This window comes from Eleutherodactylus coqui, unplaced genomic scaffold (genome assembly GCF_035609145.1).
Source record: "Eleutherodactylus coqui strain aEleCoq1 unplaced genomic scaffold, aEleCoq1.hap1 HAP1_SCAFFOLD_38, whole genome shotgun sequence".
Taxonomy (NCBI): Eukaryota; Metazoa; Chordata; class Amphibia; order Anura; family Eleutherodactylidae; genus Eleutherodactylus; species Eleutherodactylus coqui.
The window spans coordinates 1246980-1365085 of NW_027102218.1; the positions used below are offsets into that span (position 1 = coordinate 1246980).

Sequence of the window (118106 nt, forward strand, 5' to 3'; positions counted from 1 at the left end):
ACCACCCAATCTTACCTGTAATCCCACCTAATCTCATCTCTAACCCCACCCAAACTCACCTGTAACCCCACCCAATCTCACCTGCAAAACCCACCTAATCGCACCTGTAACCCCACCCAATCGCACCTCCAATCCCACCTAATCTCACATGTAACCCCACCCAATCGCACCTCTAATCCCACCCAATCTCACCTGTAACCCCACCCAATTACACCTCTAATCCCACCTAATCTCACCTGTAACCCCACCTAATCGCACGTCTAACCTTACGCAATCTCAACTGTAACCCCACCCAATCGCACCTCCAATCCCAGCTAATCTCCCATGTAACCCCATCCAATCGCATCTCGAAGCCGACTCAATCACACTTGTAACCCCACGCAATCTAACCTCTAACCATTCGTCCCAAAAGGAAATAACAGATATTACTCCAGTTGGTACCACAGCATACATCCCGATAAAAGAATATGCGGAACATCAATCGCAATACATAAAACGTTTCCACATAGAGTACTAGACTCAAAAGTAGATAGTGAAGGAAGACTATTTTTCCTAAAGCTCGACCTGGGAGGACGTATACTAACGATAGCGAATGTCTATTTTCCAAACTCCAGACAGGTATCGTTTGGCTGCCGTATCCTGGGAGAACTGGCATGGTTCGCATCTGGCTCTAGGATCATGCTTGGGGGGGACCTCAACCTCGGATTGGACCCGGAGCTGGACTCGTCCTCGGGTAAGTCCGGGCCTACCTTGGCGGCTTTGCGTGGATTGTGGAGAAAGTTGGCGGAGCTGAGACTCGTTGACGTCTGGAGGATATTGCACCCGGGGGTCAAGGACTACAGCCACCACTCAGTGTCCCATAATAGCTATGGGAGACTCGACTACATATTCATTTCACACGATCTTTTAGATCTAGACCCCAAGTGTTCTATGGGCAATTTCATATGGTCGGACCATGCGCCTGTCTACGGGGCACTCATGGGACAGGAAAAAAGAGGGGGCCTGAACTCCTGGAAACTAAACGACAACCTCTTGAATGACTCGTGCTGTTTACAGGAGATCAGGAAGACTATCGAGACCTTCATTGAGATACACAACACGGACACAACATCACCAACAGTGCAGTGGGAGGCTCTTAAATGTGTACTGAGGGGGGTTTTTATCTCCCATGGGACACGTCTTAAGAAAGATAGGACGGGTAAACTAACAAATCTGATCACCCGGATAGACAAAGCGGAGCAAACTAACAAAGCGAAGCCTATGCAGGCTCAGGGCACAGAGATCTCAGACCTACGTCAACAGGTGTTAAAAATATTAGATAAAAATCACTTATGTATAAGGGACAAGTTCAAAGGAAAATTTTACGAATACGGCAACAAAAGCGGATCGCGGCTAGCACGGGCCTTAAACCCTAGGGTCGGCCAAAGCTATATATTTGCGATGAAATCAAAAGAGAAAGGAAAAGTACACGCGACAAAAGACATCCTAGATTGTTTTCAGAGCTACTATAGCGCCCTATACAACATAGACAACCCAGTAGATCAAGGGGAGATCGACCAATACCTACAGGCACACACCCTGAAAACAATACCACCAGACCAAGCGCGGACACTAGAAGATGATTTCAGCGAGCAGGAAGTCACCAAAGAAATCAAAGAGCTAAAAATAGGGAAAAGTCCAGGCCCTGACGGCTTCACCCCTAGGTTTTACAAAATCTTTGTAGATCTCCTAGCCCCACCTCTAAGCAAGGCCTTTAACACAATCTCTGATAAATGTTCCTCCCCCCCCCAAGCCATGCAGGCTACCATCACGGTTATACCCAAACCCGGCAAGGACCCGATGGCATGTGAAAACTACCGCCCGATCTCCCTGTTAAATATTGACACAAAGATCTTCACGAACGTTATCGCTACGCGCCTCAGACCAATAACCAGGGAGATCATTAACAGAGACCAAGTAGGGTTTGTACCTGGAAGAGAATCCAGGGACAACACCATAAGGACACTCTCTCTGATAGAAAGGGCAAAAGAGACAGATCTACCACTGTGCTTGCTATCAGTCGATGCCGAAAAGGCTTTCGACCGAGTTAACTTGTCGTTCCTAGAAACCACATTGAGTCGGATACGACTGGGCAATAGATGTAGACAATGGATTATGGCCCTCTATAACAAACCTACAGCTCAAATAAGAGTTAATGGCACACTTTCTAATCCAATTAACATAAAGAATGGAACACGCCAGGGATGCCCCCTATCCCCGACACTGTATGCACTAGTAATGGAACCGCTGGCTAACGCTATTAGGGAAAACATAGAAATAACGGGATACAAGGCCATGGGGAATGAGCACAAAGTAGCATTATTCGCGGACGACCTCCTGATCTACATGACAGATCCCAAGAAAGGTCTGCCCGCTACTCTGCGAGAATGCGAAAAATAACCAAACTGACATCTCCATCGACCCCCTTTGAGGAGCTGTGTGAAGCGCCTCAGAAAAAGAAAGGCGAGATCTCCACGGTCTACAGCATATTGGTCGCTGAGGGGGGCCAGGACGCTGGAGGGGGAGTCGGGAAATCCTGGGAGAAGGAGCTGGGGCGAACCGTGCCAGACGGGGACTGGATGAAGGCCTGGTGCCTAGCGCATAAGATGACAGTTTCAGGTAACCACCAAGAATTAAACTACAAAGTGCTCACACGATGGTACCGCACCCTGGTACAACTAGCCAGATACTACCCAGGTACCTCTGACCAGTGCTGGAGATGTCAGACGGAAACGGGGACACTCACGCACATCTGGTGGTCGTGCCCTCAGATATTGCCACTCTGGAGGGAAGTCAAGAGACTACACAACGCTCTAACCAGAGGTTCTCTGGCTTTCACTCCTGAAATCGCCCTCCTGTCCATCCTACCCGGGTCGATAGGGACTAACAAGAAAAGGATTCTCCGATTCTTCCTATTGGCAACAAGGGTTATAATTCCCTGCCTCTGGAAATCGCAAACTCCACCCTCCAAGCTGAACTGGGTAACAGCTTTAGATGAAATAAGTCACATGGAGGAGTTGAGAGCCTGATTTAGCTGGAGGAGAAAACATAAGTTAATAGGAGACATTCAAAGCATGAAACGAGACCAGATAAGCAGTATATGTTTTATTTTAGTTACAGTCAAAACATTATAAGTATGACACAAATTGACAATGTTGTGAGTTGTATGCCGCAAATAACTCTAATAAAATATTATTGAACAATAACCTCTAACCATTCGCAATATCACTTCTAACCACTCCCAATTACACCTCTAACCACTCCTAATTGCACCTGTAACCCCACCCAATCTCACCTCTAACCCCAACCAATTTCACCTGTAACCCCAGCCAACCACAACTCTAATACCACCCAATCTCACAGGTAACCCTATCAAATCGCACCTCTATCCCCACCCAACCTCACATGTAACCCCACCCAATGCCACCTCTAACCCCACCCAATGCCAACTGTAACCCCACCCAATCTCACCTCTAAACCCACCCAATTGCACCTCTAACCCCACGGAATCTCACATGTAACCCTACCTAATCACACCTCTAAACCCACCCAATCTCACATGTAACCCTACCCAATCGCACATCTAACCCCACCCAATCTCACCTGTAGTCCCACCCAATCTCACCTGTAAACCCACCAAATCGCACCTCTAACCCCACCTAATCTCACCTGTAACCCTACCCAATCGCACCTTTAACCCCAGCCAATTCCAACTGTAACCCCACCCAATCGCACCTCTAACCTCACCCAATATCACTTGTAACCCCACCCAATCACACCTCCAATCCCACCCAATCTCACATGTAAGGCCACCCAATCTCACATGTAACCCTACCGAATCGCACCTCTAACACCACCCAATCTTACCTCTAACCACACCCAATCTCACTTGTAAACCTACCCAATCACACCTCTAACCCCACCCAATCGCACCTGTAACCCCACCCAATCTCACATGTAATCCTACTAAATCGCACCTCTATCCCCACCCAATCTCACATGTAACCCCACCCAATTGCACCTCTAACGCCACGCAATTACAACTGTAACCCCACCCAATCTCATCTCTAAACCCATCTAATCTCCCCTCTAACCCCACCCAATCGCACCTCTAACCCCAGCTAATTCCAACTGTAACCTCACCCAATTGCACCTTTAACTTCACCCAATCTCACCTCTAACCTCACCCAATATCACTTGTAACCCCACGCAATCTCACCTGTAGCCCCAACCAATCTCACCTCTAACCACACCCAATCTCACCTGTAAACCCACCCAATTGCACCTCTAACCCCACCTAATCTCACCTCTAACCCCACCCAATCGCACCTCTAACCCCAGCTAATTCCAACTGTAACCTCACCCAATTGCACCTTTAACTTCACCCAATCTCACCTCTAACCTCACCCTATATCACTTGTAACCCCACCCAATCACACCTCCAATCCCACCCAATCTCAATCGCACCTGTAACCCCACCCAATCTCACATGTAACCCTACCCAATCGCACCCCTATCCCCACCCAATCGCACTTGTAACCCCACCCAATCTCACCTCTTACCCCACCCAATCGCGCCACTAATTCTACCCAATCTCACATGTAATCCCACCCAATCGCACCTGCAACTCCATCCAATCTCACTTGTAACCCCAGCCAATCACATCTGTACCGCACCCAATCACACGTCTAATCCCACCCAATCTCACCTGTAACCCTACCCAATCGCATCTTGAACCACATCCAATCTCACCTGTGACCCAACCTAATTGCACCTCTAACCTCACCCAATCTCACCTATAACCCCACCCAATCGCACCTGTAACCCCACCTAATCGCACCTCTAATCCCACCCAGTCTCATCTGTACCCCACCCAATCACACCTCTAATCCCACCAAATCTCACATGTAACCCCACCCAATCGCACCTGTCCCCCTACGCAATCGCTCCTGTAACCCCACCTAATCTCACCTCTAACCTCACCCAATCTCACCTGTAATCCCACCCAGTCTCATCTGTACCCCACCCAATCGCACCTCTAATCCCACCCAATCTCACATGTAACCCCACCCAATCGCACCTGTAACCCCACCTAATCACACCTCTAATCCTACCCAATCGCTCCTGTAACCCCACCCAATCTCACCTGTAATCCCACCCAATCACACATCTAATCCCACCCAGTCTCATCTGAACCCCACACAATTGCACCTCTAATCCTACACACTCTCACATGCAACCCCACCCAATCACACCTGTAACCCCAGCCAATCGCATCTCTAATTCTACCCAATCACACCTCTAACACAACGCAATCTCACCTGTAAAACCACCCAATCGCACCTCTAATCCCACTCAATCTCCCCTGTAACTCCACCGAATCACACCTCTAATCCTACCAAATCGCATCTGTAACCCCACCCAATCTCACTTGTAACCCCACACAATCACACCTCTAACCCCTGCCAATCGCACCTCTAACCCCTGCCAATCACACCTCTACCCCCCCAATCTCACCTCTAACCCCTGCCAATCTCACCTGTAATCCCACCCTATCTCACCTGTAACCCGACCCAATTGCTCCTGTAACCCCAGCCAATCTCACCTGTTATTCCACTAAATCGCACCTCTAATCCCACCCAATCGCCCCTTTAACCCCACCCAATCTCACATGTAACCTCACCCAATCGCAGCTCTAAACCCACCCAATCGCACCTCTAGCCCCATCCAATCTTACCTATGCCCCCACCCAATCGCACCTCTAATCCCTCCCAATCCCACCTCTATTCCCACCCAATCGCACCTCTAATGCCACCCAATCTCCCCAGTAACCCCACCCAATCGCACCCCTAATTCCACCTAGTCAACCAGATTCCTCCGCTTGTGATCAGCAACAAACTAGATCAGATCCCAGAGGCATAACGAAACGAGGTTCTATCCCGCACTGCATTGTTGGCTGAGGACTTCAACGCAGAGGAGATAAATCCGGATTGAAGATGCCCCCACTGGATGTCTGACTTCATCATTGTTTCATATGTGATGGATCTTGAGTCCCAAATGCCTCACCTGAACCAAAGATTGTGAAACAAACACACAAGACACGGTCATTTGTGTTAAATTGACATTTTATTTGAAATGACATTTTTTTCATAGTTCCAAATGTAAGATGAAACACTGAAAATGGCGCACCTCCGACTTACGAAGAGTCATCGTCCAGCACTCAGGAGAGGAAAAACCCCCTGTGGAGGAAACCTCTGGGGAGCCATGGCTGGAGGACGGCCCTCCCTCCGGGCTTAGGGGGTTAATGCCAAGATTTAACAGCAGATTTTATACATTTTATCAAATTTACAGCAATACATCCTAATAATATGTTATTAGTAAACAAGGCGAGGGCAAAGCAGAGGCCCCATGTGATGCCTAATGGAGATTTCCAAATGTGACCTCTCCGGGCAGCGGATACTGGATATGACGGAGATCTGGCTGCAGCATCTGTCACCCCATGGATCGCTAGGGATAATAGACATGATCTGGCTGCGCAGTTATGGCTGATCTGGCTGGCTAGGCGGGCGGCCCCTCCTCCCTCACAGATGGTGAAGCTCCAGCTCTCCAGACACACCAAGCATGGCACTGCATCTGGCCGTAAGCCCTTCCATCATGGAGTTTTCATGGATGGGTTCCTTATGACATAGGCCTAGCTATGGATGACATCACAGTTGCCATGGTTACTGCAGGTGTTTATCACCAAGGCCTCATCCACTTGAAGTCACCCATAATTAACCGTTTAATGACTGGTACTGTGCTTTCTACAGAAGCCTAATAACTCATCACTGAGCCGGCCTTTTATTATTATGGCATTTTATAGAAATGGCTGGATGGAAGTTAATGAGGGGATCTACAGGTCTGAGGTGTAATATCCACATTAACACCCTCACATACCAGCTGCTCATAGAGGGTGATGAGATTATTATTTTTCTATATACCGTATACAATGTACTACATATGATACACATTTGTCTTTTACTGTAACTACTTACGTTTTCTGTATTACATGTGCTTTCTTCCCAAAGGTCACTCATATGATACAATGTAAATGTCGTATAATGTCTTGAGCATTGTCAGAATGGGGTAATTAAATTGATGTGGTGTAAAGTAAAAAAAAAAAATACTCGGATCCCATGGTGCTTATTAAACTTCAGTTTCAGCAGCGCTGTCATGCATTTTTTACAACGTTTTGGCTGCGTTTTCAGCACAGAGCTGTGAGCCATATAAATGCTGCCTTCAATTCTGACAGCAGCATTTAAATGCCATGATCGATGTTTGGGGGTCCTAAATAGCCCCCCTGTGATGAGTCCGCAGGGTGCTATGTGGTTGCCAGGGCAGCCTGGGGACCTTTTGAAAGCCTTCAAGGCTGCCATTGCAGAGTGCCTACCAAGCCATGCCTGTGATGTGGTTTGATAGATTGCCCATCCGCACAACTATGTAGATGGAAAAAAAAAAAAGTTAGAAACAAGACCCTCCCTAAGATGGCAGAATGTTTTTTTTCTATTTCCCTTCACTTAGAATTTTTTAAGCTTTTAAGTACATTATATATGAGCCTCATATGGCACAAGTCCATTCAAAACAATGGGGTTTATAATCGCACAAGATTTGACAGTCTCGCAACACACAAATCTTGCGAGAGTTTCTTAGAAATGTGAAACTGGCCATAAACATCTATGCTGATGGATGGAGAAATAAAAGAGTAAGGCCCAATGTCCATGTGCAGATTTTATTTATAAAATCCGTGCGTTGTCCCCGCCCGGGAGGTCCTTGCATCTTGCTGTCCATCAGGTCGCACGTACAGGGGAAAAAAAAATAAAAAAATCGCAGCATGCTCCATTTTTCTGCGGATCTTCCGCACGGACGGCTGCCGTGGCTTCCATTGAAGCCTATGGACACCGTCCATATCCGAGGCACAGCCACAGCCGTTTTATTCTGTGCTGTGGATACGTGGAAGAGCAGGAGATTAAAGAAAAAAAAAGCTGTGCACATCCACCAGCCAGAAGAAAGAAGATCGGGCATGCACAGTAGAAGAGCTCCGCAGCATCTGGAGAGGTAAGAAAAATGTATTTTCACTCTCCATGGCTGCAGACACAAACAGATTCCACAGTGGGATTCAGCAGTAGAATCTGTGCCTCCAAGTGGACAAGAGGCCTTAAAGGGGTTGTCCCGCGGCAGCAAGTGGGTCTATACACTTCTGTATGGCCATATTAATGCACTTTGTAATGTACATTGTGCATTAATTATGAGCCATACAGAAGTTATCAAAAGTTTTATACTTACCTGCTCCGTTGCTGGCGTCCTCGTCTCCATGGTTGCCGTCTAATGGCCAAATTTGACGCGCTTGCGCAGTCCGGGTCTTCTGCTGTCTTCAATGGGGCCGCTCGTGCAGAATGCCGGCTCCGTGTAGCTCCGCCCCATCACGTGCCGATTCCAGCCAATCAGGAGGCTGGAATCGGCAATGGACCGCACAGAAGCCCTGCGGTCCACAGAGAGAGAGGATCCCGGCGGCCATCTTCAGCAGGTGAGTATGAAGACGCCGGACCGCCGGGATTCGGGTAAGTACTACCCGGTTTGTTTTTTTAACCCCTGCATCGGGGTTGTCTCACGCCGAACGGGGGGGGGGGGGGGGGGCTTAAAAAAAAAAAAAACCGTTTCGGCGCGGGACAACCCCTTTAAGATTTTTTTTTACTGAGAAACAAAAAACGAAAATGGAAAATAAATAAACAAATAAAGGCCGCTTTCTTTAAGGGGTTAACGCCTTTCATCCAGTTTTCACTCTACAGGAGTTTTGATAAATAATAACATCTTTTTATTTGTTGAGGACTAAATCTCTGGAAAACAAACAGTTATGTTCCAGTGTTTGTTATGTTAAGCAGGTATTCTTCCCTGGGTGGGACAAAGAGCAGGCTGGGTGGGCAACTGCCTGGGGAAAGTGGAAGCAGCGGAAGTCTCCACGCCGACCTCTGTGCAGTGGCCGGCGCTTGTAACTGCAGGCACAGCTCACTAAAATCAATGGGAGGCGTATCTTCAGTTACAAGCGTCGGCCACTACATGGTAGGTCGGCGCAGATACTTACACTCCAAATACACAGAGGATGGAGCGGAAGCCTCCGCACTGGCTACTATAAGGTGTTATTGCAGCACTGACAGCATGTGGCCGCTCAAGCTGATTGGTCGGGGTCCCGAGCGGTGGACCCCAGCCGATCAACTATTGATGACCTATTTTGATGATAGCTCATCAATAGTATTTCACTAGAAAACCCCTTTAAGGTCGCCTTTTATAGCAGGCAGGGGAACACTGGAATGAGCATTTGGTGGCAGTACGGCAAGTACTATATTGTGGTTTCCAGTAGCAGCACTACAGTTTGTACTTCTATTCTCTGCACACTTTTTAATGCTTCATCATGAGTTCCGATTCCACTTGACATTACTCTACTTATAGCCATTGTGGCCAGCACCCAGGGCCAAACCACATTCTGCATTTTCTGAATCTTTTGATGGGATGGGTTGATGTTTGCACCGCTTCTTCCAGTAGCCAGAAACCCAATCTAAGTTAACTTGTCAACTTCCATTCCACCATATATATATTACACATTATATATACACACACACATATATATATATATATACATATACACACACACACCCTGTGTACATATGTATATTAAGAGTCCAGGCAGAGAGAAGCACATTTCTTTTATTTCTGCATGTTCTACATACCAGATACAATGTAAACAGACGTAACATTCTAGCACACAACGTCCTGGCTACCATGTCCTCTGGTCTCCATGTAAAACCATGAATAAAATAATTTGTCAATAGAGTGCGCCTCTCTAGGTATGTACAAGTCCTGCTCATATAACAAGGAAGATTACTGTCATACACCTACAGGCACGGGTAGGTAGAGCAGAACCAGGACAGAAGCATGTAAAGAGATCAGTTTCAATAGAAAATGGCGCTAGTAGCTACAGGGGCATAAGTGAACACGGCTGGTGGCACAGCGATGTCACTCACTGACTTGTGTTATGGCGGGTTTTCTCTTGTGCCACCTCTACAAATTTTAAAAATGGCCAGAAGATAAAATATATATTCTGTTGTTCCGCTGAGTTAATAAGACTTGGTAGCATTACTGTCCCCGGTAGATGCACAGCCTGCATCCAGTCTAATAGACAGAGGACTCCAACGTCCATCACATGCCCAGTACATTTCTGTTTAATCACTGTCGGAGTCATCGCTGTCGCTCTCCTCTTCATCCTCTTCCTCTTTTTCCTTAGCTTCTGCCTGGTCTTCCTTCAAGTCAGCAAAAAAGTCATCAGCTCCTCCAAATGCCTTCTTGCTCAAGGCTTGTAGCTGCCGGTTTTTCTTCCGCTTCCGGTAAACATCCACTATAATTGAGCCAATGTTTGACACATCCCAGAACTTCACCTTCTGGTCGTGGGCACAGCTGGCTAAGAATCTGCCATCTCTCGACTTTGCTAGCTGTTCTATGGGCTCCCCGGGATGTTGTCCCACTGTGCCAATAACTCGATTGGGCAAAATGTTAACGGCTCTAGAAAAATGTATGAAAATAATTAATTCTGGTTTTGCATTTATTACTTCAGAGTAAAAAAATTGTTTTCATGAACATTTTTACACAAAAGATACCCATTTATAACACATTTAACCTATTTATAACACAGCAGCCCAATTTTCCTACACAGGACATTCATTCGATTTATTTTCTCCATCATGTGTTTGTCTTATATATGGAAGCATGGTTTGGTTTCTATATAATTACTAGCGATTACTAAGAAATTATAGTACCAGTGTTTCTGGTGGCACAATGTACCACACAGCTCTGCTACATGCATGTCACACACAACACTCTGCTACATACATTGTTTATCCCATAGAACAGGGATCACAAGCAGCACAGCACTGGAGATGAAGGACCTGTGATGATGTCACTGTCATGCTCCACCCCTGATCAAAACGCAGTGACATCACAGGTCCTTCATCCCAAGTGAGTGAGTTATTTGCTCCACCCCTGATCACATGATGGTGATGTCCAAGGTCCTCCATCCATGTGCAGAGTGTAGGCAGACTACAAACCCTCTGCAGTCTCAGTTGCTATAGAATACTAACAAACATTTAGCCGGTCAGCAGCCGTGTGTGTACAGGACCTGTGATGATGTCACTGTCAAGTGATATGGGGCAGAGCACGTGATTCGCTCACTAACAATGAAGAATATTTGATGATGTCACCGTCATCTGACCAGGAGCGGAGCACGTAACTCACTCACAAACCCACTCACTGCTCACTCACGCACGGACAGACAGGTTGTCTTTAGCCATTTCACTGATCTGTACAGCTGTTTTTAGGCTAAAGTTTTTTGTGTTGAAGACCTGGATTACACACTAAGGCTGGATTCACATGTCTGTATTTGCGCGCGCAAAATGCAGTGAATAAAACCCATTGATATCAATGCGTTCGTCCACAAGTGCATATATTAGGTGCGCAATTCTGTCACAGAAAAAGATATGCAGTATGTCCTACTTTTATGAGCATTTGTGCAGGGAAATAGAATATATGAGACTAATTAGACTAAATAGTCATTACAATGTACGGGACAGTGTGCAAAAAGTAGGATTATACCTACCCGATAATCTCCACGACAGCACCACCTGAGATCGCCTCCTCCTGATAGGACAGGAACACACCGAGAGGTTAAAATCCCCCCCCCCCCCCCCCCCCCCGTCTCTGGTATTTTATTTTTTTATATACCGTATATACCGGCGTATAAGACGACTTTTGAACCCCGAAAAATCTGCTCTGCAGTCGGGGGTCGTCTTATGCGCCGGTAATACAAAAAAAAAAAAAAGTGTAAAAAAAAAAAATTTATTACTCACCTCCCCCGGCGTTCTGTCGCGCTCCGGCAGGATGTCGCTCGCTCCGGCAGGCTGTCGCTCGCTCCTCGTCCCCGCCGCAGCATAGCTTTCTGAATGCGGGGCTTGAAATCCCCGCTTCCAGAAAGCTAGTACACACGCCGGCAGCCATGACAGCATTGAATGGCTGTGATTGGCTAAAGCACACGTGGCTTCAGCCAATCACACTATTCAATGACATCATTGAAAGGCTGTGATTGGCTGAAGGCGCACGTGTTAGCAATCACACCCATTCAATGATGTCATTGAATAGTGTGATTGGCTGAAGCCACGTGTGCTTTAGCCAATCACAGCCATTCAATGATGTCATGGCTGCCGGCGTGTGTATTAGCTTTCTGGAAGCGGGGATTTCAAGCCCCGCATTCAGAAAGCTATGCTGCGGCGGGGACGAGGAGCGAGCGACATCCTGCCGGAGCGAGCGACATCCTGCCGGAGCGCGACAGAACGCCGTGGGAGGTGAGTAATAATTTTTTTTTTTTTTCTCCACTGTATACCGGCGTATAAGGTGACAGTTGGGGGGTCGTCTTATACGCCCCGTCGCCTTATACGCCGGTATATACGGTATATATACTCACATATTATCTCGGTTTTTTTTTTGTTTGTTTTTTTTTTTAGGGAGGGAATGTACGGGTGCTGTCGTGGAGACTTCTGGAAACCCGATTATCGGGTAGGTATAATCCTACTTTTCCCAGGACGTCTCCACGACAGCACCACCTAAGACGTATCAACTAAAGTTATTCTAGGGTGGGATTGCCGCTGAGAGGACCTTACGACCAAAGGACATGTCCTCATCAAGCTGCACCTTTACCCTGTAATGTTTGACGAAAGTATGGGGCTTTTTCCATACTGCTGCCTTGCCTATCTGCTCTACTGATGCCGAGCCATGCTCGGCCCATGAGGTCGCTATTGCCCTCGTGGAATGTGCTTTAAGAGCCGAGGGGGCCTCCTTCCCCAATGCCTTATATGACTCGCTAATGGCCAGGCGGATCCACCTGGCTATAGAGCTTTTTTTAGCTGCTTTCTTTCCCTTGTTAGGGCCTGAGAATTGGACGAACAGGTTGTCGTCCTGCCTCCATGGGCTTGTAGCCTCGATGTACGTCAGGACCGCTCTTCTGACGTCTAAGCAATTTAGGGCTCGTTCTCTCTCGTTTTTTGGGTGATTATAGAACGAGGGGATTACTATGTTTTTGGCCCTATGGAATGGGGATACTACTTTAGGCAAGAAGGTCGGGTCTGTTTTGAAGACTAATTTGGTGTCTGTGATCTTGAGGAGCGGGTGGCGTATGGATAGGGCTTGTAGCTCGCTGACCAGTCTGGCTGAGGAAATGGCCACTAGGAAGATTGTTTTAACTGTGAGCATTTTTATTGAGAGCCCCTCAATTGGTTCGAAGGGTTCCCCTGCCATGGCCCCCAAGACTAAATTAAGATTCCAGTTTGGGCATATGTTGGTGGATCTGGGTCGTAGCCTATCTGCCGCTGTCAGGAATCTACTGATCCACCTGTCCCCGGCTAACTTAGTGTCAAATAGGGCGCTAAGGGCTGCCGTTTGGAATCTTAGGGTGCTTGGGGCGAGGCCCATATCCAAGCCGTCCTGTAGAAAGTCCAGGATCAAAGGGACGTCCGCACTGTTGCCCAAGGAGCCTCTCTCCTGTTTCCAAGAGGTAAACCTCTTCCAGATTTTCTGGTATATGCGGTTGGTAGTCTCTTTCCTGCTTGCCATTAGCGTTCTGACTACCCTGTCCCGAGAATCCCCTGCCCCTTAGTATGGATTCTTCAGTAACCAAGCTGTTAAATGGAGTCTGCTTATGTCGGGGTAGTTCAGGGTCCCTGCGTTAAGAGATTCTCTTAAGCCGGAAGGGTGACTGGCTCCTGGATGCTCAGGTTCCTTAGGAGGCTGAACCAGCTCCTTCTTGGCCAAAAGGGAGCCACCAGGATCAGGGTGTACGGCTGTGACCTGAAGTGCTGCAGTACCCTTGGGATTAATGGAATTGGGGGAAAGGCGTACGCCAGTTCTCCTCCCCAATCCTGGCTCAGGGCGTCCACCGCTGTCGGTCGGTCCTCCCGTCTGAGGGAGAAGAAGTTCTCCACCTTGGCGTTTTGTTTTGACGCGAATAGGTCCAGTTGTGGGAGACCCCACTTGTCCGTCACCATCCGGAATGCCTCCTGGGATAAAGACCTCGTGCCCCCCTGGTGCCGGATATGGGCCACTGCCGTGGTATTGTCCGATAGTACTCGTATGTGTTGGTTTTTTACAGTGTCCCCCAGGTGCTGTAGGGCCTTCCAGATCGCCTGGAGCTCTCTGTAGTTCGAGGATTGGTGCTTCGTCTCCAGCGGCCATGGGCCCTGTAGGAGCTGGTCTCCGACGTGCGCCCCCCACCCCCAGGAGCTTGCGTCTGTCGTGACCTGCACCGCCGGGTTCAATATCCAGTGGACTCCTTTTCCTAGGTTTCCCGGGGACGTCCACCAGCGCAAGGATATTTTTACCGAGTTCTTGATTTGCATTCTGCTTTCTAGCGAGGATTGCCTGCCGTCCCATGCTGAGAGAACTGCTGCTTGCAGAGGTCTGGTATGTGCCTGCGCCCATGCTACCCCCGGGATGCATGATGTTAGACTTCCCAGGAGGGACATAGCCTCCCGGATTGTGCATGACCGTCTCCGCATGAAGGATTCCACCATGTGTCGGATTTTCTGCACCTTTGACTCGGGGAGGAAGGAGCATTGGGCCTAGGAACTGTAATAGGTTGAGCACTGTTGCCAAGTTTTCTGCTAGGCGTTCCCTGGACTCTGCTATAATTAGTATGTCGTCCAGGTAGAGGACTATCAGAATCGACCTCTGCCTTAGGTAGGCTGCTACCACCGCCATGATTTTCGTGAAGATGCGGGGTGCTGAGGAGATTCCAAAGGGCAGGCATCTGAATTGGAGATGTCTTGTCCTCTTGCCCATCTCTAGCGCGAACCTTAGGTACTTCCTTGAGTCCCTGTGGATTGGTACATGGAAATAGGCGTCTTTCAGGTCGATCGATGCCATGTAGGCACCCTTGGGGATCAACCTTACTGCTGATGTGATGGATTCCAACCTGAACTTTCGATACTTGACGAAGATGTTCAGGGGTTTTAGATTTATTATCATGCGTGAGCCTCCACCGGGTTTTTTTATTAGGAAGAGTCTGGAGTAATGCCCCCAGGTCTCCTCTTCCTGTGGCACGAGGGACACTGCTCTTAGACGTTGTAGGTCCTGTACCGCCTGCTGGAGCGGGTGCAGTTGTTGCGCTGGAACTCGCGTGGTAATGTATCTTCTCCTGGGGAGGGATACCAGTTCGATTCGGTATCCCTGCTGCAGGATCTCCGGGATCTACGGGCTCCTGCAAATCGAGGCCCACCGATCCGCAAAGCTCTGCAGCCTTGCCCCCACTGGGATGGAGTCAGGGCTTCTGCTTGGCTGGCTCCCCCTGGTGCGGGTTGAGGAGGAAGTTCCTCCCTCTGCCTCCCTTGGGGTAACTCCAGCGGCCAGTCTTGCCTTTGCCTCTATATGGTTCCGGCTGTTGTGCTGGGGCCCGGAAGAAGGTCCTCCCTTTACGCTGTTTTTCTTCTGGGAATCTTTTCTTCTTATCGGACGCTTTTTCTAGGATTTTATCCAGATCCGGACCAAAGAGGAACTGGCCGTGAAAGGGGAGCGAGCATAATTTATTTTTTGATGTTAGGTCACCCGACCATGACTTCAGCCACAGGACTCTTCTGGCCGAGTTGGTTAGGGCCGTTGCTTTTGCCGAAAGCTTCACCGACTCCGCTGCTGCATCTGCCAGGAAGTTGGTGGCCATTTTTAGCATAGGGAGGGAATCTATAATTTGTTCCCTCAGTGTTTTGCTCGAGATATGCAGCTCCAGTTGCTCTAGCCACACTCCCAGGGTTCTAGCAACACACGTGGCTGCAAGCCCTGGCCTGAGCATACTGGCAGCTGCCTCCCAGGATCTTCTTAATAGGCCCTCCGCCTTCGGATCCATTGGGTCTCTAAGCTGTGTGGTGTCTTCAAAGGGCAATGTTGTCCTCCTAGCCACCTTAGCCACTGGGACGTCCACCTTGGGTACTTCCTCCCAATTCGCACATACCTCCTCCTCAAACGGGTAGCGCCTCTTAACTCCCTTAGAGGAGAAGGATCCCGTGTCGGGTTTCTTCCACTCCTTGTGTATTAATCTGGATATGTTGCTGTGGACCGGGAAGGTATGCTTCCTCCTCTCTCCTAATCCCCCAAAGACCTCGTCCTGCATTGAACGGGGTTCCCTGGGTTCTTCCATTTTTAGTGTGGCTCTAACGGATTTGATCAGTTTCGTTAGGTCTTCTCTATGGAAGAGGTATTTTTGGTATTCCTCTTCCTCTGAGGACTCCTCGAGCACCAGCTCTTCTGGTTCCGAACCCGAACTCACCTCAGAGTCTGAGTGCTCCTCTGGGCTATACGCCTTCCTTCGGCGTTTTGCCCCTGATGCCCCTTTGGGTGGCGTTTTAGGAGTCGTCAGGGCTGACCTTACTTCCTCTCGGACAAGCTTCCTGACGTCCTCGAGGAATCCCCCCGATTCCTCCTTGACCAGCTTGGCTATGTATGTTTTGCATAATGGCCTCACATGCGAAGCCGGTAGTCTTGCGCCGCATTCTGCGCACTTTTTAGCTTTGGCTCTGGGAGGGGCATCTCTTTTATCCCCCTGGCAGATAAACAAAATTTTGCGTGTAAGGATGCGACATTCACAAATAATGTACACGAATATGCATGCCTTGTTTTGCCCCACTGGCTACTTACGGTTGCCGCCGCGGTTGAACATTCCGCGACCTCTGGTGCTGGAGCACTCATTGCTTTGTTACTGGTGCTGCAGACACCCCTGGGGCAGTAAGTCAATGCTCACTGAATGGCTTCTTCGCTCAGCGCCATCTTCTCTCAGGTTCCTTTTAAATCCTCCTTTTTTTTTTTTAATTTGGCGCCTTTAATTTTAAGCCCCGCCCCTCCGCGCAGCGGCCGTGCCCTGCGTGATAACGTCATCGCGCTCGTCACCTGGCGCGGCGCCCCCCCCCCCCCCCCGCTCGTTAAGGGGAGGCCGGAAGCGCCGCGCATTGAACCCCCCATGGGCCACCGCGGGAGGAACCTGGCCCGGGGAAACCACTCCATGTGGCGTCCCGGGAGCCGCTCTGCAAGAAGGGAGGACAGGCTGGACCACTGCCCTCCGATCTGCCGGTACGTTCTTCGGGCTGGCGTCTCCACCAGCCCCTCTCGGTGATCCTGCCTACAGGAAAACACTGAGGAGGGGAGGACGGGGGGGGGGGGGAATTTTAACCTCTCGGTGTGTTCCTGTCCTATCAGGAGGAGGCGATCTCAGGTGGTGCTGTCGTGGAGACGTTCTGGGAAACATACAGTAAAACACTCAGTTGCGCAGGAAAATATGCAATGCCCCAAGCACAAAAACGCAGCACAAATACATAAATGTTTGTGTGAATCTGGCATTAGGTTACATTCATACCACAGTCAGGCACTCTATTTCGTAGGTCAGTTTTAAAATTGCCCTGTGAAGTCTATAACCCAGCTAGATCCAGCTGTATATGTTTGCCAATGACTTCCACAAAAAAAAAAAAAATGATATACAGATAGTCCCCGACTTGCGAACATTCGACTTACGAATTTCGCTAGATACGAACTATCTGTCCTGCACAGTATGATGTAATGCTATGGCATTACATCATGCTGTGCAGGGAGCGGAGAGGCTTCTATCAAGCCTAATAGAAGCCTGTCCGGTCAGATCGCGGTTGCTAGGCAGCCGGGGGCCTTCTGAAAGGCCCCAGGGCTGTCTATGCAGAGCGCCTATCAAGCCGTTCGCTTGATGGGCAGTCTGCATAGGCAGCCCTAGGGCCTTTCAGGAGGTCCCCGGCTGCCTAGCAACCACACAGCGTCCCACGATCTCATCGTGGGACGCTGTACAGGCCCCCTGAATGTCGGGTGCAGGCTGTTTCTTACAGCGGGCACCCGGCGGCAGCAGTTCCGACGAGCCGTGCCGCTCGTCAGAACTGTTAACACTTTAAATACCGCTGTCAGAGCGGTATTTAAAGTGTTAACAGTTCCGACAAGCGCCACGGCTCGTCGGAACTGCTGCCGCCGGGTGCCCGCTGTAAGAACAGCCGGCACCCGACGTTGTATGGAGCGGGATCCACCCGCGATCCCCTCCATACAACCATTTGTTTGACTTGCGAACAAAACGGACTTGCGAACGGGCTCCCGGAACGGAACCTGTTCGCAAGTCGGGGACTAACAGTATATATATATATATATATAGCATGGAATACATTTTTTGCCACATAGTTGTACTGTAAAGCGCTGTCAACTACACTTTTTTAGTACAGTTAAGGCAAAAGTATACCGAAGAATATCAGTCCTAAGGACACTTTTCTAACATACGTTTGGCCAATTCTAGCTTCTGGGTAGTTATATGTATACATTAAGAGAATGTCACACATGAACCTTACCATCGTGTCAACTTGGTTGAGGATTTACATGACTTTGGTGTGATAAGTGGTATTTAACAGTTGCAGTACCAGGTGGCCGCCTATAGTGCGACTGCCATAAAACTATATACTTCATGGAAAGACTGGTCCATGCATCAGTAAGGAGATACTCCACAGTGTCTAACAATGCCATATATTATATCTGCCTCACATGGACAGGATACCAGAGATTGCCCATTTCTGTGTATGTATATATATGTCACACACACACATACATTTATATATACATATACACAAGCATATACATATACACACACATACTGTAGTGGACAAACATTCTGCTGTCGGATGAAAGCCATTATCTTATAGGGCAGTTTTATTGTACAGTAGTGGCAGCTATGGCTCCTGTGTAGAGGGGCCATAGTATATACTGTACAATAAAACTGCCCTATAAGATAATGGCTACTACTGTACAATAAAATGTTGCATCTGTTGGGTAATTAAAGTCCTGCATTCAATCCAGGGAGCTGCAGGAGTTACTCTTGTGTGAAGGAAAAATGTTCCAATGAAATGCCACTTGTGGCGTCACACCGCTGCAGATGGCTTTACTCGATGCCGGGATGGAAGTCTCTAACCTCTCTGTCAGCAGCTTACATAACAGGTAAATAGGACTACTGACCTGATGATGCCGTCCATGGACCCTGTGCAGACTATGTTATCATTAATAGGGATCATACAGTCGATGGACTCCGCCTTCACAGCAAAACGATCACTCGTTGCTCCAAATCCATTCCAGTTGAACAGATAGATCGTCCCCTCACTGGAGCCACAAGCCACTTTTTTGCCTCTCTAAAGAAGGAGAAAGAAAGGAAAGATATGAAATCTAAGTAAGATCTGCATTCTCCCCCGTTACCACTAGGTGCACGCACATCACACGACAACACCCTGTACACAACTTACAGTCAGTCTAAGTCATTGCTGTTCAGACTGAACGTGAGCTTCCAAGCCCGGATAAATGGGGAGGGGTGGAGAAAGGAATGGCAACTACTCCACGATACTGCCACTACTGCCAAAATACTTCATGGATCACAGCCAGACAAGGACAGAAGAGCAAGGAGAATGATGAGCCATAAAGTGACCGAAAGTCAACGTCGACTAAAGGGATGATGATCATCATCACCATCACCACCAACACCATCATCACCAGGCCATAGACATCAGACTGAAATGGATTTCAACCAAAATGATAGTTTGATAGACCTGCCATTGATCAAACCTCTTACATGTCACTATGGTTTGTTTACACAGTTACCCTTTAAATCAGGGGTATCAAAACTAATTGTCACCGAGGGCCACATCAGCATTATGGTTGCCTGCAACGGGCCGTCCATAAGGGCTCGGTCACATGACTGTATTTGCGCTCCGTATAACGTGCATATTTTTATGCATGTAATTAGGACGGCTTAAACACCACTGATTTCCATTGGGGTATTCAGAAACGTGTATTTCACACTTATATTTTACATATGTGAAAAAAATAAATAAATACATTTAAAATCACAGCATGTTGTCCTATTTTGTCTGTACTTCAGACTGAACTTGTCTATTAACGTAAATGGGATGGCTTAAAGGGGTTGTCCCGCGAAAGCAAGTGGGGTTCAGCACTTCTGTATGGCCATATTAATGCACTTTGTAATGTACATCGTGCATTAATTATGAGCCATACATAAGTTATTCACTTACCTGTTCCGTTGCTAGCGTCCTCGTCTCCATGGAGCCGTCTAATTTCAGCGTCTAATCGCCCGATTAGACGCGCTTGCGCAGTCCGGTCTTCTCCCTTCTGAATGGGGCCGCTCGTGCCGGAGAGCTGCTCCTCGTAGCTCCGCCCCGTCACGTGTGCCGATTCCAGCCAATCAGGAGGCTGGAATCGGCAATGGAACGCACAGAGCCCACGGTGCACCATGGGAGAAGACCTGCAGTCCACCGTGGTTGAAGATCCCGGCGGCCATCTTCGCAAGGTAAGTAAGAAGTCACCGGAGCGCGGGGATTCGGGTAAGTACTATCCGGTTTTTTTTTTAAACCCCTGCATCGGGTTTGTCTCGCGCCGAACGGGGGGGCTATTGAAAAAAACAAAAACCCGTTTCGGCGCGGGACAACCCCTTTAAATACGCACAATACATGTGTATCCACTGAGTATTTACACATGTAGGCAGGAGAAATCTATGGACCTACTTGCATTTTTTCCCTGCAAGTGAAACTAGTGAATACACATATATAAAAAAAAAAACACACAAAGGTTCAAATCCGCAGTGAATGGACACAGTTTCAGTCTATGAAAACACTGCATATTTCACAGACAGAAATAGCATCCACCCATGTGAATGAGCCCTAAAATGTAACTACTCCTTATCATGGCTATGGAGCTCTCTGCACTATGATGGAGTTTCCCCCCTTCCATCTATTTAGCACCGAGCTTCCAACCTTGTAGGGTGCTTAGATAGGGCAGTCTGAGCTGTGCTACCACCTGTTGGTGGCTGAACATTTTGGCGTGGAGGTGCGTGCCGGAGCTCAGAATCCAAGTTGACACCCACTCCCTGTGCTGCCCCCTCTGCCAAGCGCTGGCTGCATCCTCTGGGGTAAGTGGAGAATCGACCTGGTCCAGACCTTGTGGTGGGTCGAATTCAGCCCGCGGCCCTTGAGTTTGACACATGTGCTTCAGATGCTAAAATTCTGGCTTTCCAGTAGAAGATTGATTTATCATCGAGGCGTGTAAAGAGCCAACATTTTATTATTTATTGATAAAGGGCATACATGTACGCTTTAGGGTTGGTATGGAGTTGGTTTGGAGAGGGCCTGGGAGCTGAGCCCGGTACATACACAATGGGTACTGGATTTTTGAAAGCTAACACCCACCTGTAACAGCTGTGATCAGCATTTATGTGGATTGCCACTGTTAACCCTTTAAATGTCAGTCAATTCTGACTAAATGAGAAAAAAAGGGCCACATTCTTAGGGGTTTAAAATAGATTGGTAACTTAAATCTGCCAACATTGCTAAGTGCAGTATTTTACAAGTACAGGTCAACTGTGTCATTAGCCGCCTTGATAAGAAATACTAGTACAGTGATTGCTGTCGCACAAAATTAAGGATCATCGATAGATCATCAATAGTTGAACAGCTGGGGTGCGCTGCTACACACAGGGGGTACACAGCAAAATCTATTGCTCCAACCCATGCTTGTAACTGCAGATGCAGCTCCCATTGAGTTTAATACTACACAGGGGTCGGAGCAGCATTGCTTTTCCTGTACAAACGGAAGAATATTTTATGTGCCACTTGGCACAGGGATACAGTGAACATCTAAAACTTATTAAAAAAAAGCTTTAAGGTATTTTAAAAAAAATCAATGCACAACCAACCTTCATTATAGCTACAGATGTCAAGTCTCCACTCTGGTATTCGGAAAGCAACTCAAACCTGCGTCTCTTTATGTTGAACACTCCCATCGTTCCATCTCCACTAGGTGAAACAAATATGATTACGGAGTTATTTGTGCAAGAAATGCATTTCACTAAAATAAGTGTACAATTTTTTGTTTTTCTTAGTTTGCTTAATTAGTTTTAACGGACAGCAAATATGTTTCTTGAAGCACAAGATGCAGATACTGAACAAGATGGCACAACTCAAAATGTGGTTTGGTGGCCAGGTTGTAGAATACCTTATACTGTAGCGGCATCTAGTGGTCATTGTGAAGATTGCAGTCATTTGTCCATAAACATTTATGAACCAACATATTGTCTACCCATTAAACTATCCCCAACATGCTGTCAGCCACCAAAAACCGTACAAAAACCAAATGTAAACCTTCAAACATACATCGGTATTTGTGGGTTATGTCACCACTTTTTTAATAGACCCAATAGGAGAAACAAATACGATTACTGAGTTATTTGTGCAAGAAATGCATTGGTTTGTCCCAGAAAAATAGACATTCGGGGGTCTTTTATATGTTGTCACATTTTACAATAAGACAATAATAAGGGGATAAGCGATAATGTGATTTTCACACCAGATCTCAAATTTGGAATGTGATGTCACCAAATCTCCCCATAATAAAACACCCCAATACACACTGGTAGCATACAGCAAGTACCTGGTTGTAAGGAGCATCTTTTTGTTTTGGTCAATGGCCATGCTACTTATGTATTCTTCATGGTTCTTCATCTCCATGAACGCCGTACCTCTTCGGAGGTCCCACACTTTCAACATCCCACTGTCATCACCCGTAGCAAAGAGGTTCTCGTCTATCAGAAGCAAACTGTTCAAGGCAGAGCTGCGAGACAGCAGAAAATGTTACATTTTACTAAAATAAGTGTACAATTTTTTGTTTTCCTTAATTCGCTTAATTAGTTTTAACAGACAGCAAATATGTTTCTTGAAGCACAAGATGCAGATACTGAACAAGATGGCACAACTCAAAATGTGGTTTGGTGGCCGGGTTGTAGAATACTTTATACTGTAGCGGCATCTAGTGGTCATTGTGAAGATTGCAGTCATTTGTCCATGAACATTTATGAACCAACATATTGTCTACCCATTAAACTATCCCCAAGATACTGTCAGACAGCAAAAAGCGAAACGGTACAAAAACCAAATGTAAACCTTCAAACATACATCGGTATTTGTGGGTTATATATGTTACCACTTTTTTAATAGACCCATTCGATGCTACCTTGCAGGCTATTGCTGTGTTTATATCGCCTGAATAATATTATAAATATTTATGTTTTGGAGAACTAAAAAAAGTTTAACAAATAAATAGTGGTTTTCTTTACGCATACGTATTAGTGAAATTAATTTAAAACCTGCTGACAGCTAACCCACAAGTACCCTTACATCTCTTGGCTGCATGCAACTGTAGGTATGATCTTTTAATGATATCTTAAAGGGAACTTGTCACCTGTTTTCCATCTATTAAACCAGCCCTATAATAGGAAAAGTACTTTGTAAAGCTTCCGCACCATATTCTAATGAGGGCTTAACAGACCAGTGAGTGTGCCAGACGCAGCCACCCGAAGCCCTCCACTCCACTGGTCTTTGAGTGATGTGGATGACATCCCCTACATCACCAACACGATACAAAAGAAGCAATGTTTCGGACGTCCGATACAAGGCGGTGTATGTGCAGCAGAAACTGAGGAGTCTGCCAACAGCACTCCAAAAGAAATTGTACATGCGCTTATTGCAAGATACATGGCACTCAGCAAGTTTTGGACAGTCATGTTGATGACATAAGGAATAATCAAAAGGCCAGAGGAACATGGTTTAAAAAAATCCTTTGGGCAAATGCAGGGTCCGGGCACACCCACTGGATTGTTAAGCCTTAATTAGTACATTTCTTGTCCATGTCATTGGAGGACACATCTGAAGACCGTGGATATAGCTACTGCCACTAGGAGGCGGACTTTAAGTAAAAAAGTATTAGCTCCTCTTACCAGCTATACCTCTCCTGCAGGCATCAAGCTAACCATTTTAGCTTGGTGTCCATATGAGACAGACCTCTTTGTTCATATGTCTTCCTCCCCCCCTCCCTTGTCCAACTCTGTGGCTTTCTTCATTTTTAAGTAACCTCTATGGAAGTGCTCTATAGACTACTATCCGTGGCCTTTTGACACCATGTTTACTTCAGAGCTAAAGACTCCAGCAGGGCCCAGCCCGAGCCACGTATTTTGCATGCTCTTTCTGTAGTACCAAATTTCCGTGCGGACAGTCTGAGCCATTGTGCCATAACACTTCCATCAGGATAGGCTGCTGCCGATTCGCCTACAGGCACCCCTTCCATCCAACCCCCCTTGACTGCAAAACCGGAATGGACATGTTCCTTCTCATGGGTGGTAGCTGACTTTACGAGAACATCCACCATCATCACAGATAGGTAGGAACTCACTATCCATCAACTGCCCCTAAGTGGATCTGACAGTGACAATTCTTCCACGCATGACCATGACCTTTCCTTTGGTAAATCAGAGTAGCCGGCTAGGCCTCCTTGCTCAAGGCAATCTTACAGGTCATTGGCATTCCCACCAGTCCTGCGGAGATGATAGTCATTCCAAAGGCAAACTTTCTGAGTCTGCCTCAGACTCTGAACTGGATTAGGACCGGACATCTAAGGTCTCCACTCTGGTAGCTAATTTGATCGTTGCAGTGAGGCAATTCTATTCAGCCAATTTCATGCTTGGCCTCTCCAGTGCGCCAAATCTATACTCTCTCAATCAAAAAATCCACCTATCCGCTTCAGCGCTCCCTTTTCTGGTGGCTGGACTCTCCGTCTGGGACGCTCTTTTCTGACTCTACACTACCGGTAGCAGGTACTCACCATGGACGCTGTGGCTGCAGGGAGGTACACTATAGAAACTCCAAGCACAAGGCACTTGTACATTAAGGGAGTCGGTCCTCTCAATAAATGTATGGAAACTTCAGGCCATTCCCCGGTCTCTTCAACACTTCACACCCCAGCTAACAGGTCTCCCACTTCGGGTCCAAAACAGACGGTGGCCATTGGGTACATCAGCGCCGGACCCGCAGCTCAGCAGTCATGGCATCAGCAGTGAAGATCCTGACCTAGGCCAAAGACCACCTTCCAACACTCTTGACGGTCGACATACCAGGTGTGAATATTTGTATTGATAATGGATATATGCTACTATGTTACCTATAGAGTATAGCTCTCCTTGGCTTTCTACTGCTTTATTTATACTGCGCTGTTATCTGTTTGCCTACTGACTTGATTGTCATCATTCTATTATCATTGATAGGTATAATAAATTGTATGTTTATGGGGGTATATGTAACGCAGGGATCGAATGGTTTTATGGGTGGACAAGATCATACAAATCGTTGCAGCCAAGAGACGTATGGCTGGAGGTTAGCTTTTACTAGGGCTGTAATCAGGGTTCTTACTCATGGGCTTTGGTGATACGTTTCACTAGTTTTCCCTCCTCCACGTTAAGGATGTGAATAGACTTGTCTTTGGAAACTGTGAATAGCTCTGAAAATAAAAAAAGGATAAGAAATAGTGAAATATTACATAAAGTATGTGTGAATGAGAGAGAATAAGAGATAGGGCTGAAGGACATGTATGTGTCTATAGGCTGCATATAGGCATAGGTGTCACAGACTTTAATGCGTGAAGGCCAATTTACACAGGATGATTATTGCACAAAATTCTTCTAAATGCAAAGCCATCGTGTGCTATATTCTTTACTATTTGTTTATCGCTCACGTTCAACCAGCATAAAAATCATGGATGGTTCGCTCATTGCTCGCTGCCCGCTCAGTGCTGGACAAGAAGTCAGTAAGAAGCGAGCGATCCTTCAGCAGTGGCCTGTCTGTCTAAACACTCTGCCCATATGAATGTCTCCATTAACAACTAGCGGTGACATCAGTGATCATGCAGTTGTTTAGCCTACAGTTGTCCTGTGTGCGTGGGAAAAAAATATATATACATCAATCGCCAATTATTCTGTGTGGGAGCAAAAAAAATTGTGCTCACGTGAAAAACTTGCATGAACCTGCAAGCATGATGTGATCTTTTAGCTCCAATAGAGAAGGATGGTCAATATACAACATTCTGCAATTTTTCCTTGCAGCGCTGCAAGAGAAACATTGGTGATGTAAATGCCTCCATTAAAAACAATGGGTTCCTTTCCCATGCAACTCACAAAAACCATGCAGGAAAATCGCCCGTGTAAATGCATCTTTAGGCCACTGCCAGATGTACGATTTTGTCGCAATGCGACAGTGCTACAAATCGCATGTATGTAGAGCCCATGCTTTCCTAATGGTTCTTCCACACGAGTGATGTATTGTAGACTGCGACACTGCAAGACTAGAAAAATCACTGCATGCTCTATACACCTGCGATTTGCGAATTTTTTTGTAGCCCACGTTTCTCTATGGAGCTTTCCTATGTGGTGCGTCGCATGAAAACGTGGTTTTCATGCGATGCAACTTTTACAGTTGGAAATCCTACTGTAAAAGCTCTAAACTAAGCCCTACTGCAGGAAATCCCCACCCTAAGGAAGCTTTGAGTCTGATTAGTTCCTCAGCCTAATAGAGCCAGCGCTCAAGGAACCAATCACCAGAAAGCTCTGCAGGAGAACTTCAAGCAACTCCCGGGGAGCTTCAGGGAAGAGGCGCGGGGAGCTGACAGCACCGGAGATGGGATGTATTTCTCTTCTATTTTTTATGCAGCTATGGCTTATTTTCGGGGTGGGGCTTATATTTCAAGCCTCCCCCCTTGAAAATCCTTGATTGATGGTGTTTTAAAGTCACGCAACTTTGTAGCGACACAAAATTGCGAGAAAAACACAGCGATATCGCACACAACACCGCTGCAATATCACTGCGATTTTCTTTTGGCAATATCATGTCGCCCGAGGGGAAGCGGCCTTAAGCATAAAGCCATATTGTGAGCTCCACAGAGGAATAATAGGACACCTATAGACCTCTATAGGCCTAAACTGATTCTCTGTAGGATTACGTTCGCCATCTTATTAATGTTTTTTTTTCTGTCAAGTCCTCACAAAACACTAGAGAAACAATATCACTGATTCTTACGTTGGCCATCACTGGAAAACGCAGCATCTCGGCATGACTTCAGGTGATGTCCAGAAGACCAGAGCTCTTTGTTCCCATTCTCTACGCAGGAATATGAATACCTAGAAACACACATTCATGACATTCCTAATATACAGGAAGTTTAGATTTGAGTGTTAATCCCACGGGTTGACGCACTTGTTAACGGACCTCAGCATCTAAGGGGTTAAACATTAACCTCCAATGCCAGCTGTTAGCACATGATGTTGGCTGTAATTTTCAAAAGCAACAGCAATGCTACATACATATGTAATACTGTGCAGAGAGCGCCCCCTGCCTGGGGCATACATGTGCAGCAGTGTGTGGGAAGGTGTTCAAGGGTCATCCTATGGGGCTCAAAAAAGGTGAGGAAACGGAGAGCAATGTTTGTAGGGCACGGGGGACCGGGTGAGTATGCTCCTCCGTGCACTACGAAGCTAGACATGAGCGCTGCACAGAGTCAGGCTGCATGCATGCACCACCTTCATGGAAACTTTATGCACTACATCTTAATACTCAAAACATTTGCATGATAGCAAATCATGGGGATAACATCATGGCGCCGTAACTGTGAGAGCGATCTAGAAGATAAATGGGGACTTACACAAATACGTCTCCATCTATATCTCCAGCAGCGAGGATGTCCTGGCTAGGGTGGAAGGCGATGGTGTTCACAGCAGCCTCGAACGTTATGTCCATAGGAGTGTCTCTCACCTGCGGTTCGGCTGGGCCTGGAGTGTCATCCGGCTCTTCCGTCTCCTCCTGGACAAGTTCAGAATATTTAGACCAGTCACCATAAAATGCAGGTTTTTGGAGAATATCATGCTAGGGCAACCTAAAATTACTATGTTTGAAATTCCTCAGCATGTTCTGATTTTGTTCGTTTTTTCCTGCTACATGCAGATGGGTTTTAAAAAAATCCCACCCACTTGTATCACCCTATCTGCACCTAGCTTAAGGCCTCATGTCCACGGGCGGATTTAATTTGCAGAATCCGCGACCGGAACCCATGCTGAGGATCCGCAGCTCAAGCCACCCACAGGAAAGCATGGAGAGTCTGCACCTCCACGAACACATGTGGAAAGAAAAGAAATCGCAGCATGCTCCACGCGGACGGACTCCATTGATCTCTATGGAAGCGATTGATCACGGATTTGTAGGCAGATACTTCTCTGGTTGCTTGTAGACCAAGCAGATAGGCGGAGGAAGGCAGTCATTTTGGGCTTGCGATCCACAATGCATCCGCGTAGGGGGAAAAAAATTAAAAATTATTTTATATTATATATTTATATTATACAAACATAGGTCAATACGATAGCCGGTATGATAGTTAACAAAATTGCAATTTGCTTTATTTTCCTAAACTGATATTTTCTGCATGAAAAATCTCTCCAAAGTGCTGGCCACTAGAGGTCTCCCTTCCTTCTATTACGCTCTCCACCGCCTGTATATGATGCTTGACCTTAGTAACAGGAGGTGGGAGATGGGGCTTAGCTAGCTTAAGGGCTCCTGCCCACGGATGGCTATTTGCTGCAGAATCCGCAGCAAATAGCGCCCATAGCATGCTATGGAAAATCCTGCACACGAGCGGAAACCAATTGTAGTTTCCACTCACGGAGTGAAAAAAAACTAAAAACACAGCATGCTCCATTTCTTTGTGAATTCCCCGTGGACGGCTTCCATTGAAGTGACCATTGGAAGCCAGCCATTCTGTGTCTGCAGCTCTCACAAGATCTTCCTGTGAACACTGACTGGTAACAGATACAACAGGGCTCTGGCTTACAGCAGAGCTCTGGATGGCTCAGCTCCATTGGCAGTAGTTGCTACTAACAAGTACTTCACGATGCAGTTACACTTTGCTTGTCTGTCTGCTTGTTCTCTCCATTCCGTGACGAGAGGCGGGGGGGTCAGATCAGACATTGGTCAAATTAAGGAGACAGTTAGGGGGCAGGAAGTGGCAATAAGTCTAGTACCCACAGACCTCTCAGCACGGCTACTGCCCACTGAAAATGGGGCGTTTTTTAGGAAAATAAAGTAAGTGCCCCAAATCATGTTAGTACGCAATCCGAGGCGCAAGAGATAGAAGCCCCTAGATTTATTCCAGTATTCATGCGTGTTAAATTTCTCCTTCTTGCTGCATCCACTTCTGGCTCAAAAGACTATTTCAAAAACTGCAAGAAGTTAGAAAAAAATTATATGTGTGAAACCACCCTTATGGTAGATCCATAGAATGGTAGAGTTTGAAGGGACCTCCAGGGTAATTTGGTCCAACCCCATTGACCCTGGAGTTGGTACCATGTTTCCCTGAAAATAATCCCTAGCTACACTACATTAAAGGGGAAAAAAAGGGGGGAATACATTACCTAGCAGGCACAGTCCGGGTCCCTCACGCCACTCTCTGGAGGTCTGCGCTCTTCTTGCAGTCCTCGCCACATTGGCTCAGCCAATTCATAAATCCTGCCTCCACAACGCAATGGCTATTGATTGGTTCTTCGAGCGCCGCGGCTCAGCCAACCAATACAGCGCTAAAAGAACCAATGCGATGGCTGTGATTGGTTCACCGAGCGCTGCATTGATTGGCTGACTGCAGCTCTCAAGAACCAATAGCAGCCATTGCTTCCTGGAGGCGAGATTGATGAATCTCTCAACCAGGAAGTGATGTTGTACAAGCAGCTAGGGCTGAAGAACAGCGCGGACCTCCGAACGGCATGAGGGACCTTGCCAAGCCTGCCAGGTAAGTACAATAAGACCTTCCCTGAAAATAAGATCTAGTGCCTCTTTTGGGGTAAAGGTTAATATAAGACAGGGTCTTATTTTCAGCAAAACACGGTAAGACTACAATCTGCCATTCTGACCTGTTGGCTTTCTTCATCGTTTCCATCTGGATCTCTACAGATTGGCGCAGTCTAAAAGGAAAGGGAAAAAATCCATAAGCCAATATTCCTTACAATGCAATGTTATATGAGCAGAAAGAATCAGTATTTGTAAATGAGGCACACGGGTCCACCAGATTTAAAATGCTTCTAGATGTTTTTTAAGGTTTTCTTCCAAATGGAATATATTTGGTTATGTTTGTAAATTTGGTGCAGACATTTCTGCAACTGGAAAATCCATTCTATACGTCGGGATGGGATTTCATCTGCACTTGTGCAGTGGTTTCTGCAAACCCGAACCAAATGACACAAATGAATGTCTCTAAAATTATGTCTCAAGTCTGCTGCATGTGAATATACCCTTACTGGGATACTGGAGGCCACTCTGATCCCTGTGTTATGCCTATTGCAGGGTGTGAGCACAGGGATCCTCCCTTTGGTGTTTGGAGCTCCATGCCATGCACTACCCATCAGGCCCTGTACTACACATAACATTATCAAGCTAGCTGTAAGTGTACCTTAGAGGGGTATTCACAGAATCATGTATTATCACTTATCCACGGGACCTGGGCCCCCACCAAACCTGTGAATGGGTGAGTCTAGTGTCCTCCACTTCTACTCACTGCACCCCCTACAGTGAGGTGGAGTTTCCTAAATTCCCAAGTACTGTGTTTCCCCAAAAAGAAGACCTACCCCTAAAATAAGCCTTAACCTTATTTTTGCCTATTTTTGGGGAGGCTTGAAATATAAGCCCTACCCCCAAAATAAGCTCTAGCTGCACTACAGATCACCACTTGCTGGTCGTGGGATTCATAAATCCCGCTTCCAGGAAATTATGGCTGTGATTGGCAGAGAGCAGCGCTGCTCTCAGCCAATCAATGTAGCGTTCGCTAAACCAATGCGACAGCTTTGATTGCCCAATCGCTGAACTAATTAGAGCCATTGTTTCCTGGAGGTCAGATTTATGAATCCCGCAACCAGTAAATGATGTTCTGTTGTCAGCCGAGGAGTGCAGTATGTGCAGCAGAGCTGCAGAACCCTGGAGAACAGAGGGAGGGCTCCGGACCACAGCTGCTAGTTAACTAAAATAAGGCATTCCACAAAATAAGACCTAGCGCCTCCTTTGGGGAAACAATTAATATGAGATAGGGTCTTATTTTCAGGGAGACTCGCTACATGGAAGCAGCAGTGTGCAGGATAGTAGTTTTTCCACTCCGTGCCTAAGACCGGGCTCACACGGGCGTAATTTCATTGCGTATTACAAGCGCGACATACGCGCACATAATACACAGTGAATGAGAGTACATTGATTTTCATTAATCCATTCACACTTGCAGGTATGTCAGCGTGCAAACAATACGCAGTACATGCGCAGTTCCCTGCGCTGGTAAAACGCTGTGATTTTAAGCATTTTACCGTATGGTCGTGTGCGCCCGGCCATAAGAGCAGCATGAACCACCAGCTCCACGCTCGGATCTGTTCAGCCGCAGAGGATCAGGGGGGCAGCAGAAGAGTGCAACCATTAGACTACAGAGTAGGGTGTTAGGGCCTTATTTACAAAGAGAGCCACTGAAAACCGATCTGCGGCCCCATGAGTGCGCCGATTTTAATTTTGGCCCCTACCCATCTCCAGTACAGGTTGCTATGTAACCTAACCTGTACTGGAGATGGGAGAAACGTTCAAGGCTGGAATACCGAATGACATAATTTTCCGCACATCAGCAGGTGACATCTATAGGTGCCATACAGCCTCTCCCTACAAAGAGGAAGGGATCCCAGCGCCGGGGATACTGCCAGCAGGCCAGCGTCTATCCATCTCTCTGTAGTTCTGTAGAGCGCCGTGAATATACCAGTTATCTACTCCTGCATTTAATGCAGTTTCCTTAGTCCGAGCCCCGGGACAGCATGAGAGCGGAGACATAACTGTACCAACCCATAATGTATAAACGGCACTCTCGTGCTTACCTCCATGGGCGCCGCCATCTTTAAAGAGGTGAAGCCAGGTCCTTGCAGTTGCGTAGTGACTGACTGCTTCACCCGCCCTGGAAGGACCTTGCACGATGACGTCAGCCTCCTGGTATCACGTGACCGCTAGTTGGAGAAAGTGCTGTGGGAGGGAAAGGGCTGACAGCGGCGTGCTCTCCGATGTGCTGGAGGAGGCGGCAGTTGCCACGACCCCCAAGCACACAGCGGCTCGTAGCCCCCCTCTCCGGCTGCATCTAAATACGGGGAGCGGCGGCCTGGGAGCTGTGGATGAGGGAGGGGGGGATGTTAGGGGAGAATGAGGGCTGGGGATGTTAGGGGAAAACGAGGTCTGTGGATTGGGGAGATGTAAAGGGGAAAACGAGGGCGTGGATGAGTGGGATGTTATGGGAAAGCAGGTGCTGTGGATGGTGGGGGAGCAGGGCAGTGGATAGTGTGGGGGGGAGCAGGGACTGTGGATAGTGGGGGGGAGCAGGGACTGCGGATAGTGGGGGGGAGCAGGGACTGCGGATAGAGGGGGGAGCAGGGACTGCGGATAGAGGGGGGAGCAGGGACTGCGGATAGAGGGGGGAGCAGGGACTGCGGATAGAGGGGGGAGCAGGGACTGCGGATAGAGGGGGGAGCAGGGACTGCGGATAGAGGGGGGGGCAGGGACTGCGGATAGGGGGGGAGGAGCAGGGACTGCGGATGGGGGGGAGGAGCAGGGACTGCGGATGGGGGGGAGGAGCAGGGACTGCGGATGGGGGGGAGGAGCAGGGACTGCGGATAGGGGGGGAGAGGAGCAGGGACTGCGGATAGGGGGGGAGGAGCAGGGACTGCGGATAGGGGGGGAGAGGAGCAGGGACTGCGGATAGAGGGGGGAGCAGGGACTGTGGATAGAGGGGGGAGCAGGGACTGTGGATAGGGGGGGAGCAGGGACTGGATAGGGAGGGAGCAGGGACTGGATGGAGGGGGGGAAGCAGGGACTGCAGATAGAGGGGGGGAGCAGGGACTGCGGATAGAGGGGGGGAGCAGGGACTGCGGATAGAGGGGGGGAGCAGGGACTGCGGATAGAGGGGGGGGGCAGGGACTGCGGATAGAGGGGGGAGCAGGGACTGCGGATAGAGGGGGGAGCAGGGACTGCGGATAGAGGGGGGGCAGGGACTGCGGATAGAGGGGGGAGCAGGGACTGTGGATAGGGGGGGAGCAGGGACTGGATAGGGAGGGAGCAGGGACTGGATGGAGGGGGGGAAGCAGGGACTGCAGATAGGGGGGGGGAGCAGGGACTGCAGATAGGGGGGGGGAGCAGGGACTGCGGATAGAGGGGGGAGCAGGGACTGCGGATAGAGGGGGGAGCAGGGACTGCGGATAGAGGGGGGAGCAGGGACTGCGGATAGAGGGGGGGCAGGGACTGCGGATAGAGGGGGGAGCAGGGACTGCGGATAGAGGGGGGGAGCAGGGACTGCGGATAGAGGGGGGGAGCAGGGACTGCGGATAGAGGGGGGGAGCAGGGACTGCGGATAGAGGGGGGGAGCAGGGACTGCGGATAGGGGGGGAGGAGCAGGGACTGCGGATAGGGGGGGGGAGGAGCAGGGACTGCGGATAGGGGGGGAGAGGAGCAGGGACTGCGGATAGGGGGGGAGAGGAGCAGGGACTGTGGATAGAGGGGGGAGCAGGGACTGTGGATAGGGGGGGAGCAGGGACTGGATAGGGAGGGAGCAGGGACTGGATGGAGGGGGGGGAGCAGGGACTGCGGATAGAGGGGGGGGGAGCAGGGACTGCGGATAGAGGGGGGGAGCAGGGACTGCGGATAGAGGGGGGGAGCAGGGACTGCGGATAGAGGGGGGAGCAGGGACTGCAGATAGAGGGGGGAGCAGGGACTGAGGATAGAGGGGGGAGAGCAGGGACTGTGGATAGAGGGGGGAGAGCAGGGACTGTGGATAGAGGGGGGGAGAGCAGGGACTGTGGATAGAGGGGGGGAGAGCAGGGACTGTGGATAGAGGGGGGAGAGCAGGGACTGTGGATGGAGGGGGGGAGAGCAGGGACTGGATAGAGGGGGGGGAGCAGGGACTGTGGATAGAGGGGGGGGGAGAGCAGGGACTGTGCATAGAGGGGGTGGAGAGCAGGGACTGTGGATAGAGGGGGGGGGAGAGCAGGGACTGCGGATAGAGGGGGTGGAGAGCAGGGACTGCGGATAGAGGGGGTGGAGAGCAGGGACTGTGGATAGAGGGGGTGGAGAGCAGGGACTGTGGATAGAGGGGGGGAGAGCAGGGACTGTGGATAGAGGGGGGGGAGAGCAGGAACTGTGAATAGAGGGCGGGGGAGAGCAGGGACTGTGAATAGAGGGCGGGGGAGAGCAGGGACTGTGGATAGAGGGGGGGAGCAGGGGCTGTGGATGGGGGGGAGCAGGGGCTGTGGATGAGGGGGCAGGGGCTGTGGATGAGGGGGGGGGGAGCAGGGGCTGTGGACGAGGGGAGGGGGGGACTTCCAGTGGTGACCAGATACAATAATACCCCTTCCACCTACTTCTAACTTTGTCACTGGTGCTAATGTATACCATGACCGCTGGTTCCTCACCCAACCCCTCCCATGAATCTCTCAATCAGATCAGCGAAGTGTCGAACTCGAACGCCAGGAACACAACACACCGTTAGACGACCTTTGTCTTTATGACATTGCTCCGTCTGTCCTAATAATTGAGTCCCCCACTACCAGGACCTGTCTAGCCTGCTCTGCGCTCCTATTCCCCTTCTTACTGGAGCAGACATCCTCCTGGTGGTCAGAGGGCATATTGTGCTGCAGCAGTGCTGACCCTGTAATGGCACCCCCCTCATCTGGCAACCTTGCAATCTTCTTGGACTGTGCCAGTTCAGGACCAGCCTCCCTGGATCTCTACCCCCTCTGTCACCCAGCTAGCTGCCTGCTCATCATTCACTCCCATTCTACCTTCCACCCCAACATCTGCCCCATATACGTAGATGCGCCAAAATGGGAATATTTGACCCTGTTTACCGCAGTGCATGCTTAGATAATCTTTTTACACAGAGTGGCTGCGATCTGGATTCAGAGCCATATAAAGGCTTAGTTCACTAAAATAACAAATTATTTGAAAACTTTATGCAAGTAAAAGTAATGCGACCGCCAAAAATGACGATGCACCTAAAACCAAGACGAGCGCACCAACTGCCTTTTAACTGGGTTTGCACCAAAGACCAGATCTTGATTGGTGGGGTAAAAGAGTGAAAACTGGGGAACCCAAAGTGCTTCCCCTGGATCTAGCCATGGTAACATCTGTTACTGTAACATTGTCCAAAAAAAATCTATCCCCTAGAAGTTGTCAGAATGGAAACTCTATGTGATACAATATCAGAGCAGAAGGATCATTTAGCAGGACCCTGAGCACTGTTGTACCACCTCTAGCTTGGATACAAGATGTGATACAATTGGACATGGAGGCTCTAGTATCCTGTTGTACCGCCTCTAGCTTGGATACAAGATGTGATACAATTGGACATGGAGGCACTAGTACCCTGTTGTACCGCCTCTAGCTTGAATAAAAGATGTGATACAGGCAGGCATGAAGGCTCTAGTACTCTGTTGTACCACCTCTAGCTTGGATACAAGATGTGATACAGGCTGGCATGAAGGCTCTAGTACCCTGTTGTACCGCCTCTAGCTTGGATACAACATGTGATACAATTGGGCATGGTGGCTCTAGTACCCTTTTGTACTGCCTTTAGCTTGGATACAAGATGTGATACAGGGGGCATGGAGGCTGTAGTACCCTGTTGTACCACCTCTAGCTTGGATACAAGATGTGATACAGGCAGGCATGAAGACTCTAGTACCCTGTTGTACCACCTCTAGCTTGGATACAAGATGTGATACAGGCAGGCATGAAGGCTCTAGTACCCTGTTGTACCGCCTCTAGCTTGGATACAACATGTGATACAATTGGGCATGGTGGCTCTAGTACCCTTTTGTACTGCCTTTAGCTTGGATACAAGATGTGATACAGGGGGCATGGAGGCTGTAGTACCCTGTTGTACCACCTCTAGCTTGGATACAAGATGTGATACAGGCAGGCATGAAGACTCTAGTACTCTGTTGTACCACCTCTAGCTTGGATGTAAGATGTGATACAGGCAGGTATGGAGACTCTAGTACTCTGTTTTACCACCTCTAGCTTGGATGTAAGATGTGATACAGGCAGGTATGGAGACTCTAGTACTCTGTTGTACCACCTCTAGCTTGGATACAAGATGTGATACCGGCGGGCATAGAAGTACACGGGTTCTGTATGGTATCCTGCCACATATCGCTCCACATTCGCTGTAACTGAGCCTCTAGATCGTGCAAACTTGTAGGCTGTCAGAATTTGTCATTCCAGATGGCCCCATACATGTTCTATTGGCAACCCGGCGGGTCATGGAATTTTGTAGAGACATTCCTGTGACACCCCCCCCCCCCCCTTCCTTGTGTGTGCAGCTGAGTATTATCCTGCTGCCTCTTGGAAGCCGCCATGAGAGGATCACATATGGCTACAGGATGTCCTGAACATATCGCTGAGCTGCCATTGTCCCTCGTACCACTACTAGGGGGCACCGACTGTCAAATGCAATGCCCCCCCCAAGACTATCACACCAGCAGGGTGCTGTGTGCCACTCCACAGCAAAGGCAGTATTGAGGTGCTCTCCCTAAGGTCTCCATTCAAACACAACCGTTGTTGGTGCCCAAATTAAATTTGGATTAGTCTCTGAAGGCAACCCGGTTTCACTCAATAGCAGTCCAAGTTCTTCGTTTACGACACCATTGCAAACAGAGCTGACAGTGGTTGGGTGTGAAAATGTTTTCAGCCAAGCACCTGGAAATGGTGCTCACAGGTACAGGGGCCTGTAACAATGGTGCCATCTTTGCTAAAGGCGTATGCTTTCTTAAAGGGGGTTACCAGGGAAATACTATTGATGGCCTATCATCAGGATAGGTCATCAATAGTTGATCGCCCGGGGGCCATCGCTCGATACCCTGACCGATCTGCTGAGCGGGCGCATGCTGTCAGCCCCGCAAATAGACAGAGATTGGAGCAAAAGCCTCCACGCCAACCTGTGTGTAGTGGCCGGCACTTCAACTGCAGGCACAGTTTGCATTGATTTCTATGAGAACCGTGCCTGCAGTTACAAGCGCCGGCCACTATAAGAAGGTCGGCACAGAGACTTCTGCTCCGACTACTGTATATTTGTGACGCTGACAGCATGCACCTGCTCAGCTGATCGGTCGGGTCCCAAGTTACAGACCCCGGTTAATCAACTATTGACCTTTCCTGAGGATAGGCCATCACTAGTATTCCCTGGAAAACCCCTTTAATTAGAACTGGCAGGATACAGTTCAATAAAAAATTAGGATGCAAGTCCCTGGTAAATTATTCCCACACCATTCCTTTCACTATTTAAGGCAATAAGGCCCATTGGTGTCAGAGCCCTGTTTACAGGTTGCTTCAGAAAATCCCAGAGGGGAAAGATTTGACTTCCAATGTGTGTGTGGGGGGGGGGGAGGGGGGGGCTGAAAAAAATGAGGGCATAGCCATTACAGTGCAGTGGCCCTTAACAGAGTGATCTGGTTGGAAACGCCTCCATAGGGAAGTTGGCTTGAGGTGCAAGGGATTTAGATCTGTCAGCTCCTTCTACTGCATCTACCAGTCTAAGATGGTGACTGCTGGAGGAATAGGTCACACTTACAGTCTTTGAGGCACCCCAAGTGAGTGATTAAATGGGCTGTAGAGGTCCCAGGTGTTTGACTGGCTGGGTGAATAAGCAGGAAAGGTATTGAGCATGGTGCGCACTGTCTGGTTGGCAGAGGACCCTGGTGAGACTAGTGCTTCAGATGTGGCCACGTCCTGTACGAGTGGCACAGCAGCCCAATTGACCCCTCAAAATTGTTTCCAGTGGGCATGAAGGATGATGGAGTAGGCTAAAGCTCTCTCAAGCACCAGAAATCTGCTGGATAGAAGTGGATTCACAAGCCAGGAGCTCTGCCTCTGTCCCCGTCCGTATGTCTCAGTTCTAATCTGGCCACACCCCCAAACATTTTTGGATTTAATAAATCTAAAAAGGAAGTAATCTTACAATAGGCCTTAAAATGTTCCTAATGTTACAAATTACTTTTAAGAATAAGCAGCTATATTTGTGTACATTGTGCATGAGGAATAACACTATTTCTGACCATTATATATCATACTTGTATATGGCACTATTCTCCAGTTTTCCCTTCTGGACACTTGATATCTTATTATTATTCATCTCTTTCTCTCTTGTTCCCCATAAGCTGGTGGGAAGAGACTTCTATGATGTTTCCACTACACTGCACACACAGAAGAGGAGATCCAGCTCCCCGATCTTTATCCCTTAAACACACAGAAGCAGCAGCATGGAGGACATTGTATAGCAGTACTAAGCAGTGTAGATGTGAATCTAGCACTGAGATAAAACCCTTGCTATTACATAGTAACGTAGTATGTAAGGCCGAATGAAGACAATGTCCATCTAGTTTAGCCTGTTATCCTCCTGTGTTGTTGATCCAGAGGAAGGCAAAAAACCCCAAGAGGCAGGAGCCAATTAGCCCCTATGGGGGAAAATTCCTTCCTGACTCCCTAATGGCAATCAGACTAATCCCTGGATCAACCTCTAATAGTTCCTACCTGCCTGTATGCCCAGATTAACAATTAACCTAAGATTTATATCCTGTAATATCCTTCCACTCTAGAAAGACATCAAGTCCCCTCTTAAACTCCTCTATGGATTTTGCCATCACCACATCCTCTGGCAGAGAGTTCCACAGTCTCACTGCCCTTACAGTAAAGAACCCTTTTCTGTGTTGGCGATGAAACCTGCTTTCTTTTAGACGTAGAGGATGCCCTCTTGTTACTGTCACAGTCCTGGGTATAAACAGATCATGGAAGAGATCCTTGTATTGTCCCCTCATGTATTTATACATAGTTATTTGATCACCCCTTAGCCGTCTTTTTCCAGGGTAAATAATCCCAATTTGGTTAGCCTCTCTGGGTATTCCAGTCCCGTCATTCAATGTATTAGTTTAGTTGCCCTTCTTTGAACCCCCTCAAGCACTGTAAATCTTTCCTAAGCACCTGTGACCAGAACTGTCCGCAGTATTCCATGTGAGGCCTGACAAGTGCCTTATATAGCGGTAGAATAATGTTCACGTCCCTCGCCCCTATACCTCTTTTAATGCACTCCAAGACTTTATTAGCTTTTGCAGCAGCTGACTGGCATTGGTTACTCCAGTTTAATCTATAATCCACTAGTACCTCCAGGACTTTTTCCATATCACTTTTCCCTAGCAGTACCCCATTTATTGTATATTGGTGACATCCGTTTCTCCTGCCCATGTGCATAACCTTACATTTATCAACATTGAACTTCATTTGTCATTTTTCTGCCCAAGCCCCCAGCTTTATCTAGGTCCGTTTGTAGCCGTACATTGTCCTCTGTTGCATTAATTATATTGTATAATTCTGTTAAATCTGCAAATATTGATATTTTACTGTGCAGCCCCTCTATCAGGTCGTAGATAAATATATATAACAGAATGGGGCCAAAAAATGAACCCTGTGGCACCCCACTAGTAACGGTGGCCCAATCAGAGTATGAACCATTTATTACCACCCTCTGCTTTCTATCTCTGAGCCAATTCTTTACCCATATACACACGTTTTCATTCAATCCGACGGTGTCAAATGCTTTAGAGAAGTCCAGATATACGAGATCAATAGACTCTCCTCCGGTCTAGAGCTTACTTCATCGTAGAAGCTGATCAGATTAGTCTGACATGATCGACTCTTCATGAAGCCATGCTGATGAGGAGTTATTCCGTTGTTCTCCTTGAGGTATTCTTCGATGGCGTTTCTCAGAAACCCCTCGAATATTTTTCCAGTTACTGAAGTGAGACTTATTGGCCTGTAGTTACCAGGCTCACGTTTGGACCCCTTCTTGTAAATTGGAACCACATTGGCAATGCGCCAATCCAATGGTACAACCCTGGTCTTGATAGTATCCATAAATATTAAATATAGCGGCCTAGCTATCACATCACTTAGTTCTCTTAGTACCCTTGGGTTTATTCCATCTGGGCTTGGCGATTTATCGATTTTAATCTTTAACCAGTTCCGCACTTCCTCCTGCGTTAGGTATGAGTTATTTTGTTAGGGGTTCATTTTGTTCCCCTGCATCTCACGTGGCATATCCTTTTCGTTCATGAATACGCTTTAAAAGAAACTATTTAATAGATTTGCCTTCCCTCCATCATCTTCAATGATTTCTCCTGCATTATTTGTTAAAGGGCCAGTGCTCTCAGTGGAAATCCTTTTGCTGTTAATATAGTTAAAAAATAGTTTCGGGTTGTTTTTGCTCTCTTTGGAGATCAGTCTTTCTGCCTCCTCCTTAGCAATTTTGATCTTTCCTTTGCATATTTTGTTTTTTTCCCTGTATGATTTTAGCACTTCTTCGCTGCATTCTTGCTTTAGTAGTTTGAACGCTTTCTTTTTTTCGTTTATTGCCCCTCTAACAGTCTTGTCGAGCCACATTGGTTTCCTTTTACTTAAAGTTCTTTTATTTTTAAAGGGAATTAACTGTTTACAGGAGGTGATTAGGATCCTTTTGAACTTCTCACATTTGTCACCTGTACTTTTATTTTTGAGGACGCTATCCCAATTACTGTTACTGATAGTAGTTCTGAGCTGATCAAATTTTGCTTTACTAAAGTTTAGTTTTTGCTTCAAGCTCACCCACTTTACCGATCAGACTTCTTGCTTTCGTGGTCATACAATTTATACAGTTTTTTTTGTTCTTTAAATTCATTTTATTACTAATGGTACTATTGGCTGATCTGATAGTTCTAACTGTACTAACCCCACCCCCTGCTCGACCCCCCCCCCCCATTCCCATTGCTTAGACCTAGGTCGCTAGCTTCGCTGACTACCCCCTTATTTCTCTTTTTTCCCTCTCCCCCAGTACCTAGTTTAAACACTCCTCCAGCCTTCTAGCCATCTCACACAGCACAGCTGCACCCTCCCCATTAAAATGCAGCCCATCCCTATGGTAGAGCCTGTAACCGACAGCAAAGTCAGCCCAGTTCTCCAGGAACCCAAAACCCTCCTTCTTACACCAACTCCGGAGCCACTTGTTTACCTCCCTAAGATCCTGCTGCCTTTCTAGTGTGGCTTTAGGTGCAGGTAGTATTTCCGAGAAAACTACCCTGGAGGTCCTCACCCTAAGCTTAGACCCTAAGTCCCTGAAATCATTTTTGAGGGCCCTCCATTGACCTCTAATTTGTTCATTGGTGCCAACGTGCACCATGACCGCTGGATCCTCACCAGCCCCTCCCAGTAATCTGTCAATCCGATCCGCGATGTGTCGAACTCGAGCGCCAGGAAGACAACACACCGTTCGACGATCACGGTCTTTATGGCAGATTGCCCTATCTGTCCCCCCTATAATTGAGCCCCCCACCACTAGGACTTGTCTAGCCTGCCCTGCGCTCCCTGTCCCCATCTCACTGGAGCAGTCATCTCCCTGGCGTTCAGAGGGCATGTCGTGCTGCCGCGGTGCTGGCTCTGTAATGGCATCCCCCTCATCTGCCAACTTTGCAAATTTGTTGGGGTGTGCCAGTTCAGGACTAGCCTCCCTGATTCTCTTCCCTCTGCCCCTCCTTCTATCTGTCACCCAGCTTACTGCCTGCTCCCCCTGCTCTTCCGTGCTACCATCCTCCCCCATCTCTACCCCAGCGAGTGCCTGCTCAGTGAGCAGCAAACTCCTTTCCATGATGCCAATAGATCGCAGTGTTGCAAGTTGCTCATTTAGATTCAGGATTTGGGCTTCTAAATGTGCGACGTGCACTCATCTTGCGCAACAGTATGCACCCTCGATCGGCTGATCAAGGACCGCATACATTGCACAAGTAGCACACTGGATGACATTGCCAGGCATGGAGCTCATCTTAATGGGGATCTACAATTTACTTATGGAAGTAGTGAAGATAGACGTGCTCACACTCTGCTCACACGCTGCCACCTATGTGCAACGGCTCACGCACTTGTTTTTTTTTTTAAAGTTTTTTTAACTAACGCTCGCACTCTCACTCAATCCCCTAATTCTGCTGCACTTACAGCTTGCACACAGACTCTTATACACTCTAATACACTCTAATACCCCCTCCCTTAGTTACATATACCCATCTAGACCCACAGGTACACACACTAAGACACACATTTAGACCCACAGGCACACACACACACACAAAGTATACTTATCGGCAGCTCCAGTGACGTCACTGCAGTCTCACCGGCAGGACTTCTCTCCCGGCGGCTGTGCTCTCTGTCCTCCTGTCGCTCCAGGACCCCCTCTTCCGCTTCTGCCCGCTGACCGTCCGCTCCCTCCTGGCGGCACCGACTCCAACGCCACTCCGGTGTCCCCTGCTCTCGGCTAGCTACCCTACTCCTGCTTCTGGTGCCCATTACCTGACGTTACGTCCGGGAACACTAGCTCCTTCCCCTCCTCTGTAGATCTCAATGGGCAGCAAGCAAAGACCCCATCCTCACTTCTTGTAATCTATCTCCTTGTATCTTCTGCTAGAGGTGGATTTCACATGACAACAAGCAGTGGACAGTAAATTGGAAGGGAGACTTCTAGTGGCCAGCACTTTTCAGCAATTTTTTGTATAATCTTAAAGGGGATCTGTTATTAGAAAAAAAAATTCTATACTTACCTATTCCACCCTTTTTAGACTTCTTACTGCATCTTCTACTCCCCAATCTTCTCCTGTCTCCTGCAGTCCCCCAGGTCACCACACCGCAAGCAGGCCAATTTTTCCAGTGACGAAGCATCCGTTCCCAGCAGTCTCTTTCCTGCAGGTCAGTGTACCTGGTCACTAGTGACGTAGTGTTCACAGCCTAGCAGAGAGTGCCGAGCTATTGCCGAAACATGCGTGCTGTCTCTCTGCAATAGTATATGAATACTCGTGGCAAGACAGCATGCATACCCAGTCTCAGTAATAGCCCAGCATTCCATTCTAGGCAGTGAACATTACGTCACTAGTGACCGGGTACACTATCCTGTGGGAAGGAGAATGCAGAGAATGGATGCTCCATAACAAGAAGAAGAGAATCCGGTCGGCTTGCGGTGAGGTGGCCCAAGGGACTGGAGAAGATCAGCGAGGAGAAGATCTGGCAAGAAGACGGCCTGGTGAGGAATAGGTAAGTATTGGTTTTTTTTCCCTCTAATGAGAAAACCTCTTTAAGTAAAGCTATTTGCACTTTTGTTATCACGTTTATGAAAAGTAAGTGACCATTTGATTACATTTTTTTAGTCTTTTGTTTATGTAGCTCCTATGCGCACTATTTATGTTCATGGGGACAGACTACAAACTCAGTATAGTCTAATCTTTTCTATTTGTCCTCTATTTCTGTTAAACCAAAAGGCCCATTTACACTCACAGATATCTTTCAAAAGATTGAAAGATCAGCGATCATTTTGCATAAAGTACTAGTAGGTACTAATTGCTATTACCCTGTTTCCCTGAAAATAAGACATACCCTGAAAATAAGACGTAGCATGATTTTCCAGAATTTGAGGATGCAAAATGATTTTTCAGGCTTTTTTGATGATGCTTGAAATATAAGCCCTACTCCAAAATTTAAGCCATGCTAACAGTTACTTTAAAAAGTCAATTTAAATAGTGTCCAGGCAGCTATACATGTAAAAAAGTTAAACCTTTTTTGAACAAAAATTAATATAAGACACTGTCTTATTTTCGGGGAAACGCGGTAGTACTTTATTAGCTTCATTTGCATGCAAATGAGCTTCTTGGATCTGTTACAGAACTCAGCAGGAGGTCTAAGTTCTGTAATTAGCTCCATTGTTCAGCCACAGGCTCCCCATGGAGAATATAGCACAATGGACAGCAGACACAGTGTGCCGTCCTGCTTATCAGCTGTTCTGCTGGTGGGGTTAAGCATAGTCTGGATAGGAACTGTAGAATCAAAATGGTAAGAAGACTGCAGCAGGGAGCAGCTGATACCCCAGGATGGCAAGCTTGTCCCACACCTTACAATTATGGTTGTATGTGGAAACTATGTCATGCCTGTGCTGTGAATGTATTTCGTGAGAAGGGAGTTAAACTCTGGTCCTGTAGGTAGTCCTAACCTATTGACTACCTGCAGTCACTTATAGAGGGAGCTTAGGGGCTAATAGCATATACATAGGATAACAACAGATCGTTGGAATCTACGGGGATGTTGCGTTTCTTTTGTAGTTTTGGGTTCCATCCATGTTTTGGACCCTTTTCTAAAACGTTGTCTGAGGTACTAGAGGAGAATGAGTTCTCTAACATTGAGGCGGTGTGGGAAGATATTCAGAAGAATCTTCAGAAGATGGTTCAAACTTTCAAGCGGGTGGTGAATAATAGGCGTTCTTAGGGAACTAATTTCTTGGTGAGAGACTTGGTGTGGTTGTCAACTAAGAGCATAAAACTCAAACAACAGTCCTTAAAGTTAGGACCACGGTTTATCAGCCCTTTCAAAATCATTGAAAAAAATTAATCCTTCCTGTATCGTTTGGTTTGAAGATTCCTAGTTATATGAGAATAACCAATGTGTTTCATAAATCTCTTTTAAAGAAGTTTGTTGATTCAGGAAATGGTTCATCTCCGCCAGCTCCGGTCCTGGTTGATGGAGATATTCAATTTGAGATAAGTCACAGTGGACTCTCGCTGAGTTAGGAGATCCCTACAGTATTTAGTGCATTGGCGTGATTATGGTCCGAAGGAGAGTACATGGTTACCAGCTGCAGATGTCCATCTGAATTGACCTGGTCCTAAGGGTCCAGGGGTCCCTTCAAAAAGGGATGTAGTGTTGCAGCAGTTCTGCAATTGTTGACTTGCTGATAGTCTGGTGCAGATTTCATAGGTGTTTCTCCATCATCTGGCCCGGGTGAGAGTCGCATTAGGTGTCACGTACTTAGTCTCACCTGTGGGTAATCCTTACAGCTATTTAGCCTGGCCTAATGCTGAGCTGAATTACTGTTGAATCTTTAGTCTCCCTCTGAGTGGGCTAGCAGTGAGAGCTAGTCCTGGATCTCCCATTTACCTGTTGCATCTCAGAGCTAAGTGCTGCACTTTTCTATTTTGTTTCCTTTGTTATTCCCCTGTCCCACATAGGGTAAACTAGTGGCCAGTTTTGTCCTTGTCAGGACGGGTAATCTGCGTTTAGGCAGACCCCTTGTTAGTTACTAGGGATGGTGTTTCCTGTGTTTTGGTTATCTGTACTATTTTGACACTGTTTGTTTGCACTTGTGTGAGATTTGTGGGTGACAGATCCAGTGCTTCCTGGAATTTCACACGGGCGAGTGCAATATCGGGCTATGACACTCAGCCCAATATCACGCTCGCCAATGTGTCATGTCCCCGCAGATGGGAGGTGTTTGTGTTTAAAACGTATCACGTCAGGGAAGTAGCGATCCTCTGGCTAAAAGCTGCGGCGGAGGTTTGTTGAGTGTTTCCCATTATTTTCAATAGGAAACCTCACATCACAATTGCATGCACTTTGCATGCTGTGTGATGCTTTGCCAACCGCATTGAAAACAAGTGGCCATGCGATGCATTCCGAGGGAATGGCCAAAGATATGCCGCAATGCTGGAAAAAAATAGCTCATGTGTATGACTCCATTCACTAGAATGGGATTCGTATTTATGTGAGATTTGTGCGACTTGCAACGCATGGCTCTTGCACAATTTTCTTGGTCGTGTGAATCCGGCCTTGGGTCGCGAAAGTTTTTAAAGTAAAGGACACAGAATGGTGCCTGAGCAATGTCCCAAGGAGATGAAAGAAACCGGTGAGCAATAAAAGTTCAGACACGGAGTAAAAAAAACTGTGGAGTGCTTCTTTAAAGGTGCTTTAAAAATCTCTTTTAATAAATTATTCTATTTACAGAATTCAGAAAATACAATAATATAAATGTAATAAAAAAACAAGTATAAAAAATATGTTGCAGATTTCAGCGGCAAGGAGCGAGTTTCTCCATGGCAAAAGGGCTGCAGCGATGCTTTGACGAGAAGGAACATTTCATTATTTATTATAGAAGTTAATATGAGAGAATTAATGAATTAAACGTGTTTACTGAGGAATATTCAATCAATAGGTAATTCTGATCAAAATAGTAAATTCAAAATAAAAAGGTCTTCTGAAAGCTATAACAAAACGAAAGCCTTAGCGACCTTTCACCTGGGGCACAGCAGTCTGCATCAGCGGTGAGGAATACGCCCTCCTGTGCAATATTCAGCACCAAAATCCATACTGCTAGCACGCGGAGTTCAGGTACGGCATATTCTGCAACGCTCTTGTGAAATATTCCATCCCATGTGAAAAGTCCCTAAAAGCAGTTGAATAAAATGAGAAAAACACCCAGAAACAGCGCCACAATTATCCAGGGTCAGCGTATAGTATTGCAGTTACACATTGTGGACAGGAGTAGCGCTGTTTTTAGAAGAAAGCAACAGTGTTTTTCTAATCCTGTTCACCTTTGCAGCCATATTCCATTAATGCATCGAATGGCTTAAACACACAAACGTGATTTCATCCTGAAATGAAAGCATTGACTTCAATGGTTTCTTTTTGACTTGCGTGTTTCTCGCATGATATTACTATGTGGGCAGGACCTAGCTTTCTGCCTTTTTTGTTTTTACCGCGTGAAATAGCGTGAAGTTTAAACGGTAAAAAAAATAAAATAAATAACTTTTAACTGGTCAAGCGAAAAGACGCTTTGCAGCGGTGAGCATATTTGTGCATACACTAATGTGTTTAAGGCCGCTTTCACACAAGCTATGAAATCCCATAATTTTCTCGAGATGCGCCAGCGTTACAAATGGCATGTATGTGAAGCCCATGCTTTCCTATGGGTTCCTTCAAATTAGGGATGTTTTGTTTGATGCTATCTTGCAAGAAAAAATATTGCGGCCTGCTCTATACAACCGCAATTTACGTTTTTGGGGTTTTTTTGTAGCTCATGTTTTCCTATGGAGCCTTTCTTTGTGTTGCATCACATCACAAGAAATCGTGGTTTCCGTGCGGTGCAATGAAACCTTAACAGGGGAAGTTCTACTATTTCACCTAAAATAAGCCCTAGCTGCATTTAAAAAAAAAAGAAAAATACATCACCTAACAGGCGCTGTCCGCTCTACTGTACTTCTCCTCCGGATTTCTGCAGCACTTGTTTGTAGTCTTCAACCACAGGTTCATTGTCAGGGGGTTCAAAAATCCCACCTCCAGGAAGCGCTGGCTTCGATTGGCTGAGCTGTGGTGCTCGAGAACCAATCACAGTCATCACATTGAATGGCTGTGATTGGTTGATCGAACGCTGCATTAATTGGCTGAATTGTGGTGCTCGAGAACCAATCAGAGACAGTGCTTCCTGGAGGCCGGATTTATGAACCCCCTAACTAAACTGCAAACAAGTACAGCGGAGTTTCGGGAGGAAAAGTGCGGTGGAGCGTCCAGTGCTTGCTAGGTAATGTATTGTTTCTTGTTTTTTTTATTTTAATGTAGCTGGGGCTTATTTTTGGGGTAGGGCTTGTATTTCAAGAAGTCCTGCAATGGTTTATCGTAGCGATCATAATTGCTATAGTACAAGTCCCCTACAGTTACATAAATAGTATAAAGAAAAGCTAAAAAATAATGTAAAAAAAAAAAATGTAAAAAACAAATGTAAAAAACCCCCTCTTTTTTGTGCATTTTCCTATATAAGCATAAAAAAAAATAAAAAATGCTACATATTTGGTACCACCATATCCATAATGACGCGTACAATAAGTTGAATACGCTTTTTAGCCTGCAAGGCCCCCCCCTAAAAAACTGAGGCAAAATGCTTATTTTTTTTTAGTTTGCCCCCCAAAAAGCGCAATAAGGGCTCATGTCCACGGGCAAAATGTGATTTAAAATCCGCAGCGTATCTCCCGCGTGCGGATCCGCACCCCATAGGGATGCATTGACCACCCGCGGGTAGATAAATACCCGCGGATCGTCAATAAAAGGCATTTAAAAAAAAATGGAGCATGAAAAAATCTGGACCATGCTCCATTTTCATGCGGGTCTCCCGCAGGGACGGCTCCCGCGGGCTTCTAATGAAGCCTATGGAAGCCGTCCGGATCCGCGGGAGACCTAAAATAGGAATTAAAAGCATTTACTCACCCGCAGCGGGCCGCGAAGCTCTGCTCTTCCTCACGGCCGCATCTCCCTTGCTTCGGCTCGGCGGATGTGCCCGGCGCATGCGCGCGGCACGTCGACGACGTGCCGGCGACGTGCCGCCGGCGTCAGGAATTCATCCGCCGGCCGAAAATGAAGATCCGGCCGTGAGGAACAGCTGACCTTCGCCGCCCGCTACGGATAGGTAAATGCTTTTAAATTTCTATTTTCAGCGCTCATGTCCGCGGGGCAGGAGGGACCCGCTGCAGATTCTACATGTAGAATCTGCAGCGGATCTGATTTTCCCCGTGGACATGAGGCCTAAGGGTGCCTACCCACTAGCGTTTTTTTTCCCTGCGAAGTTCGCAGCATTTTTTTCTCTGCAGGGGTCTATGGGACTTGTAATGTTAAAATCGCGATTTTGCGCGATCGCGATTTTAACATTACAAGTCCCATAGACCCCTGCAGAGAAAAAAATGCTGCGAATTTCGCAGGGAAAAAAAACGCTAGTGGGTAGGCACCCTAAAAGTGATCAAAAAAGCAGTATGTACCCCAAAATGCCCTCACAGAGCTCTGTCTATGGAAAAATAAAAAAGTTATAGAACTTTGAATGCAGCGGTTTAGAAAAAATGTATAATTTTAAAAAAAGGGGGGGGTTTATTTTAAGTGGAAAAACCTAAAAAAACTAAGACATTTGGTATCGTACCGACCTGCAGAAAAATGAGTTTTGTCATTTATGCTGCACGATTAACTCTGTAAAAAAACCCCAAAAATCTATGGCAAAATTGATGCGTTTTCTCTCCCTGCTATCATAAAATTAATAAGGTTTACAAGATAGTCAATGTACCCAAAAATGGCGCCAACTGCAGAAGATATAGCCATGGCAAAAATCGCATCAAAATCTGCACCAAAATCTTCACCATTGGTGCGGATTTAGACTGATTCAGCTGCGAGATCCACCCCCAAGAGCACAGCGCACACCAGCGCTCGCCACTGAGCATCGCCGCTGATCAGGTGATGGGGAAGGAGGCTGCTTTTCTCACGTCATTGTCTAGCGATGATGTGGAATCCGCGACCGTTCCGCAATGTCAGTTGCGGAAGAGCCGCGGGCCGGATGGCTTCCATTGACTTCAATGTAACCTGGCTGTGCTGAATGCACTTAAGGGCTCATGCCCACGGCCGTGACGGACTCTGCCAGCGGAGTATCGCAGCGAAGTCCGCCATGGAACCCCACATACTCACCACTCCGGATCCTCCGTACGCGTCCCACATGGAGGGCCGGCGTGCAGCGCATGACGCGCCGTTAGTGTCAGATGACATGGCTGGTGGTGGGCGGGGCTGCGTATTCACGCAATACTTCCGCTGTGCTACAGTGGAAATATAGTGTGAATTTGTTATACAGCGTGAAAAAAACTGCGGCATTTAGAATACGCCGCGGTGTATTTTACGCTGTGGAATTCCACAGCGTGAACATTGAACTATTAGGTTTAATAGAACCTAATAGCTCTGGGGCAACGCTGCGGATTTTTATGCGTAGAACACGTCAGAAATCCGGCCATGGGCATTAGCCCTAAAAATACAACATGCTGCGATTTTTTTTTTCCCTCCGAGAGCGGAAAATCGCATTTGATTTCTGCCATGTGCAGGAAAAAGCAGTTTTTAATAGCATGTTATGCGCAGTATTTGCGGCAAACAGCTAGTGCTCGGGCAGCGTATCGGACACCCTGTAGACACACCCTCCCAGAGATCAAAGTCCGGAGGGGTCAGGGGCCCAAAAATAGAATTATTTACTGCACTGTGGGGCCGCCCCCTGCCTGGACGCCCTAGAACCTGCAGGCATGACCATGTTCATTCAATATGTCAGGATATGTACAAGTGTATGCTGCTTTTTTTTTGCATACATCAAGCCCATGGACATGTTGGTCTCTCCCAATCTGTTGAATAAAGAAGCAGAATCTCTTTTTTATTGTTTACCGGGCACAGCGCTGTACATTTAGTAGTGGCTGTGCTCGGTATTGCAATTCAAGCCGACCCTAGTTTCTGATTAGAACAGCACTGTATAATGTGTGATATGTACAAAACTCTTACATTGTAACTTAAGAAAAGTAACAAAATATAAAAAGTTACATAATAGTGGGTAACAATTTACCCAAGGTAAAGCAAAGACTAGCTACACCTCTGCGTTTTGTGGTCCAGTTAATGGGATAGTCCCAGGAAAGTCAAGACGTTTAGCAAGTATGCTATACATTAATGAAACTGACATTATCTCAGGACCCTACACATTCATTTCCAGTTATGGATTGTTCAAATTTCCGGTCTCCATGCAGTGGGATCTTGTTTTGTTACTTCGGCAAATTTTAACAAAGCAAATTACTATAGAGACACACAGTAATAGCATTCCAATACATATGACCGCAGTTAAGAGCTGTGTGTGGCACTCAAACAATGAGTGGTTGACATCGTTGATGGGCTTACTTCTAACAGATTCAGGCGAGTCACATGTGTATCCATCCGGCCACTGCTGAACTGTAAAATTGGAATTTGCCATTTCTTTCATTTCTTTTATAAAAGAGCAAGAGCATGTGTATGGGATGTTATCCCCTTTAAAGCTGCCCAGATGCTTGAAAGATTGTATCTCACTAACTTGTAGCATCTTCATGGGATTCCCATCTACAGCTAGAATTTGTAAAAGAGGGATATGGCCAATGGAGGAAAGAGTGGAAAGCCTATTGTAGGACAAATACAACTCTTTCAGTGCGGGCAGAGAAATATTTAGGAATTCAATCCTGTTGAGACTTAGATCTAGTACTTCACAGTTTGGCGGTAGACTGATGCCCACTTGTTCTAAGCCTGTGTTAGATAGATTTAGGTGCCTTAAAGATGGCTGCCACTCACATGAAGAATTTGGTATTGCAGAAAAGTCATTGCGACTTAAATCTAAGTGTCTCAGTTGGTTATACTTGCTTACTGCTTGGCATAGAGTCTCGTAATTACTGAAATTGTTGCTGCTTAATTTTAAGGTTTGAAGTTTAGGAAAAGCACCATTGCAAAACATGGAGGAGACCTCGTCATCTGCCAGGAAGTTTTCAGAGAGTTCCAAAGTTGACAAGGCCTGAAAGCGTACACTGATGTCACAAGGAACATGCCTTAATTGTGACTCCTTCACAATCAAGGTCCTTAGCATTGACATCCAGCTGCCAAACCTATCAAAGGCAGAAGGTCTCTTGATTAATGGATTGGAAGAGGTATTGATGAACTGTAGAGCCAATATACGAGGAGGAAATCTCATCATATTAATTCCAAAAGGTTGATCGACAAATGTTGTGTTTTCAAATGATAGGAGGTCAACAGGAACCTGGGACATTGTGTATATAAATGCAGCCAAGAAATCCTCAGACAACACCATATTGACAAAACTGATCTTGGCCAAAGAAAGTGATATGGAGTCTATAATCAGTTTTATGTCCTGTGCAGCAAAATCTTTAGGATCGATATGTGTTCCTCCATTAAATTCAAAACTTGTAGCCTGAATACATGGAAGGATGGTCCTAAAGTTTGTTAAGTCAAGGAGTGAACAGGAGCATTGTTCGAGGTGTTCATCATATAAACAGTCTCCATTTGCCTTGTGGACCTTCTGAACAAACAGAAGAACGAGAATAACTATAGAGTAGGTCTTGGTCTTCATCTCTAGAAGAAATAATGACATAATTAAATGCTGTGATATACCAAATATGATCAATACGTTGTACTAATCTGTAATACAATGCACAACTCCACGTGCCTCCAATTTTGTAAACTAACATTTTTTTTCTTGCCAAGGACTAAATCTCTGAGGAAAACAAACAGTCATGTTCCAGTGTATGTTATATTTAGTAGGTATTCTTCCCTGGGTGGGACAAAGGGCAACACACGTGGCTGCAGGATGTCCTGAACACATTGAAGAACTGTCATTGTCCCTCGTACTGCTAGTAGGGGTGGCTGACTGTCATATACGTTGGCTACCCAAACCATCACATCAGCAGTGTGTGCCCTGACGCATCTACTGGTCCTAGCATCTCCTAACAGTCTGATCAGTTGGTGGGCAATTCATCAATACGACCACCCAGCTTCTCGCATTCCAATAATGCACCCCTCTCATGCTCTGTTAATAGGGAGAAATCTCTTTGCCTGAGTCGTAGAGGCATCTAGTGGTCAACAAGTTCTACACAAGCAGGAAAAAGAAGTCTGCTACATACAAGTAGCCACTGAGAGCCTTTTTTTAAGCCAAGGGGGAACCACTTTTTGGGCCTCAGGTGGCAAGACCGCTCATCTAATAAAACCACAACTCTAATAATTAGCATATCTGACTGCAATGGAACTGCATGTTGAGTTTTGTAGCAAAACGACAACTACATCTAGGTGCTTAATTTTTTTTTACAAAGAGTCTACTTATTGGTACAGGGGGCTCAGTGAGCAATGAACATGGCTGCTGGCATAACTCTCCACTCCTCTCTCTCTCTTTCTCGCTCTCTCGGTTCTCTTCTGGGTCTAAACACTGGAATGTAATTTTATCTAGGAGATTGGTCTGGAAACATATTGGGGTCTAAATCAATGTTTGGGTCTGACTATGAATACATTTTGAGTCTGGTCTGGACTCTAAATTTATTTATGGGTCTGGTCTGAGGTTTAGATTAATTTTGGGGTCTGAATTAGTTTCATTTTAGAGGTTGTCTATGGTCTCAGCTTATTTTGGGGGGTTTGGTTTTAAATCCAAAATTTCATTTTGGTTCTGAATTTTATGGCTTCATCTGGCGCTCATCTAAAAGTTTTTCTATTGGATCCTTGGGTAAATTAGGGGTATTAGGCACTTCTGTGATACAGTCACTGGCGTAACTATAAGGGATGCAGGGGAGGCGGTTGCACCCGGGCCCAGGAGCCTTAGGGGGCCCATAAGGCCTCTCGTCTCCATATAGGGAGCCCAGTACTATGAATAAAGCATTATAGTTGTGGGTCCTGTTACAGGTTTTGCATTGGGGCCCAGGAGCTTCAAGTTACGCCTCTGCGTTAAGGGGTTAAGAGAAGTTGAAGGGCCCCAAGATAAACCTTTGCACCCGGGCCCATGAGCCTTTAGCTGCGCCCTGGATACAGTAATAGGGGTACCTGGGGCAGCAGCAGGCACAGTATTAATGGTAGCAGCAGGATGCCAGTGATAAAGGGTTGCGGACTTGTGTTGATATAGAAGCTGGGGAAGGATGCTGAATCAAGGTGCCAAAGGTGTATGAGCAAAAAAACTACGTTGGTCAGGAAGAGCAGACATTAGAAGACATCACCTGTGGGGTTACTGGATTTAATTATAGTGTATTCTTCCTGTTATTGCATCATTCTAGAACAGCGGGGCTCTCCCTGTAGACATGATATGGTGGATGTATCCTGTCTAACCCTGCAGGAAGCACTGCCAAAAGTGTCAGGTCTATGACCGAAAGTGAAAGAAGTAATTCGCTTATACAATTATGATACTTGAAAGCCTATGAATTGTTCCAGAACTGGCATCTTAAGCCTCTAAAACAATGACCTCATAGTACAAACTTGTATTTAAGTATTTATCAGGGCTAGGCTTTGGAAATTGCATTATTGCCTAATTTCCTATTCTCTATTCATTCAGTATAGAGGGAAATTTGGTAGAAAGACATGTTGAGATTTCAATGTGTTTGTCTTTCTGCTTAGTTAAACATCTGCTCTGGAATGTCAGCTTTTGTTGCACAGCTACATCACATTCAATTAATGTTCAATTATCATGTTCATACCCTGCGGATCCTTCATTTTAACCCCTTTAGGCCTTCTTCACATGAACATGCTCCGTTAGCTGCACTAAAAAAAATCCTGGCTATTGGAGCGCTAAATCGCGTGAACAAAGAATAGTCACAACCAAGTCGCGGCTATTTTTCGCAATTTTACCTGGCTGGCTGTGGCGTCCTGCAGTACACTGACACCGCAGCCCTGAAATCTCTTGGCCACTAGAACAATGAAGGGAATTCCCTGCTGTAGGGATAAAGGGAATCCCCGCAGTTGGGGATTCCCTTAATCCCCACGGTGGGAGATTCCCTTCATCCCCGCACATAAAACCGTCTTGCATCCATGGCGCTTTCACATGATGGCAAGTGCAATATCGGGCCATGATTGACTGCTCGATATTGCCCTCACTAGTGTGTAGAAGCCCTAAAAGACATTGAATGCCTCACTGAAGGCACCTGTCATTGTTTAGCAGCGCTCGCCGCTGCTACACTCCCTCGCCCTCCCTTTGCAGCAAGCTCCCATAGAACTCTAGGGAGTCTCTGGTGGTTTGCCGTCAAAAGATAGGACAAGTCCTATCTTTTGGCAAAGTGAAAGATCGGTGTAAAAAAAGTTTTATGCACAATTTTTTAGGAGCGTCCAAAAATCTTTCATCCAAAAGAACCCACAGGAAACTATTGGTTCTTTTAGATGGGATTTTTACGCGTGTAATCTGTGTCAAAATGACGCTCGTGTGAAAGAGGCCTAAGGTGTATTCTTACCTTAGACATTCACAGAACATGCACAACCATCATAGAAAGAGCTCAGCTTTAATTTTACCAGAGCAGAATACAAAATGAAAGCTGAGCTGTGATTGGTTGCTAGGAACAACTAAGATATTTTCATAAATCTCCCCCCAATACTTTCTAAAACTATCTCATTAAAAATGAAAAATAAAGGTTTTTTTATAACTATTTCAAGTCAGTTTTCTATTTTCTGTAGTTTTGCTAACACTATACCTTATTCTAATCTAGAGTTTTCTCTATTTCTATAATTTTTTCTAATAGAAATAGTTTATTTTCTATAGTTTTTTATATTATGACAGCCTCGGGGGTTACTCGCTCTCTGGGATCGCCATCTTCCCCATTCAAGAGGGTTGGCACCACGTGCATAAAGGCTGAGGACTACCGAATTACTTCAAATTCTGGCTTCCACCAGTTTTATTTTACACACATCAAACACAGAATGGAACATAAAACGATTGTACTGGAACATACTACGGTCTGAGGGTTTCCAACCCGTAGGGTCCCCATCACTATCCTGCCACCCGGGGTGTCTAGAGGGCGTCCTTCCCTGTCAGATATAGGGCGGGCCTTGTCAGCACTGGCCTTCAGACTCCCAGTTCCTGACGCTGCGACCGCAACCTCTCTCTCTGGCTTTCAGCTAACTTTCCCCTTTACAGGAGTATTTGTGGAAGTTTTGTCTCCTTCAACCACACCCCTATGGCTGTCCCAGCTGGTTAGCACACAGAAGGCCAGCTTTCACTTCCTCTGCAGGCCTTTCAATGAGCTACCTTGCCACAATATACAGAGCTATACATCTCACCTCTAGTATTATCACTCCCCCAATATAAAATTTCTTGTTCCTCATCTCTCCAAAGTATCATCAGCCCAGTACCATCTGTCACCCCTAGTATCATTCCCCCAGTATCATCTACCTCTTCTGGTTCTATTTCTACCTCCTATCAACTCTTCCCTCCATCCAGTATTTTCACATTCATCCATGTCATCTCCCTTGACAATATCACCCCCTCTCCAAACATCATAACCCAGTAACCTCTTTCCCAACCTCTTCTATCACGAGTATTCTCCCCCCATATTATCTTCCGCCATAGTATATATCGGGACACCCACCAATCCTATGTTGTCAAATGAAGAAGATATGTAATGTGGAGGCGTTTCTGCTGGGATAGACGAGATTGGTCATAGTGAAGTTCACCCTCAACGCTAATGAATACAGAGACATTCTGGACAATGTGGCATTACCTAGGTACAGCTCAGTGTCTCTACCAATGTGACCGAACACTATTTCATACAGAATGTAGTGTTGAGGCTTAGTTTGAGGAACATTGTGTGCAAACTACATTGGGCAACCCAAAGTCCAGATCTCTATTCCATCAGGAATCTTTTGGACGAACTAGAATACTGTATCTCTGCATGCCAACGCACCAATCATCACTATCCGAAGCTCTCCTCAAGGAATGGAGGCAAATCCCCCCCACACATCTATGGGTGGAAGCAGGGGTGTACCTAAAGGCTCAGCAGCCCGGGTGCAAAAGTTCAGCTCGGGGCTTCCCCCTTGGGCCTCTACGCCACACTCCCCCGTACCCATACCTAACTCTTGCTGCATACATGATCTGTCCCTTGGCATAATCTTTCCAAACATGACGCATTTCCTGCACTACATGAAAATTTGTTTGTAGCCCCGCAGGCCACACTCATACAGCGCTTTTTACCGCTATTAGAGGGGTGGCTTGAACGCCGTACTAACTGCAGGGTTATTCAAACCTGCGCTCGAATGAAGTGTTCCTAACACCGTGATTTTCAAGAGCTGTCTGTTCCATTTTTGTGTTTTCGTGGTTTTTAACACGCCTCACATCACAATGATGCGGTGCATTAAAAAGCGCTGTCAAACACTGTAACCGGTTTTCAAAAACGCTGCTCGAAATTCCGTTAAAAATGCCATGATTACAAGCTGCGTGTTCTGAACACGTGTGAGAGTGGTCTTAGGGTGGTTCATGTTTTTGATAGATAAAGGATGGGTGGATAGATTAGGAGATAGGAGATGGATGGATAAATAGATGATGGATGGATGGATGGATGGATGGATGGATAGATAGATGGATAGGAAAATGGATGAATAGATAGATAGGAGGTGGATGGGTGGATAGATAGATAGATAGATAGATGGATACATAGATAGGAGATGGATAGATAGATAGCAGATAGATAGCTGATGGATAGATAGATGGATACATAGGAGATGGATAGATAGATAGAAAGCAGATAGATAGCAGATGGATGGATGGATGGATGGATAGATAGATGGATACATAGGAGATGGATAGATAGATAGAAAGCAGATAGATAGCAGATGGATGGATGGATGGATGGATAGATAGATAGAATGATAAATAGATAGCAGATGGATAGATCGCAGATGGATAGATAGATAGGAGATGGATGGATAGATAGATAGATAGATAGATAGATAGATAGATAGATACATAGATAGGAGATAGATAGCAGATGGATAGCAGATGCATAGAGAGATACATAGATAGGAGATGGATGGATGGATAGATAGCAGATGGATAGATAGCTAGCAGATGGGTAGATAGATACATAGATAGGAGATGGATGGATGGATAGATAGATAGATAGCAGATAGATAGATAGATAGCAGATGGATAGATAAATGGATAGATAGATAGACAGACCCCGGGGTCCGGGCCACTTCTCCTCCATGTGACAACAGCAGAGGCAGACACTGCAGCTTCCGTTCAGCAGGAGGGAGGGGCAGCATATGATCACATGATCAGTCCCTGCCTGCCCATGTGACTGTCTCTCTCCTCCTCCCCCCTGCTGTTTCCTGCTTCCTCTGAGGTTGGCCGGTCTGTCTGCTGCGGGATCTGTCCCGTGCGGCAGAGTGGTTAACCATTAATGCACTGAAAGTGCATATATGGATGGCAGAGGGCGGCCTCAGGGCCCCCTGAGCGCAAGGGCTGGTTCGCCACGGCAACCCCTGATGCTACGCCTATGGGTGGATGTCATATCCAGCAGGGTTACTGCAGTCATTGAGGTCAAGGGAAGCCCAACAACATATGGAAAAATGTGAATAAAATCGAATCTCATCACCTTCTATTTGTGTTCCAATACTGTTGTCAACATGGTGTAGCTCTCAGCCCATCATATATTCCCGCCATCATAGTATATAATCTCCCTGCCCACTCTACATATTCCTCCCCACACTGTATATGCTCCCTCTCCCCAACAGTGTAAACCACCCCATAAAAGGCACCTCTTGCCTCCGGGTTGGCCTCCACCCGGCTCCACACGCATTGGCAACCTACTGGCGGCAGCAGTGCACCCTGAACTATATGTAACCATAGTGGGGGAGCCCTGCTCTGCTTCAGCTTTATGCATTCTTTATTTAAGTTGCAGCATATATTGCGCAATGTTTACATTTTTATGTCCGCTGTTTCTTTTTAGATGCAGGCACAGTGATGCTGCACAGGATCAGATCAGTTACCATGAGAATCAGGGTGAATAGAAGAGGCAGTCAGGAGGAGTATTGTCTCTCCTTGAGGAGAGCACCTAGAAGATGAGTGAGGAGACTTATAAGGCCATGCACGCTCCTCTGGCTAATATGCAAATAAGGAAGATGCCTCAATAAGGAAGAATACCTCTGCAGCGCCACCTATTGGATGGCAGCATTCCTGCAAATCAATGTCCGACCCTTTATACAGGTCTTAACAAAGATTGGGAATTGGAAACTTGACTTGGTTTTCAATTCCCAATCTTTGTTAAGACCTATACAAAGGGTCGGACATTGATTTGCAGGAATGCTGCCATCCAATGGGTGGCGCTGCAGAGGTATTGCTCCATCTTCCTTATTTGCATAAAAGAGACAGATTACGTATGCTTCAGGTAGAGAACAATACCTGGTAAGAAGTCATAGGAAACTCCCGGCAAGCTGTGGCTCTCGGGCTTCATCTGTTATTGAAAGACTGACAAGTTACTATGGATTGCTACAGATTATGAGAGCATGCTGGGATCCTGATTTACAGGTATGCTGATAAGAGAGGCTTCACTGAAGATCTGCATAACAGACTACTGCTGTAGTTGCACCAGCAAACCAGTACCAGTCTAAGTACCATATTGATGCCCTACCTGGTGGGTGAACAACCCGTATGCTGTGGTCCTATCAAGCAGGCCTGTGAATATATCCAGGACCTCAGATGAATCACTACCATAAAACCTGCCCCCGTAAGCCCCTCGCTGCCCCACCATACAGCCATACAGGTCGCATACCTTTAGGCCGCTTTCACACGGGCGACAAAATTGTGCGATTTTTCTCACGATGTAACAGCGCTACAAACTGCATGTATGTGAAGCCCATGCTTTCCAATGGGTTCCTTCACATTTGCACTTTTGTAGACTTCAATGAAGGCCATCCGCAGCAAAATAAAGCATTTTTTTTCCTCTGCTTGCGGAATACGCAATTAGTTTCCGCGAGTGTGGAGAAAAAAGTGATTTTTACATATTTTCAATGCATACCATTTGCTGTGGATCCTCCGTGCGGACACCGACCACAGATTTCGCAATTCAATTCCGGCCCTGTGAGGCCGGCCCAAAAGTATTTTTTATAGCAAAGATTCATTGTTGTGTTGTCACATTCCAAGGTATGTAACGTCGAATATTTATTGTCAGGACGCGGGGTCCGGGAAACTGGAGGTCCCTGAAAATACCCGCAACCCCTGTCCCTTCCTACTTGCCCCCCTGGGCTAGGCACCAGGGCGACAACTGAGCGACGGTCCCTACACTCACTAAGGAAGGGGAACACTGTGACTAACAAACAGGCAGACACTGGAACAAACAACAGCAAGGAGAGTCAGACAATCCGGGTCAGCAACGAGAGGGTACGCGGTACAAGAGGGTCAGGCAAAAGCAATGTCAGGTCAAAAGGCAGAGGGTCAGTATCAGGAGTCAGAAATACAAGGTACGCTGGTGTAGCAGGAAATCCCAAACTAACACTGGCACTGGTCTGCAGACACCAGCAGGTTTAAATGCTGTCAGAGCTCCCGCCCCAGCAGCTGATTGGGGCGGGGAACCTGACAGCAGCTGAGTGCACCCAGCAGCACTGGGGAACCTGCCCCCAGCCCTGCAGGAGGCAGGACAGGAGACACATGTTTGGTTGCCAGGATACCTAGGACGCGACGCGGGGCAACACCCACCGCGTCCCTGGCAACCCGGCGGCGAGGTGACAGGACCGGCGGTGCGGGCACGACGGACCCACGAACCGCCAGTCCTTACAGTACCCACCCTTCTACGGGGGGACACTGGACCCCCACGGCCCGGAGCAGGCTTGAGGGGAAAGGCTCTGTGGAACTGTCGAACCAATAGGGGTGCATGTACGTCCTGGGCAGGAATCCATGTACGGTCCTCAGGGCCCAAACCCTTCCAATGTACAAGATATTGCAAAATACCTCTCACACGCCGAGCATCAATCAAACGCTCTACCTCATACTCCAGTTCCCCCTGTACAAGAGTAGGAGAGGGCGGGCTCTGGGCGGGCAGAACTGGGGTTACATATTTCTTCAGCAGCCCCTTGTGGAAGACGTCATGAATCTTCCACGACTGCGGAAGAGATAGTCTGTACGAAACAGGATTGATCACCTGGGAGATGGTGAACGGACCAACAAAGCGGGGAGCCAGCTTTAGGGATGGAACCTTAAGTCTTAAATTTTTTGAGGCCAGCAATACCTGCTCCCCAACCATGAATGGTGCAGAGATCGTGCGTCTTTTATTTGCTTGACCAAGAAGTTTATCCTGGGAACCCTGAAGGTTCTTACGAACCTGGGCCCAAACTGTGCACAGTTCATTAGTGGCAGAGTCCACAGACGGCGTGTCAGAAACTGAGGGCGCAGAAAAAGAAAATAGAGGATGGAAACCATAATTACAAAAGAACGGCGATACATGAGAAGACGAATTTACATGGTTGTTAATGGCAAACTCGGCAAGAGGCAGGAAGTTAACCCACAGATGTTGATTGTCAGAAACGAACAGTCGCAGGTATTGGATTAATTCTTGATTCATCCTCTCAGTTTGCCCATTTGACTCGGGATGAAAAGCAGACGAAAAGGACAAACCAATATTCAATTTTCTGCAGAAAGCTCGCCAGAAGCGAGCGACAAACTGTACACCTCTATCTGAGACCACGTCCTCAGGAACCCCATGCAACCGCACCACCTCCTTAATAAACATGTCAGATAACAGTTTGGCGTTTGGTAACTTGCTCAGAGGAACGAAATGTGCCATTTTGGAGAACCGATCTACAATGACCCAAATGACCGTATTCCCCTGTGACGGCGGCAAATCTGTGATGAAGTCCATGGACAGGTGTGTCCAGGGCCTGGACGGAATGGGCAAGGGAAGAAGAGGCCCCTCAGGACGTCTCCTGACACTCTTCCCCCTGGCGCACACCGGACAAGCAGTGACAAACGCCCGAGCATCCCTACTCATATGAGGCCACCAATAAGTTCTGGAAAGTAATTCCTGAGTTCCCCGAATACCGGGGTGCCCCGCAAGGACCGAGGCATGTGTCTCTTCTAGCACCTTCAACCTTAATGGTAAGGGAACAAAGAGTTTGCCTTCTGGAAGTGCTTCAGGAGCTGATTGCTGCGCAGCCTGAATTAGCGGCGAGAGGTCAGAGGAGACAGTTGCGAGAACCACCCCAGGGGAAAGGATAGTTTCAGGCTCCGACTCGGGAGGTTCCAGAATACCAAAACTCCTAGATAGGGCATCTGCCTTAACATTCTTTGAACCGGGTCGGTAAGTAACCAGAAAATTAAAACGAGAAAAGAAAAGAGCCCAACGAGCTTGTCGAGCATTCAACCTTTTAGCAGAATCTAAATATATAAGGTTCTTATGGTCTGTGAGTACCATGATCTGATGGCGTGCTCCCTCCAAAAAATGCCTCCACTCCTCGAACGCCCATTTTATAGCAAGTAACTCACGATTGCCTATATCATAATTTTGTTCAGTAGGGGAAAATTTTCTAGAAAAGTAAGCACACGGTCTAAGATTTGTGAGTGTAGACGGCCCCTGAGAAAGTACCGCCCCTACTCCAAACTCAGAGGCATCCACCTCCACCACAAACGGGCACGACAGGTCTGGTTGGACAAGAACGGGTGCGGAGGAAAAGGCAGCTTTCAGGGTGGCAAAGGCTGCCAGCGCATCTGGAGACCAGGTACTGACCTCTGCCCCTTTCCTGGTGAGATCCGTTAAGGGTTTAGCCACCACAGAAAAGTTCTTAATGAACTTCCGGTAATAATTAGCGAAGCCCAAGAAGCGCTGGAGGGCCTTTAGAGTGACTGGTTGGGCCCACTCTGTGATGGCTTTCACCTTGCCCGGATCCATCTGGATATCCCATGGAGTAATGATATACCCTAAAAAGGTTATCTTCTGCACCCCAAAAACACATTTTTCAAGCTTAGCAAACAGCTGGTTAGCCCTGAGTCGAGTCAGGACCATTTGAACATGTACCTGGTGTGTCTCCCAGTCGGAGGAAAAGATCAGAATATCATCTAGATACACTACGACGAACACCCCCATGATGTCCTGAAAAACTGAGTTCATGAACCCTTGAAATATGGCAGGGGCGTTACACAACCCAAAAGGCATGACCAGGTACTCAAAGTGACCGAGGGGCGTATTGAATGCTGTCTTCCACTCATCCCCCTCCTGAATACGAATGAGGTTGTAAGCTCCCCTTAGGTCGAGTTTAGAGAACCACTGGGCACCAGTGACCTGGTTGAGGAGGTCAGGGATGAGCGGAAGGGCGTACTGGTTCCTGACCGTGATTTTGTTTAACTCCCTGTAATCAATACAGGGTCTGAGAGCCCCATCCTTTTTCTCCACAAAGAAGAAACCAGCCCCTACTGGAGACTCAGAGGCCCGGATGTGCCCCCGGGACAAACTATCCTGGATATACTCCTTCATAGACTCCCTCTCCGGAACCGTAACATTATAGATGCGACCTTTAGGAAGTTTGGCCCCTGGAATCAACTCTATCTTACAATCCCATTCTCTATGGGGAGGTAAGGCTTCTGATAGCTGTTTAGAAAAGACATCCGCAAACTCGGAGAGGTAGTCAGGTAGTTCAACTCCCTCGCAGGTGGAGACACCCATCCCCACTGGGCGCACGTGGCTGTCACAGCGAGAACCCCACTTGACCAGTTCCAACGTGTCCCAGTTAATTACAGGGTTGTGCTCCCTTAGCCATGGTAGCCCCAGCACAACATCCACAGACAGGTTCTTCATAACCAAAAATGTACAGGACTCCGTATGTAAGGCCCCAATAGTGAACTGTAACTCCGGGGTAACCAGATTTACAAGACCAGCCTGCAAGGGAGTAGAGTCGACACCAGAGACCAGGATAGGGGGGTCTACACGGAAAAAATACTCAGACAGTTTAGCAACAAAATCGAAATTAACAAAATTAGCAGCAGCTCCAGAATCAAGAAACGCTTGCCCAGCACGGTAGAACGACCAGAATTCTAAGGTGCAGGGCAGCAACATTTTAGACCTTACAGGGAGTACCTTAGCTCCTAGACAGTCCTCCCGACAACTGCCTAGGAGCGGAAGTTTTCCTGACTGCGGCTTTTTCTCGCAGGTCCCAATACGATGACCTGGCTCCCCACAGTAGAGACAGAGGTTCATCCTGAGACGATATTCCCGACGTTGCTTCGGGTCATGGTTCCCAGCTCCATGGGTTCTGTGGAGGGAGGGGTTAAAGTCGGAACCACCGAGGATGTAGACATACGGACAGGGCTGGTCCGAGTCGAGCGTCTGGCCCTCAAGCGTCGGTCAGCCCAGATGGCCAGAGACATGGCTTGCTCCAAAGTTCTAGGCTCCGGGTGCGCCACCAAGAGGTCCTTGAGGCCCTCCGACAGACCGGCCAAAAACAGATCCTTCAAGGCCACGTCATTCCACCCAGACTCCGTGCAGTGTTGACGAAATTGTGAACAATCGTCCTCAGCCACCTTCAGCCCCTGTCGCAAGGCCAGGAGTTTAGAGACTGCGAGGGCAGCACGGTCAGGTTCGTCATACAGCTGGCCCAACGCAGAAAAAAAGGCGTCTAGTGACTGTCGGGTGGGGGAGTCAGCTGATAAGGAGAAGGCCAAATTTTGGGGTTCTCCCCTCAGGCGAGTTATCACGAAACCCACCTTCTGGTATTCTGTGCCAGAGGTGTGGGGTCGGAGGTCAAAATAAAGCTTGCAGCCTTCTCTGAACACAAAAAACTGACTTCTCTCCGGGGAAAAGAAGTCAGGAGGTGTTGCTCGGGGTTCAGAAACCGTACCAGGAGTGGCAGGGAGCTGCATCATATTAGAAGCCCCTCGCTGCTCCTGATGCTGCAGGCGAGCAGTCTGGTCCTGGACCAAGTCCGTCAGAACCTGTACCTGGTTGGCTAAGGCCGCCACAGCCTCCATAGCGGGGTTCTAGGTTGCTGGTCAGATGTAGGGATCCGACTTCCGTTCGGCCAGTGTTACTGTCAGGACGCGGGGTCCGGGAAACTGGAGGTCCCTGAAAATACCCGCAACCCCTGTCCCTTCCTATTTGCCCCCTGGGCTAAGCCCCAGGGCGACAACTGGGCGACGGTCCCTACACTCACTAAGGAAGGGGAACACTGGGACTAACAAACAGACAGACACTGGAACAAACAACAGCAAGGAGAGTCAGACAATCCGGGTCAGCAACGAGAGGGTACGTGGTACAAGAGGGTCAGGCAAAAGCAACGTCAGGTCAAAAGGCAGAGGGTCAGTATCAGGAGTCAGAAATACAAGGTACGCTGGTGTAGCAGGAAATCCAAAACTAACACTGGCACTGGTCTGCAGACACCAGCAGGTTTAAATGCTGTCAGAGCTCCTGCCCCAGCAGCTGATTGGGGCGGGGAGCCTGACAGCAGCTGAGTGCACCTAGCAGCACTGGGGAACCTGCCCCCAGCCCTGCAGGAGGCAGGACAGGAGACACATGTTTGGTTGCCAGGATACCGAGGACGCAATGCGGGGCAACACCCACCGCGTTCCTGGCAACCCGGCGGCGAGGCGGAGCCCGGCGGCCAGGGGAGGTGACGAGGACCGGGGCCCCCCTGTGCCGCACAGCAGCTGCACGTGTGACAGGACCGGCGGTGCGGGCACGACGGACCCGCGAACCGCCAGTCCTTACATTTATTGCTCTGTCCACACCACCTTTTGCTTGTTTTTTCCACTTTGGGTGACATATAATTTATCAATTAACTTTTATAAAAAACATTTTTGGTAGAATGCAAAAAGCGGGAAATCCTCAATTTTGTGGGTCTGTTTTTTTTCACTCTATATGGTAGAAATTACATGTTACCATGCACACAACCAGATTTGAATTGCGGGAACTGCAATAGTCACCCACGCGGGCGGTCCGCGGTATTCCGCACACATTGAGAAAATGGAACATTTGCATGTTCGCTCAGGGAGCGAAGTGGATTTAAAATTGCAGCATGTTCTATTTTTGTGCGAAATCCATATGGACGGCTTCCATTGAAGTCAATGGATGCCGTCCAACCCGCTGCCCATCTGCAATTGACATCGGGAATAGGCCACGGGTATCTGTACTGCGTATGACCAATGACAAGCGTCGCCGGTCATCTGCAATACAGAAAAGAGAAGGTACGCGGGGTCGCCGGTCAGGGTCAGAGCCGGAATCCCACATGCAGAAATTCCTCATATAAACACATGCCCACATGAGCAAGCAACATATAAAGAGTTTACTTAAGCTAATGAGGGAAATGGAGATGAAAGTAAAGGCCCATTTACACGGAGCGATCATCGCTCAAAAATTGCTAAAAAGCGATCGTTTGAGTGATCATTGTTGCGTCTAAACGCGCGGCCATTGTGAACTTTTCGTGCACTACTAGCTGATCATTAAATTCAGGCCAACTTAAAGGGGTTGTCTCGCGCCGAAACGTTTTTTTTTTTTTCAATACGCCCCCCGTTCGGCGCGAGACAAACCCAAGGGATGGGTTAAAAAAAATATATATATATTACTTACCCGAATCCCCGCTCTGTGACGTCTTCCTTCTTCTTCTTCCTTCACCAAGATGGCCGCCGGGATCTTCACCCACGATGCACCGCGGGTCTTCTCCCATGGTGCACCGTGGGCTCTGTGCGGTCCATTGCCGATTCCAGCCTCCTGATTGGCTGGAATTGGCACACGTGACGGGGCGGAGCTACGATGACGACGCAGGACCAGCTCTCTGGCACGAGCGGCCCCATTCACCAGGCAGAAGACCAGACTGCGCAAGCGCGTCTAAAAACGCCAGAAGACAGCGAATTTAGACGGATCCATGGCGACGGGGACGCCAGCAATGGAGCAGGTAAGTGAATAACTTCTGTATGGCTCATATTTAATGCACGATGTACATTACAAAGTGCATTAATATGGCCATACAGAAGTGTAAGACCCCACTTGCTGCCACGAGACAACCCCTTTAAAAATCATCATGCGATCTTATCAGGAGTTCTCCATGGGTAGTGCTGATAGCATTGGTTACCAATGGAGAACAAAATAACTGAAAGCAGATAAGAGCCTTTGGGCTATTAACTGCATTCAGCTAAGGCTTCATTTGCACACTAAATAGCTATTAAGTAGCTGAGTAGCTACTTAATAGTTTATGCAAAATGATCACTCAAAGCTGTCACTCAAACTGTCGTTTGAGCGATCTTTGTCCGATCATCGCTCCATGTAAATAGGCCTTAACACAGTATGTCTGAAGGGAGACAATGTCCATCTAGTTCAGCCTGTTTCCACAACCCCTCGTTGATCCAGAGGAAGGCAAAAAAAACAATGAGGCAGAAGCCAATTTAGCCCATTTGGGGGGAAAAATTCCTTCCCGACTCCATAATGTCAGTCAGCATAATTCCTGGATCAACATTTTGTAAGTTCCTACCTGACTCCAAGATCATCTAGAAAGGCATCTAGTCCTCTCTTAAACTCCTCTATTGATTTTGCCATCAGCACGTCCTCAGGCAGAGGGTTCCACAGTCTCACTGCTCTTACAGTAAAGAACCCCCTTCTATATTGGTGATGAAACCTGCTTTTTTCTAGACATAGCAGATGCCCTCTTGTTGCCAACGCAGTCCTGGGTATAAACATGGGAGAGATCCTAGTATTGTCCCCTCATATATTTATACATAGTTATTTGATCGCCCCTTAGCTGTCTTTTTCCCAGGGTGAATAATTCCAATTTTTTTAACCTCTCTGGGTATTCCAGTCCTCCCATTCCATTTATTAATTTAGTTGCCCTCCTTTGAACCCCCTCCAGCACTGTAACATCTTTCTTGAGCACTGGTGACCAGAACTGTACACAGTATTCCATGTGAGGCCTGACAAGTGCCTTATATAATGGAAGGATAATGTTCTCGCCCCGCGTCCCTATACCTCTTTTAATGCACCTCAAGACTTTATTAGCTTTTGCAGCAGCTGACTGACATTGGTTACTCCAATTTAATCTACAATCCTCTAGTACCCTCAGGTCTTTTTCCATATCACTTTCCCCTAGCAGTACCCCATTTAGTGTATATTGGTGACATCTGTTTCTCCTCACCATGCGCAGAACCTTACATTTATCAACATTGAGCTTCATTTGTCATTTTTCTACCCAAGCCCCTAGCTTATCTAGGTCCGTTTGTAGCTGCACATGGTCCTCCTTTGTATTTCAAATCAATTATCTGTACATTTAAATGCTGTGCATTTCTATGCAAAAAAAGTTGTTCAGTCGTTCTATCAGTCAAAAGATAATCTTTGCATGTAAATGGGGCTTTAGCCTGGGATCGCCCGGACATACACCGCAGAACAAACTTTGCAATTCAAGCAGTGTACATATGGATCTTCAAAATGCTAGCGCCGTTTATTTTTCTTCAACTTGGTGCAGCTTTACAGGCATCTGCCACTTCAAAAATAAAATCTGCATGTCTGGCTCTAACTTAACATATATTGGCCCTAACTGCTGACTGGTGGACTATCTCTGAAGGGCTAAGAACCACCTTGTTGCATGACTGTTTTCCTTTATTCTGTCACAGCCACTTTAGGGGTGCATGGTTTGTGACCAACTTAAATTTTTGGCCTTACAGGTAATACTTTAGGGGCTCGAGGGCCCATTTAAGAGCCAGGTACTCTGTCTTCATAATGGCATAATTTCTCTCATGTTTCTTTAGTTTCTGGCTTAAATATTATATTGGATGTTCCACTCCATCACTGTCTTGGAATAAGACTGCTCCCAGTCCGGGGCTGGAAGAATCCATCTGTAATTTTAACTCTTTTCAAAAGTCTGGGGTCACCCGTACTGGTTTAGAACATAGGGCAAGTTTTAGAGTCTGAAAGGCAGTTTCGGCCTTCAGACTCTTTTGGATCAACCTGGAATCTTTCCCTTTTGTCTACTCAAAGGAACCGCTATGTCTTAAAAATTGAGAATAAATAGTCTGTAATAACTGGTAATTCCCACGAAAGTTCTCACTTGTTTCTTCGTAGCAAGAAGGGGCCATTTTTGAATTGCTTGAATTTTCTCCTCCTGATGACATAACCCAAGTATTTGGCCTCCTTCAATCCAATATGTCATTTATGTCATTTTTTTCCAAAAATAAATACTGTGTGTGAGTTTTTTTTACTGCAGGCGGCTAGAAGGGGCCATTGTCATGGTTGAGGAGTTGAAGAGAACCCGGCTGCATAGCAGGTCCCTCCCTTTATCAGACTGTCATTCCCTTCCTGTATATTTTTACCTCCCACCTGCCTGAGAAATTTTGTACAACCATCCCAACTTCTTGACATGTTTCATGTTTTCCACAGGTATAATGAAAACAAAGATCTGGTACCGTGTTAGCCAGTAGAGCAAAATGTGATTGTTCTCAGCAACAGAAACGACGTAATCTTGTAGATATGATACCTTTTAATGGCTAACAAAAATACATGATGTAATAATAGCGAGCTTCCGAACCAACGCAGGGTTCTTCTTCAGGCTTATGGATTGGATCTGAAGAGGCATGCATATTTATACATACTTATAACATACATACTTATGACAAGGCACAGATATGGTTGTGATTGGTTCGCACTTAAAAGGAATTCTGCAACAGCAAACAAACTTTTTTTGTCTAGGCACTGATAGCGGAGTGAAAGTTTTATGGTCCCTAAATTACTGTTGGAGGGGGGAAAGTCAGCAGGCTTGAATTGCTACAAGAGATACACAAACATTTTTAGCTAAACACTGATAAGGGAGTGAAAGTTAATGGTCCCTGAATTAATGTTCTATTTTTGTGCGAAATCCATATGGACGGCTTCCATTGAAGTCAATGGATGCCGTCCAACCCGCTGCCCATCTGCAATTGACATCGGGAATAGGCCACGGGTATCTGTACTGCGTATGACCAATGACAAGCGTCGCCGGTCATCTGCAATACAGAAAAGAGAAGGTACGCGGGGTCGCCGGTCAGGGTCAGAGCCGGAATCCCACATGCAGAAATTCCTCATATAAACACATGCCCACATGAGCAAGCAACATATAAAGAGTTTACTTAAGCTAATGAGGGAAATGGAGATGAAAGTAAAGGCCCATTTACACGGAGCGATCATCGCTCAAAAATTGCTAAAAAGCGATCGTTTGAGTGATCATTGTTGCGTCTAAACGCGCGGCCATTGTGAACTTTTCGTGCACTACTAGCTGATCATTAAATTCAGGCCAACTTAAAGGGGTTGTCTCGCGCCGAAACGTTTTTTTTTTTTTCAATACGCCCCCCGTTCGGCGCGAGACAAACCCAAGGGATGGGTTAAAAAAAATATATATATATTACTTACCCGAATCCCCGCTCTGTGACGTCTTCCTTCTTCTTCTTCCTTCACCAAGATGGCCGCCGGGATCTTCACCCACGATGCACCGCGGGTCTTCTCCCATGGTGCACCGTGGGCTCTGTGCGGTCCATTGCCGATTCCAGCCTCCTGATTGGCTGGAATTGGCACACGTGACGGGGCGGAGCTACGATGACGACGCAGGACCAGCTCTCTGGCACGAGCGGCCCCATTCACCAGGCAGAAGACCAGACTGCGCAAGCGCGTCTAAAAACGCCAGAAGACAGCGAATTTAGACGGATCCATGGCGACGGGGACGCCAGCAATGGAGCAGGTAAGTGAATAACTTCTGTATGGCTCATATTTAATGCACGATGTACATTACAAAGTGCATTAATATGGCCATACAGAAGTGTAAGACCCCACTTGCTGCCACGAGACAACCCCTTTAAAAATCATCATGCGATCTTATCAGGAGTTCTCCATGGGTAGTGCTGATAGCATTGGTTACCAATGGAGAACAAAATAACTGAAAGCAGATAAGAGCCTTTGGGCTATTAACTGCATTCAGCTAAGGCTTCATTTGCACACTAAATAGCTATTAAGTAGCTGAGTAGCTACTTAATAGTTTATGCAAAATGATCACTCAAAGCTGTCACTCAAACTGTCGTTTGAGCGATCTTTGTCCGATCATCGCTCCATGTAAATAGGCCTTAACACAGTATGTCTGAAGGGAGACAATGTCCATCTAGTTCAGCCTGTTTCCACAACCCCTCGTTGATCCAGAGGAAGGCAAAAAAAACAATGAGGCAGAAGCCAATTTAGCCCATTTGGGGGGAAAAATTCCTTCCCGACTCCATAATGTCAGTCAGCATAATTCCTGGATCAACATTTTGTAAGTTCCTACCTGACTCCAAGATCATCTAGAAAGGCATCTAGTCCTCTCTTAAACTCCTCTATTGATTTTGCCATCAGCACGTCCTCAGGCAGAGGGTTCCACAGTCTCACTGCTCTTACAGTAAAGAACCCCCTTCTATATTGGTGATGAAACCTGCTTTTTTCTAGACATAGCAGATGCCCTCTTGTTGCCAACGCAGTCCTGGGTATAAACATGGGAGAGATCCTAGTATTGTCCCCTCATATATTTATACATAGTTATTTGATCGCCCCTTAGCTGTCTTTTTCCCAGGGTGAATAATTCCAATTTTTTTAACCTCTCTGGGTATTCCAGTCCTCCCATTCCATTTATTAATTTAGTTGCCCTCCTTTGAACCCCCTCCAGCACTGTAACATCTTTCTTGAGCACTGGTGACCAGAACTGTACACAGTATTCCATGTGAGGCCTGACAAGTGCCTTATATAATGGAAGGATAATGTTCTCGCCCCGCGTCCCTATACCTCTTTTAATGCACCTCAAGACTTTATTAGCTTTTGCAGCAGCTGACTGACATTGGTTACTCCAATTTAATCTACAATCCTCTAGTACCCTCAGGTCTTTTTCCATATCACTTTCCCCTAGCAGTACCCCATTTAGTGTATATTGGTGACATCTGTTTCTCCTCACCATGCGCAGAACCTTACATTTATCAACATTGAGCTTCATTTGTCATTTTTCTACCCAAGCCCCTAGCTTATCTAGGTCCGTTTGTAGCTGCACATGGTCCTCCTTTGTATTTCAAATCAATTATCTGTACATTTAAATGCTGTGCATTTCTATGCAAAAAAAGTTGTTCAGTCGTTCTATCAGTCAAAAGATAATCTTTGCATGTAAATGGGGCTTTAGCCTGGGATCGCCCGGACATACACCGCAGAACAAACTTTGCAATTCAAGCAGTGTACATATGGATCTTCAAAATGCTAGCGCCGTTTATTTTTCTTCAACTTGGTGCAGCTTTACAGGCATCTGCCACTTCAAAAATAAAATCTGCATGTCTGGCTCTAACTTAACATATATTGGCCCTAACTGCTGACTGGTGGACTATCTCTGAAGGGCTAAGAACCACCTTGTTGCATGACTGTTTTCCTTTATTCTGTCACAGCCACTTTAGGGGTGCATGGTTTGTGACCAACTTAAATTTTTGGCCTTACAGGTAATACTTTAGGGGCTCGAGGGCCCATTTAAGAGCCAGGTACTCTGTCTTCATAATGGCATAATTTCTCTCATGTTTCTTTAGTTTCTGGCTTAAATATTATATTGGATGTTCCACTCCATCACTGTCTTGGAATAAGACTGCTCCCAGTCCGGGGCTGGAAGAATCCATCTGTAATTTTAACTCTTTTCAAAAGTCTGGGGTCACCCGTACTGGTTTAGAACATAGGGCAAGTTTTAGAGTCTGAAAGGCAGTTTCGGCCTTCAGACTCTTTTGGATCAACCTGGAATCTTTCCCTTTTGTCTACTCAAAGGAACCGCTATGTCTTAAAAATTGAGAATAAATAGTCTGTAATAACTGGTAATTCCCACGAAAGTTCTCACTTGTTTCTTCGTAGCAAGAAGGGGCCATTTTTGAATTGCTTGAATTTTCTCCTCCTGATGACATAACCCAAGTATTTGGCCTCCTTCAATCCAATATGTCATTTATGTCATTTTTTTCCAAAAATAAATACTGTGTGTGAGTTTTTTTTACTGCAGGCGGCTAGAAGGGGCCATTGTCATGGTTGAGGAGTTGAAGAGAACCCGGCTGCATAGCAGGTCCCTCCCTTTATCAGACTGTCATTCCCTTCCTGTATATTTTTACCTCCCACCTGCCTGAGAAATTTTGTACAACCATCCCAACTTCTTGACATGTTTCATGTTTTCCACAGGTATAATGAAAACAAAGATCTGGTACCGTGTTAGCCAGTAGAGCAAAATGTGATTGTTCTCAGCAACAGAAACGACGTAATCTTGTAGATATGATACCTTTTAATGGCTAACAAAAATACATGATGTAATAATAGCGAGCTTCCGAACCAACGCAGGGTTCTTCTTCAGGCTTATGGATTGGATCTGAAGAGGCATGCATATTTATACATACTTATAACATACATACTTATGACAAGGCACAGATATGGTTGTGATTGGTTCGCACTTAAAAGGAATTCTGCAACAGCAAACAAACTTTTTTTGTCTAGGCACTGATAGCGGAGTGAAAGTTTTATGGTCCCTAAATTACTGTTGGAGGGGGGAAAGTCAGCAGGCTTGAATTGCTACAAGAGATACACAAACATTTTTAGCTAAACACTGATAAGGGAGTGAAAGTTAATGGTCCCTGAATTACTGTTGATGGGGGTCTTATCTGTATAATAAATGTCTCACACTTCCCATTCACGCATAAATCCTGGGGAATAATTTAACCCAGTATTCAGGGTGTCAAAGGTTGTTATCAATTTATATTCCCAAATTCTTCTTTGGTTTTGTGACTTGAAACCACCCTTCAATATCAAAACTCTCATATCTCCTATGTTATGTCCATGGTTAGAGAAGTGCTCGGCCACAGGTAATTCTCTTTTTCTGTGTTCAATCGTGTGGCGATGGGATCTCATCCTGGCTTTCAGTTTCTGTCCTGTTTCTCCAACATAAAGACCCCCAACAGGACATTTACTGCACATGATCAGGTACACAACATTGTGTACCTGATCATCGCTATTATTACATCATGTATTTTTGTTAGCCATTAAAAGGTATCATATCTACAAGATTACGTCGTTTCTCTTGCTGAGAACAATCACATGTTTTCTACAGGCTCTTCCTGCTATGTTCTGTGTTGTGCCTCAACCTTTCTCACTAGGCTTTTAGAGGCTTCTTGTGAGGATTCAGCAAAAAATCAATACAAAGTAGAGACAGAGAAGTTGCCATACATTCTGTTACTATAAATCGCTCATACTGCAAATCTATGAGTTCTTGATGTCACTTGACAGCACTTCTAATATAGGACTGTCCTGGGTGTACCCTCCTGTGTTGTAAAGTCTAAGTTATCATTAACTCTTACTATTAGGACTAATTAGTCCATTCATTCAAGTGGATTATCAAACATTTTGGATAAGTGTATAGTCCTAGATAAAGATGTAAAACTTGCTTGCAAGGGTAGAAAAATGAACTAACCTAATGCAGTACGGAATAAAATGCTAATAACAAACAATACTAAAATACCAATCCACAATATATTATTGTCTTGATAAGAAGCTCCTGAAATAATCCTATTCTTATACATCAGCAAGAGAAAATAATTGCTGTGTTAGTAAAACAAAGTGATGGATTGACTATTCAGTATAACAACAAATACGCAGCAACTTATAAAACCTGCTAATATGGAACTTACTTGCAGTCAGAGACTCGGACTTTGATTATGTTGTCAAATTCTCTTTTTGGTTTCCCTTTTTCCGTGCTGCTGGAAGAGAGGCAGTTCATGTTCTGTCTCTCCGCCTTCCAGTAATACTCACACATAAAAACTGCTGGCATGAGAGAACAGACTTCCTTTGAGACTTTCATATTGCGTAATAGTATTTTTTTGAAATGCGTCTGTGCCGTGGCCAGGATGGAGACTTAAAAACAATAACTGACAGATACAGTGTTATAAAATGTACTCCTTTTAGCCGTTGCAGAGGTCAATAAATACCAGATGCTTGTGTAATGTCTCCGTGTCACACTTGCTCTGAGCTGATGGTATACACTGAAGCAGGTTTACAATCATAACACTTGCAGTGTAGTTGCCTATTGAGGAGGAAATACAACCCCTATTCCAAAAACGTTAAGATGTTGTGTAGAATGTAAAGAATAAATAATGCAATGATCTTAAAATCTCATATAACCATATTTTACTCACAGCAGAACATAGAACACATATCAGAAGTGGAAAGTGAGACTTTTTCCATTTCATTTAAAAAAATCAACTCACTTAGAAATTGATGGCAGCAACGCATCTCAAAAAAAGTTGGAACAGGGTTAAAAAAAGGTTGCAAAAGTAAGTGGTTTTAATAAAAACAGCTGGAGGGTCAATTTTCTACCAAGTCACATGACTGTGTATAAAAAGAACATGTTAGAGAGGCAGAGTCACTCAGAAACAAAGATGGTCAGAGGTTCACCCATTCAAAAGATTGTCTGCTAACCTGTATATAATCCAGTTCAATAAATACTTGTATGTCTTGTGTTGGGGAGACTCCTTGATGTATGCCACGCCAATAAAGATCCAATAAACGTATTTCCAGCACCACAAAAATCTTTAAAATCACTTTACTTTTTTCATGACATGCTTAAAAAAATGATCAGCAAATGCCCATACATGCTCTTAATCGTGGCAGACTGTGCACAAGGGACAAGGCAGATGGTTTATATTGGATACATAAGGTTTTCTGGCATCACTGCATAAAAAAACAGACATGATTCTGTAATGCAGATCACTGCATGTTCTCAGGAATACTTCCAGAAATAATTGTCTGTGAACACAAATGCAAGTTAAAGCTGTATCATGCAAAGAAGAAGCCACATGTCAACACAATCCAGAAACACCAGCATCTTTTGTGGACCAAAGCTAATTTAAAATGGACTGACACAAAATAGAAAACTATTCTGTGGTCAGATGAATTAATATTTGGATTTTTTTTTTTTGAAAACCATAGATGTTGTGTCTTGTGGACACAAGAAGAGCTTGTTATTGGTGCACAGTTAAAAAGCTTGCATCTCTGATGCCACAGGGTTGCATTAGTACCTATGGCATGGGTAGCTTACACATCCTAAAAGGCACCCATGCTGAGCAGTATATAGATGTTTTAGAACAACAGATGCTCCCATCTAGACAACGTCTCTTTCAGGGAACGCCTTGCATATTTCTGCAAGAAAATGCTAAACCACATAGTGCATCCATCACAATAACATGGCCCAACAGAAGAGGAGTTCGGATGCTGAACCGGCCGCCTGCAGTCCAGACCTTTCACCAGTAGAAAACATTTGGTGCACTACAAAATGAAAAATCCAGCAAAGACAACCCAGTACTGTTGAGCAGCTAGATTACTACATCAACAAAAATCGAAAAACATTCCTCTCCAATTGGTCTCCTCACTTCACAGACGTTTACAGGCTTTTAAAAAAAGAATAAGGGGTGCTGCACAGTGGTAGACATGGCTCTGTCCCAACTTTTTTGAGATGTGTTGCTGCCATCAATTTCTAAATGAGGTAAAAAATTTTTAAATGAAATGGAAAAATGTCTCATTAACAACTTTAAATATGTGTCCTATGTTCTATTGTAAATAAAATATGGTCATATGAGATTTCAAAATCATTGCATTCTTTTGTTTGTTACATTTTATACAGTGTCCCAACTTTTTTTTAATTCGGTTGTAGAATGACTTATGCACATTGTTACGGTATCCTACCCACTGGTACGCCAGCCCAGGTTGCTCTAGAACTTACCCGCAACCCCCTGTCCCTGCCTACTTGCCTCCACTCCTGGCTAAGCCCAGGTGGGCAACTGGGCAGTGGTCCCTACTCTCACTAGGGACCGTGAGGGGACACTGGTGTACCAAGATGTAACAAGGTAGAATACCGACAGGATGGGCATATGATACAACCAACAGAAAAATACAAGTAGATCAAGGCAGATGGGAGAACCTGGCAGATATGACAGAACAAGCTGACAATGCTGGAGTCCACCAGAGGCAGGATGCTAGCACACTGAAGGAAACCAAATAACTGGCAGTGAACGCAGGTCACTGCCAGCCTTAAAAACACAAGCCTCCACCCAGGGGTGGAGAGAGGGAGACACTCACTCCCACAGCACCAATTTAAAAGGTGCTAATGCACGGGGCTGACTATAGGTGTACGCACCAACAGCACCACGCCGACCAGCCACCCCGGCAGCCGGACAACAAGCCGGGAGGACGCGTCCGACCACGGGACCCAGTGCCCTGCTGCCCCGGGAGGACCCGCAGCCCCTGCACGGTAAAACACATCTTATGAAAAACTGAACAACAACTAAAGTCTGATTAGAAAACAGATTTTAGATTTGGGAAGACCTTAGGGTCACTGTGGGCTCCATTTACTTCATCCTTCTAGATTAGAGATGAGCGAGCACGCTCGTTTAAAGCCGATGCTCGATCAAGCATCGGTCTTGTTGAGTATCTGATTACTCAACCGAGCACCATGCGGAGGAGGGCAGCAAGGGGGAGAGTGAGAGGGTACTACTGTCCTGCTTTGAGACCTGGCAAAAGAATCCGACAGGCGATTTATGCTTTTGGGTATATCTTATTGTATGTAAGCAGTTGTATGTCCTGGGAGATAATATTCAGTAAGTGAATGAATGCTTCAGTAGCAATTTGAATCCATCTGAGAGGATTAGAAATAGCTAAAGAGCTTCCCTTTTCTCTGGAATGCGTGGTTCTTAGATTTAAAAAAAAGTCTCAATCCCCTTCTCCTTTTTTTTCTTCCTCTTCTTCTTTCTTTTTCTGGTAGCCCTGAGGCTACACTATTATTACATGAGGCGCTGTACAAATTGTGTGTGTAGTGTGGTAATTGGCAACTACCGGTAGCAGTGGAGCAAAATGTGACTGTGTATATGTATATGTGTCTTCGGATCTCTTCCATTAGCCATGAGCCTGAGGAAGAACCCAATGTAGGTTCAAATGCTCACTATGACATCATGTCTTTTTGTTAGCCATTAGGAGGTATTTCTTCAAGATTACTTTGTTTCTCTTACTGAGAGCAGTCACATTTTTCTCTAGTCCGGGCATGAGAATCTCACTTCCCATGTGATTGTTTTATGATAAGAGTTAACTATCACTCATAAATGTGTTTTCCTCAATTTCAGATCCAAACTTAAAGTTGTGTTTTAAGATGACTGGGTTGTCCTCAGAAGCACATATTGGGGGGGGGGGGGGGGGGGGGAAGTTGGATACCAAGATTTTATGGACCAAACCAGATTCAGTTGATGACTGCGACTTCAGTCAAATTGGAAAGAAAAGATAATTGGGTCCATGCCAAACACTGTATGTGAGTCTCCATCAGAAAGAAACCTTTCACAGAGAAGACTTAATATAAAATGACTAATCTTTATTTAATATTTATTCCTAAACCCAATACACACAGGGCACAAACAATAACGTAGAGGGTGTGACAACAATGCGTGGGGTGTATCGTAACCAAGTCACGAGTACCTCCTCATGCCAAAAAAAGTGGGACAAACATTAACGATTAACATATAACTCGTCACTGAGGCTGATTGGTGCTTCGGCCTTTTTCTTGTCCAGAACTCCCTACAGTAGATAATGCAAATGTCCTTTATAACTCATATACTACTGTGCGTGAGTGTGTATAGGTGAGTTTCACTTATGGTAAATTCAGCTTTCTAGTGAACCACCACTGCTGATTGCCTAGGAGATACTTTTCACAACCCCCGCACTGTAATGAGTGGCAAAGATGGTTTTTATGATCATCAATTATTGATTCTATGCTTTTGGTGTTCAATACAAATTCTACTGTTATGGACTCTTTGACTTCCAGCCATAGGACTAGTAATCAAAGCTGGATATGAGGAAAAGGTAGGTACAGTAATAGCTCAGGTAAACCGCTCTCAATGCATTTCACAACATTGTGCTTGTGGATCTTCAGGAGAATACTATGGAGCTAATTAATAATAAAAATTGTGACTATAGATTATTCCGATAGCCCGACTTAAATGATGAAGTCTTGGTGCTATCATGAATAGAGTCGATGGTCCATCAGTTCTAATCCACGTTCTCTATTCTATCACTGGGGTTATTAATTATGTTGTCCCTGGGGATTCTTTGTTGTATTCGTGCAATAGATTTAAGACTCGTATCTGCCAATAGAAGCCTAGCAAGATAATAGCAGCATTCAACAACTATCTGCAAACTGAGATCGAAGCTCAGCGTTCTTAAGAAAGATAGTGTCTCAGCAATAACAGCCCTATACTGATGGTGATAGATTTCTGATACTAAGCTGTCGCTGAGAGCCTGGGTCATTCAATGGTTCCCACCGCCTGATGCATACAGATTCAAAATAACAAAAGAGAGACATGACCCATAGCCTCTGTGGTAGGCTAGGGAATGACATGCCGGCCGGCAAGGCCCTGCTTTTATAGTTGGCCAGGCTCCTCCTTAGGGGAGTTGACAAGGGATGAATTGGCCTATTAGCGCCTGCTTGGGATGTAAACATTGATGGTGTGCTGTGCAGCATCATAACGGAGTGCTCTATAGAGAATCGCGGCTGATGATGTGCACATATACATTGCTGGCACTAGATAGCTGTCAAACAGGCTTACCGATCGTAACGGGAGCCCTAAGTTGTACAGATGTTTTGATCCGGCCGATGACAGAGGGACGGCGTCCATTCCGTTGCTCATAGCAAATCGCAGCGTAGGTAGAAGTGACGTGAGTCTTGTCATGTGTAGCAACGTCACATCCGGGATGTGCCCTACGTTCGTGACGTCATCCAGTCAGTCAAGCAGAGCCGTGTCGTCGCCATCTTGAGTGATGGAACTTGCCCACTCCAAAGATAGTGCCAGTATTTTTGGTATGAGATTAGGTTATCATTTCTAATAAGAGGACAGTTTGTCTATAGCCCCTTTAGCATTAGTATAGAATTATTAATATTATGGTCATATTATTGGCAGTCAAACTTTTTATATTGACTGCCGTTAAGATCCAAAAAAGATATCATTATTCTCCATCTTGTACCGCAGATGCAGTAATGACCATAATGCTTCGGCAATGTAATATTATAATAAGGGGGCAAATTGAAGTCCTCTAATGAGGAATAAAAATATGTAATAGAAAATCAATATCAGAAGGACAGTACAATATCCCCTTAGAGGAAGCAGTTAAAGGATATTTGTTCATTAAGACCTGCTGGTTGGAGAGAATTACAGTGGTAGATCCAACCAGTCTCTTTACGTAGTAACATTACATCAATGTCATCCCTTCTCCCATCAGATTAACCCCTTAACGACTGCCCCATCGGGAAACTACGTCCTCAGAAAGTGGGCCTTAATCCTAGAGGACGTAGTTTTATGCATCCTCTTTGGATTGATGCCCACTTGCCTGAGGACGTGACAGCTCCATGCTGTCGGTGCCCTCAGGTAGCCGACAGCATGGAGCTGTCATCCCAGGATGCGGGCAGTCCCCCCCGGCATTGCGATCGGCGCTAGCCAATGGCTAGCGCCGATCGCAAAAAAGTAAAGAAAACTGTCAAAAAAGTTAGTTCTTCAGCTGCCCTGCTGGATCGGCTCCACCAGGGCAGCTGAAATTACTTACCCGGCTTGTCGGCGGTGTCCCACGGAGATCTCGTCCTCCCGGACCCGCCGGCGGCCTTCTGCGCATGCGCGCCAGGCGATGACGTCACGCGCATGCGCAGAAGCCCGGGAGCCCCCGGCAAATTTAAAATCTCCTGGCTCCCGGCTCCTGAAGGTAGCCGGGAGCCAGGAGGTGTTACCGGGGACCGCTGTGAGCGGTTCCCGGGCCCGCGATCGCCGCTATCGATTAGATAGCGGCGATCGCGAAAAAGTTGAAAAAGTAAAAAAAACGTAAGGTTTCACCTCCCCTCATGGATCGGATCCATGAGGGGAGGTGAAAATACTCACCCCCGGTCCTCTGCGATGTCCCGATGTCCCGGGACCCGAAATCCCGGTCTGCGCATGAGCGCCCGATGATTGACATCGGGCGCGTGCACAGAGGGGCTCGAGCCCCGGGAAATTCAAAATCCCTCTGCTCTTGGCTGCCATGTGTAGCCAAGAGCAGAGGGATGTCACTGGGGACATGATCACTGTCATCCAATGGATGACAGTGATCATGTAAAGTAAAAAAAAAACTGCAAAAAGTTAAAAAATAAAAATAAAAAAAGGGGTAAAAAGTAAAAAAAAAAAAGTGCAAAAAGTTAAATAAAAAAAGTTTAAAAAAGTTTAAAAAACTTGCGTTTCATCTCCCCCCACGGATCATATCCGTGAGGGAGGATGAAATGACGTACCTAAGGCCCGCGGATTTATCCGCGGACCTTACCCCAGCTTCTGCGCACGCGCCCGTCGCCAATATGGCAGGTGCATGCGCAAAAGCCGTGGTAATTTAAAATCTCCCTGCTCCTGGCTACAAAACTTAGCCGAGAGCCTGGAGATTTCACGGGGGGCCGCGGTGAGCGGTTCCTGATCACGTGTTCGCCGTTATCCAATGGATAATGGCGATCACGTAAAAGTAAAAAAAAGGTGAAGGTTCATCTCCCCTCACTGATGCGATCGGTGAGAGGAGATGAAACTTTTTGACGGAGGCCTCCGTATTTGCGCCCCGACACAATCTTCTTCCGTGAACTTTCCCGGATTCTGCGCATGCGACCGCCGGCAAAACATCGGACACATGCGCAGGAGTCGGGGAGCCCAGGAAATTTAAAATCTCCTTGCTCCCAGCGACCAACGGTCACCGAGAGCCTGGAGCAGTGACGGGTGGCCTCGTTGGGCGGTCCCCGGTCACGTGAAAAAAAGGTAGCGATCTACCTTAGGCCGGTCTCACATGACCGGATAGGAATTACGGATTCCGCATGCTTCTGATCCGCGGTAATACGCAGATCAATCGCATTGGATTACCCAATTCCGCTCACAGTGGGTCGGAATTGCGTAATCCACTCGCAGAAAAGAGAACGCAGCAGGTTCTATTTTACCGCGGATATCCGCAACATAGAGGCCATTGTGCTCCATGGTCGCGGATATACCCGCTGCCCATACGCAACTACCTTGTATACGGGCTGCGGGTACCCGCGTCATCGCTAAGTGACGGTGCGGAAAATGCAAACAAAAAAATATATATATACTGCGTATGACCGCCTGTGTGAGTAGGCAGTTATGCGCAGTACATTACGCGGCCGTACGCAGGGTCACAGCCGGGCTCACAGCTGGGATCCTCTGCGGGCCTCCGCAAGCAGATTCCACCTACAGCCGTGTGAGCCCGGCGTTATTCAGACCGCTACCTGTGATACGTATTTTACAAGAAGCCCCGGGAACGTTCGCCTTCCTGCAGTTCCAGGAGCAGCTTGTTGAGCGCCTTCTGTGTGAGACCGCCGCATCTCATTAAGCTTACAGAGACTCACTGAGCGCCACTTTTTACACCCCATACCCGCTACTGAGGTCAAAAAATACCCCCAAAAAGCATGAGAGGAGGGGGGATACACGGTTTTATAGCCCCATGTACCCATCCCAACCAGCCTCCGTAATTACCCTTGTCTTTGGAAATATTACACAGTTCACATTATTACTTTTATCTAAGATTTGGGTAACGCCGAAAAGGGCGGAGCGGTAGGGGTGGGTGTGTGTGTGTGTGTGGGGGGGGGATATTTTTTTAAGGTGTCAATTTTTATTCCGTACAAGTGGGCAATGGGGCCTGGAATGTATTCAGTTGTGCCCTGCAATCCAACGGGTGTTCCCTCCATTATAGGCCTTGCCATGTTTCCTGTAAGTAGATTAGGGCCACAATGGGTATGTTTCTGAACACGGGACAAACGGGGGGATCCATTTTGGGGTGAACGTCTTCATTCCTATGTACACTGTACAAAAAAACCTGTTTTTAAATTGCCAAAATTGCCAAAAAAATGAAAATCGTAATTTTTTCCTTCCGCTTTGCTTAGATTTATTCAAATACTGTGGGGTCAAAATACGCAATACACCCCTAGATGAATTCATTAAGGGGTCTAGTTTTTAAAATGGGGTCATTTGTGGGGAGGTTTTATCGTTTTGGACGCTCAATGGCTCTATAAGTGGGCAATGGGGCCTGGAATTTATACTGTTGTACCCTGAAATCCAACGGGTGCTCCATCCATTATAGGCCTAGCCATGTGTCCTTTAAGTAGATTAGGGTTACAAGGGTTATGGTTCTGAACACGGGACAAACAGGGGTATCCATTTTGGGGTGAAAGTCTTCATTCCTATGTGTGCTGTACAAAAAAAACTGTTTTTAAATTGATACAACTGCTGAAATAATGAAAATTGTAATTTTTCTCCTACTGCTTTGCTTAGATTTATTCAAAAATTGTAGTGTAAAAATACACAGTACACCCCTAGATAAATTCGTTAGGGGGTCTAGTTTTCAAAATGGGGTCATTTGTGGGGGCTCTCTGTCGTTTTGGCCGCTCAAGGGCTCTACAAGTAGGCAATGGGGCCTAAATCACCTTCATGCTAAATTTCTGTTCTGAAAGCCACCGATTACTCCTTTCATTTTGGGCCCCGTTGTGCATCCAGACAAAAGATTAGGGCCACAATAGGTATGTTTCTGAACACGGGACAAACTGGGGTATCTATTTTGGGGTGCAAGTCTTCATTCATGTGTGTGCTGTACAAAAAAAGCTGTTTTTAAAATGACAGAATTGACAAAAAAACGAAAATCACAATTTTTTCCTTTTGCTTTTGCTTGAATTCATTCAAAAACTGTGGGGTCAAAATGGGCAGTACACCCCTAGATAAATTCGTTAAGGGGTCTAGTTTTCAAAATGGGGTTACTTGTGGGGGTTCTCTTTGATCTGGGCCGCTCAAGAGCTCTACAAATGTGCTATGGGGCCTAAAATGCCTTCAAGGAAAATTTATGTTCTGAAAACCACCGACTACTCCTTTGGTTTTGGTCCCCGTTGTGCATCCAGACATAAGATTAGGGCCACAATGGGTATGTCTCTGAACACGGGAGAAACAGGGGTATCCATTTTGGGGTGCAAGGCTCCATTCATGTGTGTGCTGTACAAAAAAAGCTGTTTTTAAAATGACAGAATTGACAAAAAAACGAAAATCACAATTTTTTCCTTTTGCTTTTGCTTGAATTCATTCAAAAACTGTGGGGTCAAAAAGGGCAGTACACCCCTAGATAAATTCGTTAAGGGGTCTAGTTTTCAAAATGGGGTCACTGGTGGGGGCTCTCTTTGGTTTTGGCCGCTCAAGAGCTCTACAAAAGTGCTATGGGGCCTAAAACGCCTTCAAGCAAAATTTATGTTCTGAAAGACACCGACTACTCCTTTCATTTTGGGTCCCGTTGTGCATCCAGACATAAGATTAGGGCCACAATGGGTATGTCTCTGAACACGGGAGAAACGGGGGTATCCATTTTGGTGTGTAAATCCTCATTTTCATGGGCTCTATAGGAAAAAAATATGTCTTTAAAATGACATATTTGCAAAAATATGAAATTTTATTTTTTCTCCTCTAAATTGAATTAATTCCTGAAAAAAACTGGTGGGGTCAAAATACTCATGACACCCCTCAGTGAATACATTAAGGGGTGTAGTTTTTAAAATGGGGTCATTTGAGGGGGTATCTATTATTCTGACACTTATGAGCCTTTGCAAACTTGGTTTGGTGCAGGAAAGCAAAGTGTTCCTCAAAATGCTGAAAAGTAATGTTAAATTTGTATGTCCTCTAAATGGTTAAAAAAAACACAAAAGTTTTTCAAGTGTGCATTCAGAATAAAGTAAACAGATGGAAATATATATCTTATCAAAAATTTGTACAGTATGTTTGGACATATTTGAGCTATTACGGTTGAAAATGTGAAAAAATGACAATTTTTTCAAAATTTTTCCAATATTGGTACTTTTAATAAATATACACAAATTATATCGGTCTCTTTTTACAACCTAAATGAAGTACAACATGTGGCGAAAAAACAATGTCAGAATCACTTGGATATGTAAAGCCTTTATGGAGTTATGCTACGTTGAACGACGCATGTCAGATTTCCAAAATTTGGCTCCGTCACTAAGGCGCAAACAGGCTTCGTCACTAAGGGGTTAAACCAACTCCACTCCTTGAAATATTAAACATTCGGGGTCTCCCCCGTGGTGTTCCCAGACATGCGTGGCGACCGATGTGGTCTCTTTTCTGCCAACATTGCCTATATGAGCTAATATCCATCGTCGAAATTGTTGGCGGGTTTTGCCGATGTGTTCTTTCAGGCAGATACATGTTATTAAATATATTACGTTGGTGGACCGACAGTTCATAAAGTCTCTCATTTGTTATTCAATGCCTGTTGATGTAGACTTGAAAGAACTGCTCTTTTTCATGTACTTACACGCAGCACAATTGGCGCATGTAAAAGTGCCCATCGGTTTTGAACAGGAGAGCCAGTCACCTCGTGTCCTTGTGGATTTCATGTGGCTCTTTACTAAATGATCCTGAATATTGCGGCCCCGCCGATACGTGATTTTTGGAGTAGACGGGATGAAGGTCTGTATATCCCTATCGTTTTTGAGGATATCCCAGTAATTTTGTAGTATTTTTCGAATTTCACTTTGCCCAGTATCGAACGTCCTCATCTCTGATGTTGTCTCCTGTTTCTTCGGAACTAGTAGCGTAGCTCTCTCACATGTTCGTGCAAACTCCTCTGCTTGATCAAGAATTTCGGCTGGATAGTCTCGTTGTTTGAATCTCTCCCATAGTTTTGTGGATTCTGTAGTAAACAAATGCTCACCTGAGCAGTTACGCCGTACTCTCAGGTATTGCCCTTTAGGGATACCTTTCTTTAAGGGATATGGATGGTAACTTTTCCATGAGAGTAAACCGTTGGTAGCTGTGGCTTTCCGATAGAGGTTAGTTGCAATAATGCCATCTGCTTGTATTGTGATGGAGATATCAAGAAATGTCATAGACGTTTTGTTGATCTCTGCGGTGAATCTTAAATTTAAATCATTATTTAGCCATCTCGGGTTAATTGTTAATCTGGGTATACAGGCAGGTAGGAACTATTAAGGGTTGATCCAGGGATTAGTCTGATTGCCATTAGGGAATCGGGAAGGAATTTTTCCCCCATAAGGCCTAATTGGCTTCTGCTCTTGGGGTTTTTTTGCTTTCCTCTGGATCAACAACACAGAAGGATAAAGCAGGCTGGACTAGATGGACATTGTCTTCATTCGGCCTTACAAAGTATGTTACTATGTTACTATGCATCTCACAAAATCGTGAAAAAGTGGTTTGGAACCGGTCTAGAGAATAAGTATGTCGTCTATGTAACGAGTCCAGGACAAGATGTTTTTTGACCATTCCGTGTTCTCCAAAGAAAACACGTGTTTTTCCTCCCACCAGCCCAGGAGCAACTTAGCGTAAGTGGGGGTGCATGACGTCCCCATCGCTGTGCCCCTGAGCTGGTGGAAGTACTTGTTGTCAAACACAAAATAATTGTACGACAATATGAAGCTGAGTAGTTCCAAAATGAATTTGTTATGCATACGATGTTGTGCCCCTCTCTCTGACAAGATGTGAGTGTGTAGTCCGATATGATGTGAAATCGAGCTATATAAAGTTTCGACATCGAGATTTGCTATCCATGTATCAGGACCCACGGAAATACCCTCAAGCTGGCGGAGGATGTCCATTGTGTCTTGGGCAAAAGATGGAAGTGCCGTGACAAAAGGTCTCAGAACTTTGTCCAAATAAATACTGGAATTCTGGGTCACGTTTCCAATACCCGATACAATAGGCCGCCCTTTTAGGGGACAAGTTCCCTTATGGATTTTTGGTAGGACGTAGAACGTTGTAATCCTGGGGTTGGTTGAAACCATAACTTTGTATTCTGAGTCACTAATGCACTTTGATTCTTTTGCTGCATTAAGGATTTGATTCAATGCTGTTTGAAAGATTGTTGTAGGGTCTTCCTTGAGACTAGAGTATGTCTTTTTATCATTAAGAAGATTCATACACATTTCTATGTATTGATTTTTGTCCAATAATACTACATTCCCCCCCCCCCCCCCCTTGTCGGATGGTTTAATAACTAGATTTTCATTCTTTTCAAGTTTTTTAAAGCATATCCGTTCTTGTTGTGTCATGTTCGATTTGGTTAGGTGTCTAGGTTGTAGTTTTTTGAGATCTCTCAAAACAAGCCTCTCAAAGATATCCAACTCCGGACAATTCATTGTTGGTGGATTTGATTTATTGACAGGTTTACAGTCGGTGCAAGCACTGGTCCCTAATGATTCCTGCTCCAGGCTTTGTAAATCCCTTACTGCCGGGATATCCATAACTGACAAGCCAAGATCGCTTGCTAGATTCGTATCCTGAATTGCAAAATATTTTTTCCATCATAGTTTTCTCACAAAGAGGGAGATGTCCTTTGCCCAGATGAACGGTTGGTAGCGGGTCGTCGGGACAAACGACAACCTCCTCTCTAAGACCTTCAACTCCTGACTGGTGAGTACGTGTGTGGACAGATTTATCATCTGGGCCTCAGTTGATGTTCTCTGCTGGTTGGGACTTGCCGTGTATAGTTAACTGGGTTAGTAGTTTGTGGGGGGATCCCTGCGCCCCCTTAAAAAATACTGGGAAATTGGTTGGTCTGGGACGGTTTGCTGGTTGTATCTGGTCCGTCCTCCTCCACAGAATCTTCCACGACCCCGATTTTGTCGTGGGGGCAGTGGTCGGCGTTCTAATCTTGAACCTTCGTTGTCTGATTGTTCAACTTCAGACGAGTTTGGTTCAGTTTCTGATTGTGTGTTAGTACCCAGATATGCTCTTTTTTCTCTGAAATCTGTCAGATCTCGCAAGAAGAGGGAGTGTTTCCTGTCCTTTATATGTTGTGGGAATTTTCATATGTTGTCCTGGAGAGTTTTCTCTAGATAGGAATACTCAGGATCTGTAGCGAATGGTTTTGATTTCTCTGTGTTCCTCTAGAAGTTTCTGATTTTTAGTTAGTGTTGCTTTTTCCTCTTCAATGAGGAGTCTTATTAGTCTCAATGATTCAGTTGCTTCCACTTCCCATTTTCTCAGGAATTCTGTATTTATACAGCGGACTGGAGGCAACACTGGGTTTCTCAAACCTCTAGGTACTATTCTGTGTTCCTCATACTTCTGTAGGCCCTGTATCTCCCACCAACACCTAAGGTATTCTTTATATACACGAGTAAGATCTTTGAAAATAGTCCGAACTGAGATATTCGGGGATTGGGAGTGTAGCCCTCCTCTGAAAAAACTGTACTAGCTTCTGACAGCCATTCGGTTGTACTGATATTTCGTGATAAAAAACCTGCCATTAAAAAATGTGACTCAGGCTCTCAGTATAGGGCTGTTATCGCTGAGACACTATCTTTCTTAAGAACGCTGAGCTTCGATCTCAGTTTGCAGATAGTTGTTGAATGCTGCTATTGTTTAGCTAGGCTTCTATTGGCAGATACGGGTCTTAAATCCATTCCCTGTTGCACGAATACAACAAAGAACCCCCCGGGACAAAATAATTAATAACCCCAGTGATAGATTAGAAGTGATGGACCATCGACTCTATTTATGATAGCACCAAGACTTCATCATTTAAGTCGGGCTATCGGAATAATCTATAGTCACAATTTTTATTATTAATTAGCTCCATAGTATTCTCCTGAAGATCCACAAGCACAATGTGGTGAAACGCATTGAGAGCGGTTTACCTGAGCTATTACTGTACCTACCTTGTCCTCATATCCAGCTTTGATTACTAGTCCTATGGCTGGAAGTCAAAGAGTCCATAACAGTAGAATTTGTATTGAACACCAAAAGCATAGAACCAATAATTGATGATCATACAAACCATCTTTGCCACTCATTACAGTGCGGGGGTTGTGAAAAGTCTCTCCTAGGCGATCAGCAGCCATCGATGGTGGTTCACTGGAAAGCTGAATTTACCATAAGTGAAACTCACCTATACACACTCACGCACAGTAGTATATGAGTTATAAAGGACATTTGCATCATCTACTGTAGGGTGTTCTGGACAAGAAAAAGGCCGAAGCACCAATCGGCCTCAGTGACAAGTTATATGTCAATCGTTAATGTTTGTCCCACTTTTTTTGGCATGAGGAGGTACTCGTGACTTGGTTACGATACACCCCACGCATTGTCGTCACACCCTCTACGTTATTGTTTGTGCCCTGTGTGTATTGGTTTTAGGAATAAATATTAAATAAAGATTAGTCATTTTATATTAACCCCTTAATGACACGGCCTATTTTGGTGTTGAGGACCAAGCGATTTTTTTTTTTGGTATTTTTCCATCTCCATTTTTCAAAAGCCATAACTTTTTTATTTTTCCGTGGACGTGGCCATATAAGGGCTTGTTTTTTGCGTGGCGATCTGTAGTTTTTATCGGTGCCACTTTTGGGTACATAGACAATATCGTACATTTTTTTTTTTTTTTTTGATAACAGGGAGAGAAAACGCATCAATTCTGCCATAGATTTCTTTTTCTTTTTTTTACAGTGTTAATCATGCAGCATAAATGACACACTAAATGTTTTCTGCGGGTCGGTACGGTAACAACGATACCAAAATTGTTATATTTTTTTTTAGGTTTTTACACTTTTTTGCAATAAAACCCCCTTTTTTTGGAAATCTTTTTTTTTTTTTCTCTATAGCTGCATTCAAAGTCCTGTAACTTTTTTATTTTTCTATGTACGGAGCTCTTTAAAGGAGATGTCTCGAGGAAGCAGTTAATTTTTTTTTTTGCCCAGTCCCCCCCATTAAACACACATTACTAAGCCCCCCTGTAAATGACATTTCTAGCTGGTTCGTACTTACCGTTCCAGCGTTTCAGCAAGTTATAAAAGTTTCCTCAAGATGGCCGCCGGCTCTTTCCCCGTCGCTCGCTGCAGCCCGACGTGCGCGCTCCCGAGACGCCGCCAGCTGTGTCTCCATGGCAACCGGACGCATCGCAGCCGCCGACCAGACGCCCCGCAGCCGCCGACCAGACAGCAGGTAACCGGCGCTAGCCCCCGGCTCCCCAGCGCTAGCTCCCCCGGCGCAGCGACAGCCCCCCCCCATCGCAGCGACAGCCCCCCCGGCCTAGCGCTAGCTCCCCCGGCGCAGCGACAGCCCCCCCGGCCTAGCGCTAGCTCCCCCGGCGCAGCGACAGCCCCCCCGGCCTAGCGCTAGCTCCCCCGGCGCAGCGACAGCCCCCCCGGCCTAGCGCTAGCTCCCCCGGCGCAGCGGCAGCCCCCCCCCCCCGACCCATCACTTACCTGGGAGGCTTCTCGGGGCTGCTGGGCTGGGCTGGTCTTCTCCGCTGGGCAGCTCCAGTTTCTGCACCTTCCTCTAACAGAGGATGGTGCAGAATGGCCGCTTCAGCGCGCTCCCGAGCAGTGACAGCTCGTCTGCGCATGCGCAGAAGAGCTGTAGCGGGGAGCACACTGAAGCGGCTCGTGCTGAATGGAGAAGACCGGACTGCGCAAGCGCGTCTAAAAAAGCAAGCTGCCAGCGAATTTAGACGGAACCATGGAGACGAGGACGCTAGCAACGGAGCAGGTAAGTGGAATAACTTCTGTATGGCTCATATTTAATGCACAATGTACATTACAAAGTGCATTAATATGGCCATACGGAAGTGTATAACCCCACTTGGTTTCGCGAGACCACCCCTTTAAGGGCTTATTTTTTGTGAGACGAGCTGTAGTTTTTATTGGTACTATTTTGGGGAATGTACGGCTTTTTTGATCACTTTTATTGCATTTTTTGTGAGGCAAAATGCTAAAAATTAGCATTTTGCCTCTGTTTTTTAGCGTTTTTTTTAACGCTTTTTGTCGTACAAAATAAAAAGCATGTTCAACTTTTTGTACACGTCGTTATGGACACGTCAATACCCAATATGTGGGGTTTTCATTTTTTTTCCCTTTTTTTATGCTAATATTAGAAAAAGCATAAAGGGTTTTTTTTATATTTTTTTTTACATTTTTCTTTTTTTTACATTTTTCTTTTTTTTTTTTACACTATTCGAGTCCCTCTGAGGGACTTGCAGCACTATGCCTATGATCGCTATGCCTATGTACAGCGATTATAGGCACAGGCAATACAGGACGCCAGTGTCTGGCGTCCTGTTGCCATGGTGACAGGCCGGGCTCTCGCGATGACATCGCGATAGCCGGCCGGAGACACAGGGAGCGTGATCCCTGTGTGAACTCTTTCCCTGCCGCGATCTACTTAGATCGCGGCAGGGAAGGGGTTAACAGCGGGGGGTGCATCTCCGATGCCCCCCCCCGCTGTTGCAGCGAGACGCCGGCTGTGACTGACAGCCGGCTCCCGCCGCAGGATATCGCGGGATCATATGTGATCCCGCGCTATCCCCAGGACGTACCGATACGTCCTCTTGCGGGAAGTACCAGGCTCCCAGGACGTACCGGTACATCCTGGAGCGGGAAGGGGTTAAAAGAGTTGTCCCGCGACAGCAAGTGGGGTTAAACACTTCTGTATGGCCATATTAATGCACTTTGTAATATACATCGTGCATTAAATATTGGCCATACAGAAGTTATTTACTTACCTACAGGGGGGTCCCCCCCTGTGCTGGCGTCCCCGTTTCCATGGCGCCGACCAAACTTCTCCTCTGGTCGCAGGAACAGTCGCGCTTGCTCACTGAAGATTCCTCTTCTGGATGGCCCGGGCTCACGAGCCGCATCCTGGCTCCTCCCTTTTCTCTGCGTCATTGTGTAGCTCCGCCCCTGTCACGTGGTGCCGATCAGCCAATGAGGTGGCTGTAATCGGCAGTGGAGCTCAAAATGGAGAAGAACATCCATGGTGCACCATGGGAGAAGACCCGCAGTGCACCATGGGAGAAGACCAGCGGTGCACCTTGGGAAATGACGGCAGCCATCTTGGAAGAAGAATTTTATAACTTCATAAAACTGCTTCATGGTGAGTAGAAACGCTCTATACAAACGATTTACATGGGTAGTTTGTGATGTTTGCTGAACATGGGGGACTGAGCTGTGAAAAAACTTTCATTGTGGCCGCGGGACAACCCCTTTAAGTCTTCTCTGTGAAAGGGCTCATGTTACGGCACTCTGTCCCCCGAGCGCCAGGTGGGGTGCCCTGATCTTCCCGCACCCCACTGTCCCTGCCTACTTGCCTCGGCCCTGGCTAACCCCAGGCGGACAACTGGGCGGCGGTCCCTGCGCTGGCTAGGGACCTGGCGACTACCTAGATGGAACTCACTAACGGGGGACAGAGTGCCGACAGAAGAGGCAGGTGGAACAGATAAACAAACTTACTAAGCAGAGTAAGGCTGGAGATGGAGCTCACAGACAAACTGACAGGATACTGACGAGCAACTAGAGCAGACTGAGACAGACCTGACTAGAGGCTAGCAGAACCAATAACTGGCAGTGAGCTCAGGTCACTGCCAGCCTTTAACTTAAAGCCTCCGCCCAGGGGCGGAGAGTGGGAGGAGCGGACTCTCCCACTGTTGCATATGGAAGGTGGAGGAAAGCGGGCGGCACCCTACGGGCGGACACGCCCACGCTGCTGCACGCTGGCTGCTCCACGCCGCCAGGAGAGCCCCGACAGCAGAGCTCCGGGACGCCGGAGCCGACATCGGAGCGCCGCGCGCCGGCCACGGGGCCCAGCGCCACCCTGCATGGTAACAGCTCATCTATACTAGTTAGACTTTACTGCCACTTCTGTGAATTTCCATCTGAAAGAAAGAATCAAATACCTGGTAGACTGTGCATGTCTTTTAAGTTATGGTTATAGTACCATGGGTTTGGGCTTGAGTAATATGTTAAAGAATAATGTTAGAAAATAATTGAGACACCATGTGGGTTAAAATCATGAAGTACTCATTGTAGAACATCGAAGAACAGTTTTATTTGTAACCATGCTCCTATAATATCCTTCTCTTTGCTTTTGTGTGTATACCCCTTGTTACCCCATTATGAAAAAGGTCAAGTCATGTTTAAAAAAAATAAATAAATATATATGTTTGTATGTATGTGTATATATTTAGCTGACTAAGATGCGTCTTTGGTAATTCTTAGAGACAAGTTTTCACAATTAATGTTAATGTTAAACACCATCAAGCTTTCCAAAAAATGTCTTCAGTATTTTTAACTTTGTAAACAAGGTAAATTTTCGCTGGGTTTAAACTAGTAAGGCTTGGGGGGCGCTGGCCCCATCCCAATACCTATAGGGGGCAGTGGGCTAAAAAAGGTTGAGAACCTCTGGTCTAAACGATCTGCATGAGAGATGATATCAGCGCTAGTTGTTAGCGTTTGTGTAGAGTGTTTAGGCAACAGATCATCACTAGGATTTGCCCATCTGTCGCTAAATCCTCGCTCAGTGCTTCACATTCTATGGGGAGCGCTTAAATACAGAGATAAGTGAGCGAACCAGTCATGATTTTTGAGCGAGAAAAGAACAGTAAATGAATTATCACTTATTTTTGTTCCTTTGAATGAATTTTGCGCAATAATCGTCCCGTATAAGTGGCCCTTTATACTCAATGTTCCCAAGGTCGATCTCTCCTGTAAAGCAGGGAGCACTGTGGCATTTTATAAGTGCAATTTATGTACAATCTGACATCTGATGCGACACCCAGGGCACGTAGGAAATGAATGGGTTTTTTTTTCTTTTTTTTATAAACATTATGAAAATGAATCTTTATGACTGCGTCAACACTTCACTCAGAAGGACATCTAAGTTCACAAATTCTGGAACCCGGACAGTTCTGGAAGCTGCCCAACATGTGTATATTGAGCAGAGGAAGAAGACATGTACTGTCTGTTCAGGATTTGGGGTAATGCATTACAGATTGAACATGTGGGCAGCAGTGGAGAAGGAGATAATAGATGTCAGAACAACAAAAAGTTTTGGTCTTGGCCCTGTATCATATAATAATAATCTTTACATAGCGCCAACATATTCTGTAGTGCTCGTAAATGCCGTGCGATGTCTTTAAAGGTCCCATTGAAAAGATAGAACATGCTGCAAGGAAAAATAAATACTTTAAAAGAACCCCTGCCCTAGGCACTATACACATATGGACATACAGCAAATAATAGTGTTATTCCAATAGTCTGTGCAACTTTGCAGACAGGTACATGGTCCAGGCTATGAAATCTAATTTGGCAGGCTTTTTGTCTTCTATGTCTAAACTAATACTTTTGCAGAATGGTAAGAGGAAGTAAAGATGTGTGCATCAGTCCAGTGCTTAATGTGGATTTGAACTATTTTTAATTTTATATTGCCACATCAAGAACAGGAAACAAGCAGCATATTTCAACTTTTTGCATCATATCTTTATACTATACTTCACAAAAATTAGTAAAAAGTTTCTGAATTGGTGAACCTGTATAAATTACTGAGAAAGTGGGTAAATATATAAAATAAAATATAACTTATTTAAATACTGCAAAAGAACCCATGCCGTAGGCACTATACACATATAGACATACAAGGGTTAATAGTATGATCCCCTGGATATTTCCAACCCGTATCGCATCAGCAAAAATCTGAGGCAAAAGAGGGTCCTTTATCCAGGCGGGGAAAACAGGCGCTGGAGCACGACTTTGGGCGCAAAAAGCCCAATAGATAGATATCACACTGTAAATATACCCCGAGAAAGGACCCAATGTGGTACAACTCTACCAAGTCTCATCAAAGGTCTATATTCATAAAAAAGAGGGTTGCGTATTTAGTGTATATAGAACACTTTATTCTTTATAGGAGGGAGGGATGTTTTTGTTTCTGAATGTTTCAAAGGGATTGCACTGTCCCAGCCGTTCTAAAGGCCATACACATATAACAGGGTATATAGTGTATCAAGCGACCTCAAGTCTGGTGAGATCACTATTCAATGTGACGCTTTATCCACTATCCCTTCTGCTTGCAGATGGCCTAGATCACTGTCTGGCAGTGCAGTAAACAGATTGGCAAATAAGGGAGATGGAACAATACCTCTGCAGTGCCACCTATTGGATGTAGCATTCCTTCAAGTCAATGTTAGACTCTTTATACAAGCCTTGTAACAATGACCGGGAATGGAAAGCAAGGCCAAGCTCTATGCGCAAACAGCTGTTTTGGGGTGTTTGCCACTCCTTAGTGTGCAGCAGGATTCCAGCTTTGTTAGAGAGAGGCCTGTGATGTGGGTCAGAAACACTATCTTTTATCCTTAGATAGAGCACCTAGATGGTGAGTGAGTGATTGAGTGAGGAGACTTAAAAGGCCATTCATGCACCTCTGGGTAATATGCAAATAAGGAAGATGGAACAATACCTTCACAGTGCCACCTATTGTTAAAAGTTAGACTCTTTATATAAGCCTTGTAATAATGAGAAAATATAGCGTTCCTGACTCAAAGCTAGAATCCTGCTGCATGCTGATGAGGGCCGAACACCTTGAAACAGCTGTCTGTGCATGGAGTCTAGCTTTGCTTTCAATTCCCAGTCATTGTTAGAAGGCTTGTATAAAGAGTCTAACATTGATTTGCAGGATTGCTGCCTTACAATAGGTGGCGTTGCAGGGTATTGTTCCATCTCCCTTATTTGCATATTACTAAGAGGAGCATGAATGGCCTTTTAAGTCTCCTTTCCCACTCACCATCTAGGTTCTCTCCCTAATGAGAAAAGATAGCATTTCTGACCCCGGTAAAAGGTTTTTTTAATGGCCCCCCTCCAGTTATAGAGGAAAGTAAAGCCCTTATGTTATCTGTCACCTGCTACATAAATCACTGCCTATATTAACAAGTCAGTGGTCTATCTATCAATTAGTCTCCCATAACATGAAAGGAGCTGATGACCTTCAATAGCTTGTCACCATTTATCAATGTACTCCAACATCCCATCAGCACATCTCTCCCATTCATCCTTGTAGTGCAATCACTAGCATCATCTAGCAGTAGAGCGAATGTAGCACGACCTATCTACAGTCCTAACTGCAAACATAAGGTAACAAGTCTCTGCTTGTCTAACCGCTTATAACAGCAGCACCAAACAGTGGGCAAGGCTGCACTAATGCAATGGCTTGAAACTTCAGATCTCTGACGTTGCCTTCCGCATCTATTCGTTACAGAGGGGAAATTCGCTATTTTATTAGCTATTATTGCATCCATTTTCAGAATATTCCAGTACATCTGGAGTCTACTCTTTACCTCTAAATGCTTGTCATCATAAGTCCCGATAATCCGCACTTGTGTTTCTTAAATTGCTCTTTTTCTTTTGGTTAGGAGATTATACAATCATAGAATGATAGAGTTAGAAAGGACCTCCAGGGTCATCTGGTCCAACCCCCTGCTCAGGGGGTTCACTAAATCATCCCAGACATAATTGTCCATCCTTTGTTTGAACACTTCCATTGAGAATTCACCACCTCCCATGGCAACCTGTTCCACTCATTGATCACCCTCACTGTCAGAAAGTTTTTTCTAATATCTAATCTGTCTCCTCCATTTCAGTTTCATCCCTTTGCTTCTAGTCTTTCCTTGTGCAGATGAGAATAGGGCTTGATCCCTCTGCAGTGTGACAGCCCTTCAGATATTTGTAGACAGCTATTAAGTCTCCTCTCAGCCTTCCTTTTTACAAGCTAAACATTCCCAGATCCTTTAACCGCTCCTCAATAGAGGAGTTTAAAAGGGGACTTGATGTCTTTCTGGAGAGGAAGGATATTACAGGATATAAATCTTAGGTTAATTGTTGATCCGGGTATACAGGCAGGTAGGAACCATTAGGGGTTGATCCAGGGAACAGTCTGATTGCCATTAGGGAGTCGGGAAGGAATTTTCCCCCCAAAGGGCTAATTGGCTTCTGCCCTTGGGGGTTTTTTGCCTTCCTCTGGATCAACACAGGAGGATAGAAGGCTGGACTAGATGGACATTGTCTTCATTTGGCCTAACAAACTATGTTACTATGTTACTATGATTTGCAGAGCTCTCACCATCTTGGTAACTCTTCTCTGAACTTGCTCTAGTTTGTCTATGTATTTTTTCAAGTGGGGTGCCCAGAACTGGATACAGTATTCCAGATGAGGTCTGACTAAGGAAGAGTAGAGGGGGATAATTACCTCACAGGACCAAAACTCTATGCTTCTCTTAATACATCCCAGAATTGCGTTTGCCTTTTTGAATACTGCATCACATTGTTGACTCATGTTCAGTCTATTATCTATTAGTATACCCAAGTCTTTTTCACATGTGCTGTTGCTTAGCCCAATTCATCCCATTCTGTATGTGCTTTTTTCATTTTTCTTTCCCTGATGTAGGACTTTGCATTTCTCCTTGTTAAATACCATTCTGTTACTCGCCGCCCACTGTTCAAGCTTTTCTAGATCTTTTGTACACTTCCCTAGTGTTAGCTATCCCTCCTAGCTTTGTGTCGTCGGCAAATTTGATTAGTTTTCCATCAATTCCCACCTCCAGATCCTGTCTATCAGGTGCTATTGCATTAGTGTACAAAAATGAGTTCCTTGGTGCTCTTGCAGGACAAACAATTTATATCTGCTTGAAAAAGACACTATCGTTGAAGTGTCGAAACACGTTGCAGTCCTTTGTTATTTATGTTTCAATTAAAAAGAGGTAAATTTGCATTATCTTTGGCAATTATTGGTTTTGCCTCCATTGGACCTTTCTCTGCAGAATCTATTTGAATGCCATTATGGGACAGTCCTGCGAGAGTGCCAAGGAACTCACTCTTGTGTGCATATTATGCACTGATTTTCCTATGGTCTATATATATGTTCCATGGAGGAGTTGGATTTGGGTCAAGTTAAAGTGCAGCTCTCCGGATTTAGGGATTTACTGCGGGACTAAGATTTGAGGCTCAGCTGCACTTCAGGTGCCAGTGAGTGGGCTCAATTTAGTTGGGACCCACTTTCAGGTGCCAGGTGATTTAATTATATTATCTTCATTTATTTATCTTTTAATACATACAGAAAGATCAAGGCACTGCCCTCTTTGTTATTTTATTCCATTGCATTATTCTATGCTCTTTTCAGCACTTGCTCTGGGTATTCCCTATCCACAAAGCGATTTCTCAGATCTCTTGATTGAACTTTAAAGTCATATTGCATAGAGCAATTACGTCTGAAAATTAGACTGCAAATAAGGATTATATATGGTCCTGATGGGAGGTTAAAAGTCTTGAAAGTTATCCTAAAAACAATATAGTCCCTAGAGGACTGAGAATAAATGTAATGCCAGCAGAAAGGATACATAGTGCTTCTTTCATTAAAAATTGAACAAAGAAATAACAAACATCTTTGAGACTAATGAAGCTGATCTTAGAAGAAGGAAAACTAGCCCTTCGAAAAGTATAATACCCAAGTAGACTCTAACATCCAGATGGCAAAACAGTTTTTTCTGATCCACGTTATGCCAAGAGGGAACAAAGTTCAGAGTACACTATTCAAAAATTTACAACACCCCTAAAAGATAGGAAACATTTTCAATTTGTTAGAGATGTAAAGGATTTATGATTATGCTGTACAGGACAGGATGATACGTGAGACAGACATTTCCTCTTTGGATTATAAGATCTCAGACAGAAATCACTTGATTCCAATGAAATAGTAGAGGGGGACCGTCCTTTAAGAGAGGACATAGAAATAGAGGAGGCAGGAGAGAAAAAGAGGGTAACAGATTTTTTTTAGGGAGCTCGCATTCAATCACACAGTATATGCTAAGAGAAAGGAAGGAAATGTAGCTACCCGCAATGATGAATTAGAAATCATTAATGTGACTAATTATGTACTTTCTGATCCTGAGGCATATTTTTTAAAATAGAGTATAACATTTGATTCTTTCACCTGAACCAAAGATCTTAATTTATTTGCGAGGAAACGGAAATTGAAAAAATTCTTTATTGTATCAGACAAAAAAACGTGTTCTGAGCTGGGTCTGGAATTGGACGATCTGGGGGGATTACATGATCTAGAATATCTACTTGTAGAGGGTCAAAGAGAAATTTCAGAAGGTCCATTCACAGACTTACATCCTAGCATCCTAGTGTCAAAGCACCAATATTAGGCTGCTATCAAAATATCAATCTTTTTGTTGCATTGGTGGAGGAGAGGCCTGGAGAACTGGAACAAAAAAATGAAATCTTAAAGTTTTACAAAAGAAGAAAGGGAAGCATTGCTCTATTTTAAAATAATATTGACATAATAAAACCTGACGATAAGGATGGGAATATAGTTTTGATGTCAAGGACTACAGGAAACAAAATGCTACAAAAGATTGGCTTCGAAACCGATCCTCAACCATAAGAAAGTTCTAGAATCTCTTCTTATATGAGCTAACGAGCAAAAATTGATCAATGATAAAGAATATAATTTCATGTTTCCCAAACATCCAGTTACCTCCACCTTCTATAGTCTGCCTAAAGTTCACAAAAAATATCCACCATTGAAAGGGTGACCTATTGTGGCTACCATTGAGAATTTGACACAAAATGCCAGCATATACCTGAATATTATTCAAAGACCTTTCGTGGAGACATTACCATCCTATGTTAGAGACACAACAGATATCATATAAACACTACAAGAGATATCTAATGAGCAGAAATTCCTCTTGGCAAGTCTAGACATGGAGCCGCTTTATTCATCTATTCCATATGTGGGAGGGAAGGAAGCAGTGAGTCACTTCCTTAAATCAAAAAGTGTATTTTTAAAAAGACATAACATTTTTGTCTTGGATCTCCCCTCTTTTGTACTGGAACACAATGTCTTCTCCTTTTGGTAACAAGATCTACAACCAGACCCTCGGGACCGTGATGGGCACGCCGTGCACACTGATGTACGCAAATTTATATCTACTCCACTAATAATAGATTCAGGTCCCAATTGAGAGATTTAACAACTAGATTCAGAGAACTTGGCTATAGTTGCAGGACTATCTGAAAGTGTTTGGAGAGAGCAAAATCAATGTCTAGGTTAGAACTTTTGCATCCCAACAAGATACGGAAGAATAGGGATGAAAAGATTAATTTTATATCCACATACAATAAGAGATTGGAGATAATTCGGCAGGCCATGTCTAAGCATTGGTATATACTAAAATCAGAACCTGTGTTGGTTAGGGCCTTGTCAGATGGTCCTTCTATTACTGCCCACTGAAGTAAAAAGGTAAAGGATATACTGCTATCAAGTCATTATATATTTCGACCAAAGAACCCCTTTACGAATAGCTCCCCTCGAACTGTCTGTTTCCCATTGTGGGGATTGTGTAGCATGTCTCAATATCCTTCATATAAAACTCATTGAGTCATTAGATGGCACAAAGATATTTGACATTAGACAGTTCATGACGTGTAATAGCATCAACGTCATTTATTATGTGACATGTCAATGCAAAAAGAAATATGTGGGAATGACTTCACAAGAACTAAAAATCAGGACCTGAGAACATGTCAAGAATATAATTGCATCCAGAATCAACAATGACATGAAAATAATTCTGAAACAGTTCAAACGTTTTCATGAATGTAACCCTAGGGGCTTCATGGTACGAGGCATTGATGTTGTCCATTGCAGTGTTAGGGGGAGGAATGCTAGGAAGATCCTGGCTCAAAAATAAGTAAAATGGATAATACAGTTGAACACAATGGCTCCAAAAGGTTCAAATGAGTTGTTGAGTTTTGTGCCTTTCTTGTGAGTCCTCATGTTTCATTCTCTATTGTGTTTTTTAATTTTTCTTTTTTTTTTAATTTACTTTTTTTTCCTTTCACAGATTTACCTATTGTCCTGTTGCTATCTGATGCGTTTATATCTGCTTATTAGAGATGAGCGAACACCAAAATGTTCGGGTGTTCGTTATTCGGAACGAACTTCCCGCGATGTTCGAGGGTTCGTTTCGAACAACGAACCCCATTGAAGTCAATGGGCGACCAGAGCATTTTTGTATTTCACCGATGCTCGCTAAGGTTTTCATGTGTGAAAATCTGGGCAATTCAAGAAAGTGATGGGAACGACACAGCAACGGATAGGGCAGGCGAGGGGCTACATGTTGGGCTGCATCTCAAGTTCCCAGGTCCCACTATTAAGCCACAATACCGGCAAGAGTGGGCCCCCCCCCCCCCCTCCCAACAACTTTTACTTCTGAAAAGCCCTCATTAGCATGGCATACCTTTGCTAAGCACCACACTAGCTACAACAAAGCACAATCACTGCCTGGATGACACTCCGCTGCCACTTCTCCTGGGTGACATGCTGACCAACCGCCCCCCCTCCCCCCCACAGCGCACACCAAAGTGTCCCTGCGCAGCCTTCAGCTGCCCTCATGCCACGCCACACTCATGTCTATTTAGAAGTGCGTCTGCCATGAGGAGGAACCGCAGGCACACACTGCAGAGGGTTGGCATGGCTAGGCAGCGGCCCTCTTTAAAAGGGGCGGGGCGATAGCCCACAATGCTGTACAGAAGCAATGAGAAATAGAATCCTGTGCCACCGCCATCAGGAGCTGCACATGTGGGCATAGCAATGGGGAACCTATGTGCCACACACTATTCATTCTGTCAAGGTGTCTGCATGCCCCAGTCAGACTGGTAATATGTACCTTAACAGTAACCGCGTTGGTGGTAATGTGGTGGTGACTGCGGACCTAGTAGCACGGTTGTATTTTGTTGGTTTTCGGAATGCGGCCAGGATTAAGTGGGCCGTGGCGGGGGGATGGTGTGGGGGCTCTCGTTGTGTCGGTAAAGGTGAAATTCTTGGACTGCCACCAGACGAACCAATGCAAAGACATTTGCCAAGAATGTTTTCCCTGTTGGAGGAGGAGGGGGATGTTTTTGAGGCACTACGTGTCCTCTCCACGTGTCCGTGGTTATATGCACCTTTACAGTAACCGCGTTGGTGGTAATGTGGTGGTGACTGCGGACCTAGTAGCACGGTTGTATTTTGTTGGTTTTCGGAATGCGGCCAGGATTAAGTGGGCCGTGGCGGGGGGATGGTGTGGGGGCTCTCGTTGTGTCGGTAAAGGTGAAATTCTTGGACTGCCACCAGACGAACCAATGCAAAGACATTTGCCAAGAATGTTTTCCCTGTTGGAGGAGGAGGGGGATGTTTTTGAGGCACTACGTGTCCTCTCCACGTGTCCGTGGTTATATGCACCTTTACAGTAACCGCGTTGGTGGGAAATGGCCTCGCCGCCATCATGTCTTTGGGAAGCCTCTGTTTCCACACCCCAGAGACATACCATTAGCAGCGGTATAGGCAGAGGCCAGAATTCGTAACATTTCAGCCGTAGCATTAGGACAGGCCCCACTAACATATCACTAGCAGCATTATAGGAGGAGCGCAGTCTTCGTTCCATGTCAGCAATAGTAGCACTCAAGACAGGCCCCAGTAACAATTCCGAAGCAGCAGTATAGCGGGAGCGCAGTCTTCGTTCCATGTCAGCAATAGTAGCACTCAAGACAGGCCCCAGTAACAATTCCGAAGCAGCGGTATAGCGGGAGCGCAGTCTTAGTTCCATTTCAGTAGCCTTAGTATAGCCAAGGCCCAAGTTACATTTATGTAGCTAAAGTGTAGGCCAACCCCACACACCTTTCTGTACCATGAGTGCAGGCGAAGAACATACAAATTGCTATGATTACACTGTAGGTGAGGGCCCCAAAAATTTGGTGTACCAACAGTACTAATGTACCTCAGTAAAAATTGGCCATGCCCAACCAAGATGGCAGGTGAATCGCTTTGGTTAATGTGGCTTAAGTGGTAACTAGGCCTGGAGGCAGCCCAGTGTAACGAAAAATTGGTTCAAGTTAAAGTTCCAACGCTTTTAAGCGCATTGAAACTTATAAAAATTGTTCAGAAAAATTATTTGAGTGAGCCTTGTGGCCCTAAGAAAAATTGCCCGTTCAGCGTGATTACGTGAGGTTTCAGGAGTAGGAGCAGGAGGAGGAGGAGGAGGAATATTAGACACAGATTGATGAAGCAGAAATGTCCCCGTTTTGGATGGTGAGAGAGAACGTAGCTTCCATCCGCGGGTGCAGCCTACGTATTGCTTACGTATCGCTGCTGTCCGCTGGTGGAGAACAGAAGTCTGGGGAAATCCAGCCTTTGTTCATCTTGATGAGTGTTAGCCTGTCGGCACTGTCGGTTGACAAGCGGCTACGCTTATCTGTGATGATTCCCCCAGCCGCACTAAACACCCTCTCCGACAAGACGCTAGCCGCAGGACAAGCAAGCACCTCCAGGGCATACAGCGCTAGTTCAGGCCACGTGTCCAGCTTCGACACCCAGTAGTTGTAGGGGGCAGAGGCGTCACCGAGGATGGTCGTGCGATCCGCTACGTACTCCCTCACCATCCTTTTACAGTGCTCCCGCCGACTCAGCCGTGACTGGGGAGCGGTGACACAGTCTTGGTGGGGAGCCATAAAGCTGGCCAGGCCCTTAAAGACTGTTGCACTGCCTGGGATGTACATGCTGCTCGATCTACGCACATCCCCTGCTACCTTGCCCTCGGTACTGCGCCTTCTGCCACTAGCGCTGTCGGCTGGGAATTTTACCATCAGCTTGTCCGCAAGGGTCCTGTGGTATAGCAACACTCTCGAACCCCTTTCCTCTTCGGGAATCAGAGTGGGCAGGTTCTCCTTATACCGTGGATCGAGCAGTGTGTACACCCAGTAATCCGTCGTGGCCAGAATGCGTGCAACGCGAGGGTCACGAGAAAGGCATCCTAACATGAAGTCAGCCATGTGTGCCAGGGTACCTGTACGCAACACATGGCTGTCTTCACTAGGAAGATCACTTTCAGGATCCTCCTCCTCCTCCTCCTCCTCAGGCCATACACGCTGAAAGGATGACAGGCAATCAGCCGGTGTACCGTCAGCAGCGGGCCAAGCTGTCTCTTCCCCCTCCTCCTCATCCTCCTCATGCTCCTCCTCCTCCTGTATGCGCTGAGAAATAGACAGGAGGGTGCCCTGACTATCCAGCGGCATACTGTCTTCCCCCGCCCCCGTTTCCGAGCGCAAAGCAGCTGCCTTTATGGTTTGCAGGGAATTTCTCAAGATGCATAGCAGAGGAATGGTGACGCTAATGATTGTAGCATTGCCGCTCACCACCTGGGTAGACTCCTCAAAATTACCAAGGACATGGCAGATGTCTGCCAACCAGGCCCACTCTTCTGAAAGGAATTGAGGAGGCTGACTCCCACTGCGCCGCCCATGTTGGAGTTGGTATTCGACTATAGCTCTACGCTGTTCATAGAGCCTGGCCAACATGTGGAGCGTAGAGTTCCACCGTGTGGGCACGTCGCACAGCAGTCGGTGCACTGGCAGCTTAAAGTGATGTTGCAGGGTGCGCAGGGTGGCAGCGTCCGTGTGGGACTTGCGGAAATGTGCGCAGAGCCGGCGCGCCTTTACGAGCAGGTCTGACAAGCGTGGGTAGCTTTTCAGAAAGCGCTGAACCACCAAATTAAAGACGTGGGCCAGGCATGGCACGTGCGTGAGGCTGCCGAGCTGCAGAGCCGCCACCAGGTTACGGCCGTTGTCACACACGACCATGCCCGGTTGGAGGCTCAGCGGCGCAAGCCAGCGGTCGGTCTGCTGTGTCAGACCCTGCAGCAGTTCGTGGGCCGTGTGCCTCTTATCGCCTAAGCTGAGTAGTTTCAGCACGGCCTGCTGACGCTTGCCCACCGCTGTGCTGCCACACCGCGCGACACCGACTGCTGGCGACATGCTGCTGCTAACACATCTTGATTGCGAGACAGAGGAGGAGGAGGAGGAGGAGGGTGCTTTAGTGGAGGAAGCATACACCTCCGCAGATACCACCACCGAGCTGGGGCCCGCAATTCTGGGGGTGGGTAGGACGTGAGCGGTCCCAGGCTCTGACTCTGTCCCAGCCTCCACTAAATTCACCCAATGTGCCGTGAGGGAGATGTAGTGGCCCTGCCCGCCTGTGCTTGTCCACGTGTCCGTAGTTAAGTGGACCGTGGCAGTAACCGCGTTGGTGAGGGCGCATACAATGTTGCGGGAGACGTGGTCGTGCAGGGCTGGGACGGCACATCGGGAAAAGTAGTGGCGACTGGGAACTGAGTAGCGCGGGGCCGCCGCCTCCATGATACTTTTGAAGGACTCCGTTTCCACAACCCTAAACGGCAGCATCTCAAGGCTGATGAATTTTGCTATGCGGACGGTTAACGTTTGAGCGTGCGGGTGCGTGGCGGCGTACTTGCGCTTGCGCTCCAACATTTGCGCAAGCGACGGCTGGACGGTGCGCTGAACTACACTGCTGGATGGGGCCGAGGACAGCGGAGGTGAGGGTGTGGGTGCAGGCCAGGAGACGGTAGTGCCTGTGTCCTGAGAGGGGGGTTGCATCTCAGTGGCAGGTTGGGGCACAGGGGGAGAGGCAGGGGTGCAAACCGGAGGCGCTGAACGGCCTTCGTCCCACCTTGTGGGGTGCTTGGCCATCATATGTCTGCGCATGGTGGTGGTGGTGAGGCTGTTGGTGTTGGCTCCCCGGCTGAGCTTTGCGCGACAAAGGTTGCACACCACTGTTCGTCGGTCGTCAGGCGTCTCTGTGAAAAACTGCCAGACCTTAGAGCACCTCGGCCTCTGCAGGGTGGCATGGCGCGAGGGGGCGCTTTGGGAAACAGATGGTGGATTATTCGGTCTGGCCCTGCCTCTACCCCTGGCCACCGCACTGCCTCTTGCAACCTGCCCTGCTGATGCCCTTGACTCCCCCTCTGAAGACCTGTCCTCCTGAGTAAGCGTTGCACACCAGGTGGGGTCAGTCACCTCATCGTCCTGCTGCTCTTCCTCCGAATCCTCTGTGCGCTGCTCCCTCGGACTTACTGCCCTTACTACTACCTCACTGCAAGACAACTGTGTCTGATCGTCATCGTCCTCCTCACCCACAGAAAGTTGTTGAGACAGTTGGCGGAAGTCCCCAGCCTCTTCCCCCGGACCCCGGGAACTTTCGAATGGTTGGGCATCAGTGACGATAAACTCCTCTGGTGGGAGAGGAACCGCTGCTGCCCAATCTAAGCAGGGGCCCGAGAACAGTTCCTGGGAGTGTTCCCGCTCCTGAGCAGGTGTCATTGTAGTGGAGTGAGGAGGCTGGGAGGAAGGAGGAGCAGCAGACAGAGGATTCGGATTTGCAGCAGTGGACGGCGCAGAACTGCGGGTTGACGATAGGTTGCTCGAAGCACTTTCTGCCATCCAGGACAGGACCTGCTCACACTGCTCATTTTCTAATAACCGTCTCCCGCGTGGACCCATTAATTGGGCGATGAATGTGGGGACGCCAGAAACGTGCCTCTCTCCTAATCGCGCAGCAGTCGGCTGCGACACACCTGGATCAGGAGCTCGGCCTGTGCCCACACCCTGACTTGGCCCTCCGCGTCCTCGGCCGCGTCCACGTCCTCTAGGCCTACCCCTACCCCTCAGCATGCTGTATTACCAGTGATTTGATTTCACAGGCAGCTAATAAATTGGCGCAAGACTGCAGGCCAAATATAATTTTTTCCCTTTTTTGAAAACGAAAGGCCCCACTGCCTCTAGTGAATGTATAATCTAAGTTTAATAACTGTGCTGTTTTCCTGCTAATGTGTCACAGAACGTGAGGGTAGCAGAGTTATTAACTGTGGCAGAGCAGGTATTTTTTTTCCCAATTAAGGAAAGCAAATGGCGAAGCCAGCAGTAAACCGTAGCTGGGTGCGTCTGATTTTTAAAGGTTGCACACGCAGCCGACACGTGTCCACCGCCCTTAGGACGGACAGAGGCAGGACAAATAGAATTATTTTCCGTTTTTTTGCACCAAAAGGCAGCACTGCGTATATTCAATGAACATGAGAAGTTTAATAACTGTGCTGTTTTCCTGCTAATGTGTCACAGAACATGAGGGTAGCAGAGTTATTAACTGTGGCAGAGCAGGTATTTTTTTTCCCAATTAAGGAAAGCAAATGGCGAAGCCAGCAGTAAACCGTAGCTGGGTGCGTCTGATTTTTAAAGGTTGCACACGCAGCCGACACGTGTCCACCGCCCTTAGGACGGACAGAGGCAGGACAAATAGAATTATTTTCCGTTTTTTTGCACCAAAAGGCAGCACTGCGTATATTCAATGAACATGAGAAGTTTAATAACTGTGCTGTTTTCCTGCTAATGTGTCACAGAACGTGAGGGTAGCAGAGTTATTAACTGTGGCAGAGCAGGTATTTTTTTTCCCAATTAAGGAAAGCAAATGGCGAAGCCAGCAGTAAACCGTAGCTGGGTGCGTCTGATTTTTAAAGGTTGCACACGCAGCCGACACGTGTCCACCGCCCTTAGGACGGACAGAGGCAGGACAAATAGAATTATTTTCCGTTTTTTTGCACCAAAAGGCAGCACTGCGTATATTCAATGAACATGAGAAGTTTAATAACTGTGCTGTTTTCCTGCTAATGTGTCACAGAACGTGAGGGTAGCAGAGTTATTAACTGTGGCAGAGCAGGTATTTTTTTTCCCAATTAAGGAAAGCAAATGGCGAAGCCAGCAGTAAACCGTAGCTGGGTGCGTCTGATTTTTAAAGGTTGCACACGCAGCCGACACGTGTCCACCGCCCTTAGGATGGACAGAGGCAGGACAAATAGAATTATTTTCCGTTGTTTTGCACCAAAAGGCAGCACTGCGTATATTCAATGAACATGAGAAGTTTAATAACTGTGCTGTTTTCCTGCTAATGTGTCACAGAACGTGAGGGTAGCAGAGTTATTAACTGTGGCAGAGCAGGTATTTTTTTTCCCAATTAAGGAAAGCAAATGGCGAAGCCAGCAGTAAACCGTAGCTGGGTGCGTCTGATTTTTAAAGGTTGCACACGCAGCCGACACGTGTCCACCGCCCTTAGGACGGACAGAGGCAGGACAAATAGAATTATTTTCCGTTTTTTTGCACCAAAAGGCAGCACTGCGTATATTCAATGAACATGAGAAGTTTAATAACTGTGCTGTTTTCCTGCTAATGTGTCACAGAACGTGAGGGTAGCAGAGTTATTAACTGTGGCAGAGCAGGTATTTTTTTTCCCAATTAAGGAAAGCAAATGGCGAAGCCAGCAGTAAACCGTAGCTGGGTGCGTCTGATTTTTAAAGGTTGCACACGCAGCCGACATGTGTCCACCGCCCTTAGGACGGACAGAGGCAGGACAAATAGAATTATTTTCCGTTTTTTTTGCACCAAAAGGCAGCACTGCATATATTCAATGAATAATAACTGTGTTGTGGCCCTGCCTACACAATTCTTTCCCTGCAGTATCAATGGAGGGTGCAATGCTCTGCAGAGGCGATTTTGAGAAGTAAAAAAAAATGCAGCACAGCTAACAGCAGCCAGCACAGTACTGCACACGGTTAAATATGGCCCTAGAAAGGACCGTTGAGGTTCTTGAAGGCTACACTCACTCCTAACACTCTCCCTGCCTATGCAGCACTTCTGTCCCTAATGCCGGGTGCAACGCTCTGCAGAGGCGATTTTGAGAAAAAAAAAATTGCCACTGCTAACAGCAGCCAACACACAGCTATCAGTGGCCCTAATAAGGACCTTTGGGGGGTCTTGAAGCCTACACTAACTACCAATTCTTTCCCTACAGCAGCTCCGGTACAAACAGCACTGTCCCTCATCTAACTCACACGGCATCTGAGGCGAGCCGCGGGAGGGGCCGACTTTTATATTCGGCGGACACCTGATCTTCCCAGCCACTCACTGCAGGGGGGTGGTATAGGGCTTGAACGTCACAGGGGGAAGTTGTAATGCCTTCCCTGTCTTTCAATTGGCCAGAAAAGCGCGTTAACGTCTCAGGGAAGGAAGTGAAAGTAACCCGAACACCGCATGGTGTTCGTTACGAATAACGAACATCACGAACACCCTAATATTCGCACGAATATCAAGCTCGGAAGAACACGTTCGCTCATCTCTACTGCTTATCCTTCCTAATCGCCATGATTTCTACTAATTGGCTATGCTGCTAATATGCCATTTTTGTGTGTGTTCTTCTCACTTTCTGGGCTTTTTTGCCCCTTAGTATGTGTGTCACTTTTTTATTTGCTTCTTTATAGTAGCATCTTTGAATTTGATTCTCAACCATAAGAAAGATCTAGGATCTCTTGCTATATCAGCTAACGAGCAAAAATTGATCAATGATAAAGAATATAATTTCATACTCCCCAAACATCTAGTTACCTCCACCTTCTATAATTTGCCTAAAGTTCACAAAAAATATTCACCATTGAAAGGGAGACCTATTGTGGCCGACAGTGAGAATTTGGCACAAAATACCAGCATATACCTGAACATTATTCAAAGACCTTTCGTGGAGACATTACCCTCCTATGTCAGAGACACAACAGATATCATATAAAAACTGCAAGATATATCTAATGAACAGCTATTCCTCTTGGCAAGTCTAGATAAGGAGGCGCTATATTCATCTATTCCACATGTGGAAGGGAAGGAAGCAGTGAGTCACTTCCTTAAATCAAAAAGTGTATTTTTAGAAAAACATAACATTTTTGTCTTGGATCTCCCCTCTTTCGTACTTGAACACAATGTCTTCTCCTTTGGTAACAAGATCTACAACCAGACCCCTTGGATGGGACCGTGATGGGCCCCCCCTGCGCACCAACACACACAAATGTATATTTTGGGCACTGGGAGGAAACAATTGTGTTTAGTTAGCAATATGAATTATGGTCTAAGGATATACTATTATGGCTTAGATTCATAAAGGACATTTTTATCTTCTGGATGTCCATAGAAGATAAATTGGTGGAATTTATACAGAAACTGAATGTTGGCTCTCTAGGCCTAAGACTGACCCATTAAATCCAAAATGACAAACTTACCTTTCTGGATTTAGAAATCAGCAAAACAATGCACATTTTGAAACTGTTGTATACAGAAACTCTTCCGGAAGTAATACCATCTTACATTATAAAAGCAGTCATCCGAAGCCGCTTACAGAGGGCATCCCTAAGGGACAGTATCTTCATCTGATAGCAAAAGGGGAGTGGATAATGTGACACATTGAATAGTGATCTCGCCAGAATTGAGGGATTGCTTGATTCACTATAAAACCTAAGAATCCTGTTATATGCGAATGGTCTTTAGAACTGCAGGGACAGTGCAATCTCTTTGAAGCATTCATAAACATAAACATCCCTCCCTCCTATAAAGAATAAAGTGTTCTATATACACCAAATACCCAACCCTCTTTTTTATGAACATAGACCCCTGATGAGACTTAGTACAGTTTGAAACATGTTGGGTCCATTCTCAGGGTATATTTACAGTGTGATATCCATCTACAGGGCTTTTTGTGCCCAAAGTCGTGCTCCAGCGCCTGTTTTCTCCGCCCGGATAGAGTACCCTCTTTAGCCTCAGATTTTTGCTGATGTGATACGGGTTGGAAATATCCGGGGAATAACACTATTATCCCTTGTATGTCCATATCTGTATAGTGTCTAGGGCATGGGTTCTTTTAAAGTACAGTAAACCCTTGAGTAGCATTGCTCTTAAGTAAAGCTGTTTTCAACTAAAGTCGATGTGTCAGGGCAGCAGCAGTCCCTCCAATAAAGTTGCATTTCTCAGATAAGCACGACAACTGCTCCATGACCCCAGTGAGCCGGCGCGCAGCTGATGCCGGTCACTTCCTGCTTCTGCATCAGCACGCGCCTACTCCTCCCCTTCCCCTCTCCACAGTGCACAGTGCCAGCTGAACGTTGCTGTGTCTGCCTGCCTCCTGACAGTACAGCAGCTGAATCCCCAAAGTGCCGGCTGAACGCTGCCTGCCTCCTGAATCCCCACTGTACTGCAAAATGTAAGTACTGTATAGATGAGTACAGTACAGTAAAGAAATGTTTGCAAATAAATACTGCAGTCCTATGTCAAAGCACAGATAAGACAGTGATACATACTGCTAATGATGTCCCTGCAGTCATATGTCAAAGCACAGATAACACAGTCATACATACTGCTATAATGATGTCCCTGCAATGTTAATTTATTCTTTACAGTTGTGTTTTATATTCATTCAGTATTGTTATTTTATTGTTTTTGGTATTAAAGACCAGAGTTATTCTCTATTAAATGGGGTTTGGTGTGTTTTTTGGAACGTCTAGAACCAATTAATTGGATTTACATTAATTCCTATGAAAATAATGTCCTCAACTAACATTGATTTCTACTAAAGTCCATTGCTTCCGGACGGATTAATGACCTTAGTTGAGCTTCTACTGTATTTAAATAAAAGTTATATTTTACTTTATATATTTACCCACTTTCTCAGCTAAAGCCAATACTGCATGAGGTGACATATTGGATAGGCTCAGACAACAGAGAGGCTGGCAATATACAGTAAGAGAACCCCGACGGGCGTCTTCCGGCATCAGAGCTGTACAGCCTTAAATCCTAAAGTCTTTAGATGTCAGACAAGGGATTGAAAAGGGTTAATGATCCAGCCTATTTACATGATACTTGGCTCATTCTTACAATTAAGCTGGACATGCATAGTTGTACTACGGTAGATGACACACATTTTTCTTTTTTAAAAATTAAGGGGGTACTATACGCTTTGTCTTTTTTTTTTTTTTTTTACAAATTCACCCATAAAAACAGTAAAATAACAGTTACTTTCATTTCTAGGCAAAGTATTATTTACAATAGCACGAGGGCCCCGAAATACAATATTTCAATTACATTGGCATTTGGGCCTGAAAACACAATTTCTTTAACCCCTAGCACTACAGGATGTACAGTTACGGGGTATGCATGGAGGGAGATCGCTGGTCGTCCCACTCCATACAATGCGGGTGCTGGCTGTTTCTTACAGTCAAAACTCACTCGCAACAGCTCTGATAAGCTGTGCCGCTCATCGAAGCTGTTATCCCTTTAAATGCCCCAACCAATGAAATCGTGGGTTGCCGTGTGATTGTCTTGGCAGCCGGAGCCCTTCTAAAAGGTCTCAGGGCTTCCTGTTAGGTTCTCTGTTCAGACACAATCCTCTGCTTCTGTGTCTGGCAGGTGAGGGCGTCGTCCTTCTCTCCCTGTTCACTGAACTTACATTTATTCTCTTCCAGCACTCCTAGGTTTAATTGCTTGTGGGCCTTCTGCTCAGCTAATGCACCTTTTCTAATCACCTCCCTATATAGCTGTCCTGGACCTTTCAAACAATGCTGTAGTGTTGTTGTGTGATTCATGTCCATAACTCCATGTTTAGCCGCTGCTCCGGCAGTTTCCTTGCTACCTTGCTTTCTGCTCGTGTTCTGTGTCCTCCTTTCATGTATCCTGCTGTCTATTATCCTCGTGAGTCTGTTTCTCTATTTATCCTTGTCAGCCTGTACCTCCTTTGTTCCTGTACACCCCGGCATTGTTCTGTCGTTTATTTTATAGTTGTTCTGTTCTGTCAGGGTCAGTCAGCGCCTAGAGGAAGATAGTGGGGTCGTCCTTATCGGGATGAGTGCTCCACTTATAGGCAGGGGTTTCCCTCCCCTGGTTATAATAATACAGGTGCGATTGAAGAATCGCAAGTTCTTATCCCCTCAGGGGACTAAAAAGAAAAGTAACAATACGTTTTAAGAATTTTTAGTAATTATTAAAAAAAAAAAAAGTAATTAAAGTTTAAAAAAATAACTTTTGCCATATTTATTATAAAAGAATCTGAATAATAAAAGAAAAATACATATTTGGTATTGCTGCATCTGTAAAAGTCCAATCTATCAAAGTGATGCATTATTTATCCCACATGGTGGAACGCCGTCAGAAAAAAAAACAATAAAGAACGCCGGAATTGCCTTTTTTATTGGTCACAATCAAACTATAATATAAAGTGATCAAAAAGTCGTATACATTCCAAAATGGTACCAACAGAAACTACAGGTCCCGACAGAAAAATACATGTCCCGACAGAAAAATAAAAACATTATGGCTGTCAGAATATGGTGACAGAAAATAATTAAAAAATATATATATCTGAATAAAAATAGAAGTAGTACAGCAAAAAGAAAAAAAAATACATATAAATTTGGTATCTTAGTAATTGTACTAACCCATAGAATATAGTTATTATGTCATTTTTGTTGCAGTGTGTACACCGTAAACGCATTCAAGGATGGCGGAATTTTGTTTTTTTCCATTTCACTCCACTTACAATTTTTCAATACATTATATGGTATATTTAATGAATAATACAACTCGGCCCGCAAAAATCAAGCCCTCAGACATCTATGTCAATGGATAAATAAAATGAGTTTTAAAAGGGGGAAGGAAAAAACGAAGATGAAAAAAAAGGGGGGCCGCGTCCTTAAGGGGTTAATAAATAATACTACTGATGAAGTATCCTCAGGATGGGTCATCAATAGTTGATTGGCCGGGATCAGTCGCTCGGGACCCCGACTGATCAGATGAGAGGGCTCCAAGCTGTCGGCGCCACAAATACACAGAAGTCTCCTCTGTGTATTGGCCGGTGCTTGTAACTGCAGGCACGGCTCCAATTGAAATCAAATAGGAATCTCAGAGAGTTCAGCTCATAAGGGGGTCAATAATATACATTAGTTGAGTCTTTTTCTGTCATAGCCAGAATATCCCTTTTAATAGGTTCCTCCTCTGTCTTGAGGTCGGTAGTGAATCCAGTCACTGAAGGTGACTCATCGGACCCAAAAGGAACTTCTCCATTCTTTAGAAAAGAGGGGAAACAGCCTTATAAGGGACAACATCATGAATTCATGATCAATGTCTGACGTACAGTCAGGTTCTGCATTTGGGTTAGTCACAACAAGCTGAACAATTTCCTCCTTCCGGCAACAATCCGTGGCTGGCGTGGTCGTGCTGTTGTCTTAGCGCTGGCGCCACTTCCAGCGCGGTTCTTGCATTCATTGAGGCACGGCTTCGGCATGGGTCTATGTGCTCGCTGCTGCAAAACTTCTTGATTCTCCCAATGCACTTGCCAGCTTGGGGAGCGCGAAGCTGAAGGTGAGGCTGCTCCGTCCGGAGCAGTGGAAACATCCTCCTTGGCGGGAGCGTATAGATCTAGCTGGGGAGCACAGGTAGCAGTGGTCATCCCACAGGGTGCATGATCAGACAAGGCCTCAGGTAGGCCGGTAGAATCCGGAATGCAGATAACCACTGCTCTGGCACCATGATCCACGGAGGTGATGGTGGCCTTAGCAGTGTGGCCGCCACAGTCGCAAATAGCTGAGCTACGGTAGCCAACTGGACTCACAAGTCTGGCAGAGCGGAGACTGGTTGGGCTGCTTCAGCATCTCGCCAGCAGACTCAGTGGCAGGCTCCCGCTTCTTCCATTCCTGGGCTGTAGTAGCAGCAGCCACCGCAGTGGGCCCATGCTGCTCCAGGAGATAGTCCTGAAGTTTAGGCTTACCCCCAAAGAACCACTACAGATCCTGAAGGAGATAGCCCACAGGTCTTCCTCTAGTAGCCATAAAACAGGTCACACAGCACAACAGACAAAAATAGCACATGTACCTCTGCGGTGTTCAGCACACGGATGGGACGTCCAAGTGCTGTCTGACATGAGTTGTGCCCGAGAATCTCAGACGTAACTTTTAAATAAGCGGTGTGCAATTAGTCTTACTATGATTGGAAAGAGGGGAGGGGGTATCAGCCAAAATTAAATTTCACACAGGGCACCATCTAAGCTACAGCTGTCCCTGAGTCAGCACAGCCTGCAAAGTTAGTGGGTGTGGCTAGCCAGGGTATGGCAAGTCGGCCTCGGTGTCAGGAGGTCAGCGACTAGAGGTGAGTTGGTGACCCTCCCGAGTCGGTTGGTTTGCGGTGGGAGGCGCGTGTTGGGAAATAGGGTCGCCCGAGTCTGTTATTATGCAATGGGCGGCAGTTACAACTATTTCCCGGGTGGTGAGGCGACAGAGTGGTACAGGGCTCCAAGCATCTCTCCCCAGTTTTTCAATGTTGTTTTATGTTAATGTTGTTTGTTAGCGGTAGCGGACGGGCAGAGGCGCGTTTGGAGTGTGAGCAAGTCTATCTTCACTTCACTACTTCCACAAGTAAATTGTAGATCCCCATTAGAATGAGCTCCTTGTCTGGCAATGCCATCCAGTGTGCTACTTGTGTAATGTATATGGTCCTCGATCAGCCGATCGAGGGTGCATACTGTTGCGCAAGATGCATGCACGAGCAACTGGCAACACTGAGAGCCATTGACATCATGGAAAGGAGTTTGCTGCTCACTGAGCAGACCCTCCCTGGGTAGAGGCGGAGGCGGATGGTAGTACGGAAGTGCAGGGGGAGCAGGCAGCTAGCTGAGTGATAGATAGAAGGAAGGGTAGAGGGAAGAAAAACAGGGAGGCACAACCCAACAAGTCTGCAACGTTCACATATGAGTGGGATGCCATTACAAAGCCAGCACCGCTGCAGCACGACATGCCCTCTGAACGCCAAGGGGATAACTGCTCCAGTGAGATGGGGGCGGGAAGCGCAGGGCAGACTAGACAGATCATAGTAGTGGGGGAATTATAAGGGGGACAGATAGGACAATCTGCCATAAAGACCGGGAACGCCGAATGGTGTGTTATCTTCTTGGTGCTCGAGTTCGACACATCACGGATCAGATTGACAGATTACTGGGAGGGGCTGGTGAGGATCCAGTGGTCATGGTGCACGTTGGCACTAATGAACAAATTAGAGGTCAATGGAGGGCCCTCAAAAGTGATTTCAGGGACTTAGGCTCCAATGTTAGGGCGAGGACCTCCAGGGTAGTTTTCTCGGAAATACTACCTGCACCTAAAGCCACACTAGAAAGGCAGCAGGATCTTAGGGAGGTAAACAAGTGGCTCTGGAGGGATTTGGGTTCCTGGAGAACTGGGCTGACTTTGCTGTCGGCTACAGGCTCTACCGTAGGGACGGGCTGCATCTCAATGGGGAGGGTGCAGCTGTGCTGGGGGAGAAGATGGCTAGAAAGCTGGAGGAGTGTTTAAACTAGGGACTGGGGGAGAGGGAAAAAAGAGAAATAAGGGGGTAGCTAGCTACCTTGGTCTAAGTAATGGGAATGGGGGTCGAGCAGGGGATGGGGTTAGTACAGTTAGAACTGCAGATCAGCCAATAGTACTATTAGTAGCAAAATGAATTTAAAGAGCAAAAACAACCGTATAAATTGTATGTCTACGAATGCAAGAAGTTTGATTGGTTAAGTGGGTGAGCTTGAAGAGAGAATGACTGATGAAAACTACGACATAGTTTGAATAACGGTAACATGGCTTGATGATAAGTGCGATTGGGCGGTGAATTTACAAGGCTACAATCTCTTCAGAAGAGAATGTGGAAACCAGAAAGGGGGAGGGGTATGTCTGTATGTTAAATCGTACTTAATGCCGAGGCTACGGGAAGATATAGGGGCAGGAGACAAACACATAGAATCTCTGTGGGTAGAGATACAGGGAGGAAGAAATAACAAAATCCTGATAGGGGTTTTCTATAGGCCACCAAAGGTGATAGAAGAAACTGAAACCTTACTATTAAGGCAGATAGAAGAGGTGTCAAAGCACAACAAAGTAATTATCATGAGGGACTTTAATTATCCGGATATAATATGGGATAACGAGACCTGCAAATCTCACAAGGGTGATAAGTTCTTGAGAACAATTAAAGATAACTACCTTACCCAACTTGTGCGGGAACCAACAAGAGGGAGGGCCACTCTGGACCTAGTACTAACTAACAAACCAGACAGAATAAAGGGGGTACAGGTTGAGGGGAACTTGGGGAACAGTGACCACAATATAATTAACTTCCAGCTGTCATTCAATAAGAAGCCTTATCAGGGAGCGACAAACAAACTAACTTTAGTTAAGCAAAATTTGATCAGCTTAGAACTACTATCGGTAACACTAATTGGGACAACATCCTCAATAATAACAATACAGCCGACAAATGGGAGAAGTTTAAAAACATCCTAATTACCTCATGTGAGCAGTTCATACCCTTTAAAAACAAAAGAACTGCAAGTAAAAGGAAACCAATGTGGCTCGACAAGACGGTAAGAGAGGCAATAAACGAAAAAAAAGAAAGCGTTCAAACTACTAAAACAAAAAGGCGATGAAGAAGCGCTAAAATCATACAGGGGAAAAAACAAAACATGCAAAGAAAAGATCAAAATTGCCAAGGAAGAGGCAGAAAGACTGATCGCCAAAGAGAGCAAAAACAACCCGAAACTATTCTTCAACTATATTAACCCTTCCAATCCAATTATTTTTTCTCAGCCATTCTCCCCAGCTCCAAATAAATTGGAGCTGGTGAGAATGGCTGAGAAAAAATACATTTCCCTGCACCCTCCTGAACTGACAGAGTTCAGGAGGATGCAGGTGCTCACTGCACCGTGGGGTGGCCTCCTTACCTGTCCGGCGTCTTCCGCATTCTCCCTTCTGCCTCCCGTCTTGGCGATCATGTGACCGCTGAGGTCAGGTGGCACCCAGCGGTCACATGATCGCCAAGCTAGGAGACAGAAGGGAGAATGCGGAAGACGCCGGACAGGTAAGCAGGCCCCCCTACGGTGCAAGCTCCCGGCGTTCATCTGACTGGTCACATGATCACCAGCCGGAATCTCCATGCATTACATAGCGCTAATTGAGCGCTATGTAATGTGTAAAGGAGTAGGCAGAAAGGGTTAAAAACCCTTTCTGCCTTCTCCTCGGGGGTCCTCAATGAGGACCAGTGCAGGAGTGTATCTGCACCCGATGTGTCTGAAGATCGGGTGCAGTGTCGGCCCTGACATCGGAGCTGTGGAGGGAAATTATGATGTCGGGGCAGGCCCGACATTGGATTGGAAACGGTTAACAGTAAAAGGATTTGCAATGAGAACACTGGCCCTTTAACAAATAATGCAGGAGAATCCATTGAAGATGATGGATGGAAGGCAAACCTATTAAACAGTTTCTTTTCAAGTGTATTCACAAATGAAAAGGAAATGCCACATGAAATGCAGGGGAATAAAATGAACCCCCCGCAAAATATTACATTTCTAACACAGGAGGAAGTGCAGAAGATTAAAATCAATAACTCACCAGGCCCAGATGGACTACACCCAAGGGTTCTAAGGGAACTAAGTGATATGATAGCTAGGCTGCTATTTCTAATATTTATAGACACTATCAAGACCGGGCTTGCACCACTGGATTAGCGCATTGCCAATGTAGTTCCAATATACAAAAAGGGGACCAAAAGAGAGCCTGGTGACTACAGGCCAGTAAGTCTTTCTTCAGTAACTGGAAAAATATTTGAGGGGTTTCTGAGAGACGCCATCCTGGAATACCTCAAGGAGAACAACGGAATAACTCCACACCAGCATGGATTCATGAGGGGGCGATCATGTCAGACAAATCTGATCAGCTTCTACGATTAAGTACGTTCTAGGCTAGACCTGGGAGAGTCTATTGATCTTGTATATCTGGATTTCTCTAAAGCATTTGACACCGTGCTGCATGATAGGCTGATATATAAAAGGAGACAGCTCGGACTAGGTGAAAATGTGTGTACACAGGAGACCCATATCGGGCTTCTGACGCAGCGCTGTACAAAGGCAATTGTATCAGAATTAAGCCCTTAATATTTGCCATCAAAAGGCGTAGGAGCGGTCATTAAAGGAGATGTCCCGAGGCAGCAAGTGGGTCTATACACTTCTGTATGGCCATAATAATGCACTTTGTAATGTACATTGTGCATTAATTATGAGCCATACAGAAGTTATCAAAAGTTTTTCACTTACCTGCTCCGTTGCTGGCGTCCTCGTCTCCATGGTGCCGACTAATTTTCGCCCTCCGATGGCCAAATTAGCCGCGCTTGCGCAGTCCGGGTCTTCTCCTCTTCTCTATGGGGCTCCGTGTAGCTCCGTGTAGCTCCGCCCCGTCACGT

At 46.1% G+C, this 118106-nt stretch overlaps 2 protein-coding genes across 2 annotated transcripts; both read right to left on the reverse strand.

The window, feature by feature from the left end:
* Window positions 1–9752: 9752 nt before the first annotated feature.
* On the reverse strand, window positions 9753–32021 carry LOC136599616 (WD repeat-containing protein 55-like). Its single transcript, XM_066588804.1, has 9 exons — window positions 31958–32021; window positions 29975–30025; window positions 27724–27881; window positions 27102–27202; window positions 25443–25530; window positions 22636–22815; window positions 21902–22001; window positions 19162–19331; window positions 9753–10629 (listed from the first exon to the last, which is right to left on the reverse strand). The coding sequence occupies exons 1-9, from the start codon at window positions 31973–31975 to the stop codon at window positions 10293–10295; spliced, it is 1203 nt and encodes a 400-aa protein (XP_066444901.1). The 5' UTR covers window positions 31976–32021; the 3' UTR covers window positions 9753–10292.
* A 16672-nt stretch (window positions 32022–48693) lies between these two features.
* CD14 (CD14 molecule) lies at window positions 48694–74010 on the reverse strand. The gene is made up of 2 exons (XM_066588808.1): window positions 73900–74010; window positions 48694–51884 (listed from the first exon to the last, which is right to left on the reverse strand). Exon 2 carries the CDS (start codon window positions 51880–51882, stop codon window positions 50491–50493), a length of 1392 nt encoding a protein of 463 aa, XP_066444905.1. The 5' UTR covers window positions 51883–51884; window positions 73900–74010; the 3' UTR covers window positions 48694–50490.
* Between the last annotated feature and the right edge of the window lie 44096 nt (window positions 74011–118106).

Coding starts and splice junctions, on each gene's coding strand:
- LOC136599616 (XM_066588804.1), bottom strand. Junction 25,531..27,101: donor GTTTTCCAGTGATGGCCAAC/GTAAGAATCAGT, acceptor TTTTATTTTCAG/AGCTATTCACAGTTTCCAAA. Junction 10,630..19,161: donor TCCATGGACGGCATCATCAG/GTCAGTAGTCCT, acceptor ACATTTTTCTAG/AGCCGTTAACATTTTGCCCA.
- CD14 (XM_066588808.1), bottom strand. CDS start 51,882: ATGAAGACCAAGACCTACTCTATAGTTATTCTCGTTCTTCTGTTTGTT.